The 144,179-nt window shown below is 37.2% G+C and overlaps 1 protein-coding gene across 1 annotated transcript; it reads right to left on the reverse strand.

The window, feature by feature from the left end:
• Positions 1–11,879: 11,879 nt before the first annotated feature.
• On the reverse strand, positions 11,880–73,378 carry LOC131065199 (peptidyl-prolyl cis-trans isomerase FKBP53). Its single transcript, XM_057999655.2, has 10 exons — positions 73,164–73,378; positions 55,469–55,542; positions 55,059–55,285; positions 54,807–54,937; positions 41,842–42,136; positions 41,453–41,753; positions 41,263–41,350; positions 12,573–12,614; positions 12,437–12,485; positions 11,880–12,321 (listed from the first exon to the last, which is right to left on the reverse strand). Exons 1-10 carry the CDS (start codon positions 73,174–73,176, stop codon positions 12,243–12,245), a joined length of 1,299 nt encoding a protein of 432 aa, XP_057855638.2. The 5' UTR covers positions 73,177–73,378; the 3' UTR covers positions 11,880–12,242.
• Between the last annotated feature and the right edge of the window lie 70,801 nt (positions 73,379–144,179).

Raw genomic sequence — 144,179 nt, forward strand, 5'->3', positions numbered from 1 at the left:
GCCATTGGGTTAAGAACATTTCATGCATAAAAAAAAATCCAGAATTGCAAGATTTTTCTAGGTTAGCAGCGCAAATGTCAAAAAAGCAGAAACGACAAATAAAAATTAAATTTTGACCTATCCCTACAATTGTGAATCAGAATTAACAATTGTGAATTAGAATGACTACAATTGCGAACTAATATGGTGACAATTGCACATCAAAATGAACAAATGCGAATTTTTGTCAATACAATTGTGCATCATATTTTCCCATTCCGTACAAACCTGCAAGTTACGAGAAAAACATATCAGAAAGCTAGTTCACGTCAAGTTCACCATTGTTTCTTAGGGGTAAATTAAGCATAAAGATAATCAAATGTCAAAGAGCGAAACACAACTCTAAATCTAATTAAAATTAACTCCTAAATGACAATGAAATAATACTAAATCAATTGAATAATGAATGAAATCTAATTAAACTCCCTCAATTGATGTAACAAGGCTTCCATTTCTCTTCTCCATAATTGGTTGATTGGCTACCAGGTATTGCACTGAAATTCCTGCATAAGATAGACAATTATTTTGAAGACTGTGATTCTAGATTGATTTGTGAAAATGATGTTGCTTATATAGATTTTCAACACAAAAGGAGTGAGGATTTGAACTCAAGTCATGATTGATAGTCAACCGATTTAGATTGATCAGTGAACTCATCTTGATTGATTTGTTAACTCAATAAATTGATTTGTTAACAGGGTTGATTGGAGAGGGAACTCAATTGATTAACCAGTAGACTTAATAGACTAGCTAGTTGACTAAATAGATGGATTAGAAGATTGAATTGATTGGAGAGATAAGTGGATTGATTGACCAGTTAGAAAAAGGTGATTTGGAGTGAAAAGGGGTGATTGAAGAGTTAACTGATTAGTCAATTGATTTGATCAATCAGTTATGATTTGAACATGTGTCGTAAGATTTTGAAATTGAATTTGATTTTTATTTTCTATTTGAATTTGAATTTGGATTTTCTAATGATGAAATGCACATGAAATTAACTGAAATTCAGATTTGGTGAAATGTGAATTTGATGATTTGGAATTAGATGAAATTAGGTTGAAATTCGCATTTGTGGAATTGGAAGAATAAGTTAATTAATTAAATTATTTAAATGAAATTATTTAAACATTAGAAATAGGATTAATTAAATAATAAAGATTATTTAATTAAGGGAAATCGTAATTAATTAAATAATTAATATTTGAGAAAGGGGTTTGATGATGATTTGATTAAGAAGTGAAAATTGAATAATTAGTAATTTTGAAGCGTGATGATTAGAAGAAATAATTAGTTTAATCAAATAATTAAAGAATTGCCTAATTAAATAGATGAATAATTAGTGTATGGTCAATGAGACATCTTTAGGTGTCTACAAGAAGATTAAATAAGTTGGCAACCATAGGAGATAAAACTATCAAGTGACCTACCTAACCTGGAAAGGGACAAAAGCGGTGAGAGTTCAAACGATGGCACCCGTGAACACGCTCCCTTATTGAAATTGGAGGGGTTTCTACTTTGAAGAGACGAATCCCCTAGACTCTAATTATGATATCGTGGCTATCCATTAGGAAACCTAAATCTAAGGATATTCCCCACTATTGAGAGCCTCAAGTCCTTACCACTAGAAGCCCCTAGATTTCTATTGCTTAAGTCAAACAAAATAAATGTTGTCTATGATGATATGGCCAATCAATTTGTTAACATGAGAAGAAATGGAGAGAATAGAAGATAATAAAGACAAAATGATAAGATTTTTCACTCTAATTATGGACATGTCTATCACCACCCTCTCTACACTACAAGTCAAGGATTGTAAGAAACAAGGAACTTCGAGCTCTACCATGGAAGACTGGAGAGAATGGAAGATAATCGGAACAGAATGATAAGATTTATCACTTCAATTATGGACAAGTCTATACGCAAGTCAATAATTGTAAGCCGGGGGGGGATCCTTCACCCCTAAGGCCTTAATACATTTTTGTTTCTTATTTTAGGCTGTTGTTTTTTTGTTAGTTGTTTTCGTGTTCTTAAGCTATTTTTTATGGGCAATTATAGCTTGTTTTGACTTAATTTGAGCAAATTTTTAAGGTACAAGGCCCTTGTTTTCTTGCTTAATCAACAATAGCTAAACTAGCCAAGCATTAGCATCTTCCACTACTCTATTGGCCATGTGTCCACTTTTGAAGGGACATTGTGATTAGCCAAGTTTGCAATCTAGATCTTAAGGCCTTCAAGTGTGTGCTACACCTTTATCCTATAATACATGCAAAAGATCGTATTGCCCAAGTAAAATGAAATTTCACCATTAATCCATTTCATCCCTTCAATTACCACCTTTCCCAATATATTTTAAATGTTGAAATCATTCATTCCAAATAATCACTTGTGTTAAATAACAAAACATTAGACATGAACATTTTCATCTTATTCTTAAGAGAGAATATCCTCCCTACCCACCTATTAATCTATTTCATCCCTTCAATTACCACCTTTCCCAATATATTTTAAATGTTGAAATCATTCAGTCCAAATAATCGCTTGTGTTAAATAACAAAACATTAGACATGAACATTTTTTTAACACAACATTAGACATGAACATTTTCATCTTATTCTTTAGAGAATATCCTCCCTACCCACCTTTAAGAACTTTTGCACTTCACAAAACCATAATTCATACACTTTATCAAGTGAATCCTTGTACGCATGTTTGGTCAATTTCCTAAATGGATTATACAAAAATTGCAAATTCATAGACCAATTCAATAATGTTTTTGATTAAGTAAAAATAGGTTTTAAGGGACCCGAAACCCGATTACAATTTGAAAGATGAGCATGAAAGAGACGAAACAAAAAAGCTGCAAAACACCAGCACAAAAACCAGCAGCTAAGAAAAAAACAGCAAGAAGCCAACAAGAAGTTGGCTCCAAACCCAGCAATACAAATTACTTGAAAACTTCAATAGATTCCTCAGCATTCTAAACCAAGAGCATCATCGCCTTGGCCGCTTCCCTCAAGTCGTTGCTTTCCTCTCTCTGCTGGCTATCTTTCGTATTGATCTCCATCCCAGTAGTGTTCTGCCTTGTTCTCCGCCTGGGAGTCTGGTGGGTGGTGCTGGAAGTTGGGATATCATCAATGATGACCAGATTTTTATCCTGATTTTTCCTTTCCAGATGTTCCACCAAAGCATTCATGTTCTGTGATGAGACTTTGACGACCTGGAGACTATGGTTCATGAAGTTTTTTAGAGCCTTCTTGGTACAGGCAACCCGGGTGTTGATGTTGTCTTTATCCTCTTGAGCCTGTTCTTTCAAATTTCTTATAACGTCCTCCAGGTGTTTCAAATCCCCTTTGATCAAATCTTTTTCCTGCCAATCCTCCATCTCAATTTTCTCTTCAACTTCACTGGTTTCCATCTCATCATTCTTTTTCCCAGAGTCCTTAATCAACTTATTAATCTTGTTTTCCAACTCCCTCTGTTTACTTTGCATGCTAGTAATGTTGTCAACAACCCATTTCTGGAAGTTGAAGGACTCCAGAGTATAGTTACGGGCAGTATTCAAGATGGTGTCCGCATAATCCCTACCCTGTTCAGTGCCCATAGAGTTAGGATTGTCATCCTCCTTAGAATTCAAAGCAACATTCCTGTTGTCCGAGCCCATAGGGTTAGAGTGAGGGTTTTCAGAGTTACCCCCTTCATCCTCTTCTCCAATGTTCTCATCCTTTTCATACTCCATATCAGTTTCAAAATCCTTACCCTTTTCCTCCTCCACATCACAGTGCTCCTCCATTTCCACCTTATCTGTGTCAACTTTCCTTTTTTTGTGGGTAGAGGCATTAGGCTGATCCTCATCCGAATCCGAATCTTTGTCGCTCTCAAAGATATGAGCATTCATGATCAGAGGGTTATCTTTGGTCGCCCTAGCCTTGTCCTTCATATGTTCATAAATGAGCAATATAAGCCCCTAATGGGCTATAGGGTAAGAGTTAGGCTTTTTAGCATGGTCAGCAAGACTCTCATTCAGAGAGGACGCTAAATAAAAAGGCAGGGATATTTTGGCCCGATGACGGAAGTGGTTCAAAATAGCAAAGTGATAGTTATAGATTTTTGTAAATCTACCGTCAACAGTTAAATACTCCATTAAAACCTTAAAACTTTTTGCCAAAAGGGCTTTACCTGCTAGGGAATGTAATAGGAAATGTTGTCTTTCTTCACAAGCTTGCCCTTCTCATCCTCCGATTTCGAAAAGATTTTGAACACTTCAACTGCATACTTCCGATCTTTGTAGAATTTGGTGCCCTCCTTCTGGAGACCCGTGACCTCAGCGACCAAGTTCTCATCAATTTGCCATATCTCTCCGAACAGGGTGACTCTATTGTTACTCCAGCCTCTGGCAAAACCGTGAGAAACAGACTTTCTGCTTCCGTGAAGCTTTTCCATATAGTCCGTAAAGCCATATCTGTGAAGTCTTCTCCAGACTTTTCATTCACTCTTCCAATTTTCGCACCCTGAGGGCTCGTTCCTGTTTAAATTACCACCCATTTTGAGCTCCAGGTAGAAGTACCAGCAACTATAATTCACAGTCTGCAAATGAAACCCAAAATGCTTGTAAATTCTGGAGTTATAGAGAAGAGACTCTTTTGTTGTTTTGAAACTTATGTTTATGGCCGCACAAACCCAGCAATTATGATTATAATCTTCCTCACGCATATGATCATGGAAATGATGCCAAAACGCACTCATTAACTAGCAATTAATCCGCCCCCAAAATTTGTCTTTGGAATTCGTTCCCCAAAATATAATCATGATATTAACTTGACCCATTGATACGATCAAAATATAATTGCTCTTTAACCTCCCTTTTACAATGAGTTTCTCCAATATATTTAACATCATTCTCTAAATTGACCCCTTCATTTGCTAAGAGATCCGCAACCTTATTGCCTTCTCTTAGAGTATGAGTTATTCTTATACTAACATAGTTATTTAACAAATATTTAGCACTTTTAACTAAGTTAGTAATATTCCAAGAGACAGAGCTTGTACCTTTGAGGGCTTGGATGATGTTTAAGGAGTCCCCTTCGAGCCAGATTTTTTTGAATTTGAATCCCTGAGCAAGCTGGAGGCTTTTTAGCATGGCCAAAGCTTCGGCCAAATGATTATTTTGGACCCCAAAAGGAGAGGCAAAAGCAGCAATGCAGACTCCTCGAGCATTTCTAATTACTCCTCCACCACCAGACTTCCCAGGGTTTCCCTTAGTTGCCCCATCGAAATTCACCTTTATCCAATCATGTTCAAGAAAGCGCCAAACAATATTATCTCTCCTATTCTTATTGTCAGATCTGTAGACTTTATGTATTAGATTCCATTCAGTGAGGATTTCTTTTTCCATATCATTCACATCGGTAACAAACCATTGCTTATTATTCTTGTGAGGAATATTGATGTTCTCTTTTATAGCCCTGCAGATTTTTTCAAAAACCACCTGAGAGTTACACTTAGCTTCCCTAAATATTCTATTATTTCTTTCTTTCCAAATGCCCCAGCAAATCATGGGGAGGGTCAAAGACCAAAGGTTCCTGATAAGATGGCATTTGGTGGGGAAGTTCCATTGCCAAATAATATCCTTGATACTCTTATTCATAACCCAATTAACTTTCTTTTTCTCCCACATCTTACACCAAATTTCCCAGGTAAAGGAACAGTGAAAAAAGAGATGATCAACTGATTCTTCCTCTTTCTGGCATAGCTCGCATCTATTAGGGAATTTGAAACCTCTTCGGGCCATGTTGTCAAGAGTAAGGGTACTATTATGAGAAGCAAGCCAAAAGAAAATATTGACTTTAGGGATCAAAATGTTGTTCCAAACTTTACTCCAAATGGGATTACTGGTCTGAGAAAACGTGTTTTTGTAGGCAGAGGCAACCGTAAATTCACCTCTAGGATTACTTTTCCATAGAAAAACATCATCATAGTCTTTGTTAGGGGAAAAGGACAGCAACTCCTTCTGGAGTAAGGCAAAACCAGAGTGGATAATATCAAGCCTCACCCATTTGTCCTCCTTCCAGTAGTCACACACCATAAGCCCAAACCTCATTTTACATTCCTCAATAACTTGACTGTTGTCTTGATCATAAAGAGCTTCATTCTTCATCCAAGGGTCCTCCCAAAACCTTATTCTGTCGCCTTTTCCTAGGACCCATCCAGCTCCAGCTTTGGCCACTTTTATGGATTTGATAATACTGTTCCAAATAAAGGATCCAACAGGAATGTCTTCAGAATTAAGGACCCCTTGGATTGGTTGATTCTGAATATATTTATCAAACCATATTTGATTCCAATCTTTCTTGGTATCATAAGCTCTCCATAATTGTTTTGCTAGAAGAGCTTTATTGAAAGTTTTTAGAGTTTTAATCCCCAACCCTCCTTTGTTTTTTGGTCTACAAACTTTGTCCCAAGCAACCAAGGATATCCTCTTTTTTTCTTCAACTCCTGACCATAAAAATCTCTTCTGGATTCTTTCCAATGCTTCAGCAAATTTAGCCGAGATGCCAAATAAGTTGAGGGCATAAACAGGGAGGTTCTGGAGTGTAGCTTGAAGGAGCTGCAATTTCCCAGCCTGAGATAACATAGAACCTTTCCACCCAGCTAGTTTTTTGTTGAATTTATTAGTAAGCATGCTCCAAAAGGAATCTGGGGGAGTTAAACCCAAGGGAAGACCTAGATGGGTGGAAGGGAGCATTTCCACCTTGCACCCAATAATTTTAGCAATCTTCTGTTGTCTTATGATCGGAGTATTCATGAAATATATAGCCGATTTGTCCCAATTGACTTGTTGACCAGTAGCCAAAGCATAGGAATTAAGAGCAGTTTTGAAGGCCTCAGCCTCCGTAACAGAGGAATATCCCATGAGGATAGTGTCATCAACAAACTGTTGATGAGAGCAAAAAACTTTAGCGGAGGAAGGTTGAAGGCCTTTGATGGTTTTATTCAATTTCAGTTTGTAAATCAATCTGCTCATGCTCTCAGCCATAATGGTGAAAAGAATAGGAGATATGGGATCTCCTTGTCTGAGCCCCCTTGAAGATTTGAAGAATTTTGTAGAAGATCCATTAATCAGAATAGAAAACATTGGAGTGGTGATCAGCTCTCTGATAATTTTTATTATCTTTTCATCAAATCCAAAAGCCTCCATGATTCTGAAAAGAACATGCCAATCCACTCTGTCATAAGCCTTCGCCAACTCCAATTTTATCAGGAATCCTTCTTTTTTAGCAGCATTGAGTGAATGAATGTTCTCATGCACAAGAATGATAGAGTCCAATATCTGCCTATCAGGAACAAAACCTTTCTGCTCCTCAGAGATGATGAAGGGGAGAACAGCCAAAATTCTAGTGGTCAAAACTTTGGATATGATCTTATAGAAAGAGTTACATAGGCTTATTGGCCTAAATTTTCCCATAGAATCCGCCCCAGCAACTTTAGGGATTAGGGCAATAAACATGGAATTGAGTTCCTTAAGAATTCTTCTAGATCCAAAAAATTCTTTGACCGCATTAACTATGTCTTCTTCCACAATATGCCAAAATTCCTGGAAGAAAAACATAGGGAAGCCATCAGGACCCGGAGCTTTATCCCCTTGAAACGAAAAGACGGCTTTTTTAATTCTCCAGCAGAGGGGATAACAGATAGGGCCTTATTCTGAAAAGGATTAATGATCTTGGGAATGATATTAACCAAATTGTGTTGATGGGTATGATCAATGTGCTTGTTACTAGTGAGGAGCTGATTGAAGAAGCTGACAGCTTCATCCTTGATTTCATCCTTATTAAGAAGAGTTTTGTCCTCGACAATAAGTCTTGAAATTCTATTCGCAGCTTTATGTTTTAAAGATGTCATGTGGAAAAATTTAGTGTTTCTGTTCCCAGCCTCCAGCCAGATTGCCCTGGATCTCTGCCTCCAATAGATTTCTTCTCTAGAAATAATGTTGTGAAGTTTGACTAAAACATCATCTTCCATGGCTTTGGAGTATTTTTTATAGCCATCTTTCTGTATAGAATTTTGGATCTGAACCAGATCCTCCTTTAGATTTTTCTTTGCATCAAAAATATCACCAAAAACCACCTTATTCCATATCTTAATGTTGACTTTGATATTTTTAAATTTTTTGGCCACTTTATACATGGCAATACCATTTACATCAATATTCCACCAATTGGCAATAGATTTTTCAAGATTAGGGTGGGAAATCCACACCTTTTCGAACCGAAAAGGGAAGCTCTGATTATTCTTAAAATTCTCAGCAACAAAAGAGATGGGATAATGGTCCGAACCAATTCTATTAATAATAGAAAGGGAGCATCTATGAGAAAGAATCCAATCATTAGTTACAAGGGATCTATCAAGTCTTACCTGAATGAGATCTTCACCATCCCTTCGGTTAGACCAAGTGTAGGATGCCCCATTGAGATCCATATCAACAAGAGCATTGTGATTAATAAAGTCCATCAAGTCAGATCTGTTGTCTGGTTGAGCTTGAGTGCCCCCATATTTATCAATGTCTTGCAGAGGAGTATTGAAATCTCCCATCACAACCTAGCTGTTCGAAGGGAAAGAATTTCTTTTTTGCCGGATTTTATCCCAAAATTTGCTTCTAGCAAATTTGGAGTTAGGGGCATAGCTATTAGTAATGACACATTCCTTTCCATCATAGATGCTTTTAGCTTTCAGGGATAAAATATTGCCGTCTTCATCAATCATTTCTCCAGAAATGGTTTTCTTCTTCCAGAAAATTGCAACCCCTCCAGATGCTCCATTCGAGCTACTACCACAAACAACTCCATTTTTAAAGAAGTTTAATTTCTCCACTTACTCTTTCCTCATTTTGGTTTCCTGTACCAGGATAATATCTGGATTTTGATCTCGAGTGAGGTTCCGTAATATATCATGTTTATTGAGACCATTTAGGCCTCTGATATTTCAAGATATTACCTTCATTTGGAACCCTGAGGACAAGATTCTTTTATAGTTCGTTGCCTTCCATCAGCTATGTTTTGCTTGCTCTCCTGGTCCCTATGCCATTTCATAGTTTTACGTCCCAGTGGAGATTTTGAAGCACCAAAATCAACCTTGGACCTGGTTCTGGTTTTCACCCCATTAAAGCCTCCTACCTTCTTGGTTTTTATTTTCTTTTCATTTCCTGTTATGTTTTCTTCTTGTTCCTTACTAGGCTCATCTTGCATATTACTCCATAGTTCCCCTCTTTTCTGGGATGATGTAGGCGTGTCAACTCCAATATTCTGGAACAAAGCATTTAAATTTACCTGAGGCGATCCAAACTTGTTACTCCTTCCAAATTTAATTTCATGTTCTTCAAATTCATCTAGGCACTATTCATCTATTTTGGATATAGAATCTTGAGAGACCTCATGATGAGAATCAATGATATTCTCAATCTCACCCTCTTCAAGTGTCTCTTCATTGATTTCATTTTCCTTCTCCTACGTCCGTAGGGCCTCAAAGGTATTGGTTGTTTTGATCTCAAACTCCCTAATTTCATTCTTTTTGTTCTCCTTCATATGGGGATTCTTAGGAATGTCATTTCTATCTCCTTCTGATGGTTCTGATATATTGACAGAGCTTCCGCTTTTTCCTTCTAGCTTATTACCTTCTTTGTTATTATTCTTTTCTTTCCAAACCTATTTGTGGATGTTTGTCATCACGGGTTTTTTAGGGTTGTTGGGGCAGGCTTTAGCCCAGTGACCAGCTTTTTTGCAAGAAAAGCACACAAAGGGGAGTGATTCAAACTCTATTGATTGTTCCCATAATCCAAGTTTGGAGCTTATATCAATAGTGCTAGGAAGATCCATATTCTGTGAAATGTTGACACAAATTCGTGCATAAACCAATCTCTTGCGAGTTGTTGTTATTGGATCTATCACAACAAGCTCCCCAAAGGAGTTAGTGATTCCTGAGAAAACATCCTCCACCCAGTATTCCAATGGCAAACCTAGCAGCCTTACCCAAACCGGAGCAGATTCAAAGAAAGAGTCATTGAGTTCCATGCTAGGAGACCATTTTCTAACAGATAAAGAAGATTTACCAAACATTCAGGGGCCACCACTTAATGCAACTTCCATATCTTCCCCACGAGAGAAAGAGAAAACAAAAAAACCTCTGGATAGGGCAGAGACATCAACCTAACCTTTCATTCTCCATTTTCTCTTAACAAAAGACCTAACATCCTCAATATTAGGTCAAGGTCCAACAAACTTCCCCACCAGAAAAAAAGCTATTAAAGAAATACTATGATCGATAACTAAATCAGGAATCTCAATAGCAAGTTTACCCGTTTTGATATCTGATATATCTTTCACAAAGGGGAAAGACGATTTACCCATCGGTTTTCCAGATGCATTCCTTGCAAAAAGACTACTCCAGGGTTTGGATACTTGTCCCTCCTTGTTGTTTTCTGAGTCACCTTTCACCACCTTGGGGCTCGATTCTTGGGAATCTTTCATCTTTTCGCAGTCAGGAGGAGGGTCATGTAGCCGTGGGTCCCCATCCTGTCTTCCATCTTCATCATCCATTGCTTGTCCTTGAACTGCGGTGGATTCAAAACCAGAGGATCCAGCCTCGCTGTTCCCTCCATTTCCCAATTTCAAATTTCCAACTGCATTCGTTGTTCCCTCCATTTCAGCACCATCTCCCGACCAATTCAATAATGTTAAACCCAATCCCATTAGATACATTTTGACAAAAATTGCAAATTCATAGACCAATTCAATAATGTTAAACCCAATCCCATTAGATACATTTTGATTTAGTTTGATCTTGCCAAACTTAAAGATGGTAGAATAAAGTTGCCTCTTAAACGAATCCAAAAATACATCTAAACCATTTATTCCATTACACATCATAGAGTGAATCCAAAAATACATCTAAACCATTTATTCCATTACACATCATAGAGGTATCATACTGAAGTATGATCCAAAGTGGAGATGGTAGAACAATAAATACATCCAAATGATTTTCCTTAAGATAATTCATGTCTTAGATGTATCACATCAAAGGACAATCCAAAATCAATGCTTATTGTAGAAAGGCAATAATAGTTTACTATATCAATTAACAGACAAATGGTTGACAGTATCGTTGATTCAAAGCAATAGTTTAATGTATTAATTCATGAAGAAACCATTTACACAACTCAAATATTAGTTCACAAAAGATCATACAAACCCATAAAAGAACATTTATATTATTTTCTTAAAATACCTTTCTCAATGTTCGTAAAACACCACCATATTATTGGAAAATCTTAATGTATCATCGATCAATTGATAGAATTGTACACTCCTAGCCAACAATGTCCTATACTTCAAGGATAACCTTTAAAAGTAATGTTTCAGGAAAAGAAAGATTTGTTAATCTCAATTTTTCTAATACTTTTCATATCTATCATCAATGGCTTGCTACAAACACATCCTAAAAATACATAAGTCCTTAACAGGAGTTGTGTCAACGAAAACAACAATTGAACGAGTCTGCTGATCACTCCAAAGAGAAATTGCGCATTGGGTGTCAATGTTTTTATGGATATGGTAAGAAAACATTGGCAAAACCGCTAGCCACTTCAGAATGAAGTGTGCATTAGACACAAATGTTGTGTGTATGGAGTAACTAAATGTTGCCATCTATCCTTGTAATTTTTTTGGCCTTGTTCTTTGAAATTAATAATGTTGGTCTTCCACTCTCCCAGACATGATGTATTAATTTGATTGAATGTACTAGTAATGTGTACGTAAACTCGTACCAGTCAAATAAATGGATGACAATTGAGTAAAAGTCGTTAAATTGTAATTAGATGAAACGCATCTCCCTTTTTAACATTTAATTCCGAATTCAAATGTAAGGAAATGAAGGTGACCGTATGATAAGTGAAAAAATAAATGTAACCTTACGAAGGACGAGGTATATCGTGTCAAATGCTCCAAATATAATAGACTCGACAAATGAAATGGAACCTAAATCTAGTAGAGATTACATTGCGAATACATATCATATTACAAGAGTATTCCCTTTGAGAAGGAAGAGCGGAGGTCGGAAAGAACCCAAAAATATATAATCGAACTAATGCTGCCTATTTCTGAATAATGCCTATTCTACAAAATTTCATTCGCCATAATAAACTTAGAATTTCACTTGGCATTGACCAACTCTACATCAAAAACTAGCCAGGCATTTCCTGGTATTTCACCAGCTCCTGCTGCCCCGTACCTGCATAGAGCAGAAAATACTCAGAATAACCTTCTTTGCCGTTCCATAACCCAACAAAAATTATGCAGTATAAAATACAATGGAAAATATCTAAGCTAAATGGAGTCTTACATACCCCATCGCTGGAGGTATAGTGAGTCTTCTTTTGTCACCAACACGCATTCCTGCCAATGGACAAAATAAATTTGCTTGGCTGTGACAAAGTGATTTGCTAACTAGAATGAAGAACATAAACACGGTACAGAACTTACCTTTAACACCAACATCCCATCCACTTATCACTTCTCCCACCCCTGGAAAAATAACAAAAGCCATAATGTTACAAGAATGTCAATCCTAAGTGTTTGCACCTAAACAAGTGGAAGTAAATTCTACTTTTGACAATTGCAAAGAAAAGCCAAATTTGGGTATCTACAAGTTACACAAGCAAGACCCGTTAATTGCAAATGGGCTCCTAAAGATTTACCTCATTGCACTAGCATATTTAGTACAGATTACAGAAGTTACAGGCACACAAACAAATCAAACATTCACAGGGCCACCTAAGAATAACTGCCTTCCAATCCAATATATTGAACCATAAACTGGATCAGCTATGCTGCTCCCCAGTCCATCATGGATTTAAATGAGATGCTCTCAAACTGCCTCTGTATGCAATTAAAACACCTACAATGGCCGTCAATTACCATAGCATGTGCAATAAACGACAAACAGAAAACACCGAATGCGAAAATATAACAACCTTGCATCACACACACAAAATGCAACTGGGCTCCTAAAGATTTACCTCATTGCACTAGCATATTTAGTAAAGATTACAGAAGTTACAAGCACACAAACAAATCAAACATTCACAGGGCCACCTAAGAATAACTGCCTTCCAATCCAATATATTGAACCATAAATTGGATCGGCTATGTTGCTCCCCAGTCCATCATGGATTTAAATGAGATGCTCTCAAACTGCCTCTGTGAGCATTAAAACACCTACAATGGCCGTCAATTACCATAGCATATGCAATAAACGGCAAACAGAAAACACCTAATGTGAAAATATAACAACCTTGCATCACACACAAAATGCAACATGAGATTAACTCCAGAGAAACCCTCAACCAAGCAGAAAACTCTAGGGAGAGTGAGCAGTGCTCCCCATGCCACTAATCCACAATCATGTGTATACATCACCTCATAGGCTTTACAAAAGCTCTACATCACTTTGTGAGCTCCATGTCCATATACTATGCCAAAGATGAACGTGATCTGCAACTTGGCTTGCAACAGTGGAAAACGAAAGACTGGAACCTCCATAGAAAGGATCTTTTGTCCACTTGCATCAGTCCCACTAGCTCACCAAGCACCCTCTACTAAAGTGGGATGCCGGAAAGATGCTGCCAACTAGTCTCAACTAACCAGTGAACAGACAGTCACTGGAAAGGGAGACACTTGCACCCAATATAGGAACAAATGCACTGCCAGCAAGGAATAATGACTACTAAAGAAGATAACATACGTCTGCCAAGGATGGAAAACAGACACCCTACAAGAAGTCGAAACACCTGCCAAAACAACATATTGTGTGGCAAACAATGCCATGTCAAAGTTTGTAGGAGTGCCGAGGATGTCTGGAATGTGTAGAAGGCATAAGTTTTGTAAATGAAGTGTTGTTTCATACCACGCGACTAAATGTTAAAGAAAAACACTCATAACATTGACCAGGTTTTTTAATTTTTTCATCAGCAAGCTAAAGTTTCTTTCCAACAGAATACTGGAAAACAGACTAATATTTTTTATGAGGTTCAAATTAGAAATAAAAATTGTCGGTAAGGAACACAACATAAATTTAATACAGGGCTTGTTGGTGAATTGTGTCATTAAAGACCCGAGTCATAGTTTTCCACCCTTCCATTGGAAAGGAAAGGTAGGTTGCTTATTCAGCAGAAAAAAAAAAACAAAAAAACTCAATGATGAATTTATCTCCGTTTATCACACACTAGGTCACTTCAAACACAAGTTTGTTCATCCAAGAAGCAGATAGCCCCAAAAACTAAGGTTATAGCTGTTTGCCACGTACGGTAAACGATTAAACGCAGAAAGTAAATGCACAGAACATAATGGAAATATATTAAATAACCAGTCTCTGTATTAATTCAACAGTCCATGTACATCAAGTGCTTATAACATTACATCTGATACAACTAGTATATGCCACTACGAAGGAACGGTATGCAATATATAATACCCGAAGGGGTGCGACCAACCGTCGCATCCAACTGCCCTTCGGGACGACTAACTAACTGACCACCATAACTCATTGTTACCGACGACAACATAACATAATGATTATTCCCGGCAACATCATCCCCCCCAAGAAAAGAAATCGACTCCGAACGACTTAATACAAAATAGAGATGAATGGCAGGAACTACTGACGCCAGTCGAGCCCGGAACTTATACACTTGCTACGTCCTCGCCTGAAAAACCCTTTTTCTGCTACCATCCGATGCTCAAGTGCGGATTTCACCATTATGGCTTCTTTTGACATCAAAGTCCTCCTGTGCCTAAACCAAACTTGTCTGCAAAACACGCTTTTCAATCTCCGCCTCCACCAACTGCTACTCAAATGAGACTGTCTCCCTAGCCAATTTGTCCTCGATAGCCACCCGCGTTGCCCTCACGGCATCCAACTCCTGGGTACGCTGAGCTATGTCTCACGCTAGTACTGCCTCCAACCTGGTGGTCATCTCCTCCCGAGCCCTCTCTGCATCCACCAAGGCAACCTCACGTCCAGCCGAGACATACTCTAAGTTCCTCAAGCGTACCATTCCTACCTGGAGGTGGCCACAACCCTCTGGCATAAAGGCTAGGAGACACCTCAAATCCTCCATCACACTCCCCAAAGGCTAAAAAATGAACTGAATAACTCCCTAGTGTCATACAACTACGCGGACCTGCAATGCATTCCCTCACGAATGCTTAGCTTCAGGGTTCCTTCTCACAGTACGGACAACCACAACACTTACTGTGACATCTCTAATGCCCTTCGCCTAACTCCAACAAGTGTACTGTAGCTCAAAAATAAACTGGGGGTCTAGGGGCAATGCCCCCAACGGGATCGAGGGGTAGCACCCCTCGCAGGGTCGAGGGGCAGGACCCCAAGTGCCGCCAACACCAATTTACAACCTTCAGAACCACAAGGAAGTCCATGGCGCGCATCATTTATGTGATATTTTATGATGTCAAAACCCTTCTTCTCCACTCTAATATTTTCAATGTCCTGGCTCCAGATGTCATCGAATAATTTTTCAATCTGGTCGTCGTCGTTTTTTTTTTTTCCTATAATGTCCCCGATGGCACCCCGGCCATACAACCTCTCCCCGTACGGTCAACAACAGCACTGACACCTCCAATCGTACGGCCACCTTCCCCTGCGGTCAACACCCCTCCACCATACGGCTGTGTTTGTTTGTGCAGGGGCTACGTGTATGGCTACGTTGTTGTGCGTGTTGGTCCCCTTTTTTTCCTTGTGTGGCTGTGTTGCGGGGGTTTCCTTTCTTGTTTGCATTTTAATTTTGTTTTTGCGGGCTTTTTGGTTTAGTGCGGGTGTCCACCACACGATGGCCCCACCGTCAATGTGACCACCGCACGGTGGTTCCACCGCCGGTGTGACCTCACCGTACGGTGGCCCCACGTGTTTTTTTTTTTCCATCTATCGTACAGTCACCAAGCGTACGAGTTTTTTTTTTAATTGTCCAAATTCGGCTCGAGTTTCGTGCCTCCGGGATCGCCTTTTCTCGGTTTGCCTCGCCCGAGGGTCTCCCGCTGTGGTCCTGTGCCTCTCAAGTCACCTGCCCGACCTCTCGAGTCCCCTTCCATCCTCTCAGGTGCCCTTCCGGCCTCTCAGGTCCCCTGCGTGCTTCGCATGGTAGGGTTTCAATTTGGACCCGTTGGTGGCAAGTCTATTTTCAATGGCCATCCGAAGACCTGGAACCACAAATTCTACAGGGACCACGGCTCCTTCCTGTACATAAGAAGAAGAAGAAGAATAAAGATTTTGAAAGTTGCGGCCTTCCACACAGGGTTCCAATCGTTGCCGACATAATTGATCTTCGGATTATCTACATCACCGAGGTTTGGGGCGTCTCCCTTCCAATATTCTCTGTATTCTGGCAGGCACACCTCCTCTGTTACTTGTGCTGGTTCCTCTACTTCGAGCCTGTAGCTTTGGAACATTTCGTAATCCTCCATCTGCCAGTGGAAGAGCTCGTTCAATGACCTCATCTCATCCTCGGAGCACTCTCCTAGTTTGAGAATCCCTTCGTCGTTGGGCTCCCTGCAGCCCCGTCCTTCGTTCCTCAGGTTGCCTTCTCCTTCACCCTCCGATTCTGAAGATGATGCCAGTTCCTCACTAACCAACTGTGTCCCGAGGTCTATGATAAACTTCCTTCCTCCATTCTCCATAGACAAAGTGTTCTTCTTCCAGTTGTGGGTGGCCTTGGCTGCCACCAGCCACCCTCTCCCTAAGATCGCATCATACCCTTTTTTCTTTAGTGGGATTACCACGAAGTCCAATATGAAGGGTTGCGTCCCAATGGTAACTTGTTGGCCCATCACTGTCCCGATGGGTTTGATTCCATGCTAATCTACTCTGAGCAGATTGAATGTAGATGGCCACAACGTCGGCCTCCCTAGCTTCCGCCAGGTTTCTTCTGGAAGAACATTCACTCCTGATCCACCATCGACGATGGTATTGGTTAGAATGGTGCCAAGGATACCCATCTCCACAATGGCCGGGTTCCTTCCAGTGTTAACTGCCAGCAGCATGGGGTCTATTGCAGACCCCCCAGGAACATCTGTGCGGTGGTTGGTATTGGTGCGTGGTTGGGAGAGATTATTCAGCAACGTCGTTCGTAATTGAGACATCGTCTGGAGGAGGTCGTGTACCTTCACAGGCACCTCCAGTTTTAATTTTAAAATTTGATTTAGTATAGCATCCTCCGCCTCCCGTCGGCTGGAAGTACTCGTCGTACCCTTCGCCTTCGCCCTTTCTCATATCTCTTTCTCAATTCCTTCCCGTGCTTCCCGTGCCCTTTGCTTCTCCATCTCCGGGTCTGGGCACATAGCGTGTCTGGCTTGGGCGCTGGTTACGGCCAACACTTCCTCTTCTTTGGTTTCCTCGACATTGAGCAAGTTGACGCCGAACTTCGAGCAAGTGGCGTCTTCGTGGTCTCCCGGTCCACACCATTTGCACAAATATTGTGTGGCCTCTCCCTTCGGGCAGTCTCGGGCGAAGTGCCCCCACTGGCTGCACGCTCTGCATTGTACCATCAATCGACCTGTGGAGTCGTATTGGATCCAGCTCCTTGTGTTGTTATTGTTGTTTCGTCCTCCCCACCGGTTATCTCGGTAGCCTCCCGAGGTTGCATTGTTGTTCACTTGTTGGCCCGTACCCGCTGCTGCGGACGTTGTGGCTTGCTCCGTGAACAGCACCTGGTTCATTTGCGTATTCCGGGTTTTCATGTTGTATGGGCACTCCTTGGTGGAGTGTCCCATCACTTGGCAAATCTCGCAGAATGCCTTCTTCGAGCAAGTACCCTTTGTGTGCCCCTCCTCTTTGCACTCAGTGCACCATATGTCCCCTTCGGTCCGTCTGTTGCTTCTCATTGTTTTGAATTCCCTCCTCATTCGCTCCATGTCTTTCTGGAGCGCTTGCACCCGTTTGCCAGCCTCACTATCGCTACTGCTTTCTTGTGACGAGTCATTCCCCTCGAACGAGCTATCCTTCTTCTTTTTCTTCGATGTCTTGGTCTCGCTCTCGAGATCCATCGCTCTATTGTATGCGTCTTCGTACGATGTAGGAGGAACGATTTTCATCTTCCTTCGAAGGGAATGCTTTAGTCCCTCCATGAACCATCGCTTTTTCAACCCATATGCTGGTTGACTCTCCATTTTTCCCAATAGTTCCTTCAGCCACCGACTATAGGCTCGGACAGTCTCGTTCTTGTTCTGCTTCGTTCCATAGATCTCGGCAACTATTTCGTTGTCATCTCTCAGGAGGCAGAACTCTATCCCAAACTCCTCCTTCAGGTCGAGCCATGTGCCGACTTTGGCCTTGTCCATATCTGAGTACCAGTCTATGGCCACTCCTCTCAAGGTTGCTGGGAATTGTGTTACCCATTCGTCTTGGTCGATAACACCGTTCGCTGACCATATGGTTTCGCACGTTCGACAATGGCGGACGGGATCTTCCTTCCCGTCACCATTGAACTTCGGCAATTTCTGTTTACTCCCCATCGATGGGGGTCGTCTTCCTGGAGGTGGTTGTGGCTATGTCTGGGCCCCTGCGCCACTCCCTCCGGTACCTGCGATGCCGGTGGTGTGTCCTGCGTGGGTGACTGGAGGTACGATGTTTTGCCTGCCGAGTGTGGCACCTACCGTACGGTTATCCTCCCCTTCGTTGTCACCCGCGCCCACTCCTGGCTCCCTTTGGTGATCCTCACTTTGTGGTGCAAGGGATAAGTTTCTGAACCGATCCCGGGTCTCTTCGACTAGATCTCTCCTTAACCTTGTTTCCTCCAGACACTCTTCGTGGCTCCGCACCCTACGGTGTCCTGGCGACGCATAGAAATTTCCGTCGGCTTCTGCACCCTCCATGACACCTCCTTGGTTCCCCTCGGGCCACCCTTCGACAGGTCATCCTTCGGCAAGTTGCCTCAACCTCCGTCTACGTTCTACTTGCTGCTCCAAAATCAAGGCCCTCTGCGCGGCCTCCCACTCATTCGTTTCTTCTTTTTTATTTCTATCTTTATTCAATAGGTTGGGCATTAATTGCCGTACATTTCCATAATTCACAATACATAAACCAAAACACGTCTTTATTAATTCATTTCCTCAAATACAACTCGTGTCAATGACACTTTTATTTGAATATAGAAGATTCAAGGTTCAATTCCTTCCTGGTCTGGCGCCATCCCGCACCTCCGACGCTGTCCACACGGCACTTGGTGGGATTTCCCCCTCCGTCACCTCTCGTCGAACATAGGGCTGGATGGCTACCGGAGCGAAATTGAAAATTCTCTCGTTGCGATGTCTTCTCCTGTGTAAAGTTCTATTCGCGCGTCGTCGGCCTCTGGGTTTATCTCACCAACGGGTAGGCCCATCGTATCCATGCGCCATCCGCGTTTTCCGTTCCGGAGTACGTCTAGGCAACGGCGCCAAATGTTTGCCACGTACGGTAAACGATTAAACGCAAAAAGTAAATGCACAGAACATAATGGAAATATATTAAATAACCAGTCTCTATATTAATTCAGCAGTCCATGTACATCAAGTGCTTATAACATTACATCTGATACAACTAGTATATGCCACTACGAAGGAACGGTATGCAATATATAATACCCGAAGGGGTGCGACCGACCGTCGCGTCCAACTGCCATTCGGATTATTCTCGGCAACAATAGCCTATAGGCTTAACCCTAATTATTAGACACAGATTAATTTCATTGTAAACCTTATCAGCAATGATTCCATCTCTAATCTGATTGCAAGAAGCAACCCGGTGAAAAAATACTTGGTATCCCGATTAAGAATCTGGTACCTTAAAATTTAAACCAAATCATCTTAACCTATGGGACCTACTGGCGACATCAACATCTATCAACTCATTGCACTTCTCGGATGAATTGTGGATCAAAATATCTTCCAATGAGGTGATACATACAAGAGATGCAATCAACCATGCACAAAGAGCGTAGAGTAGCAAGCCACTCGATAAACCTGAGTAAATTAATTAAGTCTTTAAAATCTCGTGTAGTTGCAAAATTGAATTAAATGCTCATGAAGGTACAGGATGGCATTAAATTCTAAGGGGCAAATGACTTGGTCCAGCCAGTTTAAAATTCTCAGACCCAATGGAAGTCAGAGACTTCCTGTGCATGTGTGTTTTGGATTGCAACTTGTCTTCTGGGATTCCAATGTGAAATTGAGGGAAATCTGAAGTTCTAAACATCAGATTTTTAGTGAAATTGGAATCAGGATAAAATATATGCCTGAGGAATTTCACAAGAATTTAAATGATTTCCAGATGATAAACAGGTGTACAATTACCTGATTCAGAAAATAACATCGGATTGCTAATCAGGTGCAAGTTTACAATTAAAAAAATATCAGCCTGAGTTTTGGGGTTGTTTTCGAGTAGCTCAAACAGGGCTGTTAAAAATTTCCTGTAAGCAAGGTTTGATTTTCCATTGCAGACAATGAGGGCAAAATCTGAGTTTTCATTGCGATTTGGGTTCCATTTGCAATGTCTGATTTGCGACTTCCAACATTAACATTTTGGCCTATCACTCTTTGGGCTTTTAGCAAAATGAAATTTTGAATATTGCCATTGCTAGGGTTTCAAACTAGGGTTGACAAAATAATTCCAACAATTACATTAATACAATGCAAGATTTTTCACAAATTTTTACTTAGAATAATAAAAATATGAACACAAAATTTAAAATAAAATACCCATGTTTCTGTATTGTATGACCTCCATACATCCCTATTTAAAACTTTGCAAAACATTATTTCCTTTAGCAATCCTTGCGTTGGCCCTCCTTTTTTAAAAGACCATCAATAGGCCCTTTGAACAGAGCTGGCACCATAGCCCTTGTTAACATCGATTCAATCTAGTGATATTCACCCCTTTAACAGTCACTTCCCTAACAATTAATTAGCTTCAATGACAAACGCTAAGCTTAATTGACTGCTTTCAAGAAAGATAGTCAGTCCTACAGTCATGCACAACAAAAATTGAGATTTTAGTGCCCCTTAACAAAAAATTGACCCTAAACGACAATTTTGCAATTCCCCCACAATATATTATTCTCCTTTTGAATGAATTAGTTTAGCATACCCTTTCATACGGCTTCCTCACTCTAATTTAGCATACCCTCTCATAGAACATCCTCAATCTAATACCAAATGTTAGATGAGTGAATACAGACTTTGAGAGAAATTGTATAGCACGCACTTCAATGTGTATGCTTGTATTTATTATTGTATGATGAAGTTATGTCAGTGATTATAACTCACATTGTATGATCTTATTACATCATTAGCATAGCAATAAATGCCGATGCATAGAAAGCATAGGCTAACATTACAGTATATCTAACATAAGCAACCTGTTGACGTGTATTTTGTACACAATCATACACAGAATAAAATACCCAAGGGTACCTTATCCTCTCTTGAATAAAGTCTCTGATTGCTGAAGATGTCGCAAAAAAAGGATCAATCAGAGACTTTATTCAAGAGAGGATAAGGTACCCTTGGGTATTTTATTCTGTGTATGATTGTGTACAAAATACACATCAACAAAATTGACGCTAGAAGGAGGGCTCTTGAACCAAATAATCCGAAGGAGCAGTACTATCCAGAAAATTTACCAAAAAAAAGAAGAATACATTTCAAGCATGATCATGAATCACGATGGTGTTGCCACATGAAGGGTTGAGTCAAGTAGTGCAACCTAATTTGTAGATAGGCGACATTCAAGAAGATATTGTTTCAGGATTGAATCACCTAGCGTGGAACGTAAGGAGAAGTGAAGCTGAGTATAACAGAGTGAGAATCATCTTGGAACAAGAAGAAGATAGGGCTGAAGAACACCGAAGAATCGCAGCTAGAGAGCTTCGCAACCAAAGGAACTTATAGTAGTCTCCGCAAGACCAAAACTTCACGCTGGATTGCATTGGTTCTTTCTCGCCCGAAAAACATCAAAAGGTATTGAGGTCAACACCAGGCATCAAGAATCTAAGTGAGCTTCAGTTTACTTCAAAGGCGAAGCGAGTCAAGAGAGAAGATCCTCCCAAGGAATTTGAACTAAGATTGGAGGAATCCCCTGGGTCATCACAAGCTCCATCTCTTCAAGAACAAGTACAAGAGGCGATTCAAGCAAGTATCCAGGCAATTTCCCAAACAACAAGCCAAGCCAGTTCATCAAGTCTCTTGTCAAGTTTTCAAACTCCGAGAAGAACGATGGCACACCATGCTCCTCCTCCTCCTCCTCCTGCTCATGCACTTAATGGTGCTACTTGGCTAATCAACAACCCATCACCATTGGAATTTGCAATCTATCATGATATGCCAAAGAATCCAGAGCACTTTTGTTCCAAATTCAATGTCAGTGATTTCAATCGCACAGCGGAAGATCATATCAAGATGTTCGAAGATCATCTTCGTAACAAACAAATCGAATATGGAGATGTAGCATGTAGGCTTTTCCCCTACTCATTAGGAGAAGAGTCGTACTTCTAGTTCATTCATTTGCCTATAGGGTCAATCAGGACTTGGGACGCGATGAAAGATGCATTTATTGCCAAGTTTGGTATACCAACCACACCAGCTGAGTTGTATAGACAATTCGTTGAAGTCCGAAGGAGAGAACATGAGCCCATCACTTCCTTTAACAACAGGTTTCACCGCGCATACACGATGTTACGGCATCCTTACCTCATTGCTGACCCAAGGGAGATCTATTATGGAGCCCTAGACCATCTCACTGCTATGTTTGTAAGGACACATCCTATACCAAATGATCTAAATGCAGCATATGCGAAAGCTATTGAAGTTAGCAAGCACATGGGACAGAATATTACGAGGCCACTACTACACATGGGACCTGTCGCAGCACCAAATCAAATGTAGACAGTTGGAATGGCGTTAGCTAACCAGACTCCAGTTATGAATCCGATTCCACAAGCAACATATCCGAGCATGCAGCCGACAAACCAGTTGGTCCTTCATCCTGGAGTTCCAATTTCACAAGCCCCACCAGCACAACCTGTGTACCTGCATAATGCAACAAACTCGTCAAGAACATAGGAAGAAAAGGATGAAATGAAAGAGTTGATTGAACAAGTCAAGAAACTGTCAACCGAAGTAACCCATCTAAGGAACCAGAATAATCAACTCCAGAGTATGCAGAGGGCCAACCACGACCAACATACGAACAATCAAAATTTCCAAGGAAATAACAATCAAGGTTTCAGGAATAATTATCAAGGAAATAATAACCAAGGCTTTCAGAAGAGACCATGGAATACGGCTCCCAATAATGGAAATGTGGTGACGCCACTAGATAACCCACCAAATTCTCAGAATCAAGAAAATCATTCTACCAGTAAAGTGTTTTTAGCAGAGGCGGCCTTGTCCAGTTGGTGTAGACTCCACAATACGAACCAACATTCTGAGTTGCAATGTCCTGAATTCAAGATCGCGGCTGACATATTCCAACAAGAGATGCGTAGCAATGATACACCCGAAAATCCACCCACGACTGGATATGAAATGATCCCAACTACACGATATGATCAAGCCATGATTGTGGAAAGTTACAGATATTCACAAGAAGAAGATAGTCAGACTCAAAATGGGAGATTTCCACCAGAATCTGCTAATGGACCAATGGTACCCCCAAGTTCCCAATTCCCACCAGCATCTGCAAATGGACCCATTGAAGACCCAGAGTATTATTTTCCACCTTTGAACGACAATGTCCTAGTCGAGGGAATAAAAGAGGTATTCCACCAGTCTTCAGGAGGTGTAAACCAAAGGGTATATCATAGAAATCAGAGGAATCAAGAACCCCTAACTACATCGATCCCTCCAAACAATTTCTCTACTCCTCTGGATCCCCAAGCTAGCAACAATCCAGAATATCCACAACACACGCAAGGATACAGACAAAGGAATATTGCACCCCCTGTGGGCAATGAAATGAAAAGACTGGCCATGTTGGTGTTAGAAGAACTCAAGAAAGTTAAAGTTAGCCTACCACTCTACGAGTTGCTCAAAGTTTCAGAAATTAAAGATGCAGTGATCAATAGCTTGAGTGAGTCTAGTACAGTAAGGTCAAACGTTCAGGACTTGGCCAACAAAGCTCAAGCTACCATCAATGTGACCCAGGAGGAAGCCAATGACAAAGGGCAATCTGAACAAGACGAATGTTTGGTCCAGACTATAACCTTCCCAGCCAAAAAGGAAGACATGTTAGAAGGAAAGGTGTTACTCAAAAGGGGCGAGATTAAGAAAACTCAACCTACTATCAAAGAAGGCCTCGCCACTAGTCAGATCCTTCCAGAAAAGGAAGTTGCCATTAAAAAGGATGTGGTCAAGAAAGGGAAATCTTCAAACAAGACCAATCACTCAAAAGAAGAAGGTCTAGTAAAGAATGACAATCCGAAGGTCAATGAAGTGAAACACCAAGAACACAGTGGGGATTCTTCAGCCCTTTCCCATGGAAAAGATGAACCAGCCCCGTTCCTGCTGTCAGTCAGAATTTTTGGGAAACTATTACACAATTGCCTCTATGATTCAGGAGCTTCCAGTAACGTGATGCCCCTGGCTGTCTGTCAAAGACTAGGTATAACTCCCGCTCCTACCAAAAGAAAGGTCACTCAGCTAGACAAGACAGAAGTCCCAGTCATGGGCGAGTTGAACAACATCCACATGCAATTAGCCGCGGACCCGAGGGTTCAAAACTTCATAGACATATCAGTAGTAGATATTCCTGATTCATATGGGATGCTCCTGAGTAGAGATTGGTCGCGAAAATTGAATGGGTATGTGTCGACTGATTTCGCACACATGTGGCTACCATGGAGAGGAGTCCCAAATCAAATCAAGATCGACAACACCCCAAGATTGAGACTTATGATAACCGAGTATGGGGAGATAATGAAGTCCTGTTCTTAGAATCAGATCTAGGGACATACAAACCTAAAGTAGGTGAGGTCTTGATGATACAAAACATACAAGATAAAGATGGCCAGCAAGAAGTGATAGAATCTATAGAAATTGTCGTCAAAAGTGATCAAGGATCCGATCAAGAAGATGATGGAATGTTTGAAAATTTCAAAAGGTTCGTACATAGAAACATCCAGCAAAGTGTGCAACTTGGTAACTTAGCATCCGTTCGAGATTTGCTTCTTCCAAACTGGTGTAGGATACACAATGCCGTCCATTCAGAACTGTCTTGTGCTTTATGTCAGACCGCATTAGAACAAGTATACAAAAGAGCCCCACAGACGTTGATTATAGAAGAAGTTCAAGATTCAGAAGCGGAAAGCTCCTCAGAAGATGAGACTTTATCTGACACATCAACCGAGAGTCAAGGAGACCTAGAGACGGAAGATCGCGGAAGTGCAATATGGACATTAAGATTCGATGGGTCTAAGTCCAAACAAGGGTCTGGAGCAGGTTACGAATTAATTAGCCCGACAGGAGAAACTTACCTTGCCGCTCACAGATTACAATTTCCCTGTACCAACAATGTAGCGGAATATGAATCCTTGATTCATGGGTTATTGCTAGCCATCAAAAAGAAGGCAAAAATACTACAAGTGTATGGAGACTCAGAAATAGCTATAAGGCAAATCAGGAGGCAGTATGTCTGCCATGACAAAAAATTGACCAGATATAGAAACCGAGTCTGGGACCTTATTGAAAGTTTTGAGGCCTTCAACATCAATTCTATATTTAGACACCAAAATCAAGTGGCTAATTCCCTTGCGCAAGCCGCCAGCTCTTTGATACCATTAGCGATGGAAGGATTGAAGAAGTTCACTGTTGAGTTAACATCAGTCCCTTCGGTCCCAGATAACATCACCAATTTTCAAGTTTTTGAAGACGACAAGCACATACTAGATTTCTTAACCAACACAGATGTCTTCCTAGCCCAGATCATTGACGAAGAAGAAGTGGGAGAAGCAGAATTTGATGCCGAAGGAGTTTTGAACTTAAAGACAAACTCTATTCCAAAGGGAATGGTAGAATTAGAAAGAATTTTTGATCCTGACAAGTTGAAAGAGATGAAGAACCACAGCATTGAAGGGAACATGTGCGACTCCGTCAACGTAGGTGACGACATACAAACTAAGAATGTGTTTATTGGTAAGTCCTGCACCGCAGCCGAAAGAAACGGGATCCTGAAAAACATGAGAGATTTTCCAGATGTCATAGCATGGAGTTATGAAGATCTCAAGACTTATGACACTGCAATTATTACTCACACAATCCCTTTGAAGCCAGGAAGTAAGCCATTCAGCTAAGATCATCTTCCCGGTAAGACATTCGACGTGGGTCGCCAACCTGGTTCCTGTCAGAAAGAAAAGTGGAGAGATTAGATTGTGTGTTGATTTCAGAAATCTCAACCGAGCTTCAGAAAAGGACAATTATCCGCTACCATCATTAGATGAAGTGTTGCAGATTGTCAACGGGTCTCAGATGATGTCTTTTCTAGATGGATATTCAGGATATAACCAAGTTTTAGTCGAGCCCGAAGATCGACTAAAGACTACTTTTACCACCAAGTGGGGAACATTTGCATACAAGAGAATGCCTTTTGGACTCATCAATGCCGGGGCCACATTTCAGAGAGCCATGGATATCGCTTTCAGGGACTTAATTGGAAAATGCATTATTATATATATGGATGATATCACAGTTTTCTCCAGGCAAAGAGAAGACCATGTGGATGACCTAAGAAGAGTCTTCCAAAGATGCAGAAGATATGGTGTATCTCTCAATCCGAAGAAATGTATATTTGGGGTAACGGAAGGAAAACTTTTAGGACATGTCATTTCAGAAAGAGGAATCTCCATCGATCCTAAAAGAGTAAAAGCTATATCCACTATCAATTTACCCGCTAGCAAAAAGGAACTCAAATCATTCTTTGGCAAGATCAATTTTGTTAGAAAATTCATTACCGGATTTGCTGAAATAGTCAGACCTTTGAATGAGATGCTAAAGAAGGACGCAAAGATTGAATGGTCACCACAGGCCAAAAGGGCATTCGAGGAGATAAAGACGGCAATCGCAGAAGCGCCAGTATTAATCAGTCCTGATTACCTCAAGCCCTTCTATCTATATGCCTTCGCTTCTGACTACACTTGTGCTGCTATTCTCACCCAGAGAAGTGAAGAAAGGGACGAGAATCCAATTGCATTCATGAGCACCCCACTGAAAGATGCAGAACTCAGATATCCCAACATTGAGAAACAAGCATACGCGCTGGTAAAGGCCGTTAAGAAATTCAGACATTACCTCTTGAGGGCCAAAATTTATGCAATAGTACCAGATGCAGCAGTCAAGACTCTTCTCATGCAGAATGAACTAGGAGAAAGAAGGGGAAAGTCGGTCGCCATTATCCAAGAATTTGATATTGAAATCCAACCCATGAAACTTGTTCGAGGACAAGCATTGGCGCAAACATTGGCGATTGATGGACCAGGATTAGTCCAACAAATTTATGAATTAGAGGATGTCACTCCCGATGAATGGTACGAGGATATTGTGACATACCTGCTTAACAACAAATGTCCTGCTCGCATGACACCCACGCAGAAAAGAGCATTAAGAATAAAGTGTCAACATTATATGCTTCAAGGATCTGTTCTATATCGCAAGAATCATGAAGGGATATATCTGAGGTGTGTTGGCAAAGATGAGGCCAAACAGATAATTGAACATTTTCATTCCAAGTTTGGGACCGGACATGGAGCCAACCTCACAACAGCTCATCAGATCCTGAGAGCAGGATATTATTGGCCTACACTTTTCAAAGATACATTTAATCATATCAGGACTTGCCACACATGCCAAGTCGCAGCATTTAGAGAATGAAATCCTGCTATGCCACTGAATCTAGTAATTGAAGCTAGACCATTTGCTAAATGGGGAATGGATTTCATTGGTGTTATCAACCTCGCATCCTCGGCACAACACAAGTATATCATCACAGCTACTGATTATTGTACCAGATGGTCGGAGGCACAAGCTCTCAAATTATGCACCACCGAAGTTGTAATCAAATTCCTGGAGGAAAACATCATCACAAGGTTTGGGTGTCCTTATGCGTTGGTTTGCGACAATGGCTCGGCATTCACATCTTTGAGATTCTCGAATTGGGCTTTTGAATATGGAATAACCCTCAAATTTTCATCAAATTATTATCCTCAGGGTAATGGATTAGCTGAGTCAACCAACAAGAATCTACTCAGTGTTATCAAGAAACTGCTAGAAAGAAATCCGAGAGAATGGCATACTCAGCTAAGATTTGCTCTATGGGCAGACAGAATCAAGACCAAGAACGCATTAGGAATTTCACCTTATTTTCTGGTTTATGGCCAAGACCCAGTCTTCCCCATGCAACTCAGGATCTCGACCCTGAAGTTTATTCAGGAATATATGGAAGACACTGATGCTATTCAAGCCCGATTAACACAATTAATGAATCTGGAAGAGAAGAGAGATCAAGCACTAGAAAATTTTGCAAAACACCAAGGAGTCGTGAAAAGATGGTTTGATCGGCAAGCTAGAGTCAAGGCATTCCGGATCTCAGATCTTGTCTTGTACTAGGACAAAGCCCACGAGAAAAGGGGAGAACATGACAAGTTTGATAAGCTTTGGAAAGGCCCTTATCAAATTTCAGAGATTCTGGGAGAAAATGCATTTAGGTTGAAGACATTAACTAGAGAAGACATCCCATTGCCTGTCAATGGGAGGTATCTCAAACATTATTTCCAATCCTAAGATGCCTAAGGCCTTCCCTTGTATATAGTTAGTTTAGTTTGCTTTCGTTGCTTCTCGTTTTCTTTTCTTTCGTTTTGGTTTGCCTTTCGCTTTGTTTTCGCTCTTAGTTTAGGTGTTTTGTCTTAGGTTAGTTGTTTTGTCCTGAGGGGTATCCATTTGAAATTGGGTGATTTTGTTATGGAACGCTCTGACTTCCCGCTAGGTTGTTGGTTGCATTTGGACAATCATGAGGTCTTTTGGAACTACAAGGGGAGTTTCTTTTAGTAAAGCTTTGAGTCAGGACGTATTTGCAATGAAGCAAGATTAGCTTATTGAACTCACGTATTTTTGTCCTCCAGTTATTATATCTTTTCATACTTATAATCTCCGAGTCATTGTGTTTTCCAGGCAAAGCTGTGATCGGTGAAAAATCTAAAATCTGACTTCAACACCACCGCAACCCTCAAACCCTAGTGAGCTTCATTACTCACAAGCCAAAAGAATTGACGGAACTGAAAAGCAATATCAAAAGAAAAAATGAGAAAATGAAAATGAGAAAAAATCAAAAGGAGGAAAATGAGCTGACAAAGAAATATCAAATTGGCTAAAGGGAATATACGAGTAACTCCGTCGGGGCTATAGACGCCTGGCTGGCAATGGAGCAATGTTCGTGAGCTTGCGGCGATAACCTCGTCGGGACTATGGACGTCTGACTGGCAGCGAGGCTCTATCCAGGATGCTTTTGGAGTCCAGATAAACTACGTAGCTTATCACAGGGGAACCTGGAGATCATGATTGTCTTGTCGAGGGGAATTAACTCATTTGCACACACATGGGTAACTGTGGACTTGATACTTTGTCTCAATATGATGGTCTCTTCTTGTAAGTGTTTCTTAACTCCTGGTTTTGTTAAGGGAGGTTTTCTGAGTTTTCTTTAAGAAAGATTGATTCCCAAATGTTTTCCAACATTTCTCAGTGGTGTCGCCAGATGTTGTGACCATTTCACACATCGCCCCATTAAAATGGGGACCCCCTCTTTTTTGCTCAGTTTTGCCTGTTTCTCTCTCTGCTTTTAGGGTTTTGAGTAGGTGAGTGAGTCGCCTAGACTAGGGTTAAGCCTTAGGGTTTCCATTTCGATGTTTTCAAGCCAGAATCCAATCCAATTTTGAGTGATTGTTGAGCTTCCTCCCGTAGGATGCAATTTTGAATAGGGTGAATCTATCAGGAGGTCAAGTGAATCTGTCTAGGATCGGTCAGAATTTTGAATGCAAGTCCAAATTTTGCCTAAGTGTTGATGATGGAATTGTGAATTTTTGTCCGGGTGAATTTTTTGACCAAATTTTGGATTTTGATAATTGATCCTAGGCATTAGGGATAGCTTAATTTTGCCTTGTGAAGTGACTGAGGTCCTAAAATTTTGATATTTTAGCCTGTGGAAGCAAAATCGCTCCTGTCCCTCAGCCAGGGACCAGGGCGAAAATGATATTTTATGCATCTTGGTTACTAATTTATTTCATTTGTCTTGTGCAGGGTCGCCAGGAGATGCAGTTGAACACGAATTGGAGGTTTTGAAGATTTTGAGACTCAAAATTGGCAAGTTTTTTAAAGTCTAAGGTTAAATCGCTCCTGTCCCTCAACCAGGGACCAGGGCGAAATGACTTACTTAGACCATTTTGGACCTCATTTTGATCAAATTGGAGCGTCAAGGATGTAATGGAAAGTGAAATCAACATGATGGAACGCCAGAATTTAGTTGTTTGCAATGAAAAGTTGAACATTTGCCCTCAAGGACAAAAATCGCTCCTGTCCCTCACTGAAGGACCGGAGCTTATTTCTCGAAATTTCACTGTCCTTGCAGGACCAAGACGATTTTTGGATTGGAAGAGATAAAGGAGGACATCTTTTGTCCATTGAATATAATTTGAAAAAATTTGCAAACAAGGAAATGTGCCAGAAGGACAAGTTCGCTCCTGTCCCTCACTGAAGGACCGGAGCTTGAAATCCAAGATTGCTTTATCCTTGCAAGATTTTAATGATTTCGCGATTTGAGAAGAACAAGGGAGGGACATTTTACTCGTTGAATATAATTTGATTGCACCTCGAAGGAGAAAATTGGCCCTAGAAGCAAAATCGCTCTTGTCCCTCTGCCTGGGACCAGGGCGAATTTTAATGATAGCTCCCGTCCCTCTCTTAGAGACCAGAGCGATTTCCTTATAAGACAAGTTTTTGGTGAAGTGAAATGAGTTTTTAAGTTCGAGGCAAGTAAAAGGAGGCGTAACGAATCTATTGAATATAATTTTGAAGAGTGCAAGACGCCAGTGAAGCCTATTTTGTCCTAGGCGCTCCTGTCCCTCTCCAAGGGACCAGAGCGATTTCTTCCTAAGACAAATTTCTCACCAAGTTGAAGCAAATTCCATGTTAAAGATGAGTGAAGGGGAGCATAGCGGATCCATTGAAGATAGTTTTAAACGTTGGCAAAGAATGATTGAGCCTACAAATGAAAGTTCGCTCCTGTCCTTCAGTCAAGGACTAGGGCGAAATCTTGGTTATTTAGCCTTCCCTTCTGATTTTTGATGAATCAAGGCCAAGGTACAAGGGGGCAATGATGTTTGGAACGCCTCGAAGAGGAACAAAGTTGCTATGACCATGAGAAAGTGATGAAATTGCCCAAGGCGCTCCTGTCCCTCACCAAGGGACCAGAGCGAAATATGCAAGTGTGCTTAATTTTGAGATGTCACTTCCATTTCAAACGTTCAAGAAGGAGTAAGAGACACCATTTTATACTTTGAAGGCAATTGAAAGTTGATAAGAACAAGGATTAGCCCAAGGAACAAAGGTTCGCTCCTGTCCTTCAGTCAAGGACCAGGGCGATTTCTACTAAACTGGTCATTTCCTTCAAAAAATTACGTCAAGGCAAAGTTACACAAGGTTGAAAATGTCTTTAAGAAGATGATGAACGAGAGGTTAACGACAAAAGGTTGACAAATTTGAGCTAAATGCAAAGTTCGCTCCTGTCCTTCAGTCAAGGACCAGGGCGATAATGGTTCTAAGAGGCATTCATTTACAAAATTGAATATATCAAGCTCAAGATTCCCAATTAAAATGCCAGTTTAGACGTCCAAGATGTGACTTTGAACGTAAGAAGCGAGAAATACTAGACCAAAATGCTAAAGCGCTCCTGTCCCTCTCCCAAGGACCAGAGCGATGTGGTTTGTATCCCTTACATCTCCCATGTTTTGGCGCTAACATCATTTTCAAATTGCATTAAATGCTAAATTTCGATAAACCTTGATATTTTTAATTAAAATTGGCATTTAATGGGTGCGCACAAGGCATTTAATAATTAATTTTGCCTTTTTTAAAATTGAAACAATTAATTACAAAGGTATTTTAATTAATTAATTAAATAAAGAGGTGAGCGCTTGGGTTTTATTTTTATATTTTACAAAAGTCGGCCTCCTTTTATTTAATTTTTAGTTATTTTTTGCCTTATTTTCAAGTCGGCCTAGAGGTAATTAAAGAGGTAAGCGCCTATAAAGGGGAGGTATGATACCGCATTTCAAATCATCATTTAATCATCCTTTCATATGCGATTTGGAGAGGCGAATGAGGAGCGAATTTCATCAAAGATACAAGGTGCGAAATCTCATCAAGGAGAGTGTGAATTTGGTTTGAAGAGGAGCGAATACTCTATCAAGACGTTGAAGACCCCAAAGTTGGTGGAGTTGACAAGAAAGGCGCCTTTGCTAGAGGAGGATCACGTTGAATACTTCAATCTTCGTTTTTGCCTAGGCAAATTTCATAATTTTGCATCTTTTTAGAGTTAGCTCTCAAGTGAGGTATGGCGAAGTCTTCTTTTGTCTAAATTTTGAATTTCCTGTAGCTCAATCGTATTTAGGAAATGATAACTCAAGGACTTATCATGAAGTTTCCTAAATTCAATCTTTAATCTAATCTATATTTATACATTGCAAAATCTATTTCTCATTATGAAATGTTGTGTAGGTGTCACGATGGCGACCCCGAAGGCGAGAGCATCCACCAGTCGTCCAGCTCTCATGAAGGAAGATCAAAAGAACGAAGAATTGGAGACCAAGATCGTGTCGAAGTGGAGCAACATTGGAGATACCAACTTGGGAAACTTCAGTACGAAGAAGTTTCGGGAGGTCCCTTACATTGGCAAGCCATCACCTGTCGCAAGAAGAATAATTGAAAGTGGCATTATCAAGGCGGTCGGCTTCCCTCCAGCAATCCAGTGCCATGAGCTGATGATCGAGTGCGCTCGCCATTATGATCCACAATCAAGATCGATCGTGTCCAAGGAGGGAAACACTTTGGCTTACCTTTCAGAGGAAGCTATAAGTGAGGCTTTTCATCTGCCAGAACACAGAGATATGATCTACAAAAGCATAGAAGGAGCCAAGTCCATGTACGAAGATGATCCAGACACTTGCCTAAGCATCATCAATAAGAACTGGTTACTCAAGAGTCGTCCTCGCCTGAGCAAGATTCCGAATACACCACATAGGATCGATTTCCAGGAGGAGTACAGAGATTTGATAACACTGCTCAACCGAGTCACAGGAGCCCCTCAAGCCTTCTATTTTGAGAAGTGGATGTTCTACTTCATCCAAGTGATAGTTCAGGGAAAAGGAACAATTCATTGGGCTAGAATGATTAGCCATTGCTTGGACGTGCAGTTAAGAAGATTGAAGGCTACCAAGTCTTTCCACATGAGTTCATACATCATGTATGCCTTGGTCAGGAGTTTTGAATATGCAGGATTACCTCACAGAGGAGTGATCGGAAGAGGACCCGGGGAAGTTAGAGTTTGTGATTCCTATGTTCATTTGCATCATCCTCCAGGAAGCAACTACAAGTTAGTCAATGATACCTTCACGATGAACATCACCAGGACATTGCAAGGCGGGATTCACAATCGGATATCTCAAGATGCACAAGAGCTTGTAAAGAGGTACGGTGCATGGTTTATCCAATTCCAGAAGTTTACATATATTAGAGTTCATGGATGTCCTTCACCCCCCTACATGTTGCCAAGATATCCGACAGACAGAATAGTGTTACTTGAGGTAACAAGACAGTTGGCAGCTTATGTGAAAGCATTCAGACATAGACATGGAAATGGAGTTCCTGTGCCTATCATACTAGGCAATTCAGTTGAGGTATGCCCTAATGCTCTAGCCATGGATGATGCAGAGAAGGAGTTAGCTTTATATTCATTTTCATTCTTTGCCTTGAGAGAGAGCTTTGATCCTTATGGGTATATAGAGGAGACAGTCGGAAGAAAATACAAGCATGAGTTTCAGATAGAGGACTTTATGATGAATCTCTCAGATGATCTTGAAGTGAAAAGAAAGATGCATTCCAGATTGCCTTTGGACTTCATTAGGAAATGCAAAATTTACAGAGTGGCCGACCAAGCTCAGGACAGTGGCAGACATCTCCAATCATCTTATGACCGAGAAAGCAAAACAGTGAGGCTAGATTGGAACGAACTTGAAATTTTGGATCTAGATGTTTTGATGGCTCCAATTTTGTCTTGTACTCGCAGATGGGTTGATGTGCAACATCAAAAGTTGAGAGAGCAAGGCATATCTATGACTTTTACTTTGGAGGAAAGACCAGCTGAAGGTGGAGCAAGTGTAAGTGAAGGTAATCCTAATACCAGAAGCACAAGCGAAGGCAACTTTCGAAGCGCAAGTGAAGGCAATCCCCATCCTAGAGGCTCAAAGAGAAAAGAGAGACCTGAGAAAAGAGAATCCTCCAAGAAGAAGCAAGAGGCCAACCGAGATCGTTCATCCGACACATCTTCTCGACAAGAGAAGAGGACACTTGAAATGGAGGAGTCTATGGCATCAATGGTACAGAACGATAAACAGGAAGAAGGACAGGCAACTCAACGTCCATCAAACCAATCTCTCCAAGTCAATGAGCTACATGAAGACAAGAATGATAACAAAGTAACATCTCCTCTCAGAGACGAAGAAACATTGCTTAAGGAGATACAGGTTAGAGAAACAAGATCTGCCATTCCAGATTGGTTAAAAGAGAGACTGACAAGGGTGATTGTGATTGAGGACGAAGATAATGTGATTGATTTAGAGAGCCTTGTCGGAAATTCTCAGGAAGTGACAGAAAGGAGGAAAGCCACTAAAATGTCCAAGATGATCAGAGACGAGACAAGATCCAGGAAATTGCAGATAGCTACACCAACAGTGGACAAGTATGAAGGTGAAATCCTTGCAGAGGAGTATGATGTAGAAACATTTGAGCTTGGTCCACTCACAGCCGAGCAGACATTGGATGAGGCCACTGATTCATTTGAGGCACTTAAAGACAAGCTTAGAGAAGAAATGGAAAAGAAAAGAAAGCTTGAGCGAGAGGTCAGTGCTTGGAGAGGCTACTTTAGCCATCTCAATCAGCCTTTGAGACGTCAGGATCCAGCAGTATCTCCCACGCAGGCACTCCCCCTTGAGTCAGTTGGTGAGGCAGAGAGAGTCAGGAGTTTGGTCCAGCTTATGAGCTCTTGGATTGACAAATCCCATACAGTTGGTATTGAATTTGCAACAAGACTGATGCAGACCATTCATCGAGCTATCCAGGTTCTTGAGATCATCCACAACTTAATGATAACGGTAGCCGCCTTTGCTCATACTAAAGATGTTATCATTCCTGTCCTGCAAGTAATCAGACAAACATCAAGAAAGGTCCTAGCACAAGAAAAGATAGTAGATGGAGGACCTCATAGTTTACTCCAATGGTCAACTTTACTCCAGATGAAGGAAGTTCTCTTTGAAGACATTAGTACTAGATGCAATCATGTTGAGGAGGTTATTCACCCGATCCAGGACAAGGTGTTTGAAGTGTTATGTACTATTCTTGGCAGGAGAATTGCAGTTGAGACAGATGTGGATTTGCAGGAATTAGAAGAAAGAGTCAAGGTCATCTTTTGCAAAGATGAAAATGTTATTACAGATGAGCAACGAGACCAGATGTTTGCTACCATGCTCCTGATTGAGAAGACCAAGGAACTTGAACCTGAATGGGACGCTGCTCTTCTCAAGGCTTTTGATCAGGTCATCCACTTAGAAGAATGAATGGGGAATCTTCCCGAAATTCCAATTGCTGAGATCGAAGGAATCGTATCCAGATTCATTGCATATGCTAAGAAAGAGCATTGGAAGGGAAATAAGATTCTAGAAGAAAGGTTGTTATAGATGATGTGGCACCTTAATTGTCATTGGTCTATGTCTCCTAGATTTTTGTGCCAAAATTTAATATTTGGCTATGCATTTAATATTGTTCAGTAAAAAGGGGCTATTTGTAATAAACCCTAATTAGGGTTTAGGTGTCATAATCTTGGCCATTGATCTTCTTTTTGATCTGGACCGTTCATTGTAATTGAGGATGCTATATATACCCTCATTTCTTTTCATTTTGTAACTAAAATTTAGATATCAGCATTAGTGATTAGAGATTAGCAATTTGATAGAAGCAAGTATTTCGTAGCAAGATTGAGCTTTGAAGAAGGAATTTCAAACAATTGTTGTTCATGATGGCTTTGAGATCAATAAAATATTGAAGTTATGGTGTTTTATTGCAATTCTTGTGGTTATCTTCATGGTTGTTTACTTTCTTGAATCATCCTCAGTCAAAGTAGCATTTAAATTTGAAGGACTAAGTGTTGGGCTTGATCTTTGGTGAGATTCGTACTCCAAACCACTAGCTTCTTGCTGATTGTAAGGACGCCTTGTGTGGTCGACTGGAAATATTTGGATTGCATAAACCTTCATTCATTATTGAGTCATTGATATGTACCTTCATGGTAGTGCCTATGATTCTTGATGATTTGAAAATCATTATTCACCTTAGAAGATCGCATCAGTTTCAGTAAAGTTGTAATTCCTTGGCGATACTGAAGTTGGTAGAGCCTCGCCAGGTCTAGCCTACATTGAGTTGTTCTTAGGATTAGATTAGAATTTATCTCTTGCAAGCCCTACTCTTTTGATCTTTTTTGAGAACTTGTTAGTATTAGGAAATCTTGTTCCTGCAGCTCAGATTGACGTAAGGCCCCTTGATGAAATAGCAATCACAACAACCACTGGTGCTTATCCACACGTAGAGACCCTACATAAAAGAACATTGGAGTCACCCTGATTGATCCTTTTTTTGCGATATCTTCAGCAATCAGAGACTTTATTCAAGAGAGGATAAGGTACCCTTGGGTATTTTATTCTGTGTATGATTGTGTACAAAATACACGTCAACACAACCTCAAATCTGAATGCATACATCACCAAACTCAAGAAACTTTCCAAGGACTGGAAAACAACTAAACCTTGATCTAGACAATATAAATTAAGAGATGAAGTTGACGAACACAACTTTAATGGGGAGTTTCTCATCCAATGGTTCTTCATTTAAAGATAAGATTCTTAACAATCCTTGGTTTGACTTGACATGAGGCAAAGCCTAATTTCCTATTGTCAATCCACAGGTCTGACTAGCGTGTGGATCTATGTTTTTAGTTTTTTAAAACTAACATATATATATTTCATATTGAAAATCATTTTTTTGTTCTTATTCCTACAATGTTGACTAATGTAGAGACAATAATGCTTTTTGGAGAAAAAATTTCTACTCAACACCTTCATATATGTTATTTCCATTGAGTCATGCTATCCCAAAAATAACAAACTCCTATAAATGACTCCATAAAATTTAGCAAATGTAAGAACTAAGAAGCATAATTTTAGGAGAAAAGATGAGTGAATACATGTTTTTTGTTGATTCATGAACTATCCTAGATAAATTCTAGGTAGTTGGAAGCAATGTCATAGGGTTCGTGGTGAATTTGTAGAAAAACCAAAAAAAAACATTTGTATTCACATTAAAACTTGTACAGAAAAGGTGTTAGGATTTTTTATTAAACTATATTTTCAATTATATTTTTTTTAGAGTAAAAATGTGTTATACACAATGCACCACTGAAAGGGGGGTGAATCAGTGGTTCTCAAACTTTGCCCTTTAACTATCCTTATGAAAGTATACCGATTAACAGATCTAGCTGAATGCAAACTTACCGATTAGTGAAAGGACTAAACACAAATGCATTCACACAAAAGGACATCACATAACACCAGTATGTACGAGGAAAACCCAAGATGGGAAAAACCTCGATGAGCAATGTTGTTGGAGTCTACTGCTCCAATCCAGCCTCACAATGAATCTCTGTTACAATGTTTAGGGCACCAACCCAAGGAGCACCAACCCAAAGGAGCTACAACCCCTGCAGTGAGTTACAACTTAGTGACCACAATGAACATTCAAATACAAAAGTAATATCCTAGTTACAAAAGAGTTTTGCAACCTCTACACATAACTTCCTTATGTCGGTGAGAAACCTTCTCTACTACACCGGTTCACTCTTCTGCTGCTCTCATCTGCTGCTGCATTGTCGGTAAACTCTATCGGTTCACCTCTACTCTTCTTCTTTCTCTACTGGTTCTCATCCTCACTGCTCTGCTCTTCAGTACCCTTTGTTGTCTTCCTACCGGTACAAGCACCTGCCAGTTATCTCTTCTGATGCAATCTAGTTGCTTTACCGATAGCTCAAACCATATCGGTTAACCCTTTGTTAAACCCTATCATTGGTTTTACCTTCACTCCCTCAATCGCTGTTATCTTCTACTATTTTTCCTCTGATTGATCTAACTCTCTCATGCAGCACTCAATCACTTTGCAGCTCTATCTTCTTCCATCCAGCCACAGCCTTCAATGATTTTGGCTTCCTTCTTTATAACCTGGTTTTCCCGCCAAAAGCCAATTCAAATCACAGACGGTTAGGGTTTCCTCATCAACCTCGAGGCAAACCAAATCCAATCAGATCTTATCCGATTTGATCGCCTGGATTGATGAATTGTAACTCATCAATCAATCCCACCATTGTTGTGCCTTCTAGATCATGCCTTCTATCTTTGGTAATCTGCTTTTGACCCTGTCAGCTGATTTCTTGGTCAATCACCAAGATTGGTCTTGCGGTTTCCTTCATCTGCCTCGATCTCCTCAATCAATCTGAGTTGGCCTTCTGTTGTCCTCTAGACCTCGAGCCGCACACCTCTACGACACATCACATGATTTACGGGATCTACCATTAATATCAACCAACTCTACAACAACCTTGTCGGTGCACACTCTGTCTATCGCTGCATGCAAGTCCGCCACCTTAACTCCACATGGCACCTTTGTCGACCAACTGCCAGCTTGGATCTTTGTGTCGGTTCAGACAGGAACACCGACCAAACACTCAACCGGTTCTTATTTTCTGTCGGTTCACTAACCCTGCCGGTATCTCACACTTTACCGGTTAACCTTCATGTCTGCTCTTTGAATTGTCAATGGAACACCTTAACCGGTTGCCAGACATGTCTATCCATAGCATGCTCATTCTCATCAGGTGGGAAGTCTTTTGTATCTGCACCTTGTCCATATTACCGATGGACTTACATACCGATAAACACTCTTGATGACACCATGTCATCAACCTTCAACAAACTCCATCTTCAATCCGGCCATTTTCTTCTGTCTGAATCTACTCAACCTCGCCTTCTCCCTGATCAGCTTGGACCATATCACAACCGGTTTGTCAAAGTGACAAACTCATCACACTTCATCAGTTCCGGCAACCCAACATGCCTTCTTTGTCGGTCCAGTGCATATCCCTGATCTCATGCGCTTGAGGCATCCTTATCTTCCACTTGTTCATCCGGTCTCTGCATTCAATCACCTGCATTCAATCACTTGCATTCAATCACATGTCTATCTCAGGGAATCATTTTGTCGATACAAATGTGACTTCACCAAGGGGAGGATACATCTTCAACTTGACATATGTCCCGGTATCTTTCCGTATGTCAGCTTGCTCACAGAAGCATCATACTATGTCAACCTATCACATAACCTGTGATAGCTTCTTCAACCGGTGGGAGTTCTACTGTACTGTATCCACCCAGCATACAAGTGACCTGTTCATTCTTCTCCTCCGATGTTGATGTGATTTAAGTAACATTCTGCCTCTTCATCACAAACAACATCCAAGCATCCTGCTCATTGTCAACACTTCACTTACCAATTGACATCCTTTCCTTACCGGTGTTAAACTGTACCGATAACCTGTCCATTTCATCCGTACCCAAGTTAAACACTAACTTGTGTACCGGTGACCATAGTGAGCATTCCTCTGAATGACACACTCCCTTACCTTACCGGTGTTCTGCAACACAAGGTGATATCAAAGATATCTCGTCTTGTACTTATCCATGACAAGGTTGCACAAACTTATCTTTCACCGGAAGTCATCCTATACCGGTTGACATCAATGACAACACAATGCCAACAAAATGTATAGCAAGCTTTGTCGGAGGGGTGCAAGAGTGTTAAATGTTTGGTGTTGAGCCTTGATGTAGTTGCTGCTTGATGTTGCAAATGTGACGGCTGTTATTGAGACTGATTTTGACATCCTTGTCCTGCTGTTGATGCAAGCCAGCTGAAATTAAGAAGCTGCAAGAGACGCTACAGGATTATTTCATTTTATATATCATTGGTTTTTAGGTTTTGTTCTCTTTTCTTTGTTTTTGTTTTAGGTTTTGTTTTTCGTATTACTTTATTTTTTACAAATTTAACATATGAAAACTATATCAACATTGTTTTAATTTTTAGTATATTAAATATTTAATTTATATTATTAATTATTAATATATTCAATTAATTAAATTAAATATTTAAGTAATTACTATTCACAACAGTTAAATTTTATAATATTTGACTTTTTTATATTTTTATATTTTTATATATATCTTAGTCAACTTTAATCACAATTTTTGTCGGTGAATTTTTATAATTGTCAAATTTAGTCCAAATTTCATCTGACAAACACTATCACGAACACATCACTTGCGACATAAGTTGACAGCATAGAGAGATGCACTGGGGATAGACAGCAATGCAAATACAAGTTTCTGAAGTCCCCTTAATAGTGTATTAAGTATTCATTATTAAACTTGTCTAGGGCTATTCAAGGTATTCAAGTGCACAAACTATTCTGATCTATTGTTATGTTCCAATGGTACAATTTTGACAGAGCATACGTAAACATATTTGGAAGCCTTTTAGCGATCCTGACTTCATTGTAATTTTATGTACTTTTTGGTCTTGTTAACCGTAATATGATTTGTTTTGTTGTATTTGTTCTGTTACAAGAAAACAAATAATAGTTTTGCAACAAACAATCTTTGATACTTCCCAATATCTACTAATAAAAAATATTATTTATTTCAGAAAAAAAACTGAGATGACTCACCTAAGCGAAATTTAAATGGTTTCCTGCCAATATTAGAGTCAAATATTTTCCCATTCTTCTTCAACTTCCCTGTATAATACACTGACACCTATACATTAAAAAAACACATAAAATGGCCAGTTATTGTTGCAATTTCTAGAAGTTAGAACATATTGACAATGACATATTTCAGAAAATTTGGATTTTATACCTTATTTCCTGGAGCAGCCTTCTTGCCATCTGGCTTCCCCATTGACAGTTCCTCGATAACAAGGCCATTGGGGAAGGTCCTCACATTGTTACCACGTTCCATCTCTTGTTCCACTTTGTCTGATGGTACCGACATTTGTTCAATCTTTTCTAAACCATTGTTAGCATTTCCACTGATACCTTCCATTTCATTTCTGTTGCCTTTCTTTTTTAACTTTTTCTTTTTCTTTTTGGACAATTTACTTTCTTCTGGAACATCCGGAGCTGTTAATTTGGAAGGATCAGTTGCATCTCCAGAATTCCTGATATGATATCATTACACCTATTAAGACAAATTAAAATTGATTCAAAATCAACAAAATTTCAAACTTATTATTAGCATTTGTATACCCTTCTATCGCTTGTTTTTTTGGCAGTGGTTCTGCCTGGCTATTTGCTCTTCTCTTTCTTTTCATACGAATGGGAAAACCATCTCCGTCTTCACTTTCAGATATGTGATTTTCTTGTTCAGTTAGTTCCTGACCTGATTCATTTTTGTTGATATCGCTGATAGATTTACAGTCACCTACAGCCCCATTTACTGGAGATATTGCTTTCTGCTGCTCCTCATCTTTCTTTTTCTTTTTCATGGTATCTTTAATGTGCTCTTTTGGAGGTTCATCATCCTCTATCTCCTCAATTCTAACTGAGACAAAATGAAAATAAGGAGATCAGTAGTATAGCTGAGAAAATTGCTTTCCAGGGTAAAGACTTGTCACTCAGTCTGGAAAAAGAGTGGAATCCATTTTGATGAATAAAATGTCTCGTCTGTGTAGGATTGATCACAAACAGAGTGATTAAGAAAGATATGTAATATTGATGAAAGTAAAGATCACGAAAGGGAGACTGAGATATAGATATCAATGTTGATTAAAGCGATTCAGCAATAGGAAAATGTGTTTGTGACATTGCAAAACAGAAGTGAACTCAACAACCTTCTTAGATGCCAAAGAATATTTTTCACTAAGTTTTATGATTTATCATCTTCCTAAAACAAGCTTTTCATCTGTAACAGCTAGATCATACAGAGAAAAGCTGTATTAATAGTAAAAAGAACGGCCACAATTTATTAGTTAAATAAATCTTGAAGAAATGCCATTAGTACAATTATCAGCTACATGCTCTCATGTTCTTTTATTTTTTTCAATAAGAATGTCAAATATAACCATGGTGAGAAATAGATTGCCACCAATATGAAGCTGTCCCTCATACTAAGCATGATTTCACATAATCTATGTACACATTGTCCAAGCAATTGCACACACTTATATTCATTCAGGAATAAGAAAAATGAGAAGATACAACTGCTATTGTCAAATGTAATTAAAAATCTATATATTCTTTATTTTTAGATTTAGGCACACATTTTTCTTCCTTGTTATGTAGAAGATTTGCCCAAATAGTTGACTCATTTACATATAATGATATAAGGAATAAATGCTCGCCTTCAAGTTAAGAAAAGTGTATGTCATTTATATAAAACTTGTCCATTTTAGTGAAGATATTAATATGCAGCAATACAACTAAAAACTCCTGACTAAAGCAGATAATTTTATCATTAATATCAAATGGTCTCTTCTACTCTTGAAAAAACAGCACATATATCTGTTTGCTAACATTGTGCCATTCTTTAGGACAATACTTCACAGAATTTTCATTCTCAAATGCCCTTAATTTCTTATTGTTTACAATTATAATAAAGCAAGAACCAAATACTAAAAATAAATGCCTCAATCCAAGGGGTTGAGCTTAATTGGTTAAAATATTGGGTTTTTATTGTAGAAACCCAAGTTCAATTCTCCATAGAAACATCTAAAATGGAATTCTAAGTTGTGACTTTTGATCTTCCATAGTTGGTGAATCTAAGTAGTGACTCTTGGTCTTCCATAGGCGATTTCTAGTGTGTTTGCTTCTAAGAAACTTGTATTGGTCTCATGTTAATGCTTGAATGAGCAAGATATTTGTAATCAAATGCCTCTCAATAATAACAGAACAAGACAGTCTGCTCCAACTGAAATGAATGTTACTATATGACTACATATACATATGCAATAAAGGTACAGCAAACTAAAAGAATTTGACAGGCAAGCTCTGCTAACATTTTTGAAGATTTACTACACTGAGCAAATAGACAATTAATGGTCAGCCCTATCTATGAGGTGTTTGACATAATAAATCGCCATAATATATTCTAAAGTTTACCCATTCCAAGATGCAGAAGTTGTTTTCATCTCTGCTTGCACCAAGATGAGGCACTTATCCAGCTGAGATTTAGCTTTTTTGTACAATGTTTTTTTATAAAACAGTTTTAAACTATGTCACAGAGTTCACCGAATCACAAATTTTAGCGAACTTAAATGAAGATTAAAAAAAAAAAAAAAAATCGTTCAAAAAATTGTGCTAGAAATTTACAGTTTACAAATGCTTTTGAAATTAATCAAAAACCATTAAAAAAGATGTAAATCATACAATTGATTTCATGGGGGCATCTACTAGGGATTTTCCAATTTCGTTCCTTTAGTGAGCATCCATGCTTGTTTAGACAGGTTTGTGAGGAGATGAAAGATATGTTTGAAGAGATAAAGTGAGCTTTGAATTTCACAGAAACAGGATCCAAAACAGATATAACAAATATCTGGTTCTATTCAGAAACAATGAAAGAACAGGGTTATAATTTCCTAAATGAAATAGGCATCTGTAGAACAAAGAGAGTAAATCAATTGCAGAGGCAACATTATTTTTCCAATCCAACAATTGCTTTTGATAGAAGCCAATGACAAAGGAACTGCCAGAATGAGGAGGGAAGTGAAGCGCAGCTCATCATTTAAGTTGAGGTCAGTGCCACAGGTGATTGTGAATTCCCACTCTTGATCGATGAGCAAGTCCGAATAACGGATGAAATTGGGTATAAGGTAAAATATTTAGGCTTTAGCTTCTCTTTATTTATTTTTGCTAATAAATTAAGTTAGGCACTGAGGACCCCAAAAAAGTAGAGTCAAAGCCAGATTCTGGTTACCTATGGCTCACCAGATCTAATCATTGTAAAGAGAGAGGCTTACCTCTTTTGCTTTTAAAAACTTCAACCTTTACAATTGAATTGTGGAGTTATCAAAAAAATATCTTTGAGTCATTGGGTGAGATATTCTACAGGGATCTTTCTTCTTTTTTTCTTTACTTCTTTGAGTCTTCTTTCCAATCCTACCCCCCAGATCTAATCAATGTAATGTTTGGTCACTTGAAATCACCTTTTGAACCTTCCCAAACCAGCAACTGATTTGTCTTCAAGGCACCTCAAACTAATCGGTTCATTAATCTGCACTGGCATTTCAATCATGGAAGAAATCCTATCTTCCCAGTTCTGGTTTGGATCTGATATTGGGTTTTGCAGATTCGGTTAGTATATCTTGCAAAACAAATTTGGGGTTGAGTTTGTTTTGTGTTCATCCATACAAAAAACATAAATGTATATACTTGCAGCCACAATTCTAATTAGCAGTTAAATAATATATAAATATAAATAATATAATATATTTATATTATATCACTATAATGATACATTAACGATTATTATATTATAATATATTTAATATTATTATAAATATTGTATTCTAATATACTATTATTAATATTATATTATAATATGTTTTTATATGTATTATATTATAATATATTATTATAATATTATATAGAAATATTAATTATTTAATATTATAATAATTTTTATAAATAAATAAACTACTCGTTGGATTCCATGGGGAATTTCATTTCGACTCCACCTAGGACTTCCTTCCCTTTTTGATTGATTGATTCAATTCTATTATATCTATAGATCCGGTTCTAGCAGTTGTAGATCCAATTGGACTTGAGGTTCAATGAAAGAGAGGAAGAGCGAGTTTTGGGACAAGATAGAGAATATGATGTTTGTGGTGAGTGAGCCAAGGTGTCCATCACTTGGGATCGTGATACTGCTCAAGAGTCAGACCATGGTATTTGAGATTGAAATTCAGAAGAAAATCCATTTGTTTCATATCCTACTCAAGGTCAAAACTTGACCCACAAATCTGTTGAAAATAGAATAGCTTCAGTCGGAATACATAGACAAATATAATTGTCTAATTGGCCTATCGGCCTTAGAAAATTACGTAATACAAACTACTGATTTAGTTATGACTAAATTAAACCCTATCATTATCAAGTTGCTAATTAATCATCGATTGATATTAATCTATGTTACCCTGAGTTTCCGGGACAGGGACGGCAGGGGACGGCGGGACGAGTTTCCAGGACGGCAAATTTTTTTGCCAATTTTGGGGACGGCGGGGGGACAGCAAAGGGGACGGCTATATAAAATATAGGGAAAATTTTAAATATATAGTGAAATTTTAAATGTTCGTATGAAAAATAGATAAAGCATGTATATACACATTATATTCATATGAAAACATGGATAAAGCAAGTATATGTACATTATAGAACCTTAACATACCACATTTGTGTTCAAAATTCATTGTCAATGCTCAATATGCATTCATAATTGAAAATACATTGCAACACTTGTTTGCATGCAGTTCATTGTTTATTTCTGGTTGAAGGATATTTTGATAGTCTTCCATTTCTATTATGACCTACAACCGCTTCTTTATGCACTACCAAGTTTTGGATGTTTGTGAAATTCTATACCAAGCCGTTATTCATATTTCTGAGTGCTTTTGGCTATGATTCAGACCTGTTTACCTTTCATAATTGTGAAAAGTCCAATATTGCAGACCTACAACCACTTTTTTACGCACTACCGCGTTCTAAGTGTTTGTGAAATTTATTACCAGGCTGCTGCTCATTATTTCTAAGTGCTTTTGGAAGTGATTCAAACATGTTTACCCATCATATTAATGAAAATCCAATTTTATAGACCTATAAAAAAATAAAAAAATGTTTTTTTGAGCATTTGAGTCTTTTTTTGTTTTTTAAATATGCTGGGAAAAGGGGGACGGCTGGCCATCCCCAGGACGGTTAGGGGACGGGGGGACGTCCCCTTTGAGAGTCACTGCCGTCCCCAAGTTTCTGGGACGTTTCCCACAAATTTTGTAATTTTGAGGATGGCGGGGGGACGTCCCCTAGCCATCCCCGAAACGTCCCCGGTACGGGGACGGGGGATTTTAACCCGGGGACGCGTCCTCAGATTACGTAGATATTAATCAATATTAATGTTAGTTATACTTATATTGATATGATCAACTATATTATTATTTGTATTGATTCATAGTATCAATTGATATCATTTGATATTATTATTGGTATTAATCGACTGTGACTGTCAATAGCATATGATATTATTACTTGTAGTGTGATCGACTATGTTAGTCGATATCATACAATGTACCTATCATTACGTGTTAACCGACTATGTTAAATCGACTATGTAAACCGATTCAAGTATCGATTCAATTATAGATGCTAACTAGTCTTAATGGTGTCAGTTACCGTTTAAATGATAACTCCTCATCAAGAGTCATGACTTCCATATGGATTTGAATGGAATAATATTTAATGGATAGTTCGGTTTCTTTGGTAAGTTGAATAACTTTAAAAAAGATAAACATATCTTGCAGTCAATACAATATAACAACGAAGATAATTCAGAAATGAGTGAAGACATATATTCAGTCGACAATCACAGCAATATAAACAAACAGATAATATCGAATCATATATGTTAAATAAGAAACAGCGATAACTTATATTATATGTGATCGACACATACAGCAAACATATACTTAGTGTGTTGTCGACATTCAACAGTGAATAGTTCTGTGATAAGGGTGTGACATTCAACAGTCAACATTCAACAGTGGATAAGGCTGTAATACTGCAGAAGTATATTGTGTAATTGCTGTTAAATAATCTATATCATTCGAACTGTGAATAGTTTGAACTTATCTATATATATTCTGCATATTGAATCATGCTGAAATTTGTAGCATTACAATCAGATAAGTGACAACAAAATTAAAATTATACCATATATAAATCTAATCCAACTTTAACATGGTATCAGAACCAGCATAGGAAAAAGATCAGATCAGATTTATATAGGCAAGTCTATCCTCTATACATCCTTAAATTCTACAACTCCCTTCTATACATCAAAATGGTGAACGGTGTTAGATTTGAGGATCGACTTGAAGGAGCTTGCAACTTTGTATCTTGGAAGTTTAGGATCATGCTTGCCTTAAGAGAAAACAAATTAGATGAATTCGTAAAGAAAGCTATACCGGAATCAGAATAAGAAGATAAAAAGCTTCAATGGATGAGAAAGAACAATAAAGCCATGAAGATGTTAGTTGACTCTGTGAAAGATCATATCGTGCCAATTATCTCCAAGATGGAGACTGCCTATGACATTTTCAAATCATTAGAGAACATGTGTGAGATAAACAACACAAGCCGAGCTCTTGCCCTAAAGCAACAACTCCATCATGTAAAAATGATCAAGGGTGAATCTATCACCTCATACTTCATGAGGATAACAGAACTGAGAGACCAGCTCTCCACCATTGGTCACACAATTGAAAGTAAAGAGTTAACCATGTTAGCCCTCAATGGTCTCCCTTCTTCTTGGGAATCATTCATTCAAGGGATAAGTGCACGATCTAAACTTCCTAAGTTTGATCGTCTAAAAACTGATTGCATTCAAGAAGAGTCTAGATTGGTGATAAGAGGCATTGGCCAAAGCCCCATAAATGAAGATATTCATGTTCTTGCCTCGCACTCCTCAAAGATGAAAAGGAAGAAAGGATATTTCAAAAGGAAGAAAGATGAGGAATCCAATAGTGCTCCTACATTCAAAAGAAGGAAGGATATTTCAGAAATCCAATGTTTTAGATGTGACAAATATGGGCACTATGCAATGCAATGTCCAACCAAGACTATGTCTCAAGCTTCCTTTGCAGATGTTGGTGAGAGTCTTCCGCAAAAGGATTCAGATGGATTCATATTCTGACTTGGAAGAGGTTATAGAGTTTTGAAGTTCTATTTGTTATGAAGAGATTGAAATTTAGGAGAAATATACAGAGGACTTTAGTGGAGATTCTGAGATTTCACATTTCCATCTTTTTATAAAACAAATATTTACCTACAGAAGTGCAACAGTTTATTTGTGAAAGCCATGGAGGCATTTGTGCAAATGATGATAGCATTTAGGGTTACAAAGCAAGTTGAGACAAGAAGGCTTTCCCAGTGAGCGGGAGCACACTGCTTGGAGATTTTGTTCTAAATCTCGAGATGGTCATATGCCTACCTAGGGCTCAATCTTATGACAGTAGATCCATGGTGGTTGTGGATCTAACACTTCCAACTGTATGAAGATCATACCAGGTGATGAGAGTCTCTTGAAGCAAGATATCTTCCATGATTGGGACCATGTGAGCAGGGGATGCTTCCGTGACAAAGGGAGTAGCTAAGAGAATATGCTTCGATTGATATCCGAGGATCTTGATCATATTGATTTAAAGGGAGTGGACTATGTCAAATTAATTTCTCTAGTGATCAATTAGAAGACTATGCTTCATGAGATGGAGTCTCATATATATAGGTTGGAAAGCCTTTACGCTGACTCCTAGGTCATGAGGCTCCCGGATAGATGGAGAATTGGTGAGCTTGGAATACACCAAGAGTGATGCAGACTCCAACCTTGTATTTCATGAAAGGTCAAGGCATGTGGAGATCAAGCAGAAAGGTATGTTACTCAATTAAGATATATTAGTACAGATGAACAAACTACAGACACCCTCACCAAGCCTCTCTCTAGAATAAAGTTTGCATACTTTTGAGGTAAGCTTGGTATGGTAGAAAATGTAGCCCTAGCTGAGATTCAATCTCAGCAACATTGATTTGTTTTCAATAGTACTAGTGTATTTTCTAAGATGTTTAATGTGTAATTTGATATGGTTCATGATTATCGTCATGTGTGTGACTCCATGACTTCATTGGTTCAGTACTTAATGGGCCCCTATGAACATTATTGGGAGGTGACGATCTCTCAATGATGAACACTTGTATATGTGATCTTTATTGTAAGGTGACGATCTTACAATATTGATTTTACCATCATGATGGATATCATGAGACATGATTTCTGTGGATATGTCATGATGGTTGATACCTCTTGAAGTAATATCTGCTGATAGTGGATATAATGAGACGTGATATCCCTGGATAAGCCATGATGGATGATATTACATAAAGAGATATTCATGGTGGATATTATGTGACGTAATATCCGTGGACATGTCATGATCTAATATCCTTAAAATGCCATAATGGTGGATATCATGAGACATGATATCCATGGATAAGCCATAATGGTGGATATTATATAGGGAGATATTCATGGTGGATTTCATGTGACGTGAAATCCGTGGACATGCCATGAAGTAATATCTTTAGATATACCATAATGGTGGATATTATGAGACGTGATATCCATGGACAAGCCATAATGGTGGATATTACATTAAGAGACTTATGGTGGATATCATGTGAAGTGATATCCATGGACATGCCATAATGCTTGGTATCACAGCAAGGTGATATTGGTTCTCTTCCACATATAGATGTAGCTATTGTGATCAATCATCACAAGAGGTGATGCCAATTATTAAAGACTGAGTATGATTCCTCCCTAGCTAAGGAGTGTTGAAAATAAAATAGCTTATGTCGGAATACATAGACAAATATAATTGTCTAATTGGCCTATCGGCCTTAGAAAATTACATAATACAAACTACTGATTTAGTTATGACTAAATTAAACCCTATCATTATCAAGTTGCTAATTAATCATCGATTGATATTAATCAATATTAATGTTAGTTATACTTATATTGATATGATCAACTATATTATTATTTGCATTAATTCATAGTGTCAATCAATATCATTTGATATTATTATTGGTATTAATCGACTGTGACTGTCAATAGCATATGATATTATTACTTGTAGTATGATCGACTATGTTAGTCGATATCATACAATGTACCTATCATTACTTGTTAACCAACTATGTAAACCGATACTTGATTCAATTATGGATGCTAACTAGTCTTAATGGTAAATAAGAAACAGCGATAACTAATATTAGATGTGATCGACACATACAGCAAACATATACTTAGTGTGTTGTCGACATTCAACAGTGAATAGTTCTGTGATAAGGCGGTGACATTCAACAGTGGATAAGGCTGTAATACTGCAGAGGTATATTGTGTAATTGCTGTTAAATAATCTATATCATTCGAACTGTGAATAGTTCGAACTTATCTATATATATTCTGCATATTGAATCATACTGAAATTTGTAGCATTACAATCAAATAAGTGACAATAAAATTAAAATTATACCATATATAAATCTGATCCAACTTTAGCAAATCCAATAACATAGAAGAAATCTTCTTAGCAAATGAAAAAGAATTGGAATCCTCAAGCACAGAGGAGAGAGGTACAAAGAGGTCAGCTTCGATCAACCCTAGACCTTTCATGCAATAAGATCTCATATCATTGATCCCCTTTTCCTATGGAGCAATAAAATGGCAGTGGGATTCAACCCCAACCCACCAAGTGAGTTTGTTGAATTTGACCTCAAGATTATTGTAAACATTTCCTATACATTGTGGGGCAACATGACCATCCAAAACGGTTCCTACATTTAAACTTTATTTTTTCATTATCCACCGATTGCCTAAAGATTCTGTCATCAACCTTCAAATCAATTTCTTCAAAGAATTCCTTCAAAAGATCCATTTCTACACAAAAATGAGCATTGGTTGTACAAGTCTTGTTAACAACCTCGTTTGCTAAATAGACAAACTTCCAAGTAGATTTAAACTACCACCAACATTGAAGCAAAAAATAAGGCAATCTAATCCAAATAAGACCTGAAGCATATTAAACATTACAAGGGTTAAAAGATGAGAAATAGGATCTCATGCTCAAAAACTTATCCTTCAAAGCTCGACTTGAACCCAAAACACACTCATTCTTCACAAGGCTAAACTCCAAACTATTATACCCACCATCATAGAGATAAATAATGAAAATAGGGTCTGATGCTCAAAAACTTATCCTTCAAAACTCAACTTCAACCCAAAATACACGCATTCTTCACAAAGCTAAATTCCAAACTAATATAGCCACCAACATAAAGATAAATAACGATTTTCCCTCCAAATCAAGTTTCCATGTTCTAGGAATCCATTTGTGTAGCTTGTTCAATTTAAACCAAAATTTGTGGAGTTTGTAGATGAAGGCATGGTTGGTCAAAAAATCCAAACACGGTAATTTTTTAATCCGATATTAATCTCTAGAATAGCTTTAGTTTTGGAGAGGTTTGTATTATCACCCAAATTAACCACTGTATTATTGCCTTCACTAGTGAGGGGAGTGCAAGACAGAGCCCTTAAATTCTTTCAAGGTCTCAACATGGCTATGTCTTGCGAAGAAGTCCTTAAACCAAAAACAGGTGAAACAGATTTGACCAGAGAGGCCTACCTTGCAAGAGAAACACTACCGACTTATATGAATCTTTAAGGCTGCCATCAGGGGAAGAAGAACATGATTCGGAGTCTGCCATACATACAAGGGTTGTCCTAAAGCATTGGATACAATGGGTGGAGATCATCAAGAGTCAATGGGAGGAGATTGTCCAATGGTGGTGATAAGACATGTCTGTCTTGGAGGGAGGAGCACAGCAAACAAAAAGTTCCTTGCCCTCCCAAATCATGTTGTCGAGCCCTTCACTGAATGAAATCCCCACTTTTGTGGATTCGAACCTAACAAAGGCATAACCTTGGGGGCACATGTTTTCTAAATCTTTGGGTATCTAGAAATTTGTTAATCTCACCAAAATCCTGCATAAAACAAATAAATCTTCTTCATTTGCTAGGCAAGGAGGTTTTACAAAAACATTGAAATAACTTCCACTTGCATTATCTAACTATGAGTTTGGAAGGCATTGTAAAAGCAATCCTGCAAAATATGGATGGCGGATACGGTAAGTTTTAGCTTCTTTACTTAAATAGTTTGATATTGTTTCGTTAACATAAGGGGGCAGTTGGACTCGGGCCCTAACAGATGTACCAAAAACCAAATCAAGAAGATAATTGAGACTGAAGAATTGGAAGATAATCTTCTCAAGGATCATATGAAATTCTTGAAGGAGAGCAAGAGAGCTCAAACCCTCCATGTCTTGCCCTTGGCCAAGTAATGGGACCTTGTTGGCTCTTTGGCAGTTTTGTTGTTAGTTGTTTGCTTTCAGCTTTCCCTCTGCTTTTATACTAATCTACTTTCTAGCTATGTTCCACTGCATTTTTGGGACAGGAACAGCAGGACGGCAAGGGGACGGTGATAGATATATATATATATATATATATAGACCAGTATAATAGTAGCAATAGAACATGACACTTTGATATATATATATATATATAGACCAGCATGATAGTAGCAATATAACATGACACTTTGATATATATATATATATATAGCAGCAATATAACATGACACTTTTTAAATGATGTTGGATGATGTATGAAGAAGCCTGAATGCCAACCACATTCCAAAAAAAAAATTGTTTGTTTGCACTTCTTACAAAATATCACACTGTACTAGACCATGGCCGAGGCACCTTTAATCTCATTTGCAACTGACAATAATTGAGGCTAATACCATATCAAGAATTTTGAAGTATGAGACATTTTTGAACGATGAAACCAGAAATCCAATATTGCTGTTAGTGTTAACTGTTACTTATATCATTAACTATAAACCTGAATCTTGATATATTTATTGCCGTTAAACTGCAGCTGTTGCTGTCATTGCTGTTGTGATTAATTTAATTGTTGTGAGACTGTTGACATGATATATTTTTATTGCTGCTTTCATGATATATCAAAGAGTCTTTTTTAATTTTATGAACATTTTTTTCCAACACAATATAAAAATGGCTTTGCCGTACGGGATGCCGGGCCATCCATGGGACGGTTGATGGCCAGGTGTCCCTTAACTGTTTCCTAACATCCCCTAAAATGGGAACACATTTCCAGAACTTGTTTGTTGAGGGCAATGCCAGGGGATGTCCCCCCATCCCCAAAATGCGTAAGGGGCAGGGACGGGGTTTTGAGGGATGGGACACATCCCCACCTAGAACAGCTTTGAAGTATACTTGGCATGCATTTCTTGATGTTGGTGCTCCCAGCCTGCCCCACTCCCTTGTAACCGAATTTGGACTTTGGACCCTTCCAAAAGCCCAAACTTTACCAATTTATTTTAAAATAAAACATAAGTTTTTTTTGTTAAAATTGGGTAAATATTTATTAAAAATGTGTACAATTATTAACTTACATTAGGAATATTATTAAATTAAGAAATAGTTTCCTAATTATATAATAAAACGAATCTCAATTTAATTATTTATATTTAAATAAGTGAGATTTTACTTAATATTTATTTATATATTTATGAATTGAAATTGTATTTAGTATTTATAATTTGTATTTATAAACTGTGATTTGTATTTAAAATTTACATTTAAATTTATCAATTGAGATTTATCTTTTCAAGTAAACACAAAGTATCAGTATTTATATTTTATAAATTTTGATAAATATTTTTTATGGTTAAGCAATTATTTTTTATGGTTATATATTTATTTTTAATTTTGAAAATAACAATAAAAAATTATAATCTTTAAATGTAATCACAAAAAATATTCTGATTAATTAATTCTCAAACTTGTTCCAAAATTTATCCTCGCTGAAAGTAAACATGGACACAAACCTTGAGTCTTAGATCTCAATCATGAGTAACCATCTCAGCTGAGGAAATTAGTGTAGTGGGAGAAAAGCCTTCCCCACAATATTTTATAAGCACATTACATTATACTGAAAAAATGATGGTGAACTTGATTTTTCATAACCTAGTAGAGGTGTAAAGAGTGAATTGGCGTCTCAGCTTAAGGAAACCTGGGCAGTGAGACAGAAGCCCTCTCCCCAATAATCAACAATCCCATTCACCCATATCAAAAAAAAAATGTCTGTACAAGAGAATGCCAGAAGATAGAGCATAAGACAACCCAAGAAAAGACTAATGTAAACCATGAAATATATGACTCGCACACCAAATTTGATTCAATAAAACTATTAACTACAGCAAAGTAATACGTATATGATAAAACTTAGCCAGCATAATAATTAATAAATATATACATAAGCTATGACAAAGTGATATATGGGTAATCTAACAAGTCAAACAACATACCACCACTATTGGGTGCTCCTGAAGAAACTATCATATCATCATCATCAATGAAATCTTCTTCATAGTCATCATCATTACTGAAATCATCGTAATCCTCACTGTCACCGGTTATATCTTCACCAGATGTATCCCTGTTTTCTGTTAAAGGAAAGAACCATGATACAAATCTCAACAAAAAAGCCCATCTACTAATAGTCTATAACCAATGCTCTGAAAGCTATATATAATCCAATAATCATATATCAAGGATACGAATTGTCAAGTCTTTCCCTATTTGGAGACATGTAGTAGCCGGTAAGGTGTATGCTAATGGGACCCAAAACAGAAAATGTGACTTCTTCTTCTTCCTCTAACTGGAGATTGAGGGAGCATGCCTCTGTTTTTCCAGATGACAAGGAACACAGGAGAACACCGGGTCTATCACCAACATTACATTGCACTACACTCCTCTGCCCGAAAGAACCAAGCCCTAGGGTGGCCTGCCAAGGAACAGAACATATTCCATAGACTTCACAAAATAGGAAACCGGACACAGTAACATAATCTAACAAATAAAGTTCAACCTCATGTATGTTGGGATGAGACATAAAACATGAGCAATTAGCAATGATATTAACAAAGAGATTCAAATTTCAGACTTCACCCTTAAACTGTACACCTACCTGGGTAAGATGAAGTCTTCCTTTCTCTGAGTCATAGTTAAGAGTAACTGGTTTGCCACTTTTGACTTCAACACCTATCAAACAAATACAAATGAGACAAGTAAGAGATGAAACAGAAATTGTCTTGAAATGAAGATCACAAAATAACAAGGCCTTGTGCTTTTATGTTTGACATACCAAAATAATACACAAAAATATTAAAAACTTGCAACCCAATGACAGAACGAGTAAGACCCAACTTATATTCATATGCCACAAAGGCATGACTAAGCCCAATGATTATGCACCACGAAAAGAAATGATTCCATTATTAAAAATAATTTTGATGACTTATAATGGTGAGCATTAATTTGATGACTTATAATGGTAAGCACATGTGAAAGCAAGAATTGCTTCGAAGTTTATAATAAAAACCTACCTGTGCATAATTAGCTACTTACATTACCATTACTGTTTAAAACTTATATGGACGCAGCATAATACAATTGCCTTAATACAAATGGGGTATACATGCTATACATGGTCATATTATTCTTAACCATGGAAAGACTGCCAATAGTGTTAAAAATTACTTCCAGTAAATGAGCACAATGAAGTTCGAAATTTTAAACTATATAATTTTTCTTTTCATTGAGATTCTCAATTTAAGATAATGGCAAGAATGCAGGAACCAACCAAACATTCCTAAATATAGCAATAACACAATTTAAGATGTCATGCCAAATTTCTCAAAATATCCTACCATAAAAATCAATAGTCAATCCTATATCTGGAATAAATCTTTGCTCAATAAGAAAAGCAATATTAAGGTCCTAAAGATCATCCAAGATTTAACATTATTGTTTATATTCAAAGTATTTCTTTTCTGTACCTCACCAATATTGTCATCTTATCTTAACCATGGAAATGACAGCCAATAGTGTTTATTAGTAAGTTCTTTTACTAGACAAGAATAATCAAGCTTTAAATTTTCAACTATAAGATTTTTCTTTTCATTAAGATTCTCAAATTCAAAAAGAGCAATAAAAGGATGCAGGAACCTGAAAAATAAATTGAATGAATGTTTCAATAATCGGATGATTACATTGAACAATATACACACGTATATATAGAGGTTACAAGACGATGTTCTATAATTAGAACATAACGTTAAAGTAAAAGACTAAAGAGCTAAACGCTAAATTAAGCATGAAAGCTAAATTAAGCTTAAAAGCTAAATAAAGCTTAAAAACTAATTACATAATAAAAAGCTAACTTAACAAACTAAATAAGTCAACAACTTAAAATAGAATATGACCACTAAAAATAAAAGATGACCACTAAAAATAGAAGATGACCATGATAGAAGATATTAATATTATTTTAACACCCTCCCTAATGGTCATCGTACTCAATACCCTACAGAAGACACTGCAGGTGTTTTGATCACAAATGCAAAGAACACTTTGCTGCTACAAAGACCCTCCCAAGATCTACAGAATGTGAAATACCAAAATCCATCCAACCTGACGTTGGGTAACCAAACTGAAACTTGAAACCATGATTTGGAAGAAAATCGGCAAACCTTTTTGCAAAAGAGTATCAACTCCAAAACTGAGTGCAAGATATCATGGTTGCAGATGTTTGCCCTGGCAAGTGTGACCCAAACTAACTGCAACAAAGCACGATTTTGAGGAAAAACCGTCAAACCTTGAAACAGGAACCCTTGAAAAGAGAATTTACAATTTTGGGGAGAAAATCGAAAAACCAAGAAATCTGAGGTTACAAATCATCGTTTTTGTGGAAAAAAATGGTAAAACCCAGATAATTAAAATCTTACGCGAATATCGCGAATTACAGATGAGATAATTTTTAAGGGAAAATCATAAACCCTTCAAACAATTTTTGAGGAAAAAATCATGAAAACCCTCCCATGATTTTTTGTGGAAAAAATCAGAAAACGGACAGACAATTTTTCAGGAAAAAATTGTGAAAACCCTGGGACCTGTAAGACGAGGTCTGACCTAAATCAATCTGATCAAGGCAACAATATTCAGATATCATGAACATGCACTGTTTCCAGGTGTTGTGGCAGCTGTTGAACTTTTGTCTGTGTTCCAACATGATGTTCGTCAAAGATGCCATCACAGTTTCTGAGGTTGAACGTGGTCAACCTAGTGAAAGCACAAAGAATGAAACGGAAGATTCTGATTAAAAATCAAAATAGAAGCAGCAACACAAAAAATCTGAAACCCTGGAGGAGAATTCTGGCATGAATTCTAAGGCACCGATTTCAAGGTTTGGAAGAAACCTAGAAATTAAAAAATTTCTGCAAACTTAAAACCTGAAAATAATCAAAAAAAATTATAATTTGCAGAAAATAAAAAAATACCCATGATTTTTTTTGTAAAAAAAACAGAAAAATATTGACAATTTTTTTTCCAAAAAAAACACAAAAAAAATAGGGCAGAAACCCTAGGTCGGATGTACAGAATAAACAGCGCCCACAATATTAGCAAAAATCCCTGACTGTTTTTAAATTCCAAGGCAAATTCGCTAGCACAAAATTTGAGGCACGGAAAACGAGGCAAACAGAAAAATCTGAGATCAACCCAAAAAAGCTCTCGAAAAACCCACCAAGAATCTAAAATCAGAATACAAATCCGACGGCTCAAAAATTGAGGCACAGAAAACGATGCACCCAGAAAAATCTGACGACGACCCAGTTGAAGTCTCAAAAAACCCACCAAGAATCTGCAAGCAAAATAAAATTTTGACTTGAACTAAAGGGTCAAAACCCTAATCGAAAATTGCAGAAACCCTAGGAAAATTTTCAATCTGCAAAAAAAAACCTCCAGGTTGCAGGGACGAAAACCAAAACCCTAAAAAAAACATGAACTGCTGCCCAGCACAAAGAAATTCACCCACGAACCAAAAACCCTCAAAAAGCCTTAAAAAAAGCAAAATCGTTTTTTTATTAAAAAACAATAAAAAAATATGGAAAATATTCCCAAAAAAAGGCCATGAATTTTTATTAAAAAATTTGCCAAACTTTAAAGAATCCCATCGACCCGCTCTGATACCATAAAAAATAAATTGAATGAATGATTCAATAATCGGATGATTACATTGAACGATATACACACGTATATATAGAGGTTACAAGACGATGTTCTATAATTAGAACATAACGTTAAAGTAAAAGACTAAAGAGCTAAATGCTAAATTAAGCATGAAAGCTTAAATTAAGCGTGAAATCTAAATTAAGCTTAAAGGCTAAATTAAGCTTAAAAACTAATTACATAATAAAAAGCTAACTTAACAAGCTAAATAAGTCGACAACTTAAAATAGAAGATGACCACTAAAAATAGAAGATGACCATGATAGAAGATATTAATATTATTTTAACAGAACCAGCCAAAGATTTCCAAATATAATTATCAACACGATTGAGGATGTCACACCAAATTTCTCAGTATATCATACCATAAAAAGCAATAGTCAATCGTATATCTTCAACTAATCTTTGCTCAATATGAATAATAATGTCAAGGTACTACATATTCATCTGGGATTAAAACGTTATTGTTAGTATTAATTGTATTCCTATATGTACTGAGTTAATAATAGTTCAGACTGGAACCAGGTGATACTATTAAATTATCAATTTCAAACACACCTAACTTATTGTGCAAATCATAATGGCGTAACTTTGATTCCTGTCATATTTCAAAAACATAGCATCACAATAATTATAATGAGATGGCATAAACATGTATAGATATGCTCTGGTCAGCAGGTACTGGGAGTATCTGGTCAACCTATCATGGCTAGCCATAGTTCCTCAATATTCATCTCTCAGACTTACTATCTTTATATTATTTTTAGAATTTCTTTCTACATTTTCTATTGGTATGTCCACAAATTTGGCTTTCTCCAGACTATCAGCCAGCAGGAGTTCCACTACAGTAGGAACCACATTCATCACTGTGACTGAAGGAATTCAGTTACCAAATGGGCAAGGGAGTGCATATTCCTAGTTTTGCACAAGTACCATATGCTGTGCAACCTGGATTTAGTGTCAGTACATAAGCTGCCAGTTTGTCACGAGCTGTACAGACATATGCAATCATTGGATTGAATTACAGTACAACTGGTGCTAATCATTTACAAGTGGCTGTGAGTCTATTCTACATAGCCAAACACTGTCACAATCACACAAGCTGTACAGACATGCAATCATTGGATTGAATTACAGTACAACTGGTGCTAATCATTTACAAGTGGCTGTGAGTCTATTCTGCATAGCCAAACACTGTCACAATCACACAAGTTAGTAAAAATAATGTTCCAGCACATAACATTCCGCAACAAAATGTTGCTAATGCTACCACACAGCATCTAAATTTGACAGCTAACCCTGCCTGTCAAGCAGTTTTTTTGTGCTGGTTATCTATTTGATTTTGTCAAACATGACATATCTTATTTTAAATTTATATATAAGAATAACCCTATCTAATTTTCATATAAGGAGCTTAGTTATGATGGGCACACCATGCTACAGCAATGGGCCCTAAAGATATATCAGGAATGAAGTGTGAGGAGAGCTCTGCCAATAACCCTAAAGCGATTTTGGGAAAAGAGCCTGTTGGTGCTTGTTGAATGCCCCTGTTTCACAAATTAAACAAAGATCTTCCAGCAGAGAACAGGTGACATGTGAGTCAAGATGCACCTCTGTTGGCTGTCTCATTGCTTCAATTTAAAGAAGGACCAGAGGTTAGAGCTGGTGTGGCACACAAGGAAGTTTCAGGTGCAAGCTGCAATGTGGGCCATCATTCTGCTCACTCATATACAGCAGTGACAGGAGGAAGTAAGGATAAGGTTGATATTTCAAATGAGCAATAATAACAACAACAGAACATATCCAGCTGGTGGAGATGGATGGAGAAGTAAGGAAGGAAGCAGAAATCGACACAGACCTAGTGCTTATATGCAGGTACAATCTCGTGGCCAAAGCTGTGGGAGTTGAACTTATGGATGATAAAAACTTGGAAACCCTTAATATATGTTAAGATAAAGATTCTCTCTTGTGCTTACTATTTTTTTCTGTAGTTATTTGTGCTTTAAAATGTAAGGAAGTTAAGTAGCGGAACAACTTACTACACTAACCTTGAGAGGAGGGTAATGCAAAAACTTTTACAAATCGTTATAACAGTTACAGAAACTTTACAGAAATAGACACAATAACATGCATACCACAACACAATGATTTACGTGGGGAAAAGCTTTTTGGGAGAAAAACCCCACTCTTCAAAAGCCGCTCAATATATTATTCAGCAATCATTAACAGATTACAATATACTTCCAAAGCAAGCTCTTCGCAAGAGTACCACTAATTAGAAACTCAAAAGTAACTCAATAGCCATAAGACTCTTACACACAACCTCTATCTCACACACCTCATATATAGGAGATACAATACAAGAAACCGTCAAACAGTATTACAAAACCATGGGCTAAAACCACCCAATAAGGTATAGCCGACCTTATCTCCAATCTAGATGCCTTATGACATGTTAAAACACACATCAACATGTGTCCCTCCCTTTTATAGCTCATTTATGTGTTTGATGTATTTTATATTTCCTATTTCAAGAGTACAAACTCCCAGAGGCAATAACTTGATAATCGTGTGTCCTATTAACTCCTGATAAACTCCAATCTATTGCTTCTTCTAGCGTCGGAAAGCTTGTGAAGTGCTCTATCGCCTCGTAAACCTCTACACTGTTTATGCCCACTTTTCAAGGTGTTTTGGGGCATCTAAAGTCCTCAAAATTAAATTTAAACCTTAAATTTCACCCCTCCAAAACGGAAAATTTTATATCTTCAAAACTAGCTGTGATCTTGTGACGTAATTTTATCAGAATGCTTACCATTTCGTGCCCAAATGAAAACTTACTATAAATAGTAACCTCGTGTAAATGCAAGGTTGAGACACCATTTTCCCAACATAAAGGAGGATAGAGATGAGATCTTTTGGTTGAGGGCTCATGGATTTAGAGCAATGCCTCTCTACTCACAAAATGCTGGTTTTTAGATTTTTCTAAATCCACTAAAAGAATACTATCCAGTTCTACTAGTTTGGGTAACACTACCCAATCTCTCTTACATTTTTTGATTAAATCTGCTTTGGAATGTATAGGAAATGCTTTGGGTAAATTTGTGTCCATCTCTTTTGAAACTGAAAAGCTTAGACATTGTACTTTTGCATGGATTTTGGTACAAATAGATATGTATATACGGTGGCCAGCAGAAATCTGGTTGAAAGTAGAAAATAGAACATGGAAACAGCACCTGGTTTATGAAAAGCTGGCTTTTTTAAATGTAGTAATTGTTTTGGCATTAGTGGACATTTGTCTGCTTCAAATGTTATGGGAAGATGTCTTCCTGGCATGAGGGTGGTTTTATCAGCTCCCAAGGGTGTTTTGGTAAATGCAAAGAAGCTCAAGACTGAGGAGTCTGTAGGCTCAACTCTAGCATTACAGCAAGTTTCATCTCAATTGACATCTCCTATTGAACGACATGCACTTAAAAATCTTGAGGTGCATTGAGTGAATATATCTCCAAACATACAAGGGCGGCATTTGGGAGCTTCTAAAAACGTAGATAAGGAGGAAGGAACAAAAGAGAGTTCAAAAAGCCTTTAGACCAAAGGCGTTCTACCACTGTTGAAGAATTAGTTGAAACAAACCAATGGAGCATGGATACAAAAATGACCCGCACACTGCAAGGCAAAATGACTACAATCAAGAATTACTAATTGACAAACAATTAATGGTTTAACAGCTTATGATATTTTGATTGATACTAAAGCAAAGGTAAATATTTTGACAAAAGCTACCTGGATGAAGATGGTATACCCTGCCTTGCAAACACCACAAATATCTTGCTTTTGGCCAATAAAACTAGAGCTCACTCATAGGGAGTTTAATATGACATGAAGGCTGACATCATGGGTAAAAATTTACAGGGGGATTTTTAAGTAACTAATCTTATAGAGGATAACCATCCCACATTACTAGGTCATCCTTAGTGCTATATACAGTTAAACAATGCTAATGAGCACTTTAAGAAGTAAATGAGCTTTGAAAATGGTGAGCATCGAGTACTAATTCCTTTAGATGTGGACCCAGGACTTGCTTAGGTGGAAATCGTGAAAGCTGAGGACAACACCAATGATATTTATGCCATCATTGTGCAGCGTAAAGAAAGCTTCTAGCTGCTGAACAATCAAGTGCTAAGTTGAGCAATGTATGATCAATGTCAAAAAATACAAGTAATGCTTGTGAGCAAATGATCCACGAGGTGGTATGGGATCCATACTCAAAAAGCTAATATATTTTGTAAATGAGCCCAAACCCAAATGAGACAAAACATAGTCAAGTCAAATGAAGTAAACAAAAAGGACATAGTAGTGAAACAAGCTAAACTATGACATGGGAAGGCACATGCCAAACTAGCAAGAAAAAAACATGACTCAAGCTTATCAAAGGAAAAGAACTCTAGAGATCAATACAAGTGATAGGATTGAGTACTCAAAGCTAAGCAAATCAAAATAAAAAAGAAGCAAAAAATGTGCACATAAAAGAAATTATGTTAATGGAAGGAAAAAGTGGAAGCTGAGGATAACATCAAAAATATTTATGCCATTATTGTGAAACATAAAGAAAACTTATAGCCACTAAAGCACACAACCTATATCAGATGTTACATGCAATGCTTGCAAGTGATGGATCCAAGAGGAATACGAGGTAATTGGACAGAGATGCAAAAAGATCCACATTCAAAAAGCTAATATTTCGTGTATAGGAACCAAAATGAAACAAAGCATAGTAAAGCAAAAAGGAAGCAAACAAACAAGAGAAAGGTAATTAAGCAACTTAAAGTATTCCACAAGAAAGAAACTGTGCAAACTTGCAAGCAAAATAAGTACTTTCAAGGCTTGTCAAGGGAAAAAAACTCTAGCCACACAGAGAAATAAATGGGATGATTGCTCAAAGCCAAGAGAAGCAAAAGAGAAAAGAAGAAATAACATGTAATAAACCAATGAATTGAGCACAAAACCAAAAGGAAGATACATCGAAGACTTCACAAAACATGAATGTAAACAACTAAAAGGTTGAATTAGTAGAGAAGCACACGCCAACAAACAATAATGCATTGGTGCACAAGGATAAGGCAAAAAGCAATAAAGTTGGAAAACAATTAAAAACAAACTAAAAAAGTCTCGACATTAAAATGCAAGACAAGGAGGATTTGTCTGGTAGAGACTAATGGAAAAGAATGATTAACCCACCCCAATTTTTAGTTTTAAGCCCATCAAGCATGTGTAATTAAACTAATAATATAGTCACCTGATCAAAATAATACATACTAATAAATACACACAAACAAGACTATGTACAAGTTTTATTAGGAGAGAAAGATGCCAAAATAGGAAGAACTACAATAAGAGAAATGTGCATACAAAAAAGGGAAGAGATCCTCTATAAGTTAGGATAATATGTGCTTTATAGCTCCTAGTATGGATTATAGTATTAATTATAAATGGCCTCATGGGAAGAGATCCTCTATAAGTTAGGATAATATGTGCTTTATAGCTCCTAGTATGGATTATAGTATTAATTATAAATGGCCTCATGGGAAGAGATCCTCTATAAGTTAGGATTATAGTATTAATTATAAATTTACACTATCCTAGTATTATAGACAAATTTAATACTAGGAGCTATTATAGTTTTGTTCCGATTGTTCCTAAAACTAGGAGCTAATATTAAGCACATCTGGATTTCATTGCAAAGCAAACAAAGTGACTAGTGAAGTTAGTGATTGGAAAATTAGCATAGAGGAGTTTGAGTTAGGATTCAAGTGCTATTCTGAGTTTTGTTGTCATATTTGCATATAAGCTTGTAATAAGCCTGTGGCGTTTTGTGAGCCAATCTGTAATCTACATGTAACAAGAAAAGAAGCATTTTGTAATCATTTTGTTATTTGAATCAATGAGAATTTCTTTTTGTTCATGATATTTTGTTGTGTTAACTTTTGGGCAATCCTTTTTGCAGACTCTCCATTTGTGACTACGTCAAGTGGTGTCAGAGCAAACAAAGGCCAATTGTGAGGCAATTGCAACCTTGTAGTTAGACCGCCGACCTGAGGCAATTGCACCAAATCCGAAAGAAAGATGCCACCAAGCAGGAAGCTCGGTATAACTAATGTTGTCGAAAAGATGAAAGAAATGTTGGACATGATGAGAATGATGAAGATCCAATTGGATGTTGTAGACGAAGATAGGAAAAGAGGTCTAAACCCTAGACATGAAGATGAGAGTGATGATGATGAATTAGGAATTCAAGGCCCAGATTTGAATGAAGAAACAGAAAAAGAAGAAGAGTCAAACCAGATCAAGATGTTGAAAGCTATTTTCAAGATCGATAAGAGACCCAAAATTGAAATATCTAATATTTTGGTAATTTGAATCCTAAGGAATTGATTGACTAGATCAATGACATTGAAGAATAGTGAGTATATGAAAATTGAAGATCCGAAAAGGATCAAATTTTCTAAAACTAAGTTGAAGGGTCATGCTTAAATTTGGTGTAGAGAAGTCCAATTAGATGGAAATAGAAGAAAAGAAAGAATAACAAAAAGGGATAGGATGGTGACAAAGTTGAAGAATCAATATATGCCTACCAATTATGAGCTAGAAATGTTGAAGAGATTGCAAAACTTAAGGCAAAAGGAGAAAACAGTGTAGAAAGGAGAAAGTGACATGGTAAATAAATGACAAAACGAACATCCAAGAAGAATTGAGTTTTGTAAGGATGACAAAAGTGGAAGGAGCCTATCAATTTGCATTGAAAGTTGAGGAAAAGTTGAACAAAAGATTTGAAAAGAGGCAAAAAGGTAGAGGAGGAAGATTCCACGGAGAAAGACTACAACACAATGACGAGAGATCATATGCAAAGCAAAACAAGAAGGGAAGTCCATACCACAAAGAAGAGTCAACCCAAATCAAAATGTTAAAAGCCATTTCCAAAATCAATAAGAAACCTAGAATCAAAATTTCTAATTATGTTGGTATTTTAAATCTTGACGAATTGATTAACTAGATAAATAATATGGAATCTAATTTTGAGTATGAGGAAATTGAAGATCCAAAAAGGGTCAAATTCACTAAAACTAAGTTTAAGGGTCATACTACAACTTGGTAGAGATATGTCCAATTAGATAGAAATAGATGAGGAAAAGAAAGAATCATGAAGTGGGACAAGTTGGCAAAAAAGTTGAAGAATCAATTCATACCCATTAAGTAAGAGGTAGAAATGTTGAAAATATTGCAAAACTTAAGGCAAAACGAGAAGAAGGTGAAGGAGTACACTGAGGAGCTTCATAAGATGATCATCAAAACTAGAGATGGTGAAGTTAGCAAGGAGAAAGTGGCACAATACATAAATGGACTCAAAACTTACATCCAAAAAGAATTGAATTTGGTAACAATGACAACAATGGAAGAAGCCTATTGATTTGCACTAAAAGTTGAGAAAAAGTCGAGGAGGAAGATTCTAGGGAGATAAATTGCAACGCAATGAAAGGAGACCGTACGCCTAACAAAACAAGGAGGGAAGTCGATATTGCAAAGATGAAAGAAGCGAAAATTTTCAAGAGAGGAGTGGCAGAAGTTCCTACGGAAATAATTGAGAAAGTAATAGTACCTACTACAATGATGGATATCAAAAGAGTGATAAAGGATTTGGCAAGAAGCCTTTCAAAGTAACATGTTTCAAATGCGAAGCACATCAAGCATTTGAATGTCATCAAGGGAGTGGTAGCAAAAGAGGGGAGAAAATGCAAGAGTAACATACACAAAGGAATAACCTAATGGATCACCAGGATCTGTTGGAAAACCTAAGGAGGGGTGAATCATTGGTCATGAAGAGAGTTGTGTTGCAGATTGAATCAACTGAAAAACCAGCACAAAGGTAAAGTGTTCAAAACAATATACAAATCAAGAGGCAAGTGTTGTAAGTTATCATTGATAGTCATAGTACAGATAATTTGGTTTCTAAAGAGATGGTGAGGAAGTTGAGTTTGAAGAGGATAAAACATCTAAACCCATATAGGATTGCATGGATTCAAGATGATCATAAGATATTGGTGAGTGAGCAATGTTTGGCAAATTCCACATATAATCATATAATGATGAGGAATTGTGCAATGTTATGCCAATGGATGCATGTTAAATGTTTTTAAGAAGACCGTGGCAATATGATTAAAAAGCAATTCATCGCAGACGAAAGAACACCTACACCATGGCATTGAATGGGAAGAAGCATATCTTGATCCCTTAGGCAAGAAGAGCATAAAAGCCAAAATCTATTTAGTAGATGGAAGGAAATTTTTTAAGGTACTAGGAGATGAAAATATGTGTTCTACATTAATTTCAAGGAAGTGTAGCAGCCAAAATACAGAGACGCGCTACCAAAAAAGGAAGTCTAAATTATTATTTGACTACCAAGACGTTGTATCAAAGAATGTGCCAAAAGAATTACCACCAATCAAGATTATCAATCATCACATAGAACTCATACCTAGAGCAAGTTGGCCAAACAAAGTGGCACATAGGATGACATCAGCTACAAATATGCAATATTAGCACCAAAGAAAGATGGAGAATGGAGAATATGCAAAGACTCAACAGCTATCAACAAGACCATTATCAAGTACAAATCCCCATCCATCTATGACTACAACACTATAAATCTCAAGGGTAAAATAGGAGAACATCACACAAATAAAAAGGGGGCATATTGCACAAAAAGGACTAGGAATCCATGAAAAAATAGGTGACATGATAGGAAACAATGTGTGATAAGTCAAATGAGCATTCAAGCAAAAGCATACAAAGAAAATGAGTATTTCAAAAAAAGTGCATGTGCACAAAACACACTATGAAGGAAATGAGCCCACACAAAGCTTAAAAACATGCACAAATATACTATGTTCTAAGCAATATGATGGATTTTTCTCTAGTGTTGTCGCCTATTGTAATGGATGAATGAGTGCTCTCTATTTTGATAGGTAGACTTTAATAAATTTAACATGCAATAGTAATGCCCAATAAATTGAAACCCAACTTAACCTTTAATGCATGGAACCTTCCTTCGATAGACAACAAAGTAGGATCTTGAGAGTTGTTTCAACTCAAGTAGGCTTTTAGGTCCTCTCAAGCCTAAGTGATAGATTGTTGTCACACTTTTTTGTTAAGTGGTTATCAATCAATGCAACACCAAGAATATGAACTCGTAACTAGGTTAAGCCCCCAAGGCTTATTGTAGATGTATTTAATGATGTTTCTCACTCTTCCACCAAATTTTTCACCCATCAGAGTTTTGCTTATATCCTCAAAATAGAAAATTAATTCAATTTGCAACACCATGGTTTCAAAAATAGGTAGGTTGCCTCTCTGCAAGATCTCACTATGTTCCTACTTATATCGTTGCATGACTACTCACAACATAACAACATTCTCCATACCGACTTCTAAGACCACTTCAACATATTGTTCAAGGCCTTTTCACTTCACAAGAGGCATCAATCAACTTCAAGAACACCAACTACCCACTTGAAGCCAACACGAAGTTAATTGCCAAGTGCAACCTAACACATGTCCATTCCTCAAAAAACAATGCAACCTTTTTTGTGCCAAAATCTCTTCTAATCTTCAAATATGGCCTTAGTGTTTTTTCAAAGCTTCATCCAAGAAGAGCCCACTCAAATCATATGGACTAGATGTCTTGAACCCTTTATCTTGTTTATGTTTATTTGCCTACAAAGTTAAAAATCCTAGCAAAAAGGAAAAAATCAATTAAACTTCAACTTCAAAATTCATCATGCCCGTATTGGCATGTCGTGATGGTTAAGTTGTGGTGTTGTTCTTGCCATCCAGGTTCAAACCCCACCGAGGTGCTATTGTTGAATGTTTAAATGGGGATGAGGTCCCTTATTTGTGACCTCACTCATTCATAGCTCCAAGTCAAAAGTGTTTATCCCTCTAAAAAAATTCAGAATTTGTCAACTCTAAAAGAAAAAAGAAAAGGAAAAAAAAAACATGAAATATTAAAAGTAATACTCTAAACCAAAGTTGCAAACACGGATGCAAATACAAATACCAATACGGTATCGAATACAGATATGGCCTCTTTTTAAGACCCCCAATATGGAGGCAGCTAGATACAACATTCATTAAAAACACACATTTATTTAACACAATTTTCTAAGTTATTAGAGATTTTCATTACTTCAAAAGTAATATAGACACATAATTGCTACATAAATAATTAGAAGTTGATTTAACAATTTACAATAAGCAAAAATAGAAGAGTTGCATTAGAAAATAACCCAAAAAAATAGGTTGCTAAAATAGAAAAACATTTCATTTGTCTTTCTCATTTTGTGTAGGTTTTGTTTATACCAAAAACAACTTTAAAAATTGCATGAATGAAGTTTATTTAAGTTAATTTAGGAGAATTAACTTTAAATTTTTTAAAAAAAAAAATCCCATAGTATCTGGCATGGTTGGAAAATCAAGGTTTTTTGGTCACACGTAAATACAACATCTGGCATGTATTTGAGCCATATTGGATACGTATCCAATTCGACTACAGGGATATGCACGCCTAGGGAGGGACAAAGTTGTTTTTGGCTACTCTGCACTAAATGTGTTAGAACACAACCACAAAAAGGAAAAAAGTGGCAAAAACAAAAATAAAGTTACATACCTTTGTAACACACTCAATATATGTATCAAATTGGTCAAAAATCACTCACAAGTCAAAATAAATCCAATTAAGTTTAGGAGTTGAGGGCACAAGAGCATAAATCATGAACGTGAAATAAACACATTTTTTGTTGTTTCCAGGTTGTCATCTATTTTTTTAAATCTAAGGTGACTTAACTCATGGAAAATGCTAAAAATTTAAAAAATGATGTAATTAACTCAAGGAGACAAGGGCACAAGAGCCTAAATCATAACTATGAAAAAACATGTTGTTTGTTGTTTTCATGTACTGGCCTATTTTTTTACTTGAAATGTTAGACGAGATGAGGAATAATATAACTCTGCTAGCATTTGTTGATTTCTTGGTTTCAAAGATGTTCTTTGTGCAAAGGCGTTGATATTTGGTGTCTTTGATTGTTGATTTCTCCCTAAATGGTACTTTGGTTGCTGGTTTATCACTTGATAGCACCAAGCAAGGGGGGCTCCCACCTCTCATTCTATTAGAGATATGGTGTTTGGATTAGGTTCTACCACTTTGGAAAAGGAAATTGATGCAATTTGGGCGGTAGAGGGCAAAAGCATAATAGAGCAATCTACTAGTGTTCTTTGATTTCTTGGTTTCAAAAGGTGTTCTTTGTGCAAAGGTGATGATTTTTGGTGTCTTTGGTTATTGGTTTCTCCCTATATAGCACTTTGGTTGTTGTTTTCTCCCCCTTAATAGCACCAAAATGTCAAAATAGGAAGAACTACAATAAGGGAAATATGCATGCAAAAAAGGGAGCACAACATAGACACATGTACTATAAAAAGAAATAAAAGAAGTAAAAAGTTATACTAATTATACAAGAACATAGAAAACAATTTTTTGAAAATGGCTAAATGAATGTTAGTTTGGGAGGGGTTGAGTAAGAAACCACAAGGGCAAATAGAACGTGGGATGAAGATTGGGAGGAATGTTATGTTTAAATAGAATATGGACAAAGTGATAATGATGGGCAAAGAAAAATAAGTATTCTTGGTTATATGAACAAGGGGAACACAAGAAAGGAAAGTATATAAGGCTCCAAAACCAAGAAATAATGTCCAAACTACTAAAATTATTGTAGGGCGAATGGAGGTGTGAAAGTAAGGCATGTCTATATGATGCAAGACCATCCCAACAAATCCAACCGCATTCCACTGCAACACATCAATCTATCTCGTGACAAAGAAGCAAATGTATACAACATTTAGGTCTCAAGACATTTGAATCAGTTTTCAAGAAGATATCACTAACAACAAAGCGCAATGCAAAGTAGAAAGTGTAGAGCTCATCAAGCAAAGCGTTCGGAACCCTTTCATACCTTGCAACATCAAACCTAACATACCACAATGCAAAATGGGACCAAAGTAACCTTCAAATGGAATCACAACATATTTCATTCGCTCATGGAGCTTTGTCATTGGAATCGGGCTGAGCTACACGTTTTACCAAACATCGAATATTGGGACATCTTGTGGCCAATACAAATCGTTTATAAAGCTAGGAGCTAATATTAAGCACATATGGATTTCATTGCAAAGCAATCAAAGAGACTAGAGAAGTCAGTGATTAAATTTCATTGCACTCCTTATTGCTAAAAAGCAAGGACATTATCAATAAGGAAATTTATAGTGATTTCTTAAAAATCACTAAAGAAGACTATTCTATGAGGATGGCGCATCATCCCTTTTAACTCCTTTCTTTTGGTTGTATGCACACATTTGCAATTTAAAAATATATAAAAAGAGCGCATGCTTTTAGAAAAGCATATATGCATTTAGAAACTACAACATGAAAAGTGATAAACTAACTTTTACAAAAAGTTATATTTGTTTAAACATTCAAGGAGAGTTCAAATTATATTTGTTTAAACATGCAAGGAAAGTTCAAACTTTGGGTACATGCATATGGAAAGCTTCCATGGTTTTAGAAAAGCATGCATGCATTTAGAAATTACTACATGGAAGGGGAACACAAACTTTTTGAGGAACTTATTTCAGTTTAAAACATGCAAGAAAAAATCAGAATCTTGCATCCATACTTTTTATTTGAGGATGTCTTTTTAGATGGTAGTTCCCTTCTTTTTCCATGGGTTGCCTTTTGGAACATGACCTCCTTGTAATTGTGGGACTTGTTTCCCTTTTTTCTGATGATAAAGTATCAAAAAAAAAAAAAAAAACAGTTGTGGCCTATTTATTCACACTACCAAGTGAACTTTCTGATGAGACTCGCGACTAACCACAACTTGCTTCTCAAGTTAATGGAGAGTTCTCACCCAAAACTTGTTAGCATTTTTTTGAGCAAATGACTTGTTAGCCACACCTAGCTTGCTCGTACTCACAAGTCAGAAAATAACTCACAATTTTTTGAAATGGAGGTCCTGCCAATCCTTTATATATGAAACTCTGTTGGATGTGTTTAAAGATGCCACAAAATGTGTGCGCACCAAGGTAAAAGAACTTGTAAAATAATCAAAATTAACTTATTCTCATCTACTGTTTGTTGGATGTCGAATATCTGATTCATTATGTATTACAAGTATATCAAGAATTAATTTTCTTTTTTGCTTCCCACATTTTGGAAGCATGTATCTTCTTAATGAGGTACAACATTCTGGATCGGTTGTTTACCTCATAAACTGACTGAATTTTGATGTCAACATTGTGAATGTATGTCTAGAATCGTTATTCCATGAAATGAGAAATCAGCATCAATGCCATTTTTGCTTATTTTATCCCAGGCTCTTTGTTGATCAACTAGCTTTTGAAAGTACCTCCCATACATCATCACATTGGAGAACGGTCTTCAATTTTCCCTTCCATGAGGAATAGTTTGACCCGTTCAGCAATTCTTTGTCTGTAAGCAATACATTTCCACTTCCCTTTTTGAGATATGCCTGCTGCCTATGGTCTTACTAACACACAAACGCTTGTTGGGCTTTGACTGAAAAACTATTGGAAGATTTCAAAGACGTAAGACACCTTTTGTTAGGGAAGATACATTACAGTTATTTTAAAGCATTGACAGAACATCTATAATATATTAATAACAACTGAAAGTTATGTCTTACCATTACAACATACACAACAATTTGCAGCCTTCTTCTACGACACCAAATTGTCCAACTTTCGTCTAGGACACTTCGGAAACATGTGCATTGGCCCTTTAAAAAAATTAAAAACTAATCATTAACATGACCAATGCGTGATCAACCTTCCCTTCCTCCTTTCTCATGGCCATCCTTTCCTTCAATTGACTTTTTCTTGTTTTTTAGCACCTTGTTGCATATGGTCTCATCAACATTGACTATGACTGTAAGCCCTTGCGTGTATTTCCAGAAGAATTATCTTGGCTAACAAAATAGTTTGTTGGGCAGAAAAAATAAATAAATAAAATGCTAATATATCCCTTACGGAGGGCGCCAAATTTCGTATCTGATGCTTTTCAATGCAGCAAAAAATGAAAGCATAGCGGGTACAGAGCTAAGACAAAAATGCGGCAAATCATTCTATCCTACAACTTATCAAAAGAGCAATAGCATATTACAGCATAAAATCATATATGTTCTGTGTTCATTTATTAAAAATGCTCTTATAGCAAACGAAAGAACGACCATGGTTTCTTCATCATTCTCAAATGTTTTAATATATAAAATCCAACAGGTACTTGCACTGATGATTTGAGAATGTAATGGAAAACTTTTTTAGCATCTAACAAACATCAGAGCAGAACCAACTGGTAACATAATCACACAAACTGATACCCGTATTGGAATATTGAACTTCTAACAATCGATTCCACCTATTGACAACTGTTTCATGCAAAGAACAAATACAGCACATGAAAAGGTCATTACCCCAAAACGCCATTTCGAAGTGAGTAAACAGCTCTGTAGCCTCTGCTCTCCGGGCAGACAAGCACCTCTGCGGTAATGATTTTGAAAAAATACTGAAATACAATATTAATAGTCGCGCTGCTGCTGCTGCCGCCAAACTACCTTCGCTTACATAGCAACCCTAATTTCAAACAGACGTAATAATCGGTCAGCCGGGTTTTTGATTATTTGCTATAACATTTTAAAAAAATTCTTCCATCATAAATTGTTTTATGGAATATTTTTAATTTCATAGAATGTACATATCGATCAACATAGGTGTCCCCTTCATTTATGAATGTTAACATGTGGCACTATTGCCATGTGGACCACTTCTAACAAAATTTCCATTGCACAACTATCCCGCCTCTTCCTAACCCTTTGGGAGTGAGCAAACCTAAGTGAAGAGGAGGACTAGGCTAATCAAACTCAATGTCTTCTTCTTATTTTATTTTTTTGAATGATCCAAGCTTGGTTTACAATAAGGAGATTATATGTTGTATACATCTAAAATTGAGTTGAGAAAAATTAATTAAATACATGTTATTTAATTAATGTCTAATTTTTTTAACTATTAGTATATCTATATTTAAAAAATATAGGTAAATTATATTGAGAGATGTCTTATAATGCCAAGCCCACTCCTCCACTAACCTCTCAACACTACTTGATTTTATTGATTGTTCCCTTTTAAATATTATGGCACTCTTCCACTATCATTTGAATGTAACTGTTTCATATAGTTAGAGACAAGTGGCAAGGGTTCTATTTTATTTGGAGTAATAAATAACACCTCCACAAAAATCAAAAGATGGCATATTTCATGCATTTGCCCGTCATTTGCATGTCAAATTGTTTTAAAATTGAATTTTTGTTTATGGACATTTTGATGTCATTGTAGATTCCTCTTAGCATAATTAAATATTTTTTTAATTTATTTATATGATTCATGTCATTTATTCTTCTTATCCTAAAATCATTTCCACATCATTTACCAACCCATCTTATCATGCCACATCAACATATGTCTCATTTAATTAAATATTCTCAAATATTAATTGCACAAATATCTTCAACAAAGTAAAGAGGCACGTGGCATTGCAACTAATTGGGAAGACACTTGGCATTCCCTTTTTCTCTCCATCCTCCACATAGCACTTGCTTCCTCTTAAGGAAACATGATCCAGTTTTTTCTCTAACTTCTCATCTCCAACCATTCAGCTTCTCAAATCAAATCTTGATCGTCCATCTTTGCCACCTAGGACATGAGCCTTGAAAAATTTATAAATTAACTCTCGTTTACACAAATCAAGGTCTAGAAGAAGCTATTAAGAAAAGAGAGCAGTTAGTATTCCAGCATTTTCATTAATTAGCCAACAATCTTTGAGCATTTAGTATAGCATAGCATAGTTTTCATCTTTAAGCATAGATCAATAGAGCATTCTAGCATAATGTAGATCAAATTTGCATCTCATCTAGCTTAATACCATACATTGTAGGAAGAATTTCTTGCATTTACATTCAATCTCGTTCTCTAGGTTGTCATTTTGAAAGCCACAAGTGCATAAATCTGAGAGCTAATATGACTTGATAAATCCTTGGAGATAGAGGACAATGAAACATTCACAAGAAGGCTAATTTTAAATTTCTTTCTCTTAATTTGCTTTCAATTTAGTCTCATTGATATGTTTAGTGTTTAATTTGATTAACACAAATTCTAGTACACATTTTTCTGGCACCCACCATGGAGCCCTACCCCGTTTTTAGCAATTTATTGCAGTTTTTTGACAGATACAGATCCGGAGTTTCATTTCGGCACATACAACTTAAACTCTAGCACATTTAATCTTTATTATAACATATTTAATAGTTCTTCTAGTGCATATAATCTCTATTTAGCGCATTTGATTCATTATGTTGTACATTTAATTCATTATCTTGCACATTTGACACATTTTGTTGCACATTTAATTTATTATCTTGCACATTTGACACATTTTGTTGTGCATTTGATGTGATATGTAGCGCAATTAACAATTATTCTAGCACATTTAAATTATGTATTAGCACATTTGAAACAAAAGCCATGATTTTTCTAAACAGTGCCTTTGTCTATTTTGCAGGTGAATTTTCGACAATTGGAGACCAAACATAGAATAATTCAAACTACTAACAATGTTTTGCAGGACCTAACATGGAGATTTTCAACATAATTGTTATTTCTTTTATCTACATGCTTAAAATAGACATGTAGCTTAAGTAAAGGGTTAATTGAACATTGTCTATCATGCTTGTAAAAGTGATAGGCATATGCACTCCCCTTAATTGGGTGACCAAAATGTTATACTCACTCTCTCAATTCATTGCATTTCAATAACACCTTTTAGAAGGCCTACCCTCCCGAGTAGCCCATAAGGCCAAGTGAGAGGGGAACGACCTAAGTGGGAACAACTAAAGCCAGGTTATTCCAACTCACTATAATCAAATGTGGTTGTGATGAAAATCACATCCAACAATAGTGTTCATTGATAGCCCTCCCCCGGTATCCTTGTGATGCGTAAAGCCTTTGTTCTAAATGTTGGGAGGCCTCTTGAGGGAGTTTATCATCGACACACCAAACAGAAACCCTTACTACGAGCCATAAGTTTAGAATCCAACCAAGTCAATAAACAAACATTGTAATATCACAATGCAAAGGTGGGGAAGAATCCGCCCCCAAGAACTCACCATAAGGCTCCCAAGAAAATGATCCAATTGAGGAGAAATTATCTTCGGGTCAACTTCTGGCAAAAGGCAAAAAAATGAGTGCATCCTAGGGTGTGATATGGTTGTTTGAGCTGATAGAGAATTCAAGTTGTGGGTTGTGATATTATAATGACCCTTGAGAATAGGAGAGTTTGATTGATGTGTCTTCAATTGTTCAAAACCTATGGAAATCATTGGGATTTGAAAAGATCCTAGAACATACACTTGATGTTTAGATTAAGCCCATTGATTGTTCATGTTTTCTTACTGTGTTTTTGTCATAGATCATAAAATCATCCTGCAAAGAAATCAAAAGTCAAAAAGATCAAAAAACTCACCTAAAAATTTGAAAAAAAAATTAAAAAATCTAGAAAACTCCCCAAAACACAATAGATTAGCGCATTTGACCTATTCTATAGCGCATTTGACCTCTGTTATGACACATTTAACCTTTTTTATAGTGCATTGGACCTATTATGTAGCACATTTGACCTTGTGTTGTAGTGCTTTTGACCTATTCTATAGCATATTTGACCTCTTTTGTAGCGCATTTGATCACTATTATTGCGCAATTGACAAATTTTCTAGCACATATACCTATTCTATCGACGCATTTAATCTAGCACATTAGAAACAGAGGGCATTTCCTGACATTCTACAGAAAATCAAAAATTTGTTTCAAATACCCTTTTCAGTGCTTTACTAGTTCCAATCAAACACATAATCCTTTTCTGAGCAGAACAAGCCAGATTTTAACAAGTGACCCAATTACACATTCCAAAACATACAAATCAAATACTTTGTCTATCCATTCAAATCAGTCAAATCAAGTAATTTTCAAAATCGAGATCTATCATCCTAAATCAGGAAACTTCATTAACATCTTGACATACACAATCTCATCAATAGGAGAATACCACAATTTCCTATTTCAACTTTGTAAACTTGATACAAACAAGTATTTGAATCAAAAACATTTCAAAACATTCACAATTGGATCACTTGTATGCCCATGTTGATTAGAGATCCGAAGCAAAAACTCAAAGAGAAGGAAAATGAAACACAACCAACCATGGAAGGTAGAGAAGAGAACCCTTTTCACAAATATCAAGGTTGTAAACACAGATGTAGATGAGATAACTGATGAATTGATCCAAGAAGCGTAACAAGATCCTAAATTTCATAAGTTTGTGGAAAAGGTCCTAAAATCCGATAAAGAAAAATGCTTCCTCATGTTGGCACATCAAGGTGTTAAACTACCCATTGATTTTTATATAACCAAATTGAAAGAGGATCAAAGGAAAAGAGATGTTGATAACAATCCATTAGATGCCTTGACTCGATAAATCCAAGTTCTCCAACAACAAATGCTTGACATGCAAAGAGGAACAACAAAGACATACTCCTTGGAGGACATATGCCCGTACCCTTTTGATAGGATCTTACAAATGATTTTCATTTCCTCCTAATTTATAAATGCCTAAATATGACAAATACAGGGGCAAAACAAATCCACAATTCCATGTTAGAGAGTTTTGTGCAATAAGCGTGGAGGTATCACATAATGACACTTACTTGATGACGTTATTCCCAAAGAGCTTAGGAGGACAAGCCATGGAATGGTTCTCAAAACTTATGCTTGGTATCAAATCATTTGCAGAATTAGTGGATAAATTTGTCACTCATTATTCATACAACGTTGAACATGAAGTGCCCATGCTTTATCTATGCAACACACGACAAAAAAGTGGAGAGCCTTTCCTCGCTTTCTTACAAAGATGGAGACAATTATCTACCAAATATCCTCGACTCATACCCAAACAAGAGAAGATGGACAAATCTATCAACAACCTAAACTATGAGATAAGTTATGCACTTAAATTGCAATGTCCATCTAATTTCAACAAACTCATTGAGAATGGAATAAAAATTGGAGAAGCCTTGGTGAAGAAAGGGGAAATAAATATTTACAAAGAAGGGGCAAACTATTCTAATAATATTAACAATAATAACAACAATGATAAATCTAAGTTCTGGACAAGGAACAAAAACATTGTTAATGATGGTGCGGTTGATGCACACAACGTGAAACCAAAACAACCCATCCTAAATCTATCAGGTACTACACCCACGAATAATCAAGAGAACAATAGGCCAAAACCACCCCCTAATCCACCTTGAATGAAATTCACACCTTTGGGGTAGACACTTAAATCAGCTTTCAAAGAGCTCCTTGCAAATAATCTCATACTACCTAATACACGAGATTTTGAACCAAGAGTCAAATCATCGTGGTGGAATGACTCACATTATTATGATTTAGATAGAAGAAATGGGTATAAGACAAATGATTTCCAAAGATTAAAACATTTGGTACAAGATTTGATAGATAAAGGTGACATAATCATTGAGGGACATAAGACAAACAATGAACATGGAGCCTTTAAAGATCCTTTTTCAAATTGTGAAAAAGGAGAATCCTCTTCCTCAACCAAAGGTAGCAAGGTAAACTATGTCCATGACAATGTGATTAATCACCTTTCAACATATGACTCACAAGTTAATGTTATCAAAATCATAGATAAACAAGAAAATGTACCTTTAAATGTTGCTGCAAGAGGTTAAGCTAAAGTCATTTTGAAAGATACCACATCCAAAACATCTCCTCCTCCAAATCAATACAACATAGTGGATCAATTACAAAAGAATAGCACATATATCTATATTTGAGCTTCTCAAAATATCACCCACAAACAAAGAAATTCTAGAGAAGGCTCTATCCTATTGGATACCATAGTAGCTACCAATTTGGATACCACTCAATTCCAAGCCATGGCGGGACATTTAACCACACCTCACTATCTATCATTTTATGAGAAAGATGTATGCTTGAATCATCCACAAAATTCTTCGCTTCACATTGAGGTCCTAATCTATAAACACTGAGTCAAACGTGTTCTAATAGATGGAGGAGTTGATTTAAATATATGTACCTTGACACTTATCATGCATTAGGATTTTCAAAAAAATACAATAGATCCAACAAGAAAGATCGCAATAAAAGGCTTATGATGATGAAGAAAGATCCTCTGAAGGACTAGTGGTATTATTGATCAAAGTAGGACCGATTCAAAAGGATATAATATGTCAAGTCCTAGACATAGATTTATCCTACAATAGACTCTTGGGTAGACCTTGGATTCATGAAATGCAAGCAGTACCATCAACATACCACCAATGCTTGAAGTCTCCTTATAATGGACAGGAAATTACAATTTAAGTGGACTCCAATCCCTTTCAATAATGAAACAATCTCAAACTAGTCCAAGATGTTATTGTACCACATAACAGGGAGGTTCTTGCTTCTAGTTCCACCAATACCGAAAGTCTATCTACTTCTTTATCAAAAAGTTTTGAGAAAAAGATTCAATTGAAATATAAAGGAATCGGGGAGTATTCTTTTGAGCATTCATTATGCCTCTCAAATTTACCAATTTCTCCAAAGTCATGTGGACAACCATCAACATCTAGACAACAATCTTCAAAACCAATCAAGATTTTTGATGGTTCATTTATAAAATTTGGCACTCTATTTGATGAAACTAATGACAAAGACATCCTACAATGTGTGTACAAAGATGAAAATGAATCTAAAGAAGAGGCCTTAAATATCAGGTTACCAACATATCAATGTGGTAATGGATTCAAGTTCATGCAAAAGATGGGATATGATGGCAAAGGTCTTATCGAAAAACAAAAAGAAGGCATTGTGGAACCAATACAGCCTACTTCCTCCAATACAAGAGAAAAGACAAGATTAGGATACAAAGAAGAGATAAAAGAAGAGGCCACCCACAATATTAATGATCAAATCCTCATATTACAAGCTAGTTTTGAAATAGACTCAAATGAATGGGAATGGGATTCACCTTCTGAAGAATCATGTGAAGATAAAGAAATTGATGCGGTACAAGCATATGCACCTATACTATATGAGGGACAAAGCTCAAGGTCTTGACCATTTGAATTTGGATCACAACATATTGACGATGACTCTAGTGAGGATGATTAGATGTCGATTGAGATAGAAAATCTTGAGGAGAGTAACATCATAGACCTCGACTTTACTATTGAACACCCTAACAACATTTCCATTATGACAATTACAGCATTTGACCTTGACCAACGAGATGATTCCCTACCCTTGGTATATCCAAAACTCATTGTTTGGGAACAAAAGGAACCTCTTGATATAGCCACCTTTCCAAATGATGATGCTATTATTCACTATCTCCATTTTTTTAATCCTGAAACAAGTTCCACCAGTGAATTCAATAGCAAAGCTTTACAATCAGGGGAGTGCCAAGACTCTTAGTCAAAAAATGAATAAAGAAAACAATAGATCTAATGGTGAAAACCATGCAATGGCAGTATTAGATCGTGAAAAATTAAAAAGAGAGGGCGTATCCAATCATGAAAACTTCTGAGAGGCACCGAAGGATGAGAGACTTGAAACTCTTCCCGAACATTATCAGGAAAGATCTCCAATATTAATTGAGACCATAGAAGCAAGGAACATTGGCATTGAAGAAACAACAAAGATCATACACTTAGTTGCATCATTAACAAAACAAGAAAGACCAGATTTAATCAAGTTTTTCAAGCAAAGACAAATCAATTTTTCTTTGTCCTACACTGATATGCCAGAATTGGACCCCGATTTGATAATTCATCACTTATCCATAGCTCCCAAAATGAAACTAGTAAAGCAAAAACTAAGAAAGATGTACCCATGCATAGCTCTAATAGTGAAAGCAAAATTGAAGAAACTATTAGATGTGGTATTTATCTGACCAATTGACTATGCAAAGTGGATCTCAAACATTGTACCTATGTCCAATCCAGATAAGAGCATCAAATTATGTACAAATTTTAGGGATCTCAACAAAGCTTGCCCAAAGGATGACTTTCATTTGCCCAACATAGACATAATTGTAGATTTAACAATAGGTCATTATATGCTATCGCTCATGGATGGTTTTTCAGGGTACAATGAAATCAAGATAGCACCAAAAGATCAAGATAAAATATCTTTCACATGCCCTTGGGGTACATATTGTTGGAATGTCATGCCTTTTGGATTAAAGAACGCGGGAGAAACTTACCAACATGCAATGATTACAATTTTTCATGACATGATGCACATATTCATGGAGGATTGTGTAGATGACCTGCTAGCAAAATCACTCACTAGGGAGGGACATCTAGAGATCTTGGATAAAATATTTCAACATTTAAAAAAGTTCAAGGTGCGACTCAATCCCCAAAAGTGTGTGTTTGGAGTCACATCTAGAAAACTCTTGGGATACACAGTGTTTCATGCTTAAAATCATATTAATAATCATAGCTAATTAGGAAATAAGGAACAATCATGAAATTCCTTAACCAATTAAACTAATTATAAACATAAATCAATAGAAGTGAATGCAAAATAAAATCAAAAAATTAACAAATAGAACTCCCTATTCTACATTTTAGCTTCCATTGTTCTTCTCATCTTTGTGGTATGATGGCTCCAAGATATCGCGCTGATAACCTGCAAGTGGCACAAAGATTTTGAAGTTCGTGATTCGATTGAAATGAAGAAATGAGGTTGAATCTATAGATTTCCGGGATTGATTGGGTGGGATATTGAACTGAAGTGTTGATTGATAGATAACTGATTTTGATTGATATGTTAACTTATTTGTTTAATCTATTGAGTGGATTGATTGAAGAGATAACTCAATTGATTGACTAGATGACTCAATTGATTAGCCAGTTGACTGGATTGATTGGGAAGAAGACTGAATAGATGAGTTAGTCAAAAAAGGTGATTTGGAGTGAAAAAGGGGAGATTGAAGAGTTAACTGATTTGATCAATCAATTATGATCTTCAACACGTGTTGTAGGATTTTGAATTGAAATTCAATTTCATTCTTATTTGGATTTTAATTTTAATTTTCGAATGTTGAAATTCACATGAAATTTATTGAAATGGGATGAAATTCAAATTTGATGAAATGTGAATTTGGAAGAAATGAAATTAGATTGAAATTTACATTTGGGAATTTGGAGAAATGAATGAATTAATTAAATAGTTTAAATGAAATTATTCAATCATTGGAAATGAGAATGATTAAATAATTAAGATTATTTAATTAAAGGAATTAATCGTAATTAATTAAATAATTAATATTTGAGAAAGGGGTTTGATGATTAATTGATTAAAGGACAGAAGTTGATTAATTAACGAGATGGATGGTGATGATTAAGTTAGAAGAGTAAGATTAATTATATTAAATAATTAAATAAATATTTAATTAATAGGACGAATAATCAGTACATGATCAATGAGACATTTTTAGGTGTTTACACATAGTTTGAGCTAATAAGGGCATATAATTAGATCCAATAAAGGTTCAAGCAATCATAGAAATGTCAACTCCTATGATCATCAGTCAACTAAGATTATTACAAGGAAGGCTACAATCTATTCGAAGATTCATCTCACAACTGGCCGACAGATGTCACCCTTTTACTCATTTGTTACATAAGAATGTTTCTTTCAAGTGGGATGAAAAATGTGAAGAAGCCTTTAACCAATTGAAACAATATTTGATGAATCCGCCTATATTTATGTCACCAATAGAAGGAAAACCACTTTTACTCTACATATCAGCTAATGAAGTATCTTTGGGAGCTTTGTTAGCACAAGAAGATTCCACAACCAAAGAAAAGACTATTTACTATATCAGCGGGACATTAAGTGGCTATGAACTTAATTACACACTCGTTGAAAGAGCATGTTTAGCAGTGGTGTTTACTTCTCAGAAATTATGGCACTATATGTTCACACATACACTCAAGCTAATAGCCAAGATCGATCCATCAAAATATCTTCTCAACAAAGCCACATTAACAAGTAGACTAGCAAAGTGGGTAATCATATTGAGTGAATTTGACATTGAATATGTGGATAGAAGAGAAATCAAGGATCAAGTAATTGCAGATCAATTAGCTAAAGCACCATTACAAGATGATCATCCCATACACATTAAATTCCTCGATGCAAATGTTCTTACAATTATAACACACCACTGGAAACTATATTTTGATGAATCTTACACTCAACATGGATCAGGTGCTGGAATCTTATTTGTCACTCCTCAAGGACACACAATTCCAAAATCTTACAGGTTGATGTTCCCTTGTACAAATAATGTGGTTGAATATGAAGAATTAGTCACCGGTATCAAGGTCGCAATGGAATAGAAAATCACATAATTGCATGTCTATGGAGACTCTCAACTAGTCATCAACCAAGTAAATGATGAATATCAAACGAAAGATGACAAGTTGATGCCATACAAGAGAATGGTAGATGACTTCAAGAAATACTTTATTGAGATTAAGTTTGAATAAATCCTAAGGCTAGACAACAAATTTGCAGATGCCATGGCAACCATTGCTTCGCTTCTACAAATTTCTAAAAAGCAAAATTGTTAACGAATTCTTGGTGGAACAATTGTTTGCTCCTGCATATAACAGTCTCGATTCCCAAATTATTTGCAGTCTAGTTGGTCTTGATTCATCAACCTATGTGACGATCTATATATATTTGAAAGAGAATACCCTTCCACCCGATCTATCCCACCAAAAATGAAATTTATTCGTCAAGCAGCCTGATACACCCTAATAGATGATACGCTTTATCGATAGGGTCTTGATGGTACTCTCCTTAGATGTCTTGAACGTGATGAATCTGAAATAGTCTTACGAGAAGTTCATGAGGGTATTTGTGGTGCTCATTCAAGAAGTCCTACTCAAGCTAAGAAGCTCATACAAATGGGATACTATTGGGCGAGCATGTAGAAAGATTCTTTTCAGTTTGCTAGAAAGTGAAAGAAGTGTCAAATTCATGGAAATCTCATACATGCACCAGCACAGGAGCTACAAGCACAGACATGTACATGACCTTTTTGTCAATGGGGCCTTGACCTCATGGGAAATATTCCTCCTTCTTCCTCTAATGGCTACAAGTACATTATCACAGCCGCTGAGTATTTTTCAAAGTGGATTGAAGTTGTCCCATTAACCACTGTCACCGGAAAACAAATTTCCTCTTTCATATAGAATTACATTATCTGTCATTATGGTATTCCTATCTCCATTGTCACGGATAATGGTAGACCCTTTAAGAAGCAAGATGTGCAAGAACTTTGTGACATATTCCATATCCAACACCGATTCTCCACACCCTACTATCCCCAAGGGAATGGCCAAGCAGAAGTCTCAAACAAGACTATTTTGAAAATCCTAAAGAAAAATGTCAACAATGTTGGCCATGATTGGAAAATCCAACTAAACCCTACCTTGTGGGCATATTGTACTAGCATTCACACACCTATTGGAGCCACACCATATGCCCTTGTGTATGGATCAAAAGTCATCTTACCCATTGAGGTCGAGCTACCTTCACTTCGAGTATCATTGAAATGACTCATCCTAGAAGAAGAGTATCGGGTATCCAGACTACAAGAGTTGATTGCTATATGAACGTCGTCAGCATGCTTTTGATCACTTGAAAGCTTATCAACAAAGAATTTCAAGAAGCTATAACCACAAAGTAAGGCCAAGGATGTTTCAAGTTGGTTATTTCGTACTAAATAAAAATTCTCGCTATCAACAAGACCGAGAAAAGAAGGGAAATAACTAGCTGGGTCCTTTTGTCATCATATCTACATATGGATCTGGGGCATATCAATCGTCTACACCTAAAGGGGATCTTTTTGAAGAACCTATCAATAGCATACACCTCGAGAATTTGTACACTTAAGTCATCCAATGCACGGATGGGAAAAAATCAACATTAATTTTTAAAAAAAAATCAGAAAAAAGATCAAAAGGTGTGATAAAAGCAAGTGGTGAAAACCTAGAAACGGACGCTATTTGTGATAAATCGTCTCTTTCTTCTATTGGTATCGAGGTCATGCATCTGCATTTTCACCATCATTATACATATCTGTAATAAAGCCATGTAAATATTTAAGCATTACAAGCAACACCTCACCATGGCTTGGTGATCATTGTATGTATCCATAATAAAAGGTTTGTTTCTAGATTGGGGGCAAAATCTTGAACCTAGTCGGGGCAATCCACTTTGAGCTTAAACCAACAGACAACCAAATAACAAGACCGACATCACAAAATAAAGATCATGAAAACCAATGATGAACATTAAAACAAACTTTGAATGACGTATCAAGATTAAAAAATCAACTAACGAGATGATTTTATCTAACAAATGATATGAATAAGCGTGAATGTTCATCAGTCGTATCTTGTTTTTTATTATCATGTTTCCTAAGCAACTCAAGGATGTCATCAGCTAGAGGAGCCAAGACGGGGCATGATATTTTCTTTGTCTGTTGTTTGTGAGTTGATCTTTAGACATATGTGAATGGGTCCAAGGATATAATCGACAAAGAGATCATCAAGGACCTTTCCACTTCACATATGAAAAAGATTGACTCTTGTCTATTTAATGCAATCAATACTCAGGTCATCTCAGTTGCATATACCTAGATGCTTGTAAGGCTTGCAAAATCAAAAACTATGTAAGAAGCACTCAGGCCATCATGGTTCAATTATACCTTGATCTTTGTACTATCTTCCAACATTTTAAAGCTCAATGATGATAAAAATAATAGTGGGATAACCAAAGGGATGACTTTTTTGCATGCATTGTCGACTTTGCATTCATTATATTAAATCACATTTGCATCACATAACATTAAAAAGATTTCCCACGACTCAATATCCTAAGATATTTATCCTTCAAGTCCTTATCTTTCTTATTGAGGATTGAGTACACTTGGTATTAACAAAAACATTTTCATCATATCATTACATTTTAGTTGCATTTCAATTAATTGCATTCATAATCATTCATTTAATTAGTGCACAATACATTTCATTTTAGTTGCATTCAACATTAGTGGATCATCATAATCACATGTAAACGTGATCATTGCATAAATCACATAGAAGTAACTTTCATGCATCATCATATATATTGTAGCATCCTAAAATTGCACCCCTTGCAATTTTGACTGCATTTCGGGCCCTCACCTTGCCGGTCTCATCCCCATGCTTGATCGAGACCCGTTTATGCCTCTCTTGTGCAACCAAACTTCATTTTTCTATCTTACAACCTATGTAACCCCTTGTCCCTGACCTAAATTAGGGAAGGACCAGGGCGCCACGCCCTGGTCCTCCCTAATCAAGACCTATCTTGGCCCCTAGGCTCTATCTCAAATATGAGTAGGAAATTACTTCCCCATGTCAGCCCATGTCCAGAAATTAAACAATTGACAAAAGGAAAGTATATAAGGAGATTTTCCCCGAGCTCATTTTCTATCCATCAATCATAAGGTAATGGCATGACAAATTGGAGAAGGCAAGGAGACTACATTCAAGCATTCCTCAAGGTTGCATATTCTTCATCTATCCATTGAAGAAATATTACATCATTCATTTGCAAGCATGTGTGTGTTAGGGTTTTGCCATGTTCATGCCATTCAATACAACATATGTGATTACATTCAAGAAGCAAAGCATCATCATCATCTATTGCAGATCTGAGGGTATACCTTTCCATCATTTATTTCAAGTATTTGCAGTATTTCTTTAAAGGCTAATTCCAAACCGAGGTTTGACTTAGGCAAACCCCTATTCCCAACCCCTTTCCTTCTTCTTTATGTGTGCAGGAAGCAAGTGCACAATTGTACTTCTATAATTTAGCTTTATTTTCAGAGACGAAAAAACCCTTTTCAATGTGTGGAAAGTTTAGAGGACCGATAAGAGAGCGACTTGGTCCGGACACAGTCCCTGCAACTTTTGGCAGATTTCACAGAGCAGCTCCAAATCATCTCAAACTTCTTGGATCCAGGTGCACGACGAAATCCTGAATGTATAGCTCACTGTTTCCACTTACTTTGTCTTCAATTTCATCACTTTATTTATTCAACATACAAAAGAGGTTCAAACACATTCCAAACACAATTAATCTACTTAGTATTCAGTCCTCGTGTCATTTATGATTGGATCTAGTGGATTTATCCCCTCTTTTGAATGTAAAGTCCTCCAAGTGAAAATCGGCTTAGTGATTTCCCCCTTTCATGTGGTGAATTTGTTAAGCCCGAATTTTCCACTTTACATTTTGGTGGACCTGATTTGTTAAGCCCGAATTTTCCACTTTACATTTTGGTGGACCTGATTTGAACACCCTTAATTTTGATTTTTGTTTTCAGGCTTGAGTGTATGCAATTTACAATTCAAATTTTCAATTACAAGTTTTTAATTTCCTTGCAATTTTCAAAAATTAAGAGGTTAAAGTCACAAAAAACCCTAATTTTTAGATTCAAAATTGAGCTTGTGATTTATCTAATTTGGATTGATTGTTTATGATCTTAGAAATCTTCAATTTTACAATTCAAGTTTTCATTTACATGTGCAATTTAAAAAAAAAATTAAAATTAAGTAGTTAAATAAAAAAACCCTGATTTTTAATTTTAAAATTGAACTTGTGGGTTGTGTACATCTTGAATTAATTTTCAAATTTGAGTCCTTGTTTCAATTTCAAAATTCACTTTCTCTCCTTACAACATTCAAATTTTCAAATTTCAAATTTTAAAATTAAGCGATTTATGCAACAAACCCTAATTTTTAAAATTAAATTAATCTTGTGCAATTTCAATTTTTCCTTTAAGAATTCAATTGACTCAATTAAATCTAAAGCCTCTTTTTGCACTTCCAAACATCACAAAAGTCGGCCCTTAAGTGTGCCCTTTTTTTTTTTTTATTCTTTCAATTAATCATCTTCTCGAACATCCTAAGTGTGTCCTATTTTGACCTCCAAGGCTTATTTTCACATATCCAGACATCTCCAATTCCCACATCCTTCTGGAATTTGCTTTAAAATCACAATATCTTCATTCCCTGGAAATTTTGGTAAAAATTTGGACGGATCAAGTAGGTACCTACTTAGTCCCGACGTTTTCTCCTCAAATTTCGGGAGTCTGTTTTGACTGTATTTTACTGCTCAATTCCAGAGATTTGTGAAATTTAATTGATTTTAGGTCGCCCTAAGGTTGAAAACAAATCTGAATTTCAACATTTCCATTTTTTATTTAAATTTTTAAATTAAGTGGTTAATTACAACAAACCCTGTTTTTTAAAATTAAATTGTTTTCTTCAAAATTTCAACATTTCAATATTTTAAATTTTAAAATTAAGAGGTTAGTTTTGGACAACCCTAATTTTATATTTAAATCTTCCCTCTTTTCAATTTTCAATTTTAAAATTAAGAGGTTATTTTCACTAGGCCCTAATTTTGAAATTCAGTATCTTTTGGATAATTTTCATTTTCGATTTCCTAGGAGATTGCATTATTTCTCTTTATTCTTTCAATCAATTTCTTCATTTAATTTAATAATCATTTTTTCTATAATTTTGCACCATTTAATTATTTCGCAAGTTCCAATTTCAATTCTCAAATTTCAAAATTCAAAATTCAAATGTTCCCTCCTAGTTCTCATTTGAATTACATAAATTTAGTGGTTGAATTCACAAAAACCCTAATTTATAAGTTATCTTGTGGATTGCATCTAGTTCATTGCATTCACTTCTTTCATTACAAGTCTCCTTTTCTTAATTGGGAAAAATGTCAAATTTCTTTTACAAGAGGAGGTTATTAAGTTGAAAGGATTTAAGATATATGAAAACCCCCTTTATGAACCTACCAATAATTCCTCTCCCAAAATTTCTCTCCCTAAAGAGGACATATTGATGTAAGAAGATATTTTTAACACTTCTCTCAATGATCTCCCTATTTTAGATGAACCAATGGAGGATGGCATGGATTATTCTCTTGATATGTTCCTCTCCCATGAGAATACCTTGGAGAAAGAGGATGATATTTTGATAAAAATAAGTTGAAATGACTGAGAATTCTTTTGATAACACATCACCTTCTATTCATTTCAATAGCCTTCCTCCTAAAGATGAAGCATTAATTACATATAATAGTCTCTTTCCTATTGATTGTCTTAATCACAAAGATACCTTAGAGAAAGAAGATGATGCTATTTCCCATAATTGTAATGCTCTCTCTCCCAAAAATGAAGAGCCTGACAAAGATCAAAACAATAAAATTCATATTGTTGAGAAATAAAAAATTATTCTTGATTATCATGTAATGCCTTACACATATAACAATGAGGTGTTTGCTTTAGATGAGAGCATACGAATTGAAGCACAATATGCTTTCTTAGTTCCTACAATCATCTCTCTGATTCAAACAAATACACCATCTCCTACTAAAGCAGTTCCTAAAGAAGAACTCTTAGAGGATGATTGGGGATCCTTAGATTTCACACCTTTTTTTTCTAGAAAATCTAAGATGCTAGAATTTGATACTCAAAATGTTTCTCCTAAATCATGTCTAGAAATTGATTGGGCCTTTTTAAACTTCAATCTAATTTCACCTAAGAGCAAACCCCCTCTTGATCCTACACATGGATGTAATAGACGAGTTTTAGGATGTGTGCAACAAAGTCATGAAAGTCATGAGAAATCACACTTTTCTAGTGAAAAGCTAGGTCTCCAACCTATTCCTTTGTCAAAATCTCCTTCTCCATTGTCTAGTGAATTCACACCTTCTCATTCCAATTTTTTGTTACAACAAGAAAATGTTTTGTCTGACCTTCTCCATGCCAATTTAATCTCTCTCATTTTCCCTAAAAGAAGAATGAAACATAAACAAACTCTTGAAAATTATTCTTTTCACAAGTATCATCAAATTCATGGTCATTCTACTAATGAGTGTCAAGATTTGAAAACAAAAATACAACATTATATTGATTCAGGCATGATAAAAATAACATCTGATCATGAATGGCATATTTATCTTGATCATTTCAAATAAAATTCAAGTTCCTATTATGTTTCTCCTCAATATGTGACATTATTAGCCTACCTATTGGGGGTTTGTTGTCATTTATGGTGGTACAATTTCAAGTGCAATCATATTTAGTGAGTAACACAATAGTTTTTTAATTCTTGTCTCTATGCTTGGGGGGGAAGAATATTATCTTCTCTCTTCCTAAGGTTTCACTATTTTTACTATGGATTGCATTATTCGTAACTTGTTGTCCTTTCTTGCATTGAGTTATCCTTTATGCGAGCACATGTTTGTTCCTTGGTTAGGACCTATTCCTTCGTTGAAACGGTACATCTTTTATGAATGATCTCTCCTTAGAGAAGTTTTGTGATCCTTCTTCTATCTCGCTCTTGCTTTTTGAATATTATCTCTTCTTTTGCACTACATTTTTCATAACATGATGTCCTTTCTGTAAAGTGGAAAATTGGATCCTAGTGACTCCCCACCTAGGAGAGAGAAAGGAAGCCACTAGGATGATTTTCACTTGGGAGGAATTTTTCATTCAAAAGAGGGTTTGAATCCGCTAGATCCAAATCTAAGGGAAACAAGGATATGAATAATGAGTGGATTGCAAGTGGTTGAAGTATGATTTACCCTCTTTTGTAAATGAGAAAGTTGACTTGTTGTCTATATAGAAAAGAGAGAGGAAATGAGTGAAATGAGGTGCCAACAGTTCGGGATCGCGTTGTAACTTTGGATCTGAGCTAATTAAACTAACGCAGATCTCCCCTACAAATTTATAGAAAAGTCGTTTGGACTATGGCGGGAATGTACATGCTCCGCTACAAAATCCGTGAAATGAAAAGGGTTCTTTTGTCTCTACAGATGAAGCCTAAACCTACAATTATAGTTGCACACATGCAACCTACACACAAAAAAGAGAAGAAAGGGGGGTTGTGGATAGGGGTTTGCCTCAGTCAAACCCCGGTTGAGGAATCAACCTAGAAAGAAAGTAATTGCAAATGCTTGAATGTAAACAATGGAGATGTATACCTTGTAGATCTACAACTTGTTGATGATGATTGCTTTGTTTCTTGAATGTAACCACAAATGTTGTATCAAATGGCATGTAACATGACAAAACCCTAACACACACACATGCTTGCAAATGAATGTTGTAATGTTGCTCCAATGGATGAATGAAGAAGGCTTGAATGTTTGAATGCTTGACGATGACCTTGAAATCTTGTATCTTCTCCTTATGCTCTCTATTTGTCCTTTCATTGTCCATCTATGCATTATCCATCTGTCCTTGAATGAGGGTATTGAATTCTCTTTTATACATGCCTCAAGGATTAACTTTCAACCGCCGAAGGCTGACAAAGAGGAATAGCAAACCCCAAAGACAAGAAGTGCATAGGAGATCGGGCAACCCACACATAGAACCACCCTAGGAGGTGGAGACAGGGGAGCCACGCCATTGTCATAGGGGGACAGGGGCACCACGCCCCTATCCTAGGGGGGACAGGGGCGCCACGCCCCTGTCCTGCCCTATTTCGGGGCCCAGACAGGGTCTAGAGCAAATGCAAGACATGAAGGAGGAAGGGAGAAGGGTTGGAAATGCAGAAATAGGTCTTGATTAGGGAAGGAGATGCCATCGCCAAGGTGAGGACCCAAAATGTGGTTAAAATTGTAGGGGTCACAATTTTATGACACTACATTTAGCCCCCACTTTAGTGGAAGTATGACTTGCGCCACTACTGCCGGTAAAGTAGAAGAAAAAGAGAGATGAAGATGAGAGATGCGGAGAAATACCACAAAGAGTGTAAGACACCACTAATATCGAGGAGAAAAAATCCCCCTATCTTAGGGTCTTTAAATCACGCCAACATATGCAAGAGCACATAGAACAAAAAGGCACAAGACACATAAACACAAAAGACAAAGTGCAAAAAGATACATGACATGAACAAGACACGAGATGACAAACTAACTAGCTGAAGAGATCTCAAGCTTAGATGTCTCAACAACTAATCAGAACACAAAGACCAATTCCATCACATAAACATGAGCAATCACATAAAAGAGCAAAGATGACATCATCCGTGAACTATCAATAGTAAAACTATGAGTTCATGAGAGAAAGAAGAGAGAACATGAATACACACTTTGGTAATCCATGAGAAGAAAAGCGACAAATAAAGAAACCATGTACATCTCGCCCCTAAAAATAGGTGATCCATGGAGAGAAGAACATGGAAATTCTCGCTCCTAGAGCTTGCCTAGGTGATCTATGTAAAGAGAGGGAGTTAGAACTCCGTTAGTTCCACTCAACCTCATGTGCGTGTGTGCAAGTGAGGTTCGAAGTGCCTCATAGGAGTCTATGCTTGAGTACGCTACAACTTGTAAAGAATGTATAGTACAAATGTCAAGAAAGGTGTGATATCTCGCTCTAAGAGATCGTGCTCTGGTTCCAAGAATAATCACCCCGCATAAGAGAAAAGTGGCGTCATCTATCTCTAAGAGACCATGCTCTGGTTCCGAGAATGATCCATTGTACAAGAGAAAAGTGATGACATCTTTCTCTAAGAGGTTTCACTCTGGTTCCAAGAATGTCTCACTGTACAAGACAAGAAAAAGTGAAGATATCTCGCTCAAAGAGACCATGCTTTGGTTCCGAGAATGACCCACTGTACAAAAAGTGATGACATCTTGCTCTAAGAGGTTTTCCTTTGGTTCCAAGAATGTCCCACTGTTCAATGCATGAGAGAAGTATAGTACAAAGGAGCAGTGTTGGTGCCCCCCTTAAGATGTTAACATAGGTTGATGGTGATATCTTAAGGAAAGTAGAACAAGGATACCTACCTTCGTCACAAAGAAGATATCCGCAATGCAACAATGTCATAAATCCAAGAAAGAGAGGGAATATTCTTCAAGCAAGGATAAGATAGCTGAAAAGGGATATCTTTTTGTAAGTGTAAAGGTGATCCTTGGAGGAGAAGAGATCTTTGTTCAAAAAGACATCTACCCCCAAGAGGAGTTGTCTTAGACAAATATAACATCTTCTAGAACAAGAAAAGGAAAGAACAAGAATGCAATCCTTCCTCCTATTTCTAGGTGAAAGGGATTCTTGATGAGGGATGACTCACGTTTAGCCCCCATAGGGATGGTTGGATTTATCATAGATGTACACAACCAACTGTAAAATAGGTCATAGTCAAGGATTAACACTTCTTGTATAAGAGATAATCCTTAAGCCAATAACCAACAATTCTACACAAGGAATGGCATCAAGTAATAGAACTCACACCATCCCCTTAATAGGGCAAAGTGGATCCCTAGAGAAAGAGAGAGAGAAGGATCACTGTCCCCCAAGCCAATGGGACAATGAGAAGAGCTTACACAATCTACTAGAGCGAGATTAAACATGAGCAAATGTGCAATGAACTTACATGAACACATGCAAGAGAAGACATTAGTAAATGTAAAATACATGTCTCAAGAAGTGGTAATCTTTGAAAGGAAGAGAGAAAAAGTTTTATAGATTCCCCAAGGGGGATTAATCATAAAAGCATACCATTGTAAGAAATGATAATTTCATATATAAAAAATGTAGCCTCTAAAGGAAATAATGATACCAGGGAAAGGAGCGAAAATCCTTGCCCCCCAAACGAGGAGAACAAGGAGAAATATTACACATATTCTGATGGTGATTAGTTTCAAGTGATATGCCATCCTAGTGGAACAAATCCTCTCAAGGAAAGGAGACATATCTCCCAAAAGATCATTCCTTGCTAAGGGCATATCATACTTGCGAATAATCGAAACCATAGAAGGGGTGAGATTTCCAAGAGAATGAAGGAAAGAGAAGAAGTGCAATACTCGTTAAAGATGCTCCTCTCCAAGCAACCAAAGAACAATGATATACTCACATAAGAGTAACCCTGTGCAAGAAAAGAGTTCTAATAATGAGTAATGCCCAAAGATATAGAGAGATGAATAGAAAGAAGAGAAAAATTGACTTCATGTTATTGCCTTAAAGTATGTTAAAGTAAAACAATACCACCACTAATGATAAAGAGTCCCCGTGAAATGGGCTAATTATGCCATAGGATGAGTAGCAACACGAAGGGAAAGGAAGTGCTAAGGCACAATGTTTTTACCAAGAAATACAACTAGATCTTCTGTAAGACAAATGAGTGCAAGATCATATTGTAGTTGAACAAATTTCTTAAATGCATAACATTTTCCAATAGAACGTGAATATAAATCATAAAAAATGCAATATTCAATACCTTTCACTTGCTTAAGATTTTTGTTTTTATTTTGAGGAGGAAAGGAAATGTTCTTGTCATATTTCAACCTCCAATAGATTCTTGTAGCTAATATGTCAAGATGGTAAATATCATCTTCCCATGAAGAAGAGGGTTTGTTAGAAGAAGGAGTTTCATTATCCACAATTCTAATTTTGCCACTTTCTATGCCACCTTGAATAGATTTTTGAAAATCAAGGCAATCATCAGCATTATGGTCATGGGTTTGATGAAATGAACAAAAAGGACGCTTTAAAGAAGAAGCATTTTTGCGGGCTCTCTTGATTTGTTGTTGTTGGAGGTAATCTTTAAAGTTTTGAAGTCTAAGGAATTTGTCCATAGAAAGAGGGGTACCATTTCCTAGGCCTCTTGTCGTAGTTTGTGTAGGAGGATTTATAGGAACATGAATTCCATGCTCAAATTTCCCAATTCCTTGTCCTTTAAAACCTTGTTTTGTGATTATATGAAAGCCATGACTATAAGAATTTTGCAATTGACTAGACGGAGGAACAAGATCATGAATTTCTTTGAAATATGATGTGTAAGAAGGTAGAAAAGGATCTGTAGATGAAGGAGGAGTATCATGTGAAATGAGAATTTGTTTGCCTTTATCAAGCTTATCCTTTTTGGAAGATTGGGGAGGAATATCTTCATCATCTAAAAGCTCATTTTTAGTGATTTCTATGCGAGGAGAAAGGTCATGAATAAAATGCATGGCATCATCCTCCCTACATAGACTTTGATGTTGAAGATATGTCTTAGGATAATAAGGAGGATCTAGAGATGTAAGAATGTTGATGTTTTCATATTGCCCTCCTTGGTCAAGGGTATGAGTAGAAGAAGAAGATGGATCCATATTACTTTCCAATGCTTGCTCTCTTGTAGAAAGATCATTGGGTAGAGCATTAGATCTCATTTCTTTCACACAATATACCCTGGGAGAGGTACAAAGATTAGGATGTCTAGGTTTAGGATCTACAAAGGCTTTCAGATGATTAACATAGGAAATGTATTTTTTTAACAACATCACCATAATGCAACATAAATGATACATGAAAGCTTTGAGATCTAATAATTTGGAAATCCTAACAACACAATATGACCAAGTGCTATGAAGAAAGAGAAGAAATAGGAAATGGAAGAAACACTTATCTGACACATGATAAACATATGCAAAAATCAATGTAATCACATGCGAAAGAGCAAGTAAATCCAATTTATTAATTGCCATTAAAAGTCTCTTAAGTGAAATTTGAATTTGCTGGAAAAGAAGATCTAAAATTAGAACCTTTTTATGAAAATTAAGTTTAAGATTTGAATTTGATGAATTTTGAATTTGGGTTTGACCTTAGAGAGTGTTTAAAATTGATAAAGTACACTGATTTTTTGGATTTGAGCAGAAAATACAGTCAATGTCGTCTCTCAAAATTTCAAGAAAAAAGCTAAGGACCGTGGCAGGAATGCACATGGTCTGACCAACTTTCTTCAAAATTTTCAAGGATGATAGAGATTGTGATTTTAATGCGGAATCCAAAAAAATAGCCGATTTGGGGATGTCTAGATCGCTCAAACTTGCAGTCAAAGGTTGAAAATAGAAGAATCTTAAAAATTGGGTTTTATGATTTAACCACTGCATTTTCAAAGTAAAGAAACAACTTTGAATTGCAATTTTGAAATAGAAATCAGATCTAAAATAAGCAATTAAAATTTTACACCTCACGAGCTTAATTTTCTCAAAGTGAAAAATTAGGGTTTTTATGCAATTAACCTCTAAAATTTGCAAATAGATCAAACTTGAAAATGAAAATTTGAAATTCAAATTGCAATTAATCAGATCTAATAATGAGAAATCAAAATTAATGTGTAAGATGTTGGGTTCACCAAAATGTAAGGTGGAAAATTGGATCCTAGTGAATCCCCACCTAGGAGAGAGAAAGAAAGCCACTAGGATGATTTTCACTTGGGAGGAACTTTAAATTCAAAATAAGGGTTGAATCCACTAGATCGAAATCTGAGGGAAACAAGGATATGAATTTTGAGTGGATTGCAAGTGGTTGAAGTATGATTTACCCTCTTTTGTAAATGAGAAAGTTGAATTGTTGACTATGTGGAAAAGAGAGAGGAAATGAGTGAAATGAGGTGCTACCAATTCGGGATTGTGATATAACTTCGGATCCGAGCTAATTAAACTGACATGGATCTACCCTGCAAATTTGGAGAAAAGTCATCAAGACCGTGGCAGGAATGTACATGGTCTGCCACAAAATTTGTGAAACGAAAAAGGTTCTTTTGTCTTTGCAAATGAACCCTAAACCTGCAATTATAGCTGTGCACATGCAACCTACACACCAAAAAGAGAAGAAAGGGGGGTTGTGGATAGGGTTTTGCCTCGATCAAACCCCAGTTGAGGAATCAACCTAGAAAGAAAGTAATTGCAAATGCTTGAATGTAAACAATGGAGATGTGTACCTTGTAGATTTGCAACTTGTTGATGATGATTGCTTGAATGTAACCATAAATGTTATATGAAATGGCATGTAACATGACAAAACCCTAACACACACACATGCTTGCAAATGAATGTTGTAATGTTGCTCCAATGGATGTATGAAGAGGAGTTGAATGCTTGAATGCTTGATGATGACCTTGAAATCTTGTATCTTCTCCTTATGCTCTCTGTCTGTCCTTTCGTTGTCCATCTATGCGCTATCCATCTGTCCTTGAATGAGGGTATTTAATTCCCTTTTATACATGCCTCAAGGATTAACTTTCAACTGTCGAAGGCTGACAAAGAGGAATAACAAGCCCTGAAGACAAGTGCATAGGAGATTGGGCAACCCACACATAGGACCACCCTAGGAGATGGGGATAGGGGCGCCACACCATTTTCCTAGGGGGAAAAGGTGCCATGCCCCTATCCTGCCCTATTTCGGGGCCTAGATAGGGTCTAGAGCAAATACAAGACATGAAGAAGGAAGGGAGAAGGGTTGAAAATGTAGAAATAGGTCTCGGTTAGGGAAGGAGATGTCGTCACCAAGGTGAGGACCCAAAATATGGTTAAAATTGTAGGGGTCACAATTTTATGATACTACACTTTCATACATTGAGTTATCCTTCATGCGCGTACATGTGTGTCCCTTCTTAGGACCTATTCTTTGTTTCAAATGGTACGCCTCTTATGAATAATCTCTCTTTAAAAGTTATGGAATTCTTCTTGTTGTCCTTACACTTGGGAGGAAATGATTTCTCTCTCTCTCTCTCTCTCTCTCTCTCTCTCTCTCTCCTTTCTAAGGATCCACTTTTCCTTTGTTGAATAGTGTTTTCTTATGATTTGATGTCATTCCTTGTGTGAAGCTATTGTTTGCTCAAGGATTCTATCTTATATAAGAGATGTAAGTCCTTAGCTACAACCTCTTCTTCACTTGGCAATGTACACTTATCATAAACATACTCCTCACATTGGCTCAAAAGGTGTGTCATCCTTCATCAAGAATCTCTTTCACCTAGCAATAGGAGGGAGGTATGAATTCTTGTTCTCCTTCCTTTCTTTTGGTAGAAGATGTTATGTTTGTTCAAGATAGCTCCTCTTGGAGGTAGATGTCTTTTGAGAAAATATCTCTTCTCTTCCAAGGATCTCCTTTACACTTGTTGCAAGATGTCTCTTTTTCAACTATATTATCCTTGCTTGAAGAGTATTCCCTCTCTAGCTTGGAATTATGATATTGTTTCCTAAAGGATATCTCCTCGGTGTTGAAGATAAGGTATCCTTGTTCCTATTTTCCTTAAGACATCAACATAGGGCTATGTTGACATCTTAAGGGGGGGGCACCCATATCGCTCCCTTAGTATCATATTGTACTATACTTTTGCATATCATTTTTGCATGTCTTAAACGGGGTGGTCATTCTCGAAACCAAAGTAAAAACTCTTAGAGCGAGATGCTTCACACCCAAAAACAGACGCAACATGTCTTAGATGGGGTTACACATCACCAAAACTAGAGAAAAGGACTCTTACAAGGGATGGCCTTGAAATCAAACATGTTTTTGTCTTAAAACAGGGTGTTCATTCTCAAAATCAAAGTAAAAACTCTTAGAGCAATATGCTCCACACTCGAAACTAGACGCAACATTTGCATTTACATTACATGTCTTAAACAGGTTGAAGCACACTAAAAAATAGACAAAGTCTTACACAAGGTGCTATACACTTGAAACCAGACATCACTTGCACACACACACGAGGATGAGTGGAAGTAGCTAAAAGCAACTAGACTATTCTTACTCTCCTCCCCCCATGGATCACCTAGATAAAAACATCTAGGGGTGAGTAGTCCATGCTCTCTCTCATCTTTCTTCTCATGGATCACCTGGATAAACACATTTAGCGTGTATTCATGCCCTTTCTTCTTCTTCTTCTCATGAACTCATAGTTTTTCTATTGATAGTTCATGGATGACGCGTGCTTTGCTCTTTTATGTGATCACTTGTGTTTGTAAGATGGCATTTTTTGAGAACGATATTAGTTGAGACATTTTGATATCAAGGTCTCTTTGACTAGTTGATTTGAGGTCTTGTTTGTTACTCTTAGCTTTTGTTGCATGTATTTTTATGTACCCTTGCATATGTTTGAGTGAGTTAAGATCCTAAGATTGGGGGCTTGGTTCCTCAGAATTAGTGATATCTTATACTCCTTGTGATCTTTCTCCGCATTCCTCATCTTCTTCATCCCTCTTTATCTACTTTACCATGAGTTTTTGCGTAAGCTAAATGTAGTGTCCTAAAATTGCACCCCTTGCAATTTTGACTGTATTTCGGGCCCTCACCTTGCTGGTCTCATTCCCATGCTTGATCGGGACCCATTTATGCCTCCGTTATGCAACCAAACTTCATTTTTCTATCTTACAACTTGTATAACCCCTTGTCCTTGGACTAAATTAGGGTAGGACCAGGGTGCCACACCCTAGTCCTCCCTAATCAGAACCTATTCTAGCCCCTAGGCTCTATCTCAAATATGAGTGGGAAATTACTTCCCCATGTCGGTCTATGTCAAAAAATTAAACAATTGATGATAGGAAAGTATATAGGGAGATTTTCCCTTCTCATTTGCCATCCATCAATCATAAGGTAATGGCATGACAAAGTGGGGAAGGCAAGGAGACTACATTCAAGCATTCAAGCATTCATCATCAAGCATTCCTCAAGGTTGCATATTCTTCATCTATCTATTGGAGAAACACTACATCATTCATTTGCAAGCATGTGTGTGTGTTAGGGTTTTGCCACATTCATGCCATTTCATACAACATATGCTATTACATTCAAGAATCAAAGTATCATCATCATATATTGTAGATTTGAAGGTATACCTTTCCATCATTTATTTCAAGTATTTGCAGTATTTCTTTCAATGTTGATTCCAAATCAGGGTTCGACTTAGTTAAACTCCTATTCCCAATCCCTTTTCTTCATCTTCATGTGTGCAGGAAGCAGGTGCATAGTTGTACTTCTAAAATTAAGGTTTATTTGCAGAGATGAAAAAACCCTTTTTGACGCGCGAAAAGTTTGGAGGATCGATAGGAGGGCGACCTAGTCTGGATATGCAATCCTTGCAACTTTTGGCAGATTTCACATAGTATCTTCAAATCATCTCAAACTTCTCAGATCCAAGTGCACGATGAAATCTCGAATCTATAGCTCACTGTTTACACGTACGTTGTCTTCAATTTCAACACTTTACTTATTCAACTTACAAAAGAGGGTCAAACACATTCCAAACACAATCAATCTACTTAGTATTCAGTCCTCGTGTCATTTAGGATTGGATCTAGGATTGCATGAGCATAAGCATCATATGTAAATAAGCATCAATTCTAATACATAATTATCACATTTCATAGTCATATGTAAATAATCATTATCATCGTCACATGTTCCATATAATCATCATATAAGCATATTAAAAGACAACCATATGCACACATCTCAATCAAATAGGCATATTACATCATCAACTAGCCATCTAAGCATATAGAATAGAAAACACATGTATCCATCAATCATGTACATACAACATAGATCATGTAACATGTAGAATGCATCCAACCACCTGCAACATATTATATGGTAAAGCAAAAATCAATATCCAATATATAGTCATGTCAAATATATAAGAGAGATACATCTCAAGCCAAAATGAATCATCAAGCATCTACAAGAGCATGTATACATAAAAAATAGAACACATGGATCTAATCTGTGCTCTCTCCAAATACTGTCGGCCTATCCAAACCTCCTGTTGCTCCCCCAAATGTGCCAACATCTAGATCTTTGCCTGTGGGATCCCTACGAGGTGGACCGGTAACACCCCTACTCTTTGTACGAGATCTACTTCGTCCAGATCTAGTCACAAAAATTATTGCGTAAGCAGGGGCACGTTGATCAACAAGAACGATATCCTCATATAACTTTCGGTAATACTCAACCTCCTTGGTTGAGTACTGATTCTCTAGAATGGTCTCGACAGTGATACTCCCAGTAGCGATCCTCTCTAATCTATCTTTGAGGGCCTCAAAATGTCTATAGCGCTCAATGGTTATATTTATGTTAGTCTATAATAAAGCAACATGTACTTGTAGTTGTCGCACCTATCCTGCAATGACTGAACCATCCTTTGTAATGCAACTATCTGCGTCAGCTGCTACTATGGTGACACTGTAATCTGAACTATAGGCCCTTGCGGTCCTAATTGTTGTTGGGATTACTGAGCATCCTACACTACCTGTACTGGCGCATCCTATAGAGGAACTAATGTCAGAGGCCTATCTGACCTCCTCCTATGAACTAATGGTCTTTTCTCGACCTCCTCATCCCCACTGGTCTCCTCATCATCACCACCAAGCTTATCACCTATGCCTCTGCTTACTCTACCCATACCCCTCCCAACATCTCCTCTCCCCCTACCTCAACCACCTCTATCTCTTGATCTCCATCTTTGCCCTCTCCGTCAAGGTCTGTCCTCATCATCAACCTCCTCTAGTACAGGTATTGGATCTCTAGGATCCATCAACCTAAGAAATGGATGCTCTACAAGATACCGAGAATACAATGGTGTCAGGCCCCCATCTGAGATGTCTAGTCTCATATCCCAAGCTGAATAAGGGAGTGCATAAAACTCTACTCTAGCCACCTCAAAAGACAAGGAAGAACCTCAATCTTCTTTGTCCTTATGTGTTTGGGTATACATGGAAGAACCCTAAGGCATACCTTGGGTCCAACCATACTGCCTCTACACATGAGTCAAAATGAATCTCTCAACAATGTAGGGTGTTTGACTAATAAAATATCGGGACTGGAAAAGATGTGGTACCTCGGTAGAATCCTCCTGCCATACCTCACAATGAAGATAAGGTCTTCATGTCACATGGTACAAATCATCCAAAGCATGTCTGCAATACTCTAGTTTTCCTAACATCGGTTGGGAAACCGTATGACCATAGGCATGAATATAAGCATGTCTTGGTGTGTTTGTGAAAAGTGGATAAATTATTTGCAAGCTATAAGACACAACACTTCAATTAAGTCATTGCATGCATGGTTAGACAGATATAATCATGAATATAAAAACCATAACAAATCGACCTATTTCCTTCTAAAAGATGCGAGTACGGACTTGCTCTCAGATTTGTATAAGCAATACCAATGACTAGACTACACCAAGATGAAAGATTTAATCTATATGAGCACAAGAATAAGTTAAATGGATGCAAGATTAAGCTAGATGAATGAATATTAAGCTACGTGAATTCAAGAAATCATGATTAAACTAAGTATGCAAAAAGCTAAACTAAGATGCAATTATCTCAAAGCACAATATCTTCAATGACTCTAGAGCAAAAACTACACAATAACAATAAATCTCCGGGTGTTGTGAATGAGAGATGAAGGCTGAATTTATAAAGACTCAAAAGAGAGACCAATGGTCAAGATTGATTAACAATGAGTGGTTGAGATTCCTCAAGAAAAAGCACAATTCAAGATAATTGGAATAATTGAGAGATCAAATTCAGTTAATCTTGAGATAGATTCCAATCATAGCTTGATTGAATGCATTTAGATTATAAGTTCGATATTGCATTAGAGATAAATTTAGTTTATTCCATGCACTTGAGATAAAAATAGGTGATTCCATGCACATTTATTTAGTTTGCACAATATTTTTATTTAGAAAAAGCCTTTTCAATGCAACTGAACCTCTTTCCTCAAGAAAAGCTTTGAGTTGTAAAATTAGAGAAAATGATTAATTCAATTTAATTATTATTTTTATTTCTCAAGTTATCTCAATTTTAGAAAAAAAATATTTTAAGTTTGATTTCTTCTCCCAATTTAATTCTTTTCTTTTGTTTTCAATTTAACTATTTCTTTTGCAAATTAATTCCTCTTTTTGTGATTAATCTCTTTTTGCAAATTAATTCCTCTTTTTCTTTAAATTAATTCTTTTTTTTTTGTGATTTAAATGGCAAATTTATTTATTAATTAAATATGCTAGGATATTTAATTAAATAAATAGGATAATTGATTAAAATGATTTACTTGGAATGATTAATTACTTAAATAAATATTTAATTAATATAGAATGATTTATTTGCCATCTAACATTAATTATTGAAGAATTAATTAATTAGGTGCTCGAGGTTGATTTAATTGCCTCTGGTTAGGACCTTGGTGATGTTGCCAAGATTAGGGACCCATGGTTTAGGTGACCATTTTTAGGGTATTATATTTGTCCCTCTTTGAATTAATGTGCGAGCAGTGCGTTGGTTCAAATAATAGTTGATGTCAAATAGATATCAGTTTTGAACTTGACGGATCAAAAACCGATGAAGAGCGAGATGTTCAGCTTGATTTGAAGCGATACTGATCTTGAACTTGATTGAACTAGGACCGACAAAGAGCGAGATACCGTTCTTGAACTTGATTGATCAAGAAACGAGCATCGATCTAGAACTTGATTGAACTAGATTGAGCGAGAGACGCAACCAATTCCGAACTTGATTGAACAAGAATCGACTGAGCAAAGCGATAAAACCGATTTCAAACTTGATTGAACAAGAATCGATTAGCAAGAGAAAATGTCTAGCTTGATTTGATGTGATGAAACTGAACATTGTTTTGAAGATTGATTCAGATAAGGACAAAGATTGATATGCCTCTAGAGATTGCTTTATTTGACATTGAAGAATCTCAACTTGATACGACGTGATTTAATTAAGATGCCCATAGTAACAAGATTTAGTTGATTTTCTTTATTTGAAAAGATTTTTGCCAGACTTTAGATGAAGATTTGAAAAATTTCTCGACTTTAGATGATGATAACTGAAAAGATGTAATAAGTATGCCCCCTTGGGAGCGAAATCGAAATATAGCAAGGGTATAATGATTTTAGGCAATTTTGAGAAGATAAAAAGATGTAGCGATGATAATTATTTGAGCACAAAGATTGATGTAAGAATTAATTGAGATGAGAGTTGAATTGAGCGCAAAATGATTCAAAAATTGGCTTGAGGATGAAAGTACTAAGTGGTCAACATTGTGAATTTTTGACTAAAAAATTGACGTCAGATTTTGATTTCGATCTCAAAAATGGACTTAGGATAGGCGATTTAGGCAAGGGTACAAATTTGATGTCCATCGGAGCAAGTTTGAAAATTAGGGTTTGGGCTATATAAGGGGTTCAATGTGTCGTTGTCAATTCATTTTTACCTTTCAAAGTTAAAAATTTGAAAAACCTCCTGCAAAGAAAAATGACAATTTCTATTCAAGAGTGTCGATTCGAGTGCTAGAGACGACATAATCGACTGCGGAACTACGCCCCAGTAGTAAGTGATCGAATGCAAACCTTGTGCATTTCTCATTTTTTGAACTTTTGTTGAATTTTGCATTTTGAATTTCATTTGAAATTGTGTTTGTCATTTTATTGTTCGGTGTTATACGTTTTATCGTACGAGTTTCTAGAATTTTTTGTTTTATCGTATGAGCATGTAGGGTTTGTCATCTGGTGTTTACCCTTGTATCATATGAGTATGTTCTTTTGAGACCATTTAGTCATGCAACATATAGTAAATTGTTGTTTGGGTCTATTTACTCATGCGGATCGTTGTGTTTGCTTGTACAAGTTGCTGCTTGTTTGTGGTAACTCGTATGGAAAACAACAAGTATTTTTGAAGGTTCAAAGAGCAATTTTTTTATTTTGAATGTTGTAATTTTGGATTCTTTAGCATTTTTAACACATTCTTAGCACAAATTTGAACATGTACTGATGATTTGTGTGTTTGATTTTGCATATTCAATTTCCAGATATTCAGTTCCGGTGCACATATTCGCCGACAATGAGACTAGTGTGTGATTTATCAAACACATAGAGAGGTCATATAGGAATGTGTGGATTTGGATATTTGTTACAGATGCCTGATATCCATGTGAATCATGGTACATTGACTGCATTAGTTGAACATTTTCATTTTGAGCATAACACTTTTCATTTATCGGTTGGAGAGATGACCATCATGCCGGAGGATATTTATAGGATATTGATGATAAGGTAGATTATGATTCTACTCCACAACTGAGCATTTTGGCTCTTAGACTATATTCCATGATGAGACTATCCTTGATCGCCCTATCACTTGTGATGATTTGATGAGCAGGTATGGTGCAGAGTACCCTCTGGCTTGCATTTTGGCTAGCATGATTGGTTGTTTTGTGATGCCTGACAGAGGACAACAGGGATTTTTATGGGGATGGGGCAGAATGCTAGAGAGTTTGATGACTCATCCAGTGAGATTAGGTTGGGGATCATGCTTACTCGCTCATATGTACCATGAGATGTATGAGATTGTCTATCGGGAGGGGAAGAGCATGGAAACATGTGTCTTAGTTTTGTAGATATGGACATGGGAGCGTATCCCAGTATGTAGACCTATTGTAGATGATTCTAGGGAGGCGCATCAGCTTATCGTATGCTGGTACTCAGGTTATGTTACATAGCCCCACCTGAGCAAGGCTGAATTTCAGAGGAGGTAGTTGGATGACATGATCGTTATAGTATGGAGACTATATAGGGGTCTAGAGCTGTGGGATGACTAGAGGGCACAACAGAAAGTTATGTTTATGACTCGACCTCTTATCGGGAGATTGACTTCTATTATTGAGTGGTTTGTAGTATCTAGGATTTTGAGACAATATAAGAGACCGCAAAGTATATCCTAGGAGTTCACAGCGCATGATAGATATGGGGAGGAGGAGAGATGAGGATGGGCACCAAGACTATCATATGTGTTGAGCATGCAAAAGTTAGCGAGTTTACAACCGCAAAGATGGGACTACCTAGAGGATGTGGTAGATGTAGGAGTATTGCCGAAGTATAGAGATTGGTTTCAGAGACATCATTTTCCTCGGTTTACAGATCTTGGAGAGAATGCGCCTCTTATAGATGAGGTTGAGGAGGATGCACCAACACAGACATAGGTACCAGGTTAGGTACAAGGACGAGTGCAGGTACAGGGACAAAGAGCGGATGTACCTAGATGGACAAGAGGTGATCATGGTGCTAGTAGTAGCAGGGCACCAGCAGGAGGTCGACATCAACAAAGAGTGGAGGGTGGATCCTTAGGAGCTGTTGGGGTTGAGACTGGTAGTTCTAGGGCAACAGAGGTTGGAGGTGAGGAGGAGAGAGAGGCTCCTCAACAGGTTAGGAAACAAAGGGATGAGTAGGGAGGTGGAGAGGGGGAGATGGGAAGAGAGCAGGTAGTGCCAGACACAGTACGATGTTTGAGGGCGAGGGTGACAGGTTTGCAGTCATAGTTGACAGTGGTGCAGACGCAGCTGGCAGAGCGAGACTGATAGATCATTGAGATCAGAGCTAAGGGCAATTGGCAAATCACAAAGGTGAGAGCAGAGCGAGATGTTTTGCATCAGACGAGTCGGGAAGCTTATAGCGTAGCGGTCCTAGTAGCACAACAAGTTTTTTAGTATTCTCAGTAAATGACGCGATCTGAGGGAGATAGGGCACCTAGATAGGATGTCGGTCAGCAGGCACCACCTCTTCCACCCCATGATGAGGGAGAGGTAGAGAGATAGATTTTTATACCTCCTAGATTTTGTTATATACCCATTTTTGTAGCCTATACGATTCTTACTCTGATGAGACATTGTATATGAGAATTGATATCATTTGTACTCTTAGACAGTGAGATTATGATGAGATATACGAGCTCTTGATTTGATTTCATTGTACTTGTGTTGATTGAATATGAGATGTCTTTCTATATGCTTTATTCTATATGTATGCATATCTTTTCAGTATGGATGTATGTAATGAAGATGAATATGGATGTTTTTTTTCTTCATATGCAAATAAATGATGAAGATGAGTAACTAGTAATGTAAATGTTTAGTTTTCATGCAGTAAAGTGAATGCAAATAAATATATAATGAAATGTATGGATCTATATAAGATGCTCATGTATGCAGCTAACATCTCAATACACAAGTACTTGATTGGAGAAACGATGATGAAAAAGAGACCACTTAGTTGAGAAATAAAGATAGCTTCAGACTCTAATTCAAAAGATAAAGAGATCATTATTATCATGTAGAAATCACTTAAAATGCATAAAATTTAGAATGAATGTAACCTAAACTTAGTCACTGGATTTGGTATGCTTAATTTTCATCATTGAGCTTTTTACAAACACAACAGGCAAAACCGATTTCATTCCTTTTCATATGCAATATTTATTATTTTGTCTGCAATGTCCCTTTTATTGTTCATATCCTTGGATAGATTACGCATGCATCCGGATTGCACATTAAAGAAATTCCATCAAAACAAACAAAGAAATGACTCCAACCTCCCCATAGCATAGAAATAAGCGGAGTCGAGGTATGTGTGGCGAATTCACCTTTATGTTAAGGCACTTATTACAGACACCCAACTTAATAGATGTTTCCAGATCATCTGAATCACTCCTACAAGCAGAAAACAAAGAAAAATATTATGCCCCCAATCCTTGCTCCTCTTAGTCAAGATAGATTTCATCGAGTTACTCAGAGGGAATAATAATCGAAAACCAATGTAAAAGACAACACAAAGAAAATTTCAATCATATCTCAATAGTTTAGTGATTGTTTTTGGTAGTCTTATTTAGCTTGTTTACTCAATGATAAAACTCAGTGGTAGTGGATAGGAGATAGGTGATTGAATTGGAGTGGATGACCTGGTACTACCGACAGAAAGATGACTTGGTTGATACTACTTAGGAGATTTAGATTGATCAGTCGATTACCCTAAGACTAGGATGTTTATCGATTTCAAGCCATGAGGGTTCCAAAAGAACCTGGATGTCACAAAAGCGACTAAAAGATATGTCCAAGCAAAAGCAAAGATGCAGGAATGAAAATAGGAAATGCCAAATTTGCATTGATAGATGGAGCACTTGAGCACAAGAGGCATCTGTTTACCAGGTTTTCACCTACTTGGCAAAGATCTTTTCTCTTTTTTTTTGTACTCTTTCTGATTTTTTTTTTTCATGACTTTATAGTTGTACAGGTTGCTGGAGTAGAGAATACTAAGTGAAGAATTTATTCAAGTGGATGGTGTTGATCAGTTCATGGAGTTGTTCTCCTTCTAATGTTGAGATTTGATAAGCACCAGAGCCAAAGACTGTAGTAACAATATAGGGACCCAACCAGTTGGGTTCAAACTTCCTTTTGTTGTCTCGAAACTATTGATTTTTAGGATTCTCTCTCAAGACAAGGTCACCAACTTGAAATTATCTTTGTCAAAATTTCTTGTTATAACCTCTAGACATTCTCTTTTGGTAAGCTCTCAGATGATCAAACACCACTTGCCGACTTGCATCCGGCAACTTGAGTTCTTGCAATCTAGATATTCTGTAGTCCTCATCAATAATAAGACCTTGCAAAGAAACTCGCAAAGAGGGTATTTCCACCTCAATAGGCAAGACTACTTGGGACCCATACACCAAAGAAATAGGTGTAGCCCCAATAGGTGTTCTGATACTTGTTCTATAAGCCCATAGTGGAGGATTGAGCTGCAGATGCCAATCCTTTCTAGATTTGTTTACCATTCTATACAAGATAGTCAACAGATTTTTGGTAGATGCTTCAGCTTGTCCATTACCTTGAGGGTAGTATATGGATGACCAATGTTGTTTGATTTTGAACTTTTCACAAAGCTCATCTATATCTTTGTTTTTGAACTGCCCTCCTTTGTTAGTCACAATTGAAGTAGGTATTCCATACCTACAAATCATATAGTTAAGGATGAACATTGCCACTTGTTTACCAGTTGCCTTGATTAGTGGAACCACTTCAACCCACTTAGTGAAGTACTCAGTGGCAGTTATGATAAACTTATGTCCATTAGATGATGTAGGATAGATTTGGTCGATGAGGTCAAATGCCCATTGCTGAAAAGACCAATGTGTGATAAAAGGTATTAGATCCCTTGTTGGAGTATGTATGAGATTCCCATGTAGGTGACACTTCTCACAAGTTTTAGCAAATTTTATAGCATCTTTTTCCATATTTGGCTAGTAGTAGCCAGCCCTTAGCAGTTTTTGAGCTAAAGTTAGACCATTTGAATGAGATCCACAAATATCTTTATGCACTTCAGATAATGCACGTTGAGACTCTTCAGTTTCTAGACACCTAAGCAAAGTACTATCCAAACCTCGCCTATACAAATCATTAGTGATGATGACAGACCATGAAGCATTTCGAATAAGGTTTATTTTCTCATTACGAGTAAGATTAGCAGGAATAATTTGGTCACGTAAGAGTAAATATGGCTATAGGGAGATGAGTCATGTCCAATGATAGAACATACCATCTGGTAATCAGGGGAATCATAAGCAGGATAATGTAACTCTTCCACCAGGAATTCATAGTGGAACTCAGATTCTTGTAGCTGTGGTATAGATGCTAAGGTAGCCATAGCATCTGCTGCTCTGTTTGCTGATTTGGGAATCTGCTGAAATGATACAAAGGTAAAGTATTTCTTGAGGTCATCAACCATTCTTTTATAGGGCATCAGTTTCTCATCCCAAGTTTGATATATATCATTGATTCAGTTGATAATTAGCTGAGAGTCTCCATAGATGTGTAACTCAACAACCTTCCATTCAATAGATAGCTTGATTCCATTTACCAAGGCTTCATATTCTACATTATTGTTTGTACAAGAAAAGAGAATCTTGTAAGCCTTTGGGATTGAATATCTTTGAGGAGTGATAAAAAGAATTCCAGCACCAGAACCTTATTGAGTGAAAGATCCGTCAAAGAACATTTTCCAAGATCGCTGAGTAAGGTGCATGATATATTCATCCAAAAATTCTATGTGCAACGGTTGATTGTCTTCAGGCGAAGCATCAACAAGTTGATCAGCAATGACCTGTCCTTTGATAGCTTTGCGTTCTATATATTCAATGTCAAATTTTGTGAGTATCATGACCCATTTAGCCAATCAAACTGTAAGCGTTGCTTTGTGGAGAAGGTATTTGAGGGAATCAATTTTAGCCACTAGCTTGATAGAATGTGCTAGCATGTAGTGTTTTAATTTTTGTGATGCAAAGACCAATTCCAAACAATTTTTCTCTATGATGGTATAGTTCATCTCATAGGACACCAAGGTCCGGCTGATATAATATATAGCTATTTTCTTTTTATTCTCATCTTGTTGTGCCAAAAGTGTCCCAGTGATGTATCAGTATCTAATATGTAGAGAATCAATGGCTTGCCTTGAATTGGTGGCATCAATATAAGTGGGTTGGAAAGATATTCCTTGATCCATTTTAGATGTTGTTCACAATCTTCATCCCAGTTATATGTGACTCCTTTACATAATGCCTTTATGAATGGTTGAGTCTTATTTGCTATCTGAGAGATGAAATGTCTTATGGATTGGAGCCACCCTTGTAAAGTCCTCATTTGACTAACATTCTTCGGAGGTGACATTTCCATTATAGCCTTAACGTTTTCTGGATCCAATTCAATTCCTTTCACTAAAACAATGTATCCTAGGAGGTTACCAGATGTAACTCCAAATGCACATTTCTTGCGATTCAATTTGAGTTTGAATTTTTGCATCCTGTCTAAGATTGGACCTAGTTCTAAAAGATGTGTTGATCTTTTCATAGATTTTACTAGATTATCATCAATATAGTCCTCCATGTTTTTGTGCATCATATCATGAAAAATTGTTGTTACAACTCTTTAATAAGTAGCGCCTGCATTCTTTAAGCCGAAGGGCATTACATTCTAGCAGAAAGTTCCCCATGCATAGGTGAATATTGTTTTCTCTTGATCCTCAGGTGCAATTTTGATCTGATTGTATCCGAAAAAACCATCCATTAGAGGGTACATTTCATAGACAACAGTCATGTCCACTATCATGTCTATGTTGGGCAGTGGAAAATCATCTTTTGGAAAAGATTTGTTTAAATCTTTGAAATCTGTGCAAACACGTATTGATTTGTTAGGTTTGGAAACAGGTACAATATTAGATATCCACTTGGCATAATCAATTTCTCTGATAAATCCAGCTTTTAGTAATTTTTCTAGCTCAACCTTAACAAGTAATGCAACATGAGGATGCATTTTTTGGAGTTTTGCCTTGACAGGTTTAACTCCGGGAGCAGTAGAGAGATGATGCATTATGAGGTCAAGATCCAGACTCGCCATATCAGCATATGTCCATGAAAAAATGATCTTCTTTTCTATGAAGAAATCAACAAATTCTTTCAGTTCTTCGACTAACAAGCATTGAGATACATGTATGATGTGCTGAGCTTCTTCTGTTCCAATGTTTACTGGCTGTGTAAGTTCTATCAGCACTGATGATTGCTCTTGAAAGTGATCAGGCAAAATGTCAAGTATCTCACCTTCAGGTGCCTTAAAGAGGTTTTCACTGTTAGGTACGTCCTTTATTTTTACTATTTTTTATTTTGACATCGCCACAGTGTGGTTTTCGCCATCAAAATACTTAATTTTCTTTTTTTGATTTTTGCAACTAAGATACTTGACATCTGTTGTTGTCATGTTCTCACTTTGTTCACTAGTGGAAGAGTCCATTTGTTCAACTGCATTAAGTTAACAGGCTAATGTATAGTCGTTGGCAAAGGTAGGTATACTCAAAGGTTGATCTTGGAGAGTATAGTCAATAAGCCTAGGATGTACCAGGGATAAAGATTTAACAGGTTCAAGAGAATTCGCAATATTTCCATCACAACCTCGGACCGACAAGTTGAGTTCTAGGAGACTACCTTGCGTAAGCATCTCGATACCAGGAAGAGTTAGAACATGATTATCAAAGTTTATGTTAGTATTTAGGGGACCTAACCCAACAGACCTACCACTAGCACCATCCTCTACTTCAGACTGGACTACATATCGTGGTTCAATAGTAACAGGGTCACTAGATAGAGTTACAACATTCATGAAGTAGTAGTCATAGTTTGGTGTCGAATAGGTAATGTCATAAATAGATCATTTATAGAGTGATCAGAGTCAGAAGATAAAGCCTCTGATTCTTCTTCAAGTGTCTTAGTGAAAGCATGTATAGTATCAATATTTACATCTTTGATGTTGCAAGTTCCTTCGTGATTTGGTTCAATGATCCCTTGTAGTTGACATACCTATTGACATATCCTTGATGACTCTATTAGTCTTTGTCGTCTTTTCCATTTAGCTTCCTCTGGACTAATGACTGGCCCTACTTCTATAGCCTCCAATTCTTCATTTGTAGTCCCATACTTGATGTGCTCTATCTCATTAGAGAGAGATATGGTAGGTGAAGAATTCTCTCGTGCTCTTTCTTCTTTCAGCTATTATTCATAGTCTTTTTGTCTTTGAGTCTAATTTCCTCTATTTACTTTTGCAGCTTCAAGTGTATCATCTCTTGTGCTTCATCTATGATATCACTAGGTTCTTCAGGAGTTTCCTCGGTATGTGCATTTGAGAGAGGCTCTGGACCCCATTCATACTCATTCGAGTCAGTTTCTGAATCCTCTACTTGCATTATTTTTGTATATGTGACCAAAATATTTAGTGGTGCAAACAATTCTTTAATGCCTTCCATCTCTTCTCTCATATCTTTTGGGATTTCTACTTCTTGTAGTGTTATTGATGATACAGTTGGAACTTGATTACAAGTCGCTTCTTCTCTCTTGATTGCCAATTCTTCTTGTTCTTTTTCATACTCATCCTGAGTTTGTTGAGTGTTTACTTCTTGTGATTTTGAATGTAGTATCTTTTTCCTCCACTTAGACTGATGATGAGAAGTATGTTTTTGATTTGATGACTCCCCTAGACGGTATCCAAGTACATCTTTATCATTTGTAGACTTAGTTTGTAAGTTTGTAGCTTAATAGGTTCAACAATTCCTTCTTGATGCTTGCCCAGAGGACTGGTACCTGAATATCACATGCACTGAATCATCTTATAGCCTGGACCATATTGTTCAGGGGAAATCTCAGAGTGTTGTACTTCTTTATTTTCACTATCTTCTTTGAAAATCCATTTGAGAACAACTTCCTCTTCTATTTCATTTGCAAGGGAAGTAGACGACTATACAAAAATACCATCATAAATGACATTTGGAGTTGAATTTTGTGGCTTCATAGCCTCATATGGTTTTCCAGACTATCTTAGGGATGGAGGAAGAGACATTAGTGAAAGTACAGGTTCTATCTTGTATTCATCCATGCCAGTACTTGTGATTTTCAATTTCTTTTCTAAGTCTTTCATCAAAGTTTCTGAACTTTCGGCTGCTTTGTTATGGGGAACAAAGGTATCTGATGCATGCTAAAAAGGAGGCACAAGAAACAACTTCAAAAAATTAGTATTTTAGTGATAATAAAAATGAAGCACAAATGAACTTTTGATCCTAAACATGCATATAAAGAGAGATAAAAAGCATACAAGAAGAAGCATACATAAACGAAAGAGGGAAAGAAAACACCCTAAGATGCTCCCCACAATTCTCATAGTTTCTCCTCCCTTGTTCCTCTCCTCTCCAAGTCCAACATGAGTGTAGCTCCCAACTCTTTTCACTATTCATGGATGTTTATGAAGATTCAAGATGTTTATGAAAATGAGAACAAATGCCTATGCAAGTGTAAATAGTTTACTATGAGAAAGCACCTAATTAGTCTATGTAAATTTTATCAAAATAACAATGCTAATACTTCTAAAATGTTCTCTTAAAATGACTACAAGTTTGATGCAGAAAGACTTCTCCTTTTTAAAATGAAGAATGAGAGCTCTATTTATAGGAAAAATAGGGCAATGGATGGTCAAGATTGAGTAATCTTAACAAGGGTCAGGATTGATGGGTTTACGATCCATGTGAGGGCTTTCAACCCAATCCCATGATGACAAATGTCAACATGAGATGGCTTGAGAGGAGAGGGAAGAAGCATTAAATGTTTGAGATGACATGAAGGTTACCTTGGGAGGGTTTGGTTAGGCTTGAGTTAGTGAATAAAGCTTTTATCCAATGAATAATGCCTTTATCCAATGGACAAACTCTTATGCAAGAGTTAGTGGGGATAACCATGGTCAAAGAAATGAATGCTTGAAGAGACCCATGAGTTAAATGAGGGTTGAGTTAGAGGGAAAGTCTATAACCATGTGGGTGAGTTGAGTTTAACCATTAATGGTTATGTAAGAGCCATAAATGGTTTGGAAGAATTTGGGGGTTAATTTGTTGGAGAATAAAAGCCTTTAATGCTTTTCAAAGACTTTGGAAGCTTTGAGAAGTGACTTCTCTTTGCTTAGGAATGTGACAATAATTAGGGGATAGGATTAGGCTAATTTGGAATGGATTAGAATAATCTAGAAGGGGTTTAAGATGCAAGTGGGTTTGGTGGGTGAGAGAAAATAGGATTTTAATTAAAATAAAATTCATTTATTTCAACTAAAATTGTGCAACTTGCATTTGTAGGAGAATGCAAGTAGGGGGAGTTTAGAGATTTAAATAAATATTTATTTATTTATTTAAATAAGGAAAGGGGCTAAATTAAATAAATATGCTTTATTCATTTAATTAATTGTTAGAGTGAGGTTTAATGAATTAATTTAAATAAATTGAATAATTTATTCAGACAATAGAAGAAGAGGTTGAGGATGAATTAATTAAATATTAATTTAATTAACTGTTGACTGATGGTTAAATAATCAAATAAATACTAAATATTCATTTTATTAAGTGGACAAATTTATGTGTCTACATTTTCCCCTCTTTGAGATGGTGCGGTTTATCGTGTCGTTTCAAAGAAAGAAAAATAGGTAAGACAAATATGCCCCAGAAATGTTAATTTAGTGGGTGGTATTCCCCCTCGAGAGATGGGCCGAAAAAATTTGAAAAATCAGGCAATCTCTTGAAAAAGAGAAAGAAGCTGGGGGGAGGTAGAAGAGAAGAATTTATAAATAATGGTGAAAGAATGGGAGAAAACGAAGTTGATATGGAGAAATGAGAGGCTTTCGAAGTTCACAGGGACCATGACGGTGAGCAGGATAAATTAGGGTTAGGGCTGGGGGGGGGGTATATTTGGAGGGGAAGGGGTAAAACTATCTCATTTGCACCTATCTGCTATGCAGTTTGGAGCTCTAATAGTGACCTTTGGCGAAGGAGTGAGCAACAGTCATCATGGTTGTGCCTATAGAAGATCACCAACTAGAGCGGATCCATCAATACCAGTGGCCAGAGGACTATGGACCAGCTGTACACAAATCTTGAATTTTGTTTTTTTATGCATTTTTGTCATGATTTTTCAAGCGTCAAAGTCCAATTAAGACAATAGCACTAAACATGTGTTTTAGTGCTTTTGTCGCCTAAAGTAGCGCTATTGTTCCGCAATGGCACTACTGCATAATTGTTTTAGCGTTGTTGTCTGGTTAGCGCTTTTGTGTCATAGTGATAGCACTTTTGTAGTTTAGTGTTGTTGTGTAAGTGTTGTGGTGCTTTTGTGATAAAATAGCACGATGGTATAGCTGTTATAGCGCTATTGTTGTTATAGCGCGGGTGTATCATAATAATAGCACTATTGTCAGCAGAGTAGTGCAATTGTGATAAAATGCCCAATGTTAGATAAAAATATTTCCTGATGTCTATGTTTATTGATTGATTGGTTGTTTTGGTGAATCATAGCAACCCCGTTGAGACTAGGTCATTGTGATAAATGTCTGTTGTAGTCTAGGTTTGCCATAATCGATTACCTGTTGAGACTCGAAGATACTTGATTGAAAAGTATATGTTGATAGTCTAGGTTGAATTTAAGAAAGTTTGTAGCAAAACAACTGATATGTGTAGGAGGATCTTCCCGTCTTATAGATGCAGGAGTGACACCCTGCGACGGAACAACTGTGTGAGCAATTGATTGAGGCGGAGATAGATTGTATCTGTGCGGCTAGATTATATGATATGGTATACCTACCCATGATTCAGATGAATCGCGGACTACTGACAGCGTTGGCCGAGCGATGGCACAATGAGACGTGCTCCTTTCAGTTGGCGATGGGAGAGATGACTGTGACCCTGGAGGATGTGTGGAAGATACTTCATATCCCGATTAGAGGATAGTTCGTGACATATGATCGACACCTGGGGATGACAACCATGCAGAGGATGTATACATTGAGGATGGCTCTGTGGTGTGGGAGGATATAGTGGTGCTTTATGAGCCTCTACCATTAGTACTAGCAGGTATTGTAGGGGGTTTGTTGTGCCCCAATCAACATTCACATGGATTGGCCATTGGTTGGGACTAGGTGATAGAGAAGATGGTGACAAAGGGGATCCGCTATGCATGGGGGCCATGTGTGTTAGTGCACCTTTACAGGGATTTGCATGAGGCGGTGTACCGAGAGAGTAGATCACTAGGAGTAGGGATCATTTTATTACATATCTGGGCTTGGGAGCACTTGCCAGTCACACGGTCGGTATGTTTGAGGTTAAGGGCAATAGATCAGCCCTATGTTTTTATGTATGGAGGTTTGATGACCCAGTCCCATTTGGGGAAGTTCGAGTTTTGGCGACGGGCATTGGATGACTTAGATACATTCATATGGAGGTCATACACTGATTGTGAGGTCTAGGAGGATGATGGAGAGGCCTTGTCGTATGTGTATGTGACACGTTTTTTGATTGGTCGCACATCCTATGTTGTGGAGAGACAGTTGCTAGGGAGAGTGATGAGATAGTTTGGACGGAGGCAGAGTATGCCGAGGGGTTCAGGGGAGTATGCATGGGTAGTGCGGGAGAGATGGTAGTGGGGGCCAGTTTTACCCTATGATCAGGCCCTTGCAGAGTTTCGTACATTACAGGAGAGACCATGGCAGATGAGGCTAGAGATTGTAGATGCGGGGGTTATAGAGGAGTATATATAGTATCATGTTACCCATCCGATTCCATGGATTTTAGATCCTCTAGAGCCCATACCACCGTTTGAGGATGACAGAGAACAACGACGGAGGAGGAGACTAGGCAGAGGTGGCAGAAGTTTTGGAGGAGGAGGAGGAGGTGGAGGTGGAGGTTTTAGAGGAGCAGAAGGAGGTAGAGGTGGTGGGGGAGGTGGATTTGGGGGTGGAGGTGGTGGAGGAGGATGGTTACAGAGGAGAGGAAGAGGTGGGCTACGACTATCACAAGGTCTGTTGATATAGGGAGCAACGAGAGAAGGAGGGAGAGATGTCGGTGGGGGAGAGGGTGGTGATGAGGTGATGAAGATGGGGCAGGGAGTCACAGGTGGTGGAGAGGAGCCTATGGAGATGGGATAGGGAGTACTAGGTGGAGGAAAGGGAGACCTGCAAGAGTTTATGATATTACGGTTGCAGATGCACCTGACAGCAGCCGAGGCACAGTTAGAGGATAGAGAGGCAAAGATTGCAACCATGGATGTCCATCTTTTCACATGGGAGGCCAAGTTGATTGTAGTGATGCGAGAGAGAGATGATCTGGTGGATAGAGTGAGGGAGCTACATGATAGAGTTCGAGTTTTGGAGGGAGCATAGGGACAGGGTCCGATTGGGGAGGTGTTGAGGGAGATGCGGCAGGCAGGGGCAGGGATTGACTACTGGCAGGGATTGTATGAGCAGGCTGTGATAGTTAGTCAGCGAGCGATGAGCTACTCCCAGATGCAGCGAGCAAGATCAAAGCAGTCTCAGAGGGTTTAGAGCAGCAGTGGTGTTATGGTTCCTCCTCGGCGAGATGGTGAGGGTGGTGGGGGAGCAACATCTAGACAGAGTGCCATTTGAGGTGTTTCTATGCATTGTTACATTGTTACTAGACTGATACTTGGATGGCTCTTGGTAGTTGATATTTGTAGACATCATTGTACTATGATACATGTATTCTTTTTGATGCAATATATGATGAGATCTCATTTTTGTGGTGAAGATATGATATGGATCCATGTGATGACATGTATGTTTTTATGTAGGATGATTATATGAGTTATGCTTAGATACATGTTATGGAGATGTTTATTTTCTAGATGTACATGCTGGTGATATGATTTCTATATGTATGATATAGATGATTTGCGAACATGTGGATGCAGGTTAATAGATGGATGATGCTTTTGTAATGATATTAATGTGATGCAACGATGATGATTTATGCTAAATGATGAGATGAGATAATGAATAATGATATTGTGATAGATAATATTGTACATGTTGAATATGATGAGATGATGATATGAGTAAATGATGCATGTTTTTAAGATGAATCTAAATGAATTAAATGTTTATGAAAATGTTATGTATGCTTCGAGAAGAATGCACTGAAAGGGATGGCTGAATGTACATAATGAATAAATGCATTTTAAATGATAATAAATGTATGATGATGAATGATTTGAAAGGCAACTAAATGAATCTAAAAATGATGCGAAATGCAACTAAATGATAATGAATGAATGCACTTTAATGATTAAATGAATGCACTAAATGGATAGATGAATGTTCTTGATAACATATAAACAAATGCATTTAAATGCAAGTAAATGATGATAAATGAATGTACTAAACAACTAAATGATGATGAATGATTTTTAATGATTAGATGAATGTAGCTTAATGATTGAGATGCAACTAAATGATAGTAAATGCACCTTAATGACCAAGTGAATGTACGTTTAATGACTAACATGTAACTAAAATGGAAGTAAATAAATGAAATGAATTGAAATGCATATAAATGAATCCAAATGCACCTTAATGACTAATATGTAACTAAAATGGGAGTAAATGAATGAAATGATCTGAAATGCATGTAAATGAATCTAAATGCACATAATGCAACTAAATAAATGAAATGATGAATATGCAAGTAAATGATAATAAATGCACTTGATATTTTGAATTTACTTTATTGATGAATAAACAAATGTATTTAAATGAATATCTGAATGCACTTAATGAATCTAAATGCAAGTAAATGATAATGAACTGAATGCATTTGATGCAACTAAATGATAATGCCATGCCTTCATGATATATGAATGCAAGTTGGTGAGAATTTTCAGATGTGGAATGGAGATGTGAGATGTTGTATCAGAGAACTTTGTCGTGATTATACCCAAGACAAATTTATATTAGGTGCTTTCTCATATAAACCTGAATTACTTGCATGCAAACAACAAATATGACTAATGAATGAGAAAATGGATGGGTGACATGAAATGAAATGCAATATAAACAGATGAGATGAGATGACGATCCATGGATTATTCATAGTGCCTTATTTTCATCATCGAGCATGGTAGTGTCAATCTTGGCCGAGGTATCCGAAAGCACTGTTAGGCATTTCACCTGTAAGCAAACATCGTAGACAAGGAAAGTTCCCCTCCATTTTGGTTCATGTACAAATGGTCAAGGTATACGTTCTAGTCAGTAAGTCATAGTGATCCATGACTATATTTTTGCATAGGATTACGTAGCTTAGTGAACTTCCCATGTAGACACCATTAGTACATGCCCCATAACTTCATTGGAACAATCCGCAGACAACAAACAAAGAAAAAGATATCAGGAGCCATCTCGACTACTCTAATCACCTATGGATATCTTGGAGTAGCGTAGGAACCTGATATAAATAAACAAATAACAAATCGACCAAGTACTTATCAGCCAAACCGAATTTTCTTGTCAAAGAAAATTTTACCATGTCTTGTCTATGAGGAAGGATGTATCCTTATGAAGATGATTGTGTGCAGATGTTTTGATTGGTTGGTTGATTTGATAAGTGGTCCTTGTTTGAGTAGCTCAAAATGTTTGTGTGGTGTCTATTGCGATGTGTATGTACAAGAAATAATATACGTTGCAATGTTTTTGATTGATTTTGATGTTTTTGGATTTTTTGAATGTTGTGAATGTTTTCGGTGTTATCTTTAGGATATTTTGCAAATATTTCTGGGATTTTTGAAGATTTTATGAATATTTTTGGTATTATTTCAAGACATTTTTGAATGAGCAACTCAATGAATCACAATCAATGAAGAATCCACTTCCATCAGTAGGTTTAAGAACATTTGCCCCTAGTTGGATGTTGGTATAAAAACGTGATGCAAGACACATGAAGTAATAACCCTGTTGGTAGATCAATAACAAGCCATTGTATAAATGATGGATGAAAGGATGCAATGGATGTGATTGCAACAAGTTTGAAAGATAATGGAGCCATAGCATTTACAAATGGCGATGTTTGCCAAATTTTCACCACCATACTTACCCAAGGCACCACCAGAGTGGTTTTCACCGTTTGGATGAATGATTTTTCTTTACTATTTTCTTGATTTTTGTATTTTTGTATTTTGTATTTTGTTCAGGACTATTTTCTGAATGTTTTTGGCATTTTCTAATATTGGAGGAGCTTGATGCTCTACACAACTTATGTATGAAATTTTTTTAGATGCATGTTGTTAATCGGATCTGCCAGTGGTACTCCTTCTGAAGTTGCTAACTGATATGCCCCAGACCCGAAGATGACAGTGATGACATACAGACCCAGCCAATTGGATTCAAATTTGCCCTAATGTTCTTTGTTCAATTGGTTGTGAGGATTCTCCCTAAGAACAAGATCTAGTACCTCAAATGTGTGAGGTTTGACCCTATGACTGTAGTTTTTGCTCATGCGTTGCTGATAGGCTTTTAGGTGGTTGTAGGCAGCTTGTTGTTTTTCATCAAGTAGTTCCAAGTCTTGAAGATGTGAGACTTGGTATGCTTCATCATCTATCAGATTGTGCAAGGAGACCCGTAGAGATGGTATTTCAACCTCAATAGGCAGGATGACTTCTGCTCCATAAACCAATGAGTAGGGGGTTGTGCCTGTAGGGGTTCGAATGCTAGTTCGATAGGCCCATAGTGATGGATTCAATCGAATGTGCCAATCATGACCAACATCATTGACTATCGTTTTGAGGATCCTCAATATATTCTTGTTTGATGCTTCGGCTTGACCATTGCCTTGTGGGTAATATGGAGTGGAAAAATGGTGTTGGATGTGAAACTTCTCACAGAGTTCACAGACATCCTAATTTTTGAAAGGAAGCCTATTATCTGTGATGATGGACATGGGTACACCATACTGACATATGATGTAATTGAGGATGAATGAGGCGATCTGCTTGCCGGTGACTTGGGTAAGTGGAATGACTTCGATCCACTTTGTGAAGTATTCTATGGCGGTAATGATAATTTTATGACTGTTGGATGAAGATGGATGGATTTTACCCACAAGGTCGAGTCCCCATTAACAAAAGGGACATGGTGTTGTGATAGGCTGCAATTCCTGTGTTGGGGCACGTATCAGATCTCCATGAACTTAGCACTTCTTGCACTTTTTGACAAAGTAGTAGGAGTCTTTTTCCATGGAGGGCCAATAGTATCTGACTCACATGATTTTCTTTGCCAGTGAATGACTGCTTGAGTGAGCCCCACAAATTCCTTTATGTACCTCTTCCAAGGCTTTTGTTATCTCATCTTGTTCCAAACATCGAAGGAGAGTACCATCAAGACTTTGTTTGTATAGGGTTTTGGCAATGATGGTGTATTGAGTGGTTTGGCGAATAAAGGTTTTTTATTGGTTGTTTGATTGGTTAGGGGGAAGTGTGTGGTCACAGAGGTAAGTGAAAAACTCACCATACCATGGGAGTCAAAACCGACAAGCAACATATCATTTCAGTTTCAGGGATATCATAAGCGAGGATCCAAAGTTGTTCTACCAAAAACTCATAGTGTGTTGAATTTTGTGTAAGATCTAGGAGAGATGCAATTGTAGCCATTGCGTCGACAGCTCGATTCTGATCTCTTGGTACTTGCTCAAATGTGATAGTTGTAAATGATTCTTTGAAACTATCCACCATCCTTTTGTATGACATGAGTTTATCATCCTTTGTTTAGTATTCATTAGTGACTTGTTAGATGACCAGTTGGGAATCTCCATATACCTGTAGCTTTTTCAGATTCCATCGTATGGGCAATCTGAGTCGTGTGATCAAGGCCTCATATTCTGCTATATTATTTGTGCATGGGAAAGTGAGCTTGTATGACTTCGAGATGTTGTCACCTTGAGGTGTGATAAAAATAATACCTGCCCTCGAGCCATGTCTAGTGTATGAGCCATCAGAATATAGTTTCCAAGGTTGTGTAGTTGTGATCATGAAAATTTATTCATCTGAAAAGTTGGAAATAAGAGGATGGTCGCCTTTGAGTGGTGCATCAGCCAACTAATCTGCAATAACCTATCCCTTGATAGCTTTGCGGTCCACATACTCTATATCAAATTCACTCAAGATAACCCATTTGGCCAATCAACCTGTTAATGTTGCCTTGCTGAGTAGGTACTTGAGTGGATCTATCTTGGTAATAAATTGTACCTTGTGTGTTAACATGTAGTGCCTCAATTTGGTGGTTGGCAAGATAACTGCTAGGCAAGCTCGCTCAATAGGTGTTTAATTGAGTTCATAGCCTACCAGTGTTTGAGAGATGTAGTAGACAACACATTCTTTTCCTTCCGCATTATGTTGTGCCAACAGTACTCCTAATGTTGTGGTTGTAGCTAAAATGTATAACAATAGAAATATGCTTGGATCTAGTGGAATTAATAATGGTGTATGCATTAGGTAGTCTTTAAGCATTCAAAATGCTTGCTGGCATTTTGCATCCCATTGAAAGCGAATATTTTTTATGCAACAGATGGGTGAAGGGATGACATTTATCAACCAATTGTGCAATGAATCACTGAATTGATTGTAGCTGCCCTTGTAATGTCCTCAACTGACTGATATTCTTTGGAGGTGGCATGTCCAGTTGGCATATAATGAAGCGATGATAATGTATGTTGTCATTGATGTCAATAAGTGTTCAAGCAGGTGAATCGATATGCACTGGTATGAAGATTGGAAGCGGTTATGTTCAACTGGGATGGAGTGGACCGGTGTCGGGGTTCACTAAGTATGACTATTGGTTGGTAGTCTCTGTTTAGCTCTAGGGTTTCCGGTTTGGCTTGTGTGGTACAACCAATGATGTTTTGTGATGAGTTAGTTAAGAACGAGGATAAGGATCTAGATTCCACGTCAGACATGTGCACATGAAGGATTTCTTCGAGGATCTTGCGTGTGAAGATCGAATGCATTGAATGTCTACCTCGAGAATGTGTGTTTTTCTTAGCGGTGTGTGAAGAGCGCGTGATGAGTTACTATTTTCCAGATGCGGTGAAGAGTGGACGATGTAGAATGACATGAGATGTGTTTTAGATTGTTTATTCTATGTAATGTATTTGACGGTCAGGATTGGACCGCTTGTAATGGTAAACCTAAAATGTTTAGGGTTTAGGGTTTATGCTACTGACCTAATTGTTGTCTATAAGGTTGATGAGTTTTGTTATTGTGTTGTTGGCAAAAATTATGTTTATGTCCGCATGTTGGAGATTTGATACTTGCCAAACCAGAGTGAGGAATCTGCAGAGTATGATTGCAGAAGAGAGGAACTAAAAAGGATCTGCCTTAGCAAGGAGTGGTGTTATCAGATCAAAGTTTTACCTGTTGTCTTCTAACCATTTCAAAAGAAGGTAAATCCCTTGAACGGGTAGCTTTAATAGGCTTTGTTGTAAATCCTCTAACTAGGTGGCTCACGTTTATTGAGTTATTTAAATCCTCTAGCGAGGTAACCTTTGAGAGGGTTTCAACCTTTAACAGGGTATATAGCCATCCCTTAACCCGGTGATCCCTAGCAGGATCGGTTCCTAACAGAACCTTTATTGTAAAGTCTTTAACTAGACTAGGCTCCTAACAGAGCGGACTTCGAAAGAGTTCACAAAAAAACTTGTGGGTATTCATCCCCACCGTGGTTTTTCCCATTTAGGTTTCCACATGAAAAAATTGTGTGTTATGGGTTGTGAGTTTTTCATGTGATGATTGTGTGATTCCGATTAAGTTAGATATGCATGCAGTGTTAAATGGTTGTGGTATTATTGACACAACTCATGCATGATTATATCGGTGAAGTAGTCATCCAGATTTGAGATTTGTTGAATGCTACCTAAAGTATTTCTATTTAACTGGTATTGTTATGGTTAAGTACAGTGGTGAAGACAATCGGTTATCTATGTTTTGATTTGTCAAAGTGTCTGAACATGTTTTTGTGTGTACTGATTCATCCCCCCTCTCAGTATCGGTTAGGACCTTAGTAGTTCATCATTACTCATCAATGTCCATGATTGCCTTGACTTTCGCAGGATCTACCTCAATTCCTTTACTCGAGACAATGTATCCTAGGAGCTTCCCGGAAGTTACTCCAAAGACACATTTCTTGGGATTAAGACAGACATGGTATTGTTCTAATCTGTTGAAGATTTTATCTAGTATTGCAAGATGACCCTCTCTTGTTAATGATTTAGCTAGTAAATCATCCACATAATCTTCCATTATGGTGTGCATCATATCATGAAAGATGGTAGTCATGAATCTTTGATATGTTGCCCTTGCATTCTTTAGACCAAATGGCATCACATTCCAATAGTATGTTCCCCATGGACACGTGAAAGCAGTTTTGTGTTGATCCTATGGAGCAATTTTAATCTGGTTGTATCCTGAAAAGCCATCCATAAGAGAAAGCATTGCATGACCTGCTGTTAGATCGACAATCATGTCGATGTTTGGTAAGGGGAAGTCATCTTTAGGACATGCTTTGTTCAAATATCCGAAGTTTGTACAAAATACAAATGCCCCCATTAGGTTTACCAACAAGTACAATATTGGAGATCCACTCTGCATAATCAATTGGTCTGATGAAACCAACATCTAAGAGATTTTTAAGTTCAACCTTGACAAGAACGACAATCTGTGGGTGCATCTTTCTAAGCTTTTGTTTGACAGGTTTATCTCCTTCTGCTATGGTTAGGTGATGCATGACTAAATTTGGATCTAAGCCAGGCATGTCTGCATAAGACCATGCAAATTTTATTTGGCGCCTCTAGAATAATTCCACAAATTTTGGTTGTTCTTCAGTAGTTAATAGAGATGCCAAATGTATTTGGTGAGGAATCTTAGGGGTCCCCACATTGAATTCTTTTGTTTCCTCTATTAGGATGGTTGATTCCTCTTGATTCATACTAAAGGGGAGGATGTCAAACCTTTCATCCTCAAGCACCTCGGAGAGGTTTTCACCTTTGGATACACTCTTTGTTTTTACTTTTTTGGTATCAAACAGTGCCATGGTGTGGTTTTCACTAGAAGATCCATGTTTTATTGTAATATTTTTGCAGCTAAAAGGTTTGGCATTTGCCCCAAAGTATGTTGCATTGTTAATTTCAATGGCAAAACCAGTTTTATGATCCTCGCTTGGTATGTTATCCCATAATTCTAAAAATTCTATGAATGCCTCATCGTTTTGGAAATGGTCAAGGCATGGGGATTTGGCTGGTTTTATTCAATGAGTTTGGGATGAATGATAGGCATTATTTCATTTATTAGTTTGAGTTCATGGGAGGAAGTAGTGAGGTTTAATACAAATATGTGAAGTTCATCGATGGTACTCTCCTTGTCAGATTCCGGTGTAGGATTTGACGTAGGGCCTGTGGAAATTGCTTCTAGCTCAGGAACCCAAAAAGTTTTAATCCATACTTTTCCATAAACTGGTATATCCTTACGAGGTGGAGGGGGTGATGTTTCTTCCTCATCTGAAGTATTTAAATGCACTGAATCCCATTCCCACTCATGTGAGTCTATCTTTGAATCACTCTCTAGGATCTGATTATTGTACCAAGCTGAGATGCCTTTTGAATTAAATAATGCATTAGTTACTGGCTTATGTATTTTTGGAGGTGGGATTGCTGGTGCTACTAATGCTGTTGGTGGGGTTATTGGTACTGTCGGTGTTTTTGGTGCTATTGATGTTGCTGGTGGGGTTATTGGTGTCATTGGTGTTGTTGATGGGGTTGCTGGTGCTGCAGATATAGTCAAGGATTGCATCCTTGGAGTAACTGGTTGATACACGGGTTTGTAGAGTTTTCCTTTGAATCGAAGCTTAGAAAGAGATTCTTTTTGAAAATCTACTCCAGTTTTATCTCTTGGTTTCAACTTTGGTTGCAAGGGCTCTTGTCATCCTTGTTTTCAAGGTCCCAAAGCACTATGGCCATCATAGCCCATTCTTTGCATTATAGTGAAGCCTTTGCCATATTTTTCAGTGGGGAGCTTAGCCTTCGAGCTTTATTTTTTAATAGGGTCTGTGTATATCCATTCTTCCAGGTCTTCATCCATGATTTCCTCCTCTTGACTTTTACCAGGTGTGAATTGTGCGAAAGTGCAAGTTCTCTTGGCTAGTGGTGTTTGAAGTAAACCTTGGGGTTTGCCATGAGTTCTAGGGGATGTGAGTAACTGCCCAACACAAAAGAGTTGGATAAGATTATATTCCTTGGGACCTTCCTTAGCCATTTTCATTTTCAATTTCTCCTTCTTTGGTATAGGGTTTATTAAGCTGGAAAGAGAGGCTAGATTAATATATGATGAGGAAGGGATAGCTTCTCTGTTGTTAGGTACGGTGATCTCTGGCTGCTGATTAATATTATTACAATATGCAAATGGATTAGCATCGTCGAGGATTGTAATTTCTACCCCATTATGTGGAAACTTGATACATTGGTGATAGGTAGATGGAATGGCTTGCATGCCATGTATCCAAGGTCTTCCTAACAAGATATTTTATGGCAAAGGAAGGTCTAGAACTTGGCAAACTATATGCTTCACCACTGGCCCAATCTTGATGGGTAATATAACAACTCCTCTGGAAGAACGTTCTGCATCATCATATGCTTTAATGGTTATCTTTTTGCTGGCATCCACCGATTCTACTACATAACCCAATGTTGTGACAAACTACAAGGTGCATATGTTTAAGTCGGCTCCATTATCAATCAAGACTCACTTGATTCTATTTTGGTTTACGAATCCTTCAATATGAAGGTATGCATTATGGGGTTGTTGGAAGGATGTGTTGTCACTTTAGGTAAAAGTGAGACATGGTGATGACTTTAGACTACCAACCATGGCTTGAAACTGATCTGTGTTGAGGTTGGCGGGGATGGACGCTTCTTGGAGAGCTTGATCCAAGATTGTTCTATGTGAGGGGGATAGGTGAAAAATCTCTAATATGGAGATGAGGGCTGGCATCTTATCCAATTTCTCTACAAGATTATATTGTTTGGGGAGGGGTGTCATTCCTTGTAGTGTTGCTCAAATAGTAATCTTGCTACGACACGTATCAACATTGCATGTAGGATTTGGATCTTTTGTGGTAAGATTTGCAACTTGTTCATCCACATCATAAAGGTGATTCATAGTATAATTGTATGCAACTTATGTGTAATTGGTTGTGGTATCTGTGTTTCTCCCTGAGGTGGAAGGACCCCTTTGATCATGTGATGGAAGTGGATTCTTGAACATTAAGTGATCATCATTGGATGTTTTAGGGTCATGTCCTTCAATTTCAATTTCCCCTCTATCAATAAGATCCTGAACAAGATCTTTAGTCAATGGTAATTGCTTGTTTTATGCCCTCTTCCTTGGTGAAATTCACAATGTGCATGATCTCGCCACCATGGAGGCTTGACCTGAGGCTCATAATTGGATGTTTTTGGTAAGGTCACAAGATTGGAGGATACCAATTAATGTAAGATTGTTTCAATAGGTTCCCCTAAGGGTGTATATGTGTGTTTTGGCTTGTAGTTTTGTTGCTTTTGTTTTGGTTCCTCTTGTTGTGTATTGCGACCTTGATTTTGTGGATTATTGATGGTGTTGTTGTTAGGAGGGGGATTTTGTCCTCCAAACCTGACCACAGGTTGTGCAATTTTTACTGTTCTTGCATCCACTATTCCATAATTGACAAATTTCTTGTTTTTGTTCCAAAATTTTGGTTTATCACTATTATAATGTGGATGAGGACCATCTTTGGGTTCATTGTAAATTTTGATAAGTCCCTTTTTGATGAGGGCTCTTTCACATTTTAGTCCTTGAGTGATCATTTCTTCGAATGATTTTGTACCCTTCATGTCTAAATGAAATTCCATTTCATCATTTAAGTTGGAAATGAAAATTTCCACTAGTTCTTGCTCAGGTAGATGAAGGGAGCGTCTGCTAGACAGTTGCTTCCACCATTGTAGGAAAGTTGAGAACAACTCCCCTGGTTTTTGTTTGGTGTTGCACAAATTTTCCATGGTGACATCACGTTCTATGTTGTGTGCATAATGAGCGATGAATTTTTGGACTAGTTCTTCAAATGTTCTAATGCCACCTGGTAGTCGTTAAAACCATTGTGTGGTTGTGCCTCCCAAAATTTGAGGAAAGGGGCGCATTAGATATATGTCCTCATAGGCCACCTCTAAACTAGCTAAGTGAAATTCCCGGACATGATCCCTAGGATCTGCTTTGCCTCTATACTTTTCAAATTTGGGTGTTTCGAACCCTCGTGGAAAAGGTGGTATAAGCATGTTCCTATCAAAAGGATAGGGACAAATGTCGTTAAGTGAGAACCGATTGGTCTTCATACCACTGTTTAGTTGTTGAGCGAGATTTTCTACTTGTTGCCTCAACATGTTTATTTCTAAAGGAGGAGGAGGAGGTGGAGGATTCCCTTGATGATTAGTGTCATAGAGGAAGTAGTCTCTACCTCCTCCACCATCATGACAACTATGTTTCTCGGAGGTTTGTCGTATTTGTGTTGTATCAAAGTTGGAGGGAAGTTTGGCACCCTCTTGAGAAAGTCTCAAGAAATGAGCATTGGCATTGTTTCTAAGGATTTCATCAAAGAGTCTGTTGAATTTGGGATTGTGTTGTTTTCTTTCTATATCTTTTGGAGTTGGAGTGCTAGGATCCTCATCATTAGTGCCTCCTCCAAAGGCCTCATGATAGTCATTGAGGTTTTCTTCCTCCTCTTCAATTTCTAGTTGTCGATTTCGCATTGTTTGAGCCATGTTTTTGAAAGGTGATGAAAGTGATTATGAGGTGGTGATGAAATGTTTGATGGAAGACAAGTTTTTTGAAATGTTTGGTGGAAGATAGATCTCTAACACTGAAGGTTGGATGTCAATAGAGTTCTTTGTGAATTGCTCTTGTGTTTTTCAACAATTTTGATGTGATGAGGTATAGCAAGGTTTGAGATGTGTTACAAACAAAGCTACCTAGTAATGAGAGGATGCACTCATAAACTAGTTTTGACCTATCTAGATGTGTAGAAATGCCCCTTAGGATGATTGATCCTAGATGTAGAGACACCCTTAAAGTGATTTGTTGGTTTTGTTTAAGCAATATCTGAAAGAACTAAGGACAAGACCTCTTCGTTTTTGAGAGTTGAATGGATTTGTGATTGTTTGAATGTGAAAGTGGGTAGGATATATGTCTTAATAAAATTCTTCCATTACGAAGGGGGTTTCTACTTCTTCCTCTCTTACAGGGGTTGGTGGTTCCCCTCAAGATTCATTGTATGTGATACAAATTTAAGGAAAGAAAGCATGATTGATCTTGCCCCCTTTGTTTTTGTGATAATCAAAAACTCTATATTGAGTGAAAGCTCTATTGCTCAAAGGCTCTTTGTCAAATTCGCTGGATTTTCCCTGAAGGTACAAGTGCATATGATGAAAGAATACCCTATGTGAGAGAAATATTTGTCTATTGAGATAGAAAAATTTCTTTTTCTTGATAAAGGCTTTTGAACCAAGTTGTCTCTTCTTCAATTTGGTCTTTTGATGAAGACTCCTTTTTCTCAAGATATGAGTGATGGTCATACAAAATGATACTTTGTTTTCACTTGTTGATGTTGTTTTGTTTATCAATGTTTGATGTAGATTTGTTGGATGGATACTTGGTTTCAATTGTTTTAAATTTCTTTGACAAGAAAACACAGCAAACACACAAGCACAATAATCTTGCCCCTTTTCAATAAAGGCACAATAGGTGTGGGTCTAAATCAACCCAATCATGAACCTTTTGACCCTTTAAAAATGTATTTTATGTTCCCAAATCCCGAAGTCAGCCCAAATTTTTACTGGTCTGAAACAAGACGAAGACAACTCAAACACTTTTTATCCCTAAGGTCAATGGCCAGTTGCGATATTTTCAGCCCACATCTTGATATTTCTTCGACTTTGGTACTACATACCTTATGTATCCTGCCGTGGCAGGTAAAGATGTGATATACTAAGTCTTGCACGAGCATAACATATAGATGATCCCTATGATGGGGGAGTCACCACTTTCATCAAGCTACAAGTAGCCTTTCAAAAAGCCCTATTTCTACTCAAGGAAATATGTATGGTGAGTATCTTGGGAGCAAAACCATCTATGCTCTTACACTGAACTTTTCACAAATATCCTCAATCAATAGAATGAGTGGGCTTCTAAAATAAAAATGTGTCTAGTAATGTTCGATGTCTTTGGACATAAGTTCATTCTACAGTGACTCACTTAAGAGCCTTGTAACTTGTGGTGGGGCCCATATGTATTTTTGGCAAGTTACACTGTAGGAACAACTACACCCAAGGCTACAACTTTCACTCTCACCTGATTTCTATAGTGGTTCAAAGTATTTATCGCGCAAGGTCGTTCCCAAGAGTGATGTGTCTCTTGGCAAACCTCTCTTAAAAATAGAAAATTTAGAGAGTTACTAACACTTTTCTCTTGCACCTAGGACCAGGAGAGACAAGGGAGAGGATAGTGTGTGTTAGAAATGGGACCACTCTACAGTTTTGCACAAGCGTGCCAATCATGAAAAATACTTGTTCTTTTTAGCCTTTTATTGCAATATGATCTATTTGCTATTTGGAGATGTTGCTCCAACATACATGATGTTTTTTTTAATTCCACAAAGCAATTTGTTTTCTAACTAGGAAAGTGAAATCATGGTCAACAAAATGAAAGCACGTTTGCTTAAAGTAAAATCGCTTTGTAAACAAAATGGACAAGTTTTGATTGTTCTTTTTAACTTGCAAATAAAAGATTGATTGTGAATTTTATCCTTGCAAGAAATGAAAGATTTTTGGTTCTTTTTAAGCCCAAATTGAAATTTTTTCCCTAACTTGCAAGAAAACAAAGTTGTTTGATTTTTTGTTCTTTTTACCTTACAATAAGATTCTTTTTAAGCCCAAATGAAGGTGTGGTTGATTTTTAGCCCAAAATAAAATATGAGATTCATTTTACACAAAAAGGAAATGTGTGGGGGAAAAAGTGACACTAAGCAAACATGCCCTAATTTCACTTTCAATCGCACACTTGTGGAATACGAAAGAGCCTAGAGGTATCACACAATTGGCTACTTCTTTTTGTGGAAGAGAGAGCCATGGGCTACCTATTAGGATTTCTATTCCTTTGTTGCAAATGATAGATAGAATGATGCAAGTTCAACTATTAACCCTAAAGTGTAAGTATGAACTAGTAACAAGATTGCAGAATTGAGATTAATCAATGGAAAGCTGTAAACACAAGGACAAGATAAGAATGCAGATGTGTACCCAGAGTTAAAATCTGAGTGAAAATGTTCGGGACGGGGGCGCGGGCGCCACTGTCCTGATTCTGCTCCTGAAACTACTGTTTTGCAACCTGAAAAGCTGTTGGAAATGCTGAAACTTGCTGTCTGACAGAAGGACCAGGGCGCCCAGCGCCCCTATCCTGGCAGGACCAGGGCGCCCCACGCCCCTGTCCTAGCTTTCTAGGCTGGAATTTGGTGTGAAGTTCAGTCTCCGTCTGCTTCCGTCGAATCTGCAACTTGCGACGTCGTCCGAATCCTGAAACCTGCACTTATATCTGAAAAGGTATGGTGGGTGGCTATATAGGGTTTTGCCTTAGTCAAACCCCTGCTTTGGTGATTTCCACCTCCACGAATAGCCAAGTTGTATTGTAAAAGTAGTGTGTGTGCAGACCTTGTGTGTGTGCAAGATCCTAAAATGCAAGTAAGAAAACTAGAGCAACCTAGAAAGTAAACCCTAATTGCTTGCAAATGATAATGTAAATGCTCTAAATCAAGATGCAAATTGATCTAAAGCATGAATACAAATGATATAATGAAGCTTATGCAAAGACATGAAAACCACATGAAATCATACCCAACCCCAAGGGAGGGGTACAAGCCAATCTTCAGTCGGTGATCCCTTATTGTTCTTCAATGCCTTCAAAGCCCTAAATGGATGAATGAAATTGATGGATGCTTGATGGATGGATGTTGAATGTTGTTGAAGTCTTCAAAGATCTACTCTTTCGCTGCGTAGAAGGCCTTTTTAAACCAAAAATCCCATCCTTTCAAATGAAGAAAGAGAGCTCTTATATATGAAACCCTAGGTCTTAATTTCAACTTTTGGCCGACCTAGAGATTGAATCTCCCGCCAATTTCTTAGGGTTAAGCTTTATTTTATGATTGGATCGCGCTCCTAAAATTTTAGGAAAAATGTTCGGGACCGTGTGCACTCTGGGCGCCATGGTCCTGACAACTTTTCACCAAATTTTCAGGGCCATCGGATATGATGAATTTAGAGAGAATCCCAAAGTTACAGGTGATTTCGAGATGTTTTGACCCCCGAAATCAAGCCCCCAAGTTCAAAATAGGACCTAATTAGGGTTTTTGATTAAATGATGTATTGGAGGAATAAAATGAAAGGGGCACACTTTAATGAAAGGGCCTGACTTTATGATGTGGAAGATGATGAAATAGAACCTTAGACTTAATTAAATTAATTAATTAAGTGCTAAAGGGGAAATGCAATGCAAAATGCAAAATGCGCCAAGGCGGGTGCTAAACTAGGTGTGAAATTGTACCACCCTAGCAAGTGCGTACAATTTACGACGCTACAGGAAAATGAATTCTTTTTACCCAACTTTAAAAAGCTAGAAAGAAATTAAATTTTCCTAATTCTAACTCCTTGAATCCTGCAAGAAATCGTTACTAACCTGCAAGAAGAAAAATTAGTGAAATAAAAATCCTTTGGTGGGCTTCCATAAGCCCAAGTTTTAAATTTTTTGGTTACAATTTTTTTTTTAAGCTCTCTGTTACAAAAGTGCTACTCTGTGAGAACACAGAATCGCTACTTCAGACAAAAATGCCGAAGTATTGACAAACACGCAAAATAACTAACAAAAGCACTAAAATATGAACAACAACGCTAATTTAACAGGTTTACCAGAATTAACAGACTGATAGACAGAGAGCGCAAAAGTGCTAGATTATTACAATAGCACTAATTAAATGAATGAAAGCACTAAAACTATGACTAAAGCACTAAACCAATAACAAAAGCACTTAAAATCTTTTGTCGATAGCGCCAAAATGCAAGACAAAAGCAGTAAAGTGCAACCTGTATGTGAAAATTATAAGAAAATCACAAAAAGTTAGATTGGAAAGATCAGAAGGTTGCGTGTTCGATTCACGTCAGGTTCACCAAATGATGCATGCTAAAAAGGAGGCACAACACACAAGTTCAAAATGTTAGTATGTTAGTGATAATAAAAATGAAACACAAATGAACTTATGATCCTAAACATGTATATCAAGAGAGATAAAAAGCATACAAGAAGAAGCATACAAAAATGAAAGAGGGAAAGAAAACCCCCTAAGATGCTCCCCATAATGTTCATAGTTGCTCCTCCCTTGTTCCTCTCCTCTCCAAGTCCCACATGAGTGTAGCTTTCAGCTTTTTGCACTATTCATGGATGTCTTATGAAGATTCAATATGTTTATGAAAATGAGAACAAATGCCTATGCAAGTGTAAATAGTTTACTATGAGAAAGCACCTAATTAGTCTATGTAAATTTTATCAAAATAACAATGCTAATGCTTCTAAAATGTTCTCTTAAAATTACTATAAGTTTGATGCATAAAGACTTCTCCTTTTTAAAATGAAGAATGAGAGCTCTATTTATAGGGAAAATAGGGCAATGGATGGTCAAGATTGAGTAATCTTAATAAGGGCTAGAATTGATGGGTTTATGATCCATGTGAGGGCTTTCAACCCAATCCCATGATGACATAAAGGTTACCTTGGGAGGGTTTGGTTAGGCTTGAGTTAGTGAATAAATATTTTATCAAATGAATAATGCCTTTATCCAATGGACAAACTCTTGTGCAAGAGTTAGTGGGGATAACCATGGTCAAAGCAATGAATGCTTGTAGATACCCATGAGTTAAATGAGGGTTGAGTTAGAGGGAAAGTCTCTAACCATGTGGGTGAGTTGAGTTTAACCATTAATGGTTGTGTAAGACCCATAAATGGTTATGTAAGATCCATAAATGGTTTGGAAGACTTTGGGGGTTAATTTGTTGGAAAATAAAAGCCTTTAATGCTTTTCAAAGACTTTGGAGGCTTTGACAAGTGACTTATTTTTGCTTAGGAATGTGACAATAATTAGGGGATAGGATTAGGCTAATTTGGAATGGATTAGAATAATCTAGAAGGGGTATAGGATGCAAGTGGGTTTGATGGGTGAGAGAAAATAGGATTTTAATTAAAATAAAATTCATTTATTTCAAATGAAATTGTGCAACTTGCATTTGTAGGGGAATGCAAGTTGGGGGGGGGGGGGGTAGTTTAGAGATTTAAATAAATATTTATTTATTTATTTAAACGAGGAAAGGGGCTAAATTAAACAAATATGCTTTATTCATTTAATTAATTGTTAGAGTGTGGTTTAATGAATTAACTTAAATAAATTGAATAATTTATTTAGTTAATAGAAGAAGAGGTTGAGGATGAATTAATTAAATATTAGTTTAATTAACTGTTGACTGATGGTTAAATAATCAAATAAATACTAAATATTCATTTAATTAAGTGGATAGATTTATGTGTCTACAGTATCAGTACATTGTTTCAATGCATTATAGGTGTAGCTTGTATTAGCAGGAATATTGACTTCAACTCCATTATAGGGGAATTTCAAGCATTGATGGTATGTAGATGATACTACTTTCATTTCATGAATCTATGGCTTGCCCAACAAGATGTTTTAGGAAAGAAGAAGGTCAAGCACCTGAAAAATAACATCCCTTTCTATAGGTCCTACCTTGATTGGTAGTAGCACCAGACCTTTAGAGGTCCTCTCTTCTTCATCATAAGCCTTGATTGTTATTTTCTTTGCTGGATCAATGACATTTTCAGAAAATCCCAACTGTATTAGTAAATTGGAGGTACAAATATTCAACCTAGTGCCTCCATCTATCAAAGCACGTTTGACTCGATGTTTATGGATCATAGCTTCGATGTGTAATGGTTGGTTATGTGTGTGATTCAGTGAATTATAATGGTTGGTTATGAGGTGAAGTCAGGTGACCCACCATAGATTGAAACCGATCCACATCTAAATCTTTAGGGGTATTAGTAGTGAGCAAAGCTTTGTCCAGGATCTCTTTATGAGCAGAAGAGATCTTAAGAAGTTCAAAAATGGAGATTTGAGCAGTAGTACGTTTCAATTGTTCGACAATGCTGTAACCAGGAGAGGATGATGAAGCCAACTGTTTATATTTAGTCATGATCGTATCTAGTTGTTTGTTTGAAGAAGTCAGTAGGTTTGATGTTGTTTGATCAGGAGTTGAGGAACTAGCTCCTTTGAGAGTAACCTTCTTTTGAGCGTGGGTCACAACATTTGCAGTTTGCATTTTATTTTGTTTATCTTTGACTATGATCACGTTGCAATACTTAGATTGGGAAGATTCAATCATGTTGATCACATTGTCATTGTTGGCATAGGTGTAATTGACTTTGGCACCTCCTTTAGATTTAGAAGATTCTCCTTGTTCATAAGCAGGCAAAGGATCTTTAAAAGCTTTATGATCAACATTAGTCGCATGACTCCCAACAATAATTTTACCAGCATTGATAAGGTCTTGTCTTTCATGTTTGAGTTTCATGCAGTTGTTTGTTGTATGACCCTTGTTTCGATGATATTCACAGTACTCATTTTCTCTCCACCATTTGGGTTTAATTTCTTGATCATATGGTTTAGAGTTGTTAGGCAATGTGATCAGTTCATTTGCCAATAGAGTCTTAAGAGCTGACTCATACGATTCTTCCAAAGGAGTGAAATCGCATTTAGACTTTGAAATCCAAGGTTTCTCTCTAAACCACTCTTTTGATTTCTTAGGAGGATTTTCCACCACAGTTTCAGCTGCTTTGAGGGCTTGTGTGCCGCTAGCCAGATTAAATATTGTGGGTTTTGATTTTGGTTTCACAGTATCAACTACTCCATCATTAACAACATTTATGTTGTTATCTATGTCGTATTTCCAATATTTGTTCTTTTCTTTGGAACTAGAGCCTTGTTGTGTTTCTTTATAAAGTGATATATCTCCTTTCTTTATAAGCACATCTTCCATTCTGAGGGCACTATCTACCATTTTCTTAAATGAAGGGTACACTTGCATTTGGATATTGTATTTCAATTTAGGGATCAGGTTATTGACAAAGATGTCCATCTTCTTAGAATCTGGGATAGGCCATGAATATCTAGAGAACATCTTTCTCCAACGCTGAAGGAAAGTGAGAAAAGGTTCTCCTATTTTCTGTTTGGTATTGCAAAGCTCAATCATGGTGACTGGATGACAAATGTTATAGGAGTATTGTTGGAGAAAAAATTTGACTAATTCCTCAAAAGACTTAATTCCCATAGGTAGGCTCGAAAACCATTCCATAGCTTGTCCTCCTAGACTCCTCGGGAAAAGGTGCATGAGATACGTCTGTTTGTGCATGAACTCCATATGTAAAGCATAAAATTCTCTGATATGGTCTTGATGATCCGCGTAACCATCATATTTGTCAAACTTAGGAATTTCCACTCTCGAAGGAAATGGAGGCATGTAAAGTTTTTTTTCAAATGGGAACGAGCATATCGTGTCGAAATAATATTCCTTGGATGATTAATCCTTGTTCTTCATTTCTTTAATTTTAGTCTGTAACGCTTGCAATTGTTTGTTTACCAATTCTAGTGGTGTCTCTTCCTCTTTAGTGATAAGAGTTTCAATGTTATAATTAGTTGGAAGTTTAGCGCCTTGTTTAGCTAGCTCTAGAAAATGCTCTTATTTTTCTCTAGCCATGATGATTTTCATTATTTTTCTGAAATCTTTATCATTTTGACAGCTATTTATAACAACTTTTGTAGGTTCGGAAGCTTCAGACTCGCTAGATGAGGAACCACTGTCATTAGCATGGGTGTTGATATTATCATGAGTATCATGTTTAGCATCTCCTCTTTCCTGCTTTTCTCCAGACATGGTGGGAGATAAGGGTTGATCAAAATTGGTAAACTTGACGACGAAGGTTTGTCAGAGATGGGGTCTTCTACACAGAATGGATTATTTTGTAATGAAAAGGACGATCCTTTACCTTTGGTAGCTTTCTTGTGATAACTTCTGGTTTGAATAGGCATTTATGATTGATGTGACTGAGAGATAGAAGTGATGAAAATGTCAAGATCAAATTGAAGCTAGATGTTTGTTTAACGTAGTGATTTGAGGAAAGTGACTAAGACTCAGTCTAGTTTCAGGAACACTCTATCCTGTATAAGACGTGATCTAAGTAACTTAGTTTGATTTGAGAGAAGTGACTAAGACTCAGTCTGGTTTCAGGAACGATCTATCATGTATAAAACGTGATCTAAGTAACTTAAGTTTGATAAGTAGTTGATTGAACTAGCTGAAAGATGATCAACAAAGTCGTGCAACATAACGACATGGGTACACTATCAAGATTGTTTATGCTTAGAATTATGATGACTAGATATATGCTCACTGTAGACTGATTAGGCAAGTATAACAGTTCTGGAAAAGTGCGCAAACATACAAGTTTCTGGACTGACAAAATCGAAAATTCGTACAACAGAGTATTCAGACCTAGACAATAATTTAGCAGGTCCCAAACGACACAGGCAGTTTCTCATACGAGTTACTGCATATACTCGTATGACAGTTTAAGGTTCTCCAGACGATAATCTGATGAGGATAATGATTACTCGTATGTTAGTGTTTCACAGGTCAGATGACAATTCTAACGACTAGGATGACAATTCTAATAGAATCGAATGATAAATTGACAGGATGAATTCAGACTCATACGACAACAGGTCTATAACTAGACGATAAAAGAGAAGACTCGTACGACAATAGATATATAGCCAGACAATAATTCAGTAGATTCGTATGACAAAGGACTAGACATAGACTAGTTTCTGACATGGACAAAGTTTTGATCACTGAGTTTTTTTTTACGTTGTTGATTTGTTTTTTTCAGTTTCAGTTTCAAGGATGAAAACACAACAAACACACAAGATGTGAAATGACTTCAAGCACAACACGCTAACCCTATGAAAGTTGGCTTAGAGAAGAAAACCTTTGCTTGTAGACTCAGGTACACACCCAATAGCTAATCACAATACGACCGATGAGTCTCACGCAATGGATTCTCAATGCCGTATTAGCTAACTCCAAACGCTAATGGGGGCATGAAATGGCAAGTATCTTGGGAGAGTTACTATCTCTCTTGCACAAAGATTATCCCCCTTTCGAAGGTGAATCGGGTAGCCTCTATCTTATAGTTCTTAGTAAGGAATTTTGTCCAAAATTACCCCTTGAAGTCACGCAAACATAATTGAGGCCTATAGCCCGATAGGGTACCAAAACAAGTTGTATTCACGTAAATGTTATTGAGACCGCGAGGCCCTACAAAATGCCCGATATGAGAGATCTCAAAGAGAAAACTCAAATAGTTCCGTTTCTGAGACTTTAATCATTAGAAGCCTATTTATTATAGTGATTTGGAATGCTCAGGTCCATCTATACTCACTTGGGTCGTTCTCACAGGGTGATTACTTTTTCCCACTGTGACAGGCCCGCTAAAGGTACACAAATCTCAAACTTAGAAAAAACTTCAAGGGTCTAGATTTCTGATTGTCTGTGCAGACAAGAGCATACTCTCCTACCTCTTAGATTTTTCTTAAAACACAAAAGACATATTTGCTCATTAACCAGATAGCAATTTAAGTGCCTAAAAAAAATGAATTTAAAGAATACACGAAGTTCACTTGAATCTCCTCAAGCAACCTGCAAAAACAACGAGTCAATAGTCATATTGTTTTTGTGTGACAGGCATGTTCTTCGACAAAATTTCTGCAAAAACTAGCTAGGCTGTAAAAAAATCTCTCAGGCAGACAAAAAACAAGCTAGGGTTAGCATTAGTACCATCAAAATTTAATTAAAAAAACCCTAAAATTGCAGTTTGCTTTAATACCAGAAACCAAAAAATCGTACGATAATACTCACCTAGTCGTACGATAATTCACCACGAACCGTATGAGGCTTGTAGATTGTCATTCGAGCCTCTATGAAAACTCATACGAGTTTTTGCAGTAACTATACGGAAAAAAAAAAATCTGAAAAAAAAATCTGGAAAAGTAAAAATAAGTTGATCTGCGAGGCCAAAAATTGTAGTCTTCTGCCCCACGGTGGGTGCCAAAAATGTGTGTGTGAAAAGTGGATAAAGTATTTGCAAGCTATAAGACACAACACTTCAATTAAGTCATTGCATGCATGGTTAGACAAATACAATCATGAATATAAAAACCATAACAAATCGACCTATTGCCTTCGAAAAGATGCGAGTATAGACTTGCTCTCAAATTTGTATATAAGCAATACCAGTGACTAGACTACACCAAGACGAAAGATTTAATCTATATGAGCACAAGAATAAAGTAAATGGATGTAAGATTAAGCTAGATGAATGAATATTAAGCTAGATTAATTCAAGCAATCATGATTAAACTAACTATGCAAAAAGATAATCTAAGATGCAATAATCTCAAAGCACAATATCTTCAATGACTCTACAACAAAAACTACACAATAACAATTGTTGTGCCTGTGAAGTGTGATACCTGTAGCTGCAACACAAACACTCAATAGAAAGCATGGTTAGAAAATAATAAGAAAATAAGGATGAACCATGACAAAGCGACCTATCACCTCCTAAAAGATGTGAGTATGGATTTTCTCTTAGATCTAGATAAGCAATCCCAGTGACTTGACTACATCTAGACGGAGGATTTGAAATGATAATTATATGCAAAGATGAGATTGATTATGATAAATTAATCCAAGAAACTAATTAAGCTAATGATATGCATGATTAAGCTATGATGATGATGCAATTAAGCTAGAAAAGAGATTGATTAAACTACATGATTCAAAAATTATGCTAGAAAATGATCAAATTAAGCTAATGCAATTGCCTATAACAATAATGCTCAAATGATATGCCTATAGTAAAAATTCTTAAATTGATAATGAGATGGGATCCTTTGTGCTCCAAAATGGGGGATATTTATAAGATTTCCAAGGCCAGGGGTGAGGTGGCAGGAATCAACGGTCAAGATTGAGCTTGAAGATATCAAGGGTAAAATTGGAGGAGGTTGGAGAAGAGGTTGGAGGAAGGGACACTTGTCATCTATGTGGTGACAAGTGTCAAGGAGCTTTGCTCATAAAAGGGCAAGTGTCCAAGAGAGGAGACATGTGGCCAAAGTGCCATGTGTCTCAAGAAGAAAATATCCACACCATTGGAGGTTAAGATAAGGAGGTTAGAATGTGCAAGATAGGATAGGGTTGGTTAAACCCAAGGTTAGGTGGAATGGGTTAGGTTAGAGGGATGGTTAGGTTAGGTGGTTAGAAGTTAGGAGGCATGTGGGTAATTTGAATTTAAAAATTCAAATAATAAGAAAAGACTAATTAATTCTCAACAACTCATAAATTGATTTGTTTTAATTAATTAGAGGATTAGAAGAATTGATTGAAATGGGGGGAAGATTAATAAATTTGAATTAATTAATCAAAGGGGACTATTGAAATGAACCTATTAAATAAATCCTTAGATTTATTAATAAGTAGATGAAAGGGAGAATTTAATCGAACTGCCTAATGAATTCAATTAAATTAGGAAGGGGGATTAATTAAATAATTGCTTATTTAATTAACTATCTTCAGACCATTTTAGGTGTATACATTTTGTCCCTCTTTGAAGCGAGGTGTGATGACGCGTTGATTCAAAGAATAATCTCATTTTGATGATGATCTTAATTCGATAGGATGCCCCAGCTATTGATTGATAAATTGCGGTACGATGATGCCCCCTCGGGAGATCAATTGAGATAATTGACCTTTGGAGTGTTTGGATCTTTGCGAAATTGATATCCCAATTAGAAATGACTTGATTTCTGCAACTGTGGTTGATGAAAGTCTGAGTTCTACGATCACAGTGATTTGGTTCTTGATTATTGATAAAGCTTGATTGATTAGATTGATAAGATCGAGATTCAGTCTGGTTTCAGGAATGCCACCTCCTGTATAAGACAAAGATGATCAAAGCATCTAGTTTCAGGAACGATATATCCTGTATAAGACTTGATCATAACATCGGGTTCCAGGAAAGATACATCATGTATAAGACATGATAGGATAGATTAGATGTGATCGATTGATAGAATTGATAAGGTTAATTAGATAAAGAACTGATAGTTTGTTGATATCAAGTTGCATGAAGATTTAGATATGTTGATGTTGGTTTTGTTGAGAGGGGAAATATAAGATTTTTGCTAGGTTGACAATATCTGGAGAGAGATGAGTCATCATCTTGATTGCATATACACTCATGATGATACCTTGATGATTCATGCGATAGATTTAACCTTGTATAAAATGAGAATGTGGGATCCTATGCAAGAGTGAAATGCAAGCTAAATGCAAATGAAAATGCAAGTCTACGACCAGACCAGTCACTGGGTTATTGAGTTTTGTCATCATTGAGATTTTTAAAATGTGGGAGGTGAGTGCAAATATTGATGGTATAATTAAACCATGATGACCTAAGAATGACTTTCCTGGATTTTGATATTGCAAGTTAGTACAAGAATCGAGGTATAATTGAGCCAAGATGACCTGGGTGTTGCTTGCGTAAAACAGGCAATATTAATCATTTCTATACGCAAATCGGAAATGTCTTCGATGATACTCTGATGATCATCTCCTCAAACAAATTTGCACATATTAATGATTAATTTATAGACATCAGACAAGACAAATATCACGTTCCTTCCTTGCTCCTCTAGTCAAAGATATCCTGGAGTCACTCAGAAATCATGATAGTGAAAATCAAGATTGAAAAGTTGAACAATCATGCTAAAATCATTATCTATTGAAAAGTGTGTGATGTGCTTATACCGACTTTGTGATAGTTTGATAGCTGATAATTTGATCTCATGTTCAACATTGAATGTGTCTCAATTTCGCTTGATAAGGGTTGCCTAACTGTTGTTCGACTTGTTCGATTAAGCTCAAAATGATGAATTTTTTTTGCCCTTGGCCTTGTTCACGATTTTGCCTCCAGTATAGAAACAAACTTTATTATTATATACCCAATGATCCAAACCATGGCGAGAAGCCAAATGGGATGCCTGCATATGTACAAAGGCTTTACTATGGATATGAACAACGCTGATGGAAAAGAAATGCAAGCGGGAGGATGCATGAACTAATAGATAGAAGAGCTAGTAGACAGATAGCACCTATTGGCCAGGTTTTCACCATCTATTTTTATTGCACTTTTTCTCATATTTGATTTTTTTTTGGATTTTTTGCTTTTTCACACATAAAACTTCTTCAGATGCATGCTATTGATGGGCTCTTTGAGATGATCCCCGTCCTATGTTGATAGCTGATATGATCCTGACCCAAATACTATTGTGCCCACAAACGGACCTAACCAGTTTGGTTCAAACTTTCCTTTCTTTTCTCGATCTGCCTAGTTGCGTGGATTTTCTTTGAGTACTAGTTCTCCAACTTGAAAGACTCGTGGTTTGACCCTGTGATTATAACTATCACATTCTTTGTTGATATACCTTTAAATGATCAAAGACATTTTATCTTCGTTCATGGATCAATTCTAACTCCTGTAATCAAGATACTCGTTGTTCTTCATTTGGGATAAGACCTTTTAATGATACTCGTAGAGAAGGTATCTCTAATTCTATTGGTAGTATTGCTTCTGATTCATAGACAAGAGAGAAAGGTGTGGCACCTATTGGTGTACGAATACTGGTACGGTAGGCCCATAAAGCAGGGTTCAATTGAATATGCCAATCTCTTCCAACATCATTCACTGTCTTTTTGAGGATTTTTAGAATAGTTTTGTTTGATGCTTCTACTTTCTCATTCCCTTGTGGATAGTAGGGTGTTGAAAATCTATGTTGGATCTTGAATTTCTCACATAGCTCTTAGACATCCTGATTCTTGAATGGTCACCCATTATCAGTGATAATGGTCACGGGTATTTCATAGCGACAGATGATGTAGTTCAAGATAAATGCAACAATTTGTTTTCTTGTGATATTTGTGAGAGGTACTGCCTCAATCCATTTTGCGAAATATTCTATAGCTACCAGGATGAATTTGTGACCATTAGATGAAGAAGGATTTATCTTTCCTACTAAATCAAGGCCCCATTGACAAAAAGGCCAAGATGTTGCCAAGGCATGAAGTTCTTGTGCTGGTGCATGAATCAAATTCCCATGGATATGATATTGTTTGCATGTTATAGCTATTTGAAAAGAATTTTGTTCCATAGTTGGCCAATAATAGCCCAAGCGTATGAGTTTTTTCGAAAGGGTAAGACCACTTGAATGAGTTCCATAAATGTCATTATGGACATGTAAGGCCTTCTTAGATTCTTCTTGTTTGAGACATCTTAAAAGAGTACCGTCTAGACCTCGTTTAAATAGGGTATCCACGACGAGAGTATAATGGGAGGATTGGCGAATAAAGTTTATTTTTTTATTTTTTGATAAGTCATGAGGGAGGATATTATCTTTCAGGTATGTGTAAGTTTGGCCATAACGGGAGGAATCATGCCCAACAAGGTGATAGATAGTTTGGGAATTAGGACAATTATGAACAGGGTAAAACAACTCTTCTACCAGGAATTCATAACGATGTTGATTTTCCTGTGTCTGAAGTAGAGAAGCAAGTGTTGCCATGGTGTCTGCTGCTTTGTTGTCATTCCTTGGAATCTGCTGAAAAGTTATTTCCACAAAGTATTTCTTGATATCATCAACCATCTTTTTATAAGGCATTAAATTTTTGTACTTTGTTTGTTAATCGCCATTGATTTGATTGATGACGAGCTGAGAGTCTCCAAAGACTTGGAGTTGTGTAATGTTCCATTCTATAGCCATTTTGATGCCTGTAACCAAAGCTTCATATTCTGCTATATTATTGGTACATACATCCTTAGGTGTGATGGTCATCACTTCGATAGGCAAATGGAATGTGTTGTGGTCACTATGCCACCTCTCAACTAAAGCAATC

The sequence above is a fragment of the Cryptomeria japonica genome, chromosome 1, assembly GCF_030272615.1.
Source record: "Cryptomeria japonica chromosome 1, Sugi_1.0, whole genome shotgun sequence".
Classification (NCBI taxonomy): Eukaryota; Viridiplantae; Streptophyta; class Pinopsida; order Cupressales; family Cupressaceae; genus Cryptomeria; species Cryptomeria japonica.

What these genes read in the sequence shown, in the direction of transcription:
- LOC131065199 (XM_057999655.2), bottom strand. An exon ending in AGGCTGCTCCAGGAAATAAG is followed by an intron (nt 41,351 to 41,452) that starts GTATAAAATCCA and finishes TTTAATGTATAG; the next exon opens with GTGTCAGTGTATTATACAGG. An exon ending in ATGGGATGTTGGTGTTAAAG is followed by an intron (nt 12,486 to 12,572) that starts GTAAGTTCTGTA and finishes GTCCATTGGCAG; the next exon opens with GAATGCGTGTTGGTGACAAA.